This window comes from Taudactylus pleione, unplaced genomic scaffold, assembly GCF_031769625.1.
Source record: "Taudactylus pleione unplaced genomic scaffold, aTauple2 ptg000622l, whole genome shotgun sequence".
Classification (NCBI taxonomy): domain Eukaryota; kingdom Metazoa; phylum Chordata; class Amphibia; order Anura; family Myobatrachidae; genus Taudactylus; species Taudactylus pleione.
Window position 1 is genome coordinate 246,437 of NW_028285024.1, and position 144,179 is coordinate 390,615.

Genomic DNA, 144,179 nt, shown 5'->3' on the forward strand with positions numbered 1-144,179 from the left:
CTTACTCAGGAATTACTAACCTCATCACACGCAGTGAATACACAAGACTGAGAAACCATCTGTAACATGGAGTACCATCACAGACTCACATACACTTACACAGGCTCTGACCTTACTCAGGAATTACTAACCTCATCACATGCAGTGATTACACAAGACTGAGATACCATCAGTAACATGGAGTACCATCACATCCTCACACACACTTACACCGGCTCTAATCTTACTCAGGAATTACTAACCTCATCACACACACTGATTACACAAGACTGAGAACCATCAGTAACATGGAGTACAATCACAGCCTCGCATACACTTACACAGGCTCTGACCTTACTCAGGAATTACTAACCTCATCACACACAGTAATTACACAAGACTGAGAGACCATCAGTAACATGGAGTACCATCACAGCCTCACACACACTTACACAGGCTCTGACCTTACTCAGGAATTACTAACCTCATCACACACAGTGATTACACAAGACTGAGAGACCATCAGTAACATGGAGTACCATCACATCCTCACACACACTTACACAGGCTCTGACCTTAATCAGGAATTACTAACCTCATCACACGCAGTGAATACACAAGACTGAGAAACCATCTGTAACATGGAGTACCATCACAGCCTCACACACACTTACACAGGCTCTGACATTACTCAGGAATTACTAACCTCATCACACGCAGTGATTACACAAGACTGAGAAACCATCAGTAACATGGAGTACCATCACATCCTCACACACACTTACACAGGCTCTGACCTTACTCAGGAATTACTAATCTCATCACACGCAGTGATTACACAAGACTGAGAAACCATCTGTAACATGGAGTACCATCACAGCCTCACACACACTTACACAGGCTCTGACTTTACTCAGGAATTACTAACCTCATCACACACAGTGATTACACAAGACTGACACCCTCAGTAACATGGAGTACCATCACAGCCTCACACACACTTACACAGGCTCTGACCTTACTCAGGAATTACTAACCTCATCACACGCAGTGATTACACAAGACTGAGAGACCATCAGTAACATGGAGTACCATCACATCATCACACACACTTACACAGGCTCTGACCTTACTCAGGAATTACTAACCTCATCACACACAGTGATTACACAAGACTGAGATACCATCAGTAACATGGAGTACCATCACATCCTCACACACACTTACACAGGCTCTGACCTTACTCAGGAATTACTAACCTCATCGCACGCAGTGACACAAGACTGACACCATCAGTAACATGGAGTACCATCACATCCTCACACACACTTACATAGGCTCTGACCTTACTCAGGAATTACTAACCTCATCACACGCAGTGAATACACAAGACTGAGAAACCATCTGTAACATGGAGTACCATCACATCCTCACACACACTTACACAGGCTCTGACCTTACTCAGGAATTACTAATCTCATCACACGCAGTGATTACACAAGACTGAGAAACCATCAGTAACATGGAGTACCATCACATCCTCACACACACTTACACCGGCTCTAATCTTACTCCGGAATTACTAACCTCATCACACACACTGATTACACAAGACTGAGAAACCATCAGTAACATGGAGTACAATCACAGCCTCGCATACACTTACACAGGCTCTGACCTTACTCAGGAATTACTAACCTCATCACACGCAGTGATTACACAAGACTGAGAAACCATCAGTAACATGAAGTACCATCACAGCCTCACACACACTTACACAGGCTCTGACCTTACTCAGGAATTACTAACCTCATCACACACAGTGATTACACAAGACTGAGATACCATCAGTAACATGGAGTACCATCACATCCTCATACACACTTACACAGGCTCTGACCTTACTCAGGAATTACTAACCTCATCACACACAGTGATTACACAAGACTGAGACACCATCAGTAACATGGAGTACCATCACAGCCTCACACACACTTACACAGGCTCTGACCATACTCAGGAATTGCTAACCTCATTACACACAGTGATTAAACAAGACTGAGAAACCATCAGTAACATGGAGTACCATCACATCCTCACACACACTTACAGAGGCTCTGACCTTACTCAGGAATTACTAACCTCATCACATGCAGTGATTACACAAGACTGAGATACCATCAGTAACATGGAGTACCATCACAGCCTCACACACACTTACACAGACTCTGACCTTACTCAGGAATTACTAACCTCATCACACGCAGTGATTACACAAGACTGAGAGACCATCAGTAACATGGAGTACCATCACATCCTCACACACACTTACACAGGCTCTGACCTTACTCAGGAATTACTAACCTCATCACACGCAGTGATTACACAAGACTGAGAAACCATCAGTAACATGGAGTACCATTAAATCATCACACTCCCTTACACCGCCTCTAATCTTACTCAGGAATTACTAACCTCATCACATGCAGTGATTACACAAGACTGAGATACCATCAGTAACATGGAGTACCATCACATCCTCACACACACTTACACCGGCTCTAATCTTACTCAGGAATGACTAACCTCATCACACACACTGATTACACAAGACTGAGACACCATCAGTAACATGGAGTACCATCACATCCTCACACACACTTACACAGGCTCTGACCTTACTCAGGAATTACTAACCTCATCACACACAGTGACTACACAAGACTGAGACACCATCAGTAACATGGAGTACCATCACAGCCTCACACACACTTACACAGGCTCTGACCTTACTCAGGAATTACTAACCTTATCACACACAGTGATTACACAAGACTGAGATACCATCAGTAACATGGAGTACCATCACAGCCTCACACACACTTACACAGGCTCTGACCTTACTCAGGAATTACTAACCTTATCACACACAGTGATTACACAAGACTGAGATACCATCAGTAACATGGATTACCATCACAGCCTCACACACACATACACAGGCTCTGACCTTACTTAGGAATTTCTAAGCTCATCGCAGGCAGTGACAGCTGTATGGCATCGCAATGGCTGATTTATGCACGCACCTGTAAGGGCGTTCATACGCACTTGCACGCCTGCGTTTCGCTGATCACCCCCGTCACCTCCCCCAAATGGTACTTCCTGTCAATCACTCTGCGATGGGTCTTCGTAGTCACTGCGATCTCAGTCCCGATCACAGTGGAGTCTTTGCGCACGTGCTCTGCGATGCATACGCATCCATAGAATGCAACAATCCAATTGGCCGATTGCGTGCCTATTTGCGGTTGCAATCGCTAGTGAATCAGGCCCTTAGTATAGAGATGCTCGGAATTGTGATAGCACCTGAGGGCGTCACAATACGAATGTGCGCCATTATTTTATCATATTCTCTGCATGCAAATTCGCAACAGCAACAGCGACAGCGTACTTCTCAGCCCCCTTGTAAGCTGTAACAGCTCTATATAACGTTTATTAGCGCTTAGCATATCTGTGCCATGTAGTAAGTGTATTATCGCTCATTGAAGTCAAAAATGTTAAACCAAAGAGTTTTGCTTTGCTGGGCAATGTGTGCTGGCCATAGTGGCCGGGGGTACTGCCAGCTGGCAGCCAGAAACATGTCTGCAAAAGGCCAAATGAGTCCCTGCAAGTAGGATACAGAAAGTGTCAGTGCTCCTTAGTAACAGCAGCTCGGTGACTGGTGTTTGTGAGAGTTACCAGGGCTGCCAGTGATGCCTCTAGGGAATGAGGTGCCAGGGAGAACCTGACTCTGGTTTGTGCCCTGAGCAAATGGCAGTAAAATCACTCCTGAGCTGAAGTATTGTCATGTTCAGGACTTGTCTGCCCTGAGGTCGGCTGGGCGTGGCTGCAGAGGAAATAAGGAACTGAAAGCTGTCAGGGCTCTCCCCGAGCTGGCACATACGAGTGACTGCATGTGATAATGTAAGTAAATATTTATAATTATTACTACTCAGTAACACAATCCTGTGCCTGGTGGGACTGTCAGCGCTGCAGAGATCTGTCGCTACTCATTAACCACTAAACATAACAGTGCAATGTATAATATGATGGATTCTATTATTTAAAAAACAACCCCCTAATCCGGCTGCTGACAGCTCTGCCGGGCCCGGGCCCCATTGGTGAATGGCCAAATCGGGGAGGTGTGGTCAGTCCCCCTCCTTACAGCACCTCTCTCCCCCTCCCCTCCCGCACACCACGCAGAGAGAAAGAGGACTGTGGACCTGATTCAACACAGGACAGAATTGCTGAATCCGTCCTTGCGATTATGGTAATGTAGCAGGAGGCATCACGCCCCCTACAAGCATTACTTATCCGAGCTGCCTTGTCCAACGCTGCATCGGATAATCTGCGAGAACATTGGCGGGCTAAGTCACACAAGCCGCCCGCCGCAGATGAGAGAAAGAGGCCAGGAAATCTCCATCAGCCGACAGAGATCCTGGCCTCTTCCCTCCCACCCAACAGCGGCGAAACGGTTCCGTTTTGGGAAACGGAGGCCGTCGCCACCCTCTCCCGCCCACAAACACCAATCACTGACAGCCTGCTGCCACTCTTCATGCAATCACACAGGACCCGTTCTGCACACTTGGGCCAGGCACCTGCGCAGATTCCCGAACATCGGGAATCTGTGTTCAGCTGTGCACTAGCGTGTAATCAGGCCCTGACTGTGTGTGTGCTGGGCTGGGGAGAAAAGCCTCTTCTGCAGCAGTCAGTACTCTCTATCCATGCCCGAAGTAGGGATGGCCATCGGTGATTACCATCGATAGCAGAAAACCATTTATGGTGAACCATCGATGGTTTGCACCACTCGATGGCCATCGTTGTTGAGGTGTATGGTGGCCAGCAGGCCAATCAGAATAGAGGACAGGGCTTAGCAAGATGTTGGGGGGTGGGGTTAAGCTCTATGCCATGGGAGGGAGGGGAAACCATCGGTCCTAGTCTGCCATCTGCTATTGATGCCAAAACCATCAGCCATCATTAGTTAATCATCAATGATAGTTAACTATCGATGGTCGATGGCTATCCCTAGCCCGAAGTACCACATCGGGGGCAGTGGGGGTCTGCAGGACTCGGGCCCCTGCAGGGTCCGTCCAACAGGCCTGGGCCCAGGTAAAGAGTAACCACAGCCCCCTCTCAGCGCCTGTGCCCCTAATACAACGTTTCCCAACTCCAGTCTTTAAGGCCGACTAACAGTGCACGTTATACAGATTTCCCCAGTAACACAAGTGAAATAAGCGCCATCTGTGGATTTTTTTTTATGTGTCAGCCAGTAATGATTACACCTATGCCCCAACTAGGAGATCTGGAAAACATGCACTGTTAGTGGGCCATGAGGACTAGAGTTGAGAAAACACTGTGCTGGTGCCTCGAAGACATCTCCTTTTTCTCAGCCACAATCTGCAGAGCTTCTGCTCCTTAATCTACAGTACAGTGGTCGAAGTGCGGCGGTATACGGCGGTATGACATACCGCCACTTCCCGGCCCCACTTCATTTTAGATGCAGAAGTGAATGTACCAGCGCTGGGATCCAGTATGGGATCCCAGCGCTGGAACAGCAGCGGCAATGTGTAGAGATGTGTCCCGCAGGGGACACATCTCAATAGGGGCAGCGGAGGCGCTGACATGTAGCCGGGACAAAGTACCTGGTCTCGGCTGCACTGTAAGCACCACTCACCGGGCGGCTGCCAGCCAATCACGAGGCTCGCAGCCGCCAGCCAATCACGGGACTCGCGGCCGCCAGCCAATCGCAGGGCTCGCAGCCGCCAGCCAATGAGAAGCTGCCAAATGGCAGCTTCTCATTGGCTCGCAGCGGCGCCAGATAAATTGCAGTGAAGACCAGAGGATCCCGGTGCCGGCGGTTCCACTCCAGCAGCGCAGGTAAGAGAGAATTAGGGGAGGGTGTGAGAGAGGGAATAGAGAGAGGGGCAGACAGAGGGAGGCAGGCTAACCATTGTAGGGGTTGAAAGAGAGATGGAATCAGTAAGGGCAGGGTGTGAGAGAGGGGAGCAGGCAGGGAGAATTGTGAGGGGGGGGCTTGGGGGGGTTAGAAGTACAATGGGGTGATATGGAAGCAAGGGCCCATAGGGGGGGGGAAGCTTCAATCTCCATACCCCCACCTCTAAATTACCACTTCGAGCACTGCTACAGTATATAGAATACATCAGCCTGCGTTATTGGTTATTGCACATGTCACTGCGAGCGGCCCAGGACGAGCAAAGTCAGGAAACTGCTACAGGGTTCTGCAGAAGCTACTACAAAGGGAATTTCATGGGGGTCACAATAAAAACATTTCTTGGATAAATTTTATTACAGATATTATATAAACCCGGGATTGTTTATAGTTTCGTCTTCAAGTCCAGAGAGTAAATTTACTAAGGGTCGGTTTTGGTTCCATTTAAATAGAACCAACATCCTCACAAAATCCACCAGAGTTTCTAATCTTTAGTAAATACCTGATTGTCAAAATCACCACAAAATAGAATGGAATTGAAAATTGACCCTAAGGGGTAAATTTACTAAAGTGAGAGTTTTTAGAAGTGAGTTTTAGAAGAGATGTTGCCCATAGCAACCAATCAGATTCTAGCTATTATCTTCTAGAAGGTGCTAGATAAATGTTAAGTAGAATCTGATCGGTTGCTATGGGCAACATCTCTTCTAAAACTCACTTCTAAAAACTCTCACTTTAGTAAATTTACCCCTAAAGGTGAATACACACCTGAAAGATATATCTGCAGATTGAGTGATCTGCGGATATATCTTTAGATGATGGTCGTTCATACACACTGAACGGCCATCATCTATCCAGCAGCCGCGGGTCCCGCTTGCAGAGAGGCGGATCCTCCCCATACCTGCCGCTGTGTATTGCCAATAGACAAATACAGATATATCTGTCTCCCGGCTGTGCAGCGCAGCCAATGCGATATGTCTGTGAACGACGCGGTTCACAGACATATCGTCTGTGCACACTGGCCGACGGCCACCAGATATATTGGCCGATCAATTGATCGGCCAATATATCGCCCAGTGTGTACCCAGCATTAGTGAATTTTGCCTCAGGATCCCTCCATATGAGTGTTACCTTTACTATAAGTGATAAAGAATGTGGACTAACCAGCAGAAAGAATGTGTTAGAGAATATCTTTACCTCAGAAGTAAGAGAGAAGGGACACAGTCGCTGACTCGGGAGGATAAATGCAGTATTTGTGCCATAAAGTTATATAAGCCATAGAAAACATACTACAGCATATAATACAAATGCAAAGACAAGTACAGTAATTAAGTGCAATAGAGGGTCATGTAGGAAAGAGAAAATGTGCGCGTTTTAGCATAAAGAACACGCGCAGAAGCGAATGTTTGCATTTTTGCATAACTCTGTCCGGTTCTCAGTCAAACTTATATCGGCCAGATCTGTCCTTCCCTAAAATTGGGTGTTGGGTGTTGCCCTAGTATACGGATGTGAGTAAGGGAAAGTGGGCATCCTTATGTCAGGCAGTGATCGCAATGCACATATTTACATAGCACCGGTGATATCAGCAATTGCGGTGCATTCGTAAACGCAGAATTGCGTTTCTTACTGAATCAGGCACTTACCTTCGTGCTGAGGCTTGGCTTTGTCCCTACGCTCCTCAGCTGGGCCACTAAGGAGGAGGAGTGTGGGGGTCGGGGGTGGGGGATGTCAGAGGTGCCGCAAAGGGGGGTGGGGGGTGGGTCAGCGTTGTCACGAGAGGGAAGTTGGACAACAGGGGATGATGGAAGAGGAACAGGAAAGAAGCAGGAGGGGCCCAGGAGAGCGAGCACTGGCCCCTGTGTGTCTTAATGTGACCCGGTGTTTGACTTGGAAAGGGTGTCAGTGGGAGGGGCTTCAGCTGGACGACCCCTGTAACAGCACAGCAGCTGTTTAAAAAGTTTTAATAGTTGCTGCTGCCCTGTTTTTCTGTTCCTGATCCTCGGGGCCCCTCTAATCCTTGGGGCCTGGTATCGGTGTCCCCTTTGTCCCCCCCTGTCGCCAGGCCTGCTGGTTATTAAGATACAGGTGAAAAAATGTGTAGGGTTCCCCTATATTTTATGAACCAGCACCAGGCTCTGTTGAGCCGGTCCTGGTTGTGGAAATATAGGGAAAAAAATTAGTAAGGGTCCCCTGTAATTTCTATAACCAGCCTCGGACTCAGTGGCATAACTAAGGGGGGTCGAGCAGGGCATGTGCCCTGGGCGCCGTAGGACCGGCGGCACAGGGGGGGCACCGCCGGCCATGGTACCGGCCCACCCTAGTTAGGCAGTGTAGCGCCGACCGCAGTGTGTGCGGTCAGCGCTACACATTTACACAGGACCGGCGCTAGGCTTCCCTGCGTAGCCGGTCCTGTGCTGCACAGCCGAGCCCCTTCCCTCCCGCTGAGTGCTTGCCCAATAGCGCCAGGAGGAGGGTGGGAGGTGGGCGGGCTTAGGCTGTGCTAACACACACATCACCGCCAGCTCGGCAGCGATGTGTGTGTTTACCAGCAGCCAATGAGAGTCAGACGACTCTCATTGGCTGCTGCTGCACACACATCACCACCAAGCGGCAGCGATGTGTGTGTGAATCAGCAGCCAATGAGAGTCAGACAAACTCTCATTGACTGCTGCAGCGCCCACTGCAAGAGCCGGGCTGGAGCTCACTTATGAGCTCCTCCTTCCGGCTCATGCAGTGGGTAATGGGAGAGACGATGCTGATGCTGAGCGCGCCAGCCCGGGAGGACTGACATGCCGGAGCGGTGTCCGGAGCCGGAGCGTGGATTCAGGTAAGTGTATCTTTTTTTTTTTAAAGTCTGCACTACTGGGGTCAGAAACGGGGGATGGGGTGGCTACTGCTGGTGGCACCATTACTGGAGGGGGACCTCTACTTGGGGTGGGGCATCACTGGTGTCTACTACTGTGGGGGTACTACTGGGAGGGCTACTACTGGGGGAACTACATCGGGAGGGGGAACCTCTGCTGGGGACTACTACTGGTGGGGAAACTACTACTGGGGGCACTATATAAGGGGCTTACTACTAGGGGCACTGCACTGGGAAGACCACTACTGGGGGCAATAATAGGAAGGACCACTACAGGGGCACTGTATAAGGGGCACTGGATAGGGGGGGATCACTACTGGGGGCACTGCATGGGGGGGACTACTGCTGGGGGGCACTGCATGGGGGCACCATTATATAAGGGGCTTACTGCTAGGGGCATTGCACTGGGGGGAAACCTACTGGGGGCACTAAATAGGGAGGACCACTACAGGGAGTACTGGATAGGGGGGATCACTACTGGGTGCACTGGATAGGGGGGGTCCACTACAGGGGGCACTGTATAGAGGGGATCACTACTGGGGCACTGCATGGGGGGGACTACTGCTGGGGGCACTGCATGTGGGGGACTACTACTTGGGGCACCACTATATAAGGGGTATACTGCTAGGGGCACTGCACTGGGGGGAAAACTACTGGGGGCACTAAATAGGGAGGACCACTACAGGGGGCACTGGATAGGGGGGACCCCTACAGGGGGCACTGGATAGGGGGGATCACTACTGGGGCACTGCATAAGGGGGAACACTACTGGGGGCACTTCATAGGGGGGACCACTACATGGGGCACTGCATTGGGGGGGACCACTACTGGGGGCACTGAATAAGGGGAACTAATGGGAGGTTGTATAAAGGGGACCACTACTGGGGGTACTGTATAAGGGGCACTACTATGGGCCTGCATAAGAGGGACCACAACTGGGAACATTGCATACTGGGGGTACTATATAAGGGGCACTACTGGGGTTAAGGTGCATATGGATAGGAATGTTCTGAGTGACGATAAAGGGGGGGTGTCATGTCGACATGCCCCATTTTTAAGTGACAACGCCCATTTTTCAGTGCGCGCACAAGGGGGGGCTCCTTTTTCAAATTCGCCCTGGGCTCCAAATACCCTAGTTACGCCACTGCTTGGACTCTTTCTAGAGGGGGTTTACGCCGGCCAAAGCATTATATCTGACCGCTATTCAGCCCAGGGGAGGTGGGGACTCCCTGGTTCCCCCTCTCCAGGGCACCCCAGGCCTGGGCCTTGGTGGTGGGTGCTGGATTGATTGTGTAAATATTGCTGCACATTTGAATGATCTATCAGACGATCCAACCCAGGAGAGAAGTATAAACCTAGGTTTAAGTTTGTTCTAAACTGATTACAAGCTCTGGTATAAACAGCCAGCAGTGCAAACAGCTGATAAACTCCCCGGAAGTCTGGGCTGTATTCCTGCAAGAACCTGCCAGTGATATGGTGTCTGTGTCATGAAGTGCAGCATGATGGAATAATTTTAAATAACTTTACTACAAAGTTAGCTATGGGACAAAAGGATGTTCTTTGAACTGAACATTACAAAGTGTCTTTTTTATCAATTTTTTCTTTTTTATAAGCATGCTTATTTTACAGTTATTAAATAAGTGTTTGTAATAAATGTGTTTTTGTGAATAGGAATATCATAAAGCATAACATTCATTGGGAAATTAAGTACCAATTAGATTGGAAGTATTGTGCAACACCTAATTAATTTCATGTGTGAATTAATTGTTTTTTATTGAATAAATTGAATATTATTCCTACTATTTGAATAGCGCCTATCACTTCTTGTTTGAAGTTTTTTTCTTGATTGTGTAAATGTGTGAAAAAAATGAAATTAATAATTATTGTCTTTTACTGGAGAACTAGAGGTCCCAGCAAGCCTCCCCCGCATTCTGGTACTTGGAGAACCACAAGTACCAGCATGCAGGTCATTAAGGGCCCGCTGTTACCTCTAGTTCACCTGTAAAATAAATATTCTAATAGCCACAAGACACACACACACCGTGAAAGTAACATTTTATTTAAACATATATGCACACTCACACTCACACATACTCACCAATAATCCCTGTAGCCAACCATGTCCACTTGTCTTGTAGCATCCACGTAACCTGTAAAGAAAAAATCTATAATCACCTATTCCTAGTGTAGATCACATCCTCTTCATTCCAAGTAGGCAGCCAAGGGGTTAAAAACAAAAAAAAAACGGACACCCCAAACCGAGTCGGACAGGAAGAAGGGAATGTGTTTACACATACACTTCCTCCGCGAGAATGATCGGGACCAGCGTGACTCCTGTAAGTACAGGTGTTGGCAGCCAATCAGCAGGCACCTCCTTAGGAGCTGCCCGCTGATTGGCTCTGAGTGGTCAGCCTGTCTGTCGAATTTTCCCCCATAGACTTCAATGGTGGGAAAGCGTCATTGAAGTCTAGGGTGGGAACCGCTACATTGTATCCTATGATGGGAACCACAAGGTTCACCTCTACAGTGGTGTCCCAACCTCACATTGCACCTGGTGCGGGCAGGGACGGGGAGCCTGTACTGCACGTGGTGCAGCCGTGTGTGCGGCAAATAAGGGTGCGTGGCTTCTCGTATGGGTGTGGCCTCACTGATGGGGGTGTGGCCTCATGGCCCGAACCACCATTTTTTGTAAAACTGAGGGTGCCGGAGGTGCAGGCTGCCCCCAGGGACCAGCCTGTGTGAAGTGCCGGCTCCCTCACTGTGCTAGGAGCTGAGTCCAGCACCCGGCTCCTGTCACTGAGGGGGAGCCAGCACTTTGGTGTCACCCCTCGGCTGGTGACACCCCCTGCACCCCCCTTGTGATGCCAGTGCACCTCTATAATAGTGCATACACACGTAGTGATCAGCCATACGATATCGCTGGCACCCTGGTGTGCTGGATGATTGATCTCGATCACCCAGCACACTACATACTTACCGGCGACTGTAGCAACCCACGATCAACGATCGCAGTTCCCTATAGTAACTTGCTCGATATCGAGCAAGTTGACCGGCATGCCCGGCCGATGGACGATATCGTCCATACATGGCCGCGCATTGCTGGTCGATGGTAAGTTGGTAGGGTCCTTTTAAATGAGCAATTTGAAAGATAATGGTGATGACAACGATATCGTTATCGTTCAAATCGTTCTTTAAAATCGCTACGTGTGTACGCATCATTGATCTTGTGGTTCCCATCATAGGATACAGTGTAGCAGTTCCCACCGTAGTTCACCATTAAAAGACAATATTATTCATTCTTTTCACACATTTACACAATCAACCCAGCACCATATGCCCAGGGGTGCTGGGGATAGCCCCGGGCTATCAGCCTAGGCCTGGGGTGCCCTAGAGAGAAGGAACCACTTTATTGGGAGTCCCCACCTCCCCAGGGATCCCCAGCCTGGGTTGACTTACACCCCCTCTAGAAAGAGTCCGCTGCTGGTTATGAAAAATACAGAGGACTCCTACTCTTTTTGTCCCCTGTATTTCCACAACCAGGACCCGTTCAATAGAGGCTTGTGCTGGTTCTTAAAATAGAGGGGAACCCTACGCATTTTTTCTCCCTGTATTTTAATAATCAGTCATATATACGACTTGATTCTGCACAAGATCAAATAGGACATAAATTATATAATAGATCCCAACATATTAGCTGTTCTGACACAATACATTTAGTGCAGCTCTTGGTTGGTGGTGCTCCCAAATTTTAAGCATCTAAACTTTTTATTTTTCTATTCTTGCCAGAAAGCAAGGAGAAAACAAAAAACAGCACTTCTGGAGGATTTGAGTTTCCCTGTAATGCTGATAGCAACAGGGACCCCCTACCAACAGACAGAACAGTGTCTCTAAAATCTTCCTTGTGACAATTAATAGTTCTTCCACTCCCTTATTTTGTGTCTGAAGCAGCTGAATGACATGGAAGGATAGAAATGTTAGAACTTGACACTATTGTATCAAAATTGTATCCAAGTAGTTTGTACTTTATCTGGGTTTTTCATTTCTAGGAGCTAAGACATTTGTCATACCAAGGGCTCTATTTATTAACATTATTTTGACTAAAATAAAGTGAAAAAGGCTGTTTTGTGTTTTCACACCCTTTTCACATTATGTTAGTATCACCTGTAGTTATTACAGGGCAATTGGAGTAGAATTAGTAAAATTGTACTCCAACTCCTAGGTATCACTTAATTTTAGTAAAGCAGATCGCATTTCCCATAACTGTAATGGGAAATGTGATCCGACCAGAGTTACTAAAAATAAAATGTGAAAAAATACCGGGGAAAGCCCTGTGATAATAACGCCACCTGGAGGTGGCGTTATCCAGGGTCTCCCCCGGTTACCGGACTACTGCCCTGCTCTAATGGGGAGAGCAGAGCCGGGAGCCGGTACCAGTAATCAGCTGTGTGGTCTAAACAGACCGCAAGCTGATCACTATAAAAAAAAGAAAAAAAAATAGTTAAAAAAAAAATTTACTTACCTGACTCCAGGGAACGGTGATCGGGCCTCCGGTGATGACTCCCCTCCGGTCAGCTGGTCTCCCATAGTGCACTGCTGCCTGGTCATCAGGTGATTGGGGCCCAGTGCAGTATGCAAGATCACCTGACCGAAGGAATGAAGAACATCACCGGAGGCCCGGAGCATGCAGGTAAGTGTAATTAAGGGAGAGGGGGGTCGCAGGGACGGGGCTTAGTGCCAGGGGCGGGGCTTAGCGCCGGGGGGGCTAGCAGCGGTGACCGGTCGGTACATGCGCGGGCACTTAGTCACGGTATTTTTTGCGAAAATACCGTGATAAGGCTCCGAAGGGGATTCGCAGGGACAGAGCTTTATCGCAAGCTCTGCCCCTGCAAGGGATGTGTACTAAATCCCTGTGATATTGCCTGAATTCGCAATGCAAATTCAGTCGTTAATATCACACTACAATCTGCATTCAATATGCGGATTGTAGTAAATAGAGCCCCAAGAGTGTAGAATATACTCTGTCCTATATTTATATATGTTATGCACATTTATGTATCCGAATCACGGTACCAAAGAGGAATGACATCACTTGATGCTTATTGCTTAATTCCTTATTTTGTCATATTGATTGATATTAAATCCACTCCCCTTTTTTCATGGATGATTGTACATGAGATATAGTGGATGATTGTACATGAGATATAGTGGATGATTGTACATGAGATATAGCGGATGATTGTACATGAGATATAGTGGATGATTGTACATGAGATATAGTGGATGATTGTACATGAGATATAGTGGATGATTGTACATGAGATATAGTGGATGATTGTACATGAGATATAGCGGATGATTGTACATGAGATATAGTGGATGATTGTACATGAGATATAGTGGATGATTGTACATGAGATATAGCGGATGATTGTACATGAGATATAGTGGATGATTGTACATGAGATATAGTGGATGATTGTACATGAGATATAGCGGATGATTGTACATGAGATATAGTGGATGATTGTACATGAGATATAGTGGATGAGTGTACATGAGATATAGTGGATGATTGTACATGAGATAAAGTGGATGATTGTACATGAGATATAGTGGATGATTGTACATGATATGTAGTGGATGATTGTACATGAGATAAAGTGGATGATTGTACATGAGATATAGTGGATGATTGTACATGAGATATAGTGGATGATTGTACATGAGATATAGTGGATGATTGTACATGATATATAGTGGATGATTGTACATGAGATATAGTGGATGATTGTACATGATATATAGTGGATGATTGTACATTGAATATAGTGGATGATTGTACATGAGATATAGTGGATGATTGTACATGGGATATAGTGGATGATTGTACATGAGATATAGTGGATGATTGTACATGAGATATAGTGGATGATTGTACGTGAGATATAGTGGATGATTGTACTTGAGATATAGTGGATGATTGTACATGAGATATAGTGGATGATTGTACATGAGTTATAGTGGATGATTGTACATGAGTTATAGTGGATGATTGTACATGGGATATAGTATAGTGGATGATTGTACATGAGATATAGTGGATGATTGTACATGAGATATAGTGGATGATTGTACATGATATATAGTGGATGATTGTACATGAGATAAAGTGGATGATTGTACATGATATATAGTGGATGATTGTACATGATATATAGTGGATGATTGTACATGAGATATAGTGGATGATTGTACATGAGATATAGCGGATGATTGTACATGAGATATAGCGGATGATTGTACATGATATATAGTGGATGATTGTACATGAGATATAGTGGATGATTGTACATGAGATATAGTGGATGATTGTACATGAGATATAGTGGATGATTGTAGTACATGAGATATAGCGGATGATTGTAGTACATGAGATATAGCGGATGATTGTACATGAGATATAGCGGATGATTGTACATGAGGTATAGCGGATGATTGTACATGATATATAGTGGATGATTGTACATGAGATATAGTGGATGATTGTACATGATATATAGTGGATGATTGTACATGGGATATAGCGGATGATTGTACATGAGATATAGTGGATGATTGTACATGAGATATAGCGGATGATTGTACATGAGATATAGCAGATGATTGTACATTAGATATAGTGGATGATTGTACATGAGATATAGTGGATGAACACCAAATAGAATTATTGGAGGAGGTACTCTGAGTGGAATTTTGAGATTTCCCTTTTTAGGTAGAGCATAGGTGATAAGTGTTAGAATGAACATTTATGACTTATTTTTGTTATCACACACCTACTGCAAATAGCCTAATTGAATACATATAACTCAGACTCTTTTGGGTATTAGAAGGGAATTTATTTCGCATAACCCTCGATATTTAATACTTGTTTTAATTATATTTTCTTTGCTATACCCCCATTTTGAACACATTGGGAATATTTTAAAGGGGTAGTATCCAATAAAATTTGTGTTTTAATAAATATACTCATCATATTGTTTGAATTACTATGTTTAAGTGTGCCCCAAAAAGCCGTTTTTTGTCTTCTCCTTGCTTTCTGGCAAGAATAGAAATATAAAAAATTTTAATAATCAGGACAGGCACAACAGAGCCCGGGGCTGGTTATGCTTGTGGGAAGGAGGACGCACGCCATTTTGTTTCGTAGTTTTACTGTTTACTATTTTTTTTACACACAGAAGACTTCACGGATCTCACTGATCTTTGAAGGTTTTTGTATAACTCAGACCTTGTAATGCAAATCACATTACAAGGTCCGAGTTTACATAGGGTAAAACTCGTACAGACTCGCATAATCTAATAGCCAAAAACTCACATGTTCGCAGGCTATTACATTTGCCGAGTTGTGGGACAAACCTGGACCTTTAAATGTGCGAGAAGGTCCGAGTTTGTCTCGCAATTAAAACTCAGACCCTATTACATTTACCCCAAAGACTGAATCATGTGTATCACACCCACTTTGATGCACACATAAGGAACTCGTGTATTGTTTCTAGAGCAATATACACTGTGTAAGATGAGTTCTGACATTGAAACAGGCCAGTTCTTTAGTGAAATACTGGGCTCATTTGCTTCTATTTCTCTTTCAGGCTTACAGGGCGTTTGTTTCAAGTAGTAGAAACAAAACAACTTCTAAAAGTCCTAAAAGTGTGAGGATAATTTCTGTGGTCCTCCCCAGCTCTATCAGGCATGTAACAACAGCAGATGAATGTTCTGTAACCCATCAGAATGTAACAGCTCTCGTTTGTCGGTTTCTATACCTCGTCCAGGAAATGCGTAACCAATATTTCTGCCTGGCATCATTACAACCCAGAGACCTCTTTCTGACATCTGTGTTGACGAGCTTTGAACATAACTTTGCACGTGACCATGTTGTCAGATTGTCACCCACCAGGAAACACAAGGTCGGCCCGGCCGTCACACTGCAAATGTTATTTTCAAATATCTGCGAATGCGGAAGTGAAATCTGTCCCAGTTTCCTCTTTGCCGCCTGCCCTTCAGCAGAAGATACAACGCCTAGACAGCCACAATGACAGTGCCGCGGCCCCTTCCGTCATCTGTGTGTCACAAGTTACCAAACACGTCTTCCCAGTGAGCTACCAACCCAGCGCATTGAATGGAGCAGCGCCAGCTACGCTTCCAGCTGCAGAGCATCCGCTCTATGGACAAAGTCGCTCGTCTCCCGTCAGACCAAATCCGTGGCCCGTGGAAGAAAGCGCAGACGCTGCGGCTTGTTTTGTCCCCATAAAGTCCTCCAAGAAAACTGCGTCTACAATACTACAATTATTACAGGCCGGTGATCTGGATAACGAGGAAAATGTGATGCCCATGCCCGGCGATTTCGTTTGTTGCAATTCAAGAGTTATTGGTATCAAAGCCAATGTTCTGTGTATGTACAAGAAAAAGATGTATCTGCTGCCTGAACACCCATCAAGAGGTTCCCATGTAGAAGCTGATGTAGAGGAATTAGTTACCAGATACCCTGGAGACACCACATTCAGCCCTGACCCGATGACAGATATTTCCAGTAACGCAGAGGATGAATTTATCTTCCAGGAGTCATGGTCGGAGGCTGACGCGCTGAGTCCTAACAGTGATACATCAGCTCAGCAGGATGACCTTAGTGATATGACAGCAGATAGAAGCGGAAATGGCAGCAATCTCTGGTCCATAGGGGACAAGTCCTCAGTCATTGTAATACAGAAGAATGAGGACAGGTGTCATCTACTGGAAGCAATTCCTTCCATCAAAGAAAATACAGCTCTAATACCAAAGCATTTCACTCATTCTGAGATCATAAAACAGGTAGGATGTTTAAACTCTTAATTCACTAACTAAACTGACATCGCCACACATGACGCTAAAAGGGAGCAACACTTATTATTTGTAGCACCACAAGAGCCAGCATGCAGTTGTACCCATGTGCAGGGTTACACTTATCACATGTGTGCACTATAATTGGTACCCACATCATGAAATAATACGTATTGCCCCCATCATGAATACATTCTTAGTGAACCTTTACAAATCAAATAGTATTGATGCAATAATTAATATTTCCCCCGTTACTAATAAGCCAATGTTTTCTCTGTGATATATTTTTGTTCCTGTTCTGATAGACCACATTACATAAATGACCTGTATTTTCAGCTATCTCATATATCAGTACATGCTAAACAATATTCTGCCTATCTTCTGTTGGTGTTACAAAGCATCGCACGTTCTGTGTTATCTACATGTGTAAGAATGGAGATGGCCATCCATGGTCACCTGGATAGAGCAAGAATTAGTCCCCTGGCCCGGGCCTCATTTCTGGTGGCCCCTGCTACTCTTCCAATGGCATGTGCCTTCCCTATGGTGGCCCCTGTCGTCTCCAATGGCCCCTGCCTCCTCTCTGGTGACCCCTACTTCTCCTCCTGTGACCCCTGCCTTTTTTCTGGTGGCCACTGCGCCTTTACCAGTGGACCTGCCTCCTCTATGGTGCCACTGCCTCTCCTCTAGTGACCCCTGATTCCTCTCTGGTGGCCTCTGCTTCTCCACATGTCGCCCCCATCCTCACTGGTGGCCCCTGTTTCTCCTCCTGTGACCCCTGCCTCCTCTCTGGTGCCCCCTGTTGCTCATGCAGCCCCGTCTCCTCTCTGGTGGCCTTTTCCTCTCCTCTATAGGCCTCTGCCTCTCCTGCAATGGCCCCTGCCTTATTTCAGGTGGCCCCTACTTCTCCAGTAGCCTGTGCCTCCTCTCTGGTGGCCCAAGCCTCTCCTCTAGTGACCCCTGCCTCCTCTCTGGTGGCCTCTGCTTCTCCTCATGTTGCCCCATCCTCACTGGTGGCCCCTGCCTCTCCTCTATTGCCACTGCTTCTCCTTCAATGGCCCCTGCCTCATCTCTGGTGGCCCCTGCCTCTCCTCCAGTAGCCCATTCCTCCTCTCTGGTGGCCCCAGCCTCTACTCCAGTGACCCATGCCTCTTTTATGGTAGACGCTCACACAGCAGCGGGATCTGCTTTCTCTGATAGGATGGCTGCATTGTGTGAGAGCAGCCCGACAGGAATGGATATAATAAGAAGTTAGGTTTGATTATGTACATAAAGGGGTTAATCATATTAATGGGATTACTTAAAATAAAAGGGCATTTTGTGGACACTGGGGTTTAATTAACAGTAATAGAATAAATTGATGATGTTAACAATGGGAATGATGGCGTTAATGAGTATAAAGGGGTTAATAATTTTGAATTGGTTTGTTATAATGATGTTGGAGAAGTGAATTGTTTTTGAAGAGGGCTCATTAAATGTTAAAGGCACAAAATTGCTCTCTTATGGCAGTCACTGGGATGCCCCCTGTTCTCTTTCATTGTCACAGGGATGCTCTCTGTATACTAAGACAGCCACAAGGATGTTATCTGTATTGTATGGAGCTCATTGGGATGCTCTCTGTATTGTGTGATGGTCACACAGATCCTCTCTGTATTTTTTGATGGTCATACAGATGTTCTATGTATTGTGTAATAGTTACAGAGATGCTCTCTGTACTGTATAGTGGTTACTAAGATGCTTTGTGTATTGTACAGTGGTCAATAAGATACACTCTGTATTGTGTGATGGTCACACAGATGCTCTGTATTTTATGACAGGCACAAAGATGCCCTCTGTCTTGTGTAATGGCCATTAGAGATGCTCTCTATACTATATGTTGGTCAATAAGATAATGTGTGTATTATACGGCGATCACTAAGATGCTCTGTGTATTGTATGGTGGTCACTGAGAAGCTCTGTGTATTGTTTGACTGTCACTGGAATGGTCTTTGTATTGTATACATTTTATATATAGTTTACATTATACCATGTGAGTGCATCCTGTTGGAATTTACTTCTTTTTCCCTCTCTTTGTGTACAATATTAGTAAATAATAAGTCAACATGTACAGTATGGATGAATATTTCTCTTATTTACTCTAATAATTAGATATGGGACATTTTTTGAAACCCATATAGAATTACTATTGTGAGTCATAATACTAGCTGGTGACAATATAACCTGATCTTCCGCTTTCTTGTACAGGAATTAATTACTGGATACCTCAAAGACGCCATTTTCAGCCCTGAAACAGTGACAGATACTAACAGTAATATAGAGGATGATTGCTCAGTCAATGATTTATGGTCAGAGACTAATGCACTGAGTCCTAACAGTGATACATCAGCTCAGCAGGATGACCTTAGTGATATGACAGCAGATAGTAGTGGCAGCAATCACTGGCCTGTAAGGGACAAATCTCCAGTCATTGTAATACAGACGGACGAGACCACATGTCACCTAGCAGAAGCCGATACTTCCACCAATGAAAATACAGTTCTAAAACCAACGCATTTCGCTGATTCTGACAAAAATGAACAGGTAAGAATATTAAATTCTTAATTTACTAACACTAACTAAACTGACATCACACATGATGCTAAAAGGGAGCAACACTTGTTATTTGTGGCACCACAAGTGCCAGCATGCATTTGTACCCATGTGCATGCTGGCACTTGTCTCATGTACAGGGAGCCTGATTCAGAGATGGATGGTAATGTAATCGCAGCTGCAATCTCTCACGGATTGCAGTAGCTAAAATATGCTAATGCCTTGCATAGCACAGCCCAGCATAGGGACGCCTGCTGCTGCCTTCTCATATCAGTAACATTGGCGCATAGCAGGCAGTCATGCAGCATGTATTGTAAGTCTGACCAGCCGCAAACACTGCAGCTCTCCTGACATGCAGAGAGGTCTCATGCTGCACTATGGCTAATTTATGCACGCCCATGAAACAGTGTTTAAATGGTCAGATGCTGCGTTTTTCTAACCACCCCCCCCCCGTTATCCACCCAAATGCTGACTTCCTGTTACTCACTTTCCGCATGCTTCCTCTGTATAAGCGTAGTAGCGATGCAATCATTACACGTGCACAGTCCGGCATTATTGCATGTGCAATACCAAACAATCGCATGTTCTGCGCAAATATCGGCATTATGTCCATCTCTGAATCAGGCCCAGTAGGCTCTATAAATGGTCCCCGCATCATGAAATAATAATTTTTTATACTGTCACACAACAAATTCTCAATGTATCATTACAAATAAAACCGTATTGATACAATAATTAACATTTCCCCCGTAACTAATAAGCCAATGTTACATTCTTTGTTCCTGGTCTGATAGACCACATTTCATACATGCCCGGTGCTTTCAGCTATCTCATATATCAGTACATGCTAAACAATATTCTGCCTTTTTTCTGTTGGTGTTACAAAGCATCACACGCTGTGTGTTATCTACATGTGTAAGAATGGAGATGGCCATCCATGGTTACCTGGATAGAGCAAGAATTAGTCCTCTGCATGGCCCGGGCCTCATTTCTGGTGGCACCTGCCTCTCCTCCCGTGACCCCTGCCTCCTCTCTGGTGACACCTGTCCTCTCCAATGGCCTCTGCCTCCTCTCTGGTGACACCTGTCTCCTCCAATGGCCCCTGCCTCCTCTCTGGTGGCCCCTACTTCTCCTGTGACCCCTGCCTCCTCTCTGGTGACACCTGCCTCCTCCAATGGCCCCTGCCTCCTCTCTGGTTACACCTGTCTCCTCCAATGGCCCTTGCCTCCTCTCTGGTAGCCCCTACTTCTCCTGTGACCCCTACCTCCTCTCTGGTGACACCTGTCTCTTCCAATGGTCCCTGCCTCCTCTCTGGTGGCCCCTACTTCTCCTCCCGTGACCTCTGCCTCCTCTCTGGTGACACCTGTCTCCTCTAATGGCCCCAGCCTCCTCTCTTGTGACACCTGTCTCCTCCAATGGCCCCTGCCTCCTCTCTGGTGGCCCCTACTTCTCCTGTGACCCCTGCCTCCTCTCTGGTGACACCAGTCTCCTCCAATGACCCCTGCCTCCTCTCTGGTGACACCTGTCTCCTCCAATGGCCCCTGCCTCCTCTCTGGTGATACCTGTCTCCTCCAATGATCCCTGCCTCCTCTCTGGTGGCCCCTACTTCTCCTGTGACCCCTGCCTCCTCTCTGGTGACACCTGTCTCCTCCAATGGCCCCTGCCTCCTCTCTGGTGACACCTGTCTCCTCCAATGGCCCCTGCCTCCTCTCTGGTGGTCCCTACTTCTCCTGTGACCCCTGCCTCCTCTCTGATGGCCATGGCCTCTCCTCTAGTAGCCCCTGTCTCCTATTTGATGGCCCAAGCTTCTCCTCATGTTGCCCCCATCCTCACTAATGGCCCCTGCCTCTCCTCTATTGGCCACTGCCTCTCCTTCAATGGCCCCTGCCTTATCTCTGGTGGCCCCTGCCTCTCCTCCAGTAGCCCATTCCTCCTCTCTGGTGGCCCCAGCCTCTCCTTCAGTGACCCATGCCTCTTCTATGGTAGACCCTCACACAGCAGTGGGATCTGCTTTCTCTGATAGGACGGCTGCATTGTGTAAGAGCAGCCAGACAGGAATGGATATAATAAGAAGATAGTATTAAGAATAATGGTTTTAGGATTATTGGGTTTGATTACATACTGTACATTAAGGGGTTAATTATCTTAATGGGGTTAAATAAAATAAAAGGGCATTTTGAGGACACTGGGGTTTAATGAACAGTAATGTAATTAAATGATGATGTTAATTAATAATGAGGATGAGGGGGTTAATGATTATAAAGGGGTTAATAATTTTGAATCAGGTTGTTATAATGATGTTGGAGAAGTGAATTGTTTTTAAAAAGGGCTCATTAAATGTTGAAGAGATAATATTATGTACCACAAAATTGCTCTTTAATGGCAGTCACTGGGATGCTCCTTGTCCTGTATCATGATCACAGTGATGTTCTCTGTATTCTAAGACAGCCACAACAATGTTTCTGTATTTTATAGAGCTCATTGGGATGCTCTCTGTATTGTGTGATGGTCACACAGATGCTTTCTGTATTTTATGATGGTCATACAGATGTTCAATGTATTGTGAAATGGTTACAGAGATGCTTTCTGTACTGAGTAGTGGTTACTAAAATGCACTGTGTATTGTATGGTGATCACTAAGATGCACTCTGTATTGTGTGGTTGTCACACATATGCTCTCTGTATTTTATAATGGACACAAAGATGCTCTCTGTATTGTGTAATGGCCATAGAGATGCTCTCTGAACTATATGGTGGTCAATAAGATAATATTTGTATTATACGATGATCACAAGATGCTCTGTGTATGGTATGGTGGTCACTGAGATGCTCTGTGTATTGTTTGACTGTCACTGGAATGTTCTTTGTATTGTATACATTTTATATATAGTTAACATTATCCCATGTGAGTGCATCCTGTTGGAATTTACTTCTTTTTCTCTCTCTTTGTGTACAATATTAGTAAATAATAAGTCAACAAGGACAGTAACACCCTAGGAGATATCCAATCCCATATGTACAGTATGGATGAATCTTTCTTTATCTTACTCTAATAATTAGATATGGGACATTTTTGGAAACCCATATAGAATTACTATAGTGAGTCATCACACTAGCTGGTGCCAATCTAACCTGGTTTTCTGCTTCCTTGTATAGGAATTAATTACCAGATACACCAAAGACACAATTTTCAGCCCTGAAACCGTGACAGATACTAATAGTAATATAGAGGATGATCCATTCAATGACTTTTATTCAGAGACTGACGCGCTGAGTCCTAACAGTGATACATCAGCTCAGCAGGATGACCTTAGTGATATGACAGCAGATAGTAGTGGCAGCAGTCAGTGGCCTGTAAGGGACAAATCTCCAGTCATTGTAATACAGAAGGACGAGACCACATGTCACCTAGCAGAAGCCGATACTTCCACCAATGAAAATACAGCTCTAAAACCAACGCATTTCGCTCATTCTAAGAAAAATGAACAGGTAAGATTTTTAAATTCTTAATTCACTAAAACTAAATAAACTGACATCACACATGATGCTAAAAGGGAGCAACACTTATTATTTGTTGTACTACAAGTGCCAGCATGCATTTGTACTCATGTGTATGCTGGCACTTGTCTCATGTACAGGGGGCCTGATTCAGAGATGGATGGTAATGTAATCACAGCTGCAATCTCGCATGGATCGTAGTTGATAAAATATGCTAATCCCTTCCATAGCACAGCACAGCATAGGGACGCCCACTGCTGCCTCCTCATATACATACAGTGTAAGCATAACCCAGCATAGGGACGCCCACTGCTGCCTCCTCATATACATACAGTGTAAGCACAGCCCAGCATAGGGACGCCCACTGCTGCCTTCTCATATCCTTACAGTGTAAGCACAGCCCAGCATAGGAACGCCCACTGCTGCCTCCTCATATCCGTACAGTGTAAGCACAGCCCAGCATAGGGATGCCCACTGCTGCCTTCTCATATCCATACAGCGTAAGGACAGCCCAGCATAGGAACGCCCACTGCTGCCTCCTCATATCCGTACAGTGTAAGCACAGCCCAGCATAGGGATGCCTACTGCTGCCTCCTCATATCCATACAGTGTAAGCACAGCCCAGCATAGGGACGCACACTGCTGCCTCCTCATATCCGTACAGTGTAAGCACAGCCCAGCATAGGGATGCCTACTGCTGCCTCCTCATATCCATACAGCGTAAGCACAGCCCAGCATAGGGATGGCCACTGCTGCCTCCTCATATCCATACAGTGTAAGCACAGCCCAGCATAGTAACGCCCACTGCTGGCTTCTCATATCCGTACAGTGTAAGCACAGCCCAGCATAGGGACGCCCACTGCTGCCTCCTCATATACATACAGTGTAAGCACAGCCCAGCATAGGGACGCCCACTGCTGCCTTCTCATATCCATACAGCGTAAGCACAGCCCAGCATAGGAACGCCCACTGCTGCCTCCTCATATCCGTACAGTGTAAGTACAGCCCAGCATAGGGATGCCTACTGCTGCCTCCTCATATCCATACAGTGTAAGCACAGCCCAGCATAGGGACGCACACTGCTGCCTCCTCATATCCGTACAGTGTAAGCACAGCCCAGCATAGGGACGCCTACTGCTGCCTCCTCATATCCATACAGCGTAAGCACAGCACAGCATAAGGACGCCCACTGCAGCCTTCTCATATCCGTACAGTGTAAGCACAGCCCAGCATAGTAACGCCCACTGCTGGCTTCTCATATGCGTACAGTGTAAGCACAGCCCAGCATAGGGACGACCACTGCTGCCTTCTCATATCTGTACAGTGTAAGCACAACCCAGCATAGGGACACCTACTGCTGCCTTCTCATATCCATACAGCATAAGCACAGCACAGCAAAGGGACGCCCACTGCTGCCTCCTCATATCCATACAGTGTAAGCATAGCCCAGCATAGGGAAGCCCACTGCTGCCTCCTCATATCCGTACAGTGTAAGAACATCACAGCATAGGGACGCCCACTGCTGCCTCCTCATATCCATACAGTGTAAGTACAGTCCAGCATAGGGACGCCCATTGCTGCCTCCTCATATACAAACAGTGTAAGCACAGCCCAGCATAGTGACTCCCATTGCTGTCTCCTCATATATGTACAGCATAAGCACAGCCCAGCATAGGAATGCCCACTGCTGCCTTCTCATATCCGTACAGTGTAAGCAGAGCCCAGCATAGGGGCGCCCACTGCTGCCTTCTCATATCCATACAGCGTAAGCACAGCACAGCATAGGGACGCCCACTGCTGCCTCCTCATATCCATACAGTGTAAGCACAGCCCAGCATAGGGACGCCCACTGCTGCCTCCTCATATCCGTACAGTGTAAGCATAGCACAGCATAGGGACGCCCACTGCTGACTCCTCATATCAGTACAGTGTAAGCACAGCCCAGCATAGGGGCGCCCACTGCTGCCTCCTCATATCCATACAGCGTAAGCACAGCACAGCATAGGGACGCCCACTGCTGCCTCCTCATATATGTACAGCGTAAGCACAGCCCAGCATAGTGACTCCCATTGCTGTCTCCTCATATATGTACAGCATAAGCACAGCCCAGCATAGGAATGCCCACTGCTGCCTTCTAATATCCGTACAGTGTAAGCAGAGCCCAGCATAGGGGCGCCCACTGCTGCCTTCTCATATCCATACAGCGTAAGCACAGCCCAGCATAGGAACGCCCACTGCTGCCTTCTCATATCCGTACAGTGTAAGCACAGCCCAGCATAGGGGCGCCCACTGCAGCCTTCTCATATCCATACAGCATAAGCACAGCACAGCAAAGGGACGACCACTGCTGCCTCCTCATATCCATACAGTGTAAGCATAGCCCAGCATAGGGACGCCCACTGCTGCCTCCTCATATCCGTACAGTGTAAGAACATCACAGCATAGGGACGCCCACTGCTGCCTCCTCATATCCATACAGTGTAAGTACAGTCCAGCATAGGGAAGCCCACTGCTGCCTCCTCATATCCATACAGTGTAAGCACAGCCCAGCATAGGGACGCCCATTGCTGTCTCCTCATATATGTACAGCATAAGCACAGCCCAGCATAGGAATGCCCACTGCTGCCTTCTCATATCCGTACAGTGTAAGCAGAGCCCAGCATAGGGGCGCCCACTGCTGCCTTCTCATATCCATACAGCATAAGCACAGCACAGCATAGGGACGCCAACTGCTGCCTCCTCATATCCATACAGTGTAAGCATAGCCCAGCATAGGGACGCCCACTGCTGCCTCCTCATATCCGTACAGTGTAAGCATAGCACAGCATAGGGACGCCCACTGCTGCCTCCTCATATCAGTACAGTGTAAGCACAGCCCAGCATAGGGGCGCCCACTGCTGCCTTCTCATATCCGTACAGTGTAAGCACAGCCCAGCATAGGGAAGCCCACTGCTGCCTCCTCATATATGTACAGCGTAAGCACAGCCCAGCATAGGGACGCCCACTGCTGCCTTCTCATATCCGTACAGTGTAAGCACAGACCAGCAAATGGAAGCCCACTGCTGCCTCCTCATATCCATACAGTGTAAGCACTGCACAGCATAGGGACACCCACTGCTGCCTCCTCATATCCGTACAGTGTAAGCACAACCCAGCATAGGGACACCCACTGCTGCCTTCTCATATCCATACAGCATAAGCACAGCACAGCAAAGGGACGCCCACTGCTACCTCCTCATATCCATACAGTGTAAGCATAGCCCAGCATAGGGACGCCCACTGCTGCCTCCTCATATCCGTACAGTGTAAGAACATCCCAGCATAGGGACGCCCACTGCTGCCTCCTCATATCCATACAGTGTAAGTACAGTCCAGCATAGTGACGCCCACTGCTGCCTCCTCATATCCATACAGTGTAAGCACAGCCCAGCATAGGGACGCCCACTGCTGTCTCCTCATATATGTACAGCGTAAGCACAGCCCAGCATAGGAACGCCCACTGCTGCCTTCTAATATCCGTACAGTGTAAGCACAGCCCAGCATAGGGGCGCCCACTGCTGCCTTCTCATATCGATACAGCGTAAGCACAGCACAGCATAGGGACGCCCACTGCTGCCTCCTCATATCCAGACAGTGTAAGCATAGCCCAGCATAGGGACGCCCACTGCTGCCTCCTCATATCCATAGAGCGTAAGCATAGCACAGCATAGGGACGCCCACTGCTGCCTCCTCATATCCGTACAGTGTAAGCACAGCCCAGCATAGGGACGCCCACTGCTGCCTTCTGAATTTCCATACAGCGTAAGCACAGCACAGCAAAAGGACGCCCACTGCTGCCTCCTCATATATGTACAGCGTAAGCACAGCCCAGCATAGGGACGCCCACTGCTGCCTTCTCATATCTGTACAGTGTAAGCACAGACCAGCATATGGAAGCCCACTGCTGCCTCCTCATATCCATACAGTGTAAGCACTGCACAGCATAGGGACACCCACTGCTGCCTCCTCATATCCGTACAGCGAAAGTACAGCCCAGCATAGGGACGCCACTGCTGTCTTCTCATATCCGTACAGTGTAAGCACAGCCCAGCATAGGGACGCCTACTGCTGCCTCCTCATATCCGTACAGTGTAAGCACAGCCCAGCATAGGGACACCCACTGCTGCCTTCTCATATCCATACAGAGTAAGCACAGCCCAGCATAGGGACGCCCACTGCTGCCTTCTCATATCCGTACAGTGTAAGCACAGCCCAGCATAGGGACGTCCACTGCTGCCTTCTCATATCCGTACAGTGTAAGCACAGCCCAGCATAGGGACACCTACTGCTGCCTTCTCATATCCATACAGCATAAGCACAGCACAGCAAAGGGACGCCCACTGCTGCCTCCTCATATCCATACAGTGTAAGCATAGCCCAGCATAGGGACGCCCAGTGCTGCCTCCTCATATCCGTACAGTGTAAGAACATCCCAGCATAGGGACGCCCACTGCTGCCTCCTCAGATCCATACAGTGTAAGTACAGTCCAGCATAGGGACGCCCACTGCTGCCTCCTCATATCCATACAGTGTAAGCACAGCCCAGCATAGGGACGCCCACTGCTGTCTCCTCATATATGTACAGCGTAAGCACAGCCCAGCATAGGAACGCCCACTGCTGCCTTCTCATATCCATACAGCGTAAGTACAGCCCAGCATAGGGACGCCCACTGCTGCCTCCTCATATCCATATAGTGTAAGCATAGCCCAGCATAGGGACGCCCACTGCTGCCTCCTCATATCCGTACAGTGTAAGCATAGTACAGCATAGGGACGCCCACTGCTGCCTCCTCATATATGTACAGCGTAAGCACAGCACAGCAAAGGGACGCCCACTGCTGCCTCCTCATATCCATACAGTGTAAGCATAGCCCAGCATAGGGACGCCCAGTGCTGCCTCCTCATATCCGTACAGTGTAAGAACATCCCAGCATAGGGACGCCCACTGCTGCCTCCTCAGATCCATACAGTGTAAGCACAGTCCAGCATAGGGACGCCCACTGCTGCCTCCTCATATCCATACAGTGTAAGCACAGCCCAGCATAGGGACGCCCACTGCTGTCTCCTCATATATGTACAGCGTAAGCACAGCCCAGCATAGGAACGCCCACTGCTGCCTTCTCATATCCATACAGCGTAAGTACAGCCCAGCATAGGGACGCCCACTGCTGCCTCCTCATATCCATATAGTGTAAGCATAGCCCAGCATAGGGACGCCCACTGCTGCCTCCTCATATCCGTACAGTGTAAGCATAGTACAGCATAGGGACGCCCACTGCTGCCTCCTCATATATGTACAGCGTAAGCACAGCCCAGCATAGGGACGCCTACTGCTGCCTCCTCATATCCGTACAGTGTAAGCACAGCCCAGCATAGGGACGCAAACTGCTGCCTCCTCATATCCGTACAGTGTAAGCACAGACCAGCATATGGAAGCCCACTGCTACCTCCTCATATCCATACAATGTAAGCACTGCACAGCATAGGGACACCCACTGCTGCCTCCTCATATCCGTACAGCGAAAGTAGAGCCCAGCATAGGGACGCCACTGCTGCCTTGTCATATCCGTACAGTGTAAGCAGAGCCCAGCATAGGGACGCCTACTGCTGCCTCCTCATATCCGTACAGTGTAAGCACAGCCCAGCATAGGGACGCCTACTGCTGCCTCCTCATATCCGTACAGTGTAAGCACAGCCCAGCAAAGGGACACCCACTGTTGCCTTCTCATATCCATACAGATTAAGCACAGCCTTGCATAGGGAAGCCCACTGCTGCCTTCTCATATCCGTACAGTGTAAGAACAGCCCACCATAGGGACACTCACTGCTGCCTCCTCATATCCATACAGTGTAAGCACAGCCCAGCATAGGGACGCCTACTGCTGCCTCCTCATATCCATACAGTGTAAGTACAGTCCAGCATAGGGACACCCACTGCTGCCTCCTCATATCCATACAGTGTAAGCACAGCCCAGCATAGGGATGCCCACTGCTGCCTCCTCATATCCATACAGTGTAAGCACAGCACAGCATAGGGACGCCCACTGCTGCCTTCTCATATCCGTACAGTGTAAGAACAGCCCAGCATAGGGATGCTCACTGCTGCCTTCTCATATCCGTACAGTGTAAGCACAGCCCAGCATAGGGACGCCCACTGCTGCCTCCTCATATCCGTACAGTGTAAGCACAGCCCAGCATAGCGACGCCCACTGCTGCCTTCTCATATCCGTACAGTGTAAGCACAGCCCAGCATAGGGACGCCCACTGCTGCCTTCTCATATCCATACAGCATAAGCACAGCACAGCATAGGGACGCCCACTGCTGCCTTCTCATATCCGTACAGTGTAAGAACAGCCCAGCATAGGGATGCTCACTGCTGCCTTCTCATATCCGTACAGTGTAAGCACAGCCCAGCATAGGGACGTCCACTGCTGCCTTCTCATATCCGTACAGTGTAAGCACAGCCCAGCATAGCGACGCCCACTGCTGCCTTCTCATATCCGTACAGTGTAAGCACAGCCCAGCATAGGGACGCCCACTGCTGCCTTCTCATATCCGTACAGTGTAAGCACAGCCCAGCATAGGGACACCCACTGCTGCCTTCTCATATCCATACAGTGTAAGCCCAGCCCAACATAGGGACGGCCACTGCTGCCTCCTCATATCCGTACAGCGTAGGCACAGCCCAGCATAGGGACACCCACTGCAGCCTTCTCATATCCGTACAGTGTAAGCACAGGCCAGCATAGGGACACCCACTGCTGCCTCCTCATATCCGTACAGCGAAGGCACAGCCTAGCATAGGGACACCCACTGCAGCCTTCTCATATCCGTACAGTGTAAGCACAGCCCAGCATAGGGAAGCCCACTGCTGCCTTCTCGTATCTGTACAGTGTAATCACAGCCCAGCATAGGGACGCCCACTGCTGCCTCTTCATATCCATACAGTATAATCATAGCCCAGCATAGGGACGGCCACTGCTGCCTCCTCATATCCGTACAGTGTAATCACAGCCCAGCATAGGTACGCCCACTGCTGCCTCCTCATATCCGTACAGTGTAAGCACAGCCCAGCATAGGGACACCCACTGCTGCCTTCTCATATCCATACAGAGTAAGCACAGCCCAGCATAGGGACGCCCACTGCTGCCTTCTCATATCCGTACAGTGTAAGCACAGCCCAGCATAGGGACGCCCACTGTTGCCTTCTCATATCCGTACAGTGTAAGCACAGCCCAGCATAGGGACGACCACTGCTGCCTTCTCATATCCGTATAGTGTAAGCACAGCCCAGCATAGGGACACCTACTGCTGCCTTCTCATATCCATACAGCATAAGCACAGCACAGCAAAGGGACGCCCACTGCTGCCTCCTCATATCCATACAGTGTAAGCATAGCCCAGCAAACGGACGCCCAGTGCTGCCTCCTCATATCCGTACAGTGTAAGAACATCCCAGCATAGGGACGCCCACTGCTGCCTCCTCAGATCCATACAGTGTAAGTACAGTCCAGCATAGGGACGCCCACTGCTGCCTCCTCATATCCATACAGTGTAAGCACAGCCCAGCATAGGGACGCCCACTGCTGCCTCCTCATATCCGTACAGTGTAAGCATAGTACAGCATAGGGACGCCCACTGCTGCCTCCTCATATATGTACAGCGTAAGCACAGCCCAGCATAGGGACGCCCACTGCTGCCTTCTCATATCTGTACAGTGAAAGCACAGACCAGCATATGGAAGCCCACTGCTGCCTCCTCATATCCATACAGTGTAAGCACTGCACAGCATAGGGACACCCACTGCTGCCTCCTCATATCCGTACAGCGACAGTAGAGCCCAGCATAGGGACGCCACTGCTGCCTTGTCATATCCGTACAGTGTAAGCACAGCCCAGCATAGGGACGCCTACTGCTGCCTCCTCATATCCGTACAGTGTAAGCACAGCCCAGCATAGGGACGCCTACTGCTGCCTCCTCATATCCGTACAGTGTAAGCATAGCCCAGCATAGGGACACCCACTGCTGCCTTCTCATTTCCATACAGAGTAAGCACAGCCCAGCATAGGGACGCCCACTGCTACCTTCTCATATCCGTACAGTGTAAGCACAGCCCAGCATAGGGACGCCCACTGCTGCCTTCTCATATCCGTACAGTGGCCCTCATTCAGAGCCGTACGCTCTGAGCAGAGCGCACGCTCTGCATGAGGGCCGGGCTCCATTTTCATGGAGCGTCCTCCTGGACGCTCGTATAGCTGTGGGTCACCACCCACAGGATATACGAGCGTGCATTTTGATGGCCGCAATGGTCGTGACCATCGCTACCATCGAATTTGCGAGCCGGAGCCTGCGGTTGAGGTTTTCAACCGCAAGCTCCGGAGTGATTTTGGCTCTATCAGAGCCAAAATCACTCCCACTGACATCACTAGTGATGTCAGTGGACCGGCTTCTGACGGGAGGCGTTCCCGTGGGAACGCCCCCGTCAGGGAGGCACGCCCCCGGCACGCCCACCAAAGGGGGCGTGCTGTCAATCAACATTGACAGCACGCCCCCTTTGATCGGACACAACGAGCGAAGGAAAGTCCTTCGCTCGTCGTGTCTGGCGCATGCGCACGACGGAGCTCCCTCCGTCGTGCGCATGCTCAGTGCAGACCATCGACCCACTTGCGAGCGGACAGCCGCTCGTGAGTGGGTCTGAATCAGGCCCGGTGTAAGCACAGCCCAGCATAGGGACGTCCACTGCTGCCTTCTCATATCCGTACAGTGTAAGCACAGCCCAGCATAGGGACACCCACTGCTGCCTTCTCATATCCATACAGTGTAAGCACAGCCCAGCATAGGGACACCCACTGCTGCCTCCTCATATCCGTACAGTGTAAGCACAGCCCAGCATAGGGACGCCTACTGCTGCCTCCTCATATCCATACAGTGTAAGCACAGCCCAGCATAGGGACGCCCACTGCTGCCTCCTCATATACATACAGTGTAAGCACAGCCCAGCATAGGGATGCCCACTGCTGCCTTCTCATATACATACAGTGTAAGCACAGCCCAGCATAGGGACGCCCATTGCTGCCTCCTTATATCTGTACAGTGTAAGAACAGCCCAGCATAGGGAAGCCCACTGCTGCCTTCTCATATCCGTACAGTGTAAGCACAGCCCAGGATAGGGACACCCACTGCTGCCTTCTCATATCCATACAGTGTAAGCACAGCCCAGCATAGGGACACCCACTGCTGCCTCCTCATATCCGTACAGTGTAAGCACAGCCCAGCATAGGGACGCCCACTGCTGCCTCCTCATATCCATACAGTGTAAGCACAGCCCAGCATAGGGACGCCCACTGCTGCCTCCTCATATACATACAGTGTAAGCACAGCCCAGCATAGGGATGCCCACTGCTGCCTTCTCATATACATACAGTGTAAGCACAGCCCAGCATAGGGACGCCCATTGCTGCCTCCTTATATCCGTACAGTGTAAGAACAGCCCAGCATAGGGAAGCCCACTGCTGCCTTCTCATATCCGTACAGTGTAAGAACAGCCCACCATAGGGACACTCACTGCTGCCTCCTCATATCCGTACAGTGTAAGCACAGCCCAGCATAGGGATGCCTACTGCTGCCTCCTCATATCCATACAGTGTAAGTACAGTCCAGCATAGGTACACCCACTGCTGCCTCCTCATATCCATACAGTGTAAGCACAGCCCAGCATAGGGACGCCCACTGCTGCCTCCTCATATCCATACAGTGTAAGCACAGCCCAGCATAGGGACGCCCACTGCTGCCTCCTCATATCCATACAGCATAAGCACAGCATAGCATAGGGACGCCCACTGCTGCCTTCTCATATCCGTACAGTGTAAGAACAGCCCAGCATAGGGATGCTCACTTATGCCTTCTCATATCCGTACAGTGTAAGCACAGCCCAGCATAGGGACGTCCACTGCTGCCTTCTCATATCCGTACAGTGTAAGCACAGCCCAGCATAGGGACGCCCACTGCTGCCTTCTCATATCCATACAGTGTAAGCACAGCCCTGCATAGGGACACCCACTGCTGCCTCCTCATATCCGTACAGTGTAAGCACAGCCCAGCAAAGGGATGCTCACTTCTGCCTTCTCATATCCGTACAGTGTAAGCACAGCCCAGCATAGGGACGTCCACTGCTGCCTTCTCAGATCCGTACAGTGTAAGCACAGCCCAGCATAGCGACGCCCACTGCTGCCTTCTCATATCTGTACCGTGTAAGCACAGCCCAGCATAGGGACACCCACTGCTGCCTTCTCATATCCATACAGTGTAAGCACAGCCCAGCATAGGGACGGCCACTGCTGCCTCCTCATATCTGTACAGCGTAGGCACAGACCAGCATAGGGACACCCACTGCAGCCTTCTCATATCCGTACCGTGTAAGCACAGGCCAGCATAGGGACGGCCACTGCTGCCTCCTCATATCCGTACAGCGAAGGCGCAGCCCAGCATAGGGACACCCACTGCAGCCTTATCATATCCGTACAGTGTAAGCACAGCCCAGCATAGGGAATCCCACTGCTGCCTTCTCGTATCTGTACAGTGTAATCACAGCCCAGCATAGGGACGCCCACTGCTGCCTCCTCATATCCATACAGTGTAATCACAGCCCAGCATAGGGACGGCCACTGCTGCCTTCTCATATCCGTACAGTGTAATCACAGCCCAGCATAGGTACGCCCACTGCTGCCTCCTCATATCCATACAGTGTAAGCACAGCCCAGTATAGGGACGCCCACTGCTGCCTCCTCATATCCGAACAGTGTAAGCACAGCCTAGCATAGGGACGCCCACTGCTGCCTCCTCATATCCGTACAGTGTAAGCACAGCCCAGCATAGGGACAACCACTGCTGCCTTCTTATATACGTACAGTGTAAGCACAGCCCAGCATAGGGACGCCCACTGATGCCTTCTCATATCTGCACAGTGTAAGCACAGCCCAGCATAGGGACGCCCACTGCTGTCTTCTCATATCCGTACAGTGTAAGCACAGCCCAGCATAGGGACACCCACTGCTGCCTTCTTATATACGTACAGTGTAAGCACAGCCCAGCATAGGGACGCCCACTGCTGCCTTCTCATATCTGCACAGTGTAAGCACAGCCCATCATAGGGACGCCCACTGCTGTCTTCTCATATCCGTACAGTGTAAGTACAGTCCAGCATAGGGACACCCACTGCTGCCTCCTCATATCCATACAGTGTAAGCACAGCACAGCATAGGGACGCCCACTGCTGCCTCCTCATATCCATACAGTGTAAGCACAGCCCAGCATAGGGACGCCCACTGCTGCCTTCTCATATCCATACAGTGTAAGCACAGCCCTGCATAGGGACACCCACTGCTGCCTCCTCATATCCGTACAGTGTAAGCACAGCCCAGCAAAGGGACGCCCACTGCTGCCTTCTCATATCCATACAGCATAAGCACAGCACAGCATAGGGACGCCCACTGCTGCCTTCTCATATCCGTACAGTGTAAGAACAGCCCAGCATAGGGATGCTCACTGCTGCCTTCTCATATCCGTACAGTGTAAGAACAGCCCAGCATAGGGACACCCCCTGCTGCCTTCTCATATCTGTACCGTGTAAGCACAGCCCAGCATAGGGACGCCCACTGCTGCCTTCTCATATCCGTACAGTGTAAGCACAGCCCAGCATAGGGACACCCACTGCTGCCTTCTCTTATCCATACAGTGTAAGCACAGCCCAGCATAGCGACGCCCACTGCTGCCTTCTCATATCTGAACCGTGTAAGCACAGCCCAGCATAGGGACGCCCACTGCTGCCTCCTCATATCCGTACAGCGTAGGCACAGCCCAGCATAGGGACACCCACTGCAGCCTTCTCTTATCCGTACAGTGTAAGCACAGGCCAGCATAGGGACGGCCACTGCTGCCTCCTCATATCCGTACAGCGAAGGCACAGCCCAGCATAGGGACACCCACTGCAGCCTTCTCATATCCGTACAGTGTAAGCACAGCCCAGCATAGGGAAACCCACTTCTGCCTTCTCGTATCTGTGCAGTGTAATAACAGCCCAGCATAGGGACGCCCACTGCTGCCTCCTCATATCCATACAGTGTAATCACAGCCCAGCATAGGGACGGCCACTGCTGCCTCCTCATATCCGTACAGTGTAATCACAGCCCAGCATAGGGACGCCCACTGCTGCCTCCTCATATCCGTACAGTGTAAGCACAGCCCAGTATAGGGACGCCCACTGCTGCCTCCTCATATCCGTACAGTGTAAGCACAGCCCAGCATAGGGACGCCCTCTGCTGCCTCCTCATATCCATACAGTGTAAGCACAGCCCAGCATAGGGACACAGGCTGCTGCCTTCTTATATACGTACAGTGTAAGCACAGCCCAGCATAGGGATGCCCACTGCTGCCTTCTCATATCTGCACAGTGTAACACAGCCCAGCATAGGGACGCCCACTGCTGTCTTCTCATATCCGTACAGTGTAAGCACAGCCCAGCATAGGGACGCCCACTGCTGCCTCCTCATATCCGTACAGTGTAAGCACAGCACAGCATAGGGACGCCCACTGCTGCCTTCTCATATCGGTACAGTGTAAGCACAGCCCAGCATAGGGACGCCCACTGCTGCCTTCTCATATCCGTACAGTGTAATCACAGCCCAGCATAGGTACGCCCACTGCTGCCTCCTCATATCCGTACAGTGTAAGCACAGCCCAGTATAGGGACGCCCACTGCTGCCTCCTCATATCCGTACAGTGTAAGCACAGCCCAGCATAGGGACGCCCACTGCTGCCTCCTCATATCCGTACAGTGTATGCACAGCCCAGCATAGGGACACCCACTGCTGCCTTCTTATATACGTACAGTGTAAGCACAGCCCAGCATAGGGACGCCCACTGCTGTCTTCTCATATCCGTACAGTGTAAGCACAGCCCAGCATAGGGACGCCCACTGCTGCCTCCTCATATCCGTACAGTGTAAGCACAGCCCAGCATAGGGACGCCCACTGCTGCCTTCTCATATCCATACAGCGTAAGCACAGCCCAGCATAGGGACGGCCACTGCTGTCTTCTCATATCCATACAGTGTAAGCCCAGCATAGGGACACCTACTGCTGCCTTCTCATATCTGTACAGTGTAAGCACAGGCCAACATAGGGACGCTCACTGCTGCCTTCTCATATCCGTACAGTGTAAGCACAGCCCAGCATGGGGATGCCCACTGCTGCCTCCTCATATCCGTACAGTGTAAGCACAGCCCAGCATAGGGACGCCCACTGCTGCCTCCTCATATCCGTACAGTATAAGCACAGCCCAGCATAGGGACGCCCACTGCTGCCTCCTTATATCCGTACAGTGTAAGAACAGCCCAGCATAGGGACACCCACTGCTGCCTTCTTATATACGTACAATGTAAGCACAGCCCAGCATAGGGACGCCCACTGCAGCCTTCTCATATCTGTACAGTGTAAGCACAGCCCAGCATAGGGACGCCCACTGCTGTCTTCTCTTATCCGTACAGTGTAACCACAGCCCAGCATAGGGACGCCCACTGCTGCCTCCTCATATCCGTACAGTGTAAGCACAGCCCAGCATAGGGATGCCCACTGCTGCCTTCTCATATCCATACAGCGTAAGCACAGCCCAGCATAGGGACAGCCAATGCTGTCTTCTCATATCCGTACAGTGTAAGCACAGCCCAGCATAGGGACGCTCCGTACAGTTTAAGCACAGCCCAGCATAGGGACGCCCACTGCTGCCTTCTCATATCCGTACAGTGTAAGCACAGCCCAGCATAGGGACGCCCCCTGCTTCCTTCTCATATCCGTACAGTGTAAGCATAGCCCAGCATAGGGACGCCCACTGCTGCCTTCTCATATCCGTACAGTGTAAGCACAGCCCAGCATATGGACGCCCAGTGCTGCCTTCTCATATCCGTACAGCGTAAGCACAGCCCAGCATAGGGACGCCCACTGCTGCCTTCTCATATCCGTACAGTGTAAGCACAGTCCAGCATAGGGACGCCCACTGCTGCCTTCTCATATCCGTACAGTGTAAGCACAGCCCAGCATAGGGACGCCCACTGCTGCCTCCTCATATCCGTACAGTGTAAGCACAGCCCAGCATAGGGATACCCACTTCTGCCTCCTCATATCCGTACAGTGTAAGCACAGCCCAGCATAGGGACGGCCACTGCTGCCTTCTCATATCCGTACAGTGTTAGCACAGTCCAGCATAGGGACGCCCACTGCTGCCTTCTCATATCCGTACAGTGTAAGCACAGCCCAGCATAGGGACGCCCACTGCTGCCTCCTCATATCCGTACAGTGTAAGCACAGCCCAGCATAGGGACGCCCACTTCTGCCTCCTCATATCCGTACAGTGTAAGCACAGCCCAGCATAGGGACACCCACTGCTGCCTCCTCATATCCGTACAGTGTAAGCACAGCCCAGCATTGGGCCCCCCCTTGCTTCCTTCTCATATCTGTACAGGGTAAGCACAGCCCAGCATAGGGACGCCCACTGCTGCCTCCTCATATCCATACAGTGTAATCACAGTCCAGCATAGGGACACCCACTGCTGCCTCCTCATATCCATACAGTGTAAGCACAGCCCAGCATAGGGACGCCCACTGCTGCCTCCTCATATCCATACAGTGTAAGCACAGCCAGCATAGGGACGCCCACTGCTGCCTTCTCATATCCATACAGTGTAAGCACAGCCCTGCATAGTGACACCCACTGCTGCCTCCTCATATCCATACAGTGTAAGCACAGCCCAGCAAAGGGACGCCCACTGCTGCCTTCTCATATCCATACAGCATAAGCACAGCACAGCATAGGGACGCCCACTGCTGCCTTCTCATATCCGTACAGTGTAAGAACAGCCCAGCATAGGGATGCTCACTGCTGCCTTCTCATATCCGTACAGTGTAAGCACAGCCCAGCATAGGGACACCCACTGCTGCCTTCTCATATCCGTACAGTGTAAGCACAGCCCAGCATAGGGATGTCCACTGCTGCCTTCTCATATCCGTACAGTGTAAGCACAGCCCAGCATAGGGACACCCCCTGCTGCCTTCTCATATCTGTACCGTGTAAGCACAGCCCAGCATAGGGATGCCCACTGCTGCCTTCTCATATCCTTACAGTGTAAGCACAGCCCAGCATAGGGACACCCACTGCTGCCTTCTCTTATCCATACAGTGTAAGCATAGCCCAGCATAGCGACGCCCACTGCTGCCTTCTCATATCTGTACCGTGTAAGCACAGCCCAGCATAGGGACGCCCACTGCTGCCTTCTCATATCCGTACAGTGTAAGCACAGCTCAGCATAGGGACGGCCACTGCTGCCTCCTCATATCCGTACAGCGTAGGCACAGCCCAGCATAGGGACACCCACTGCAGCCTTCTCTTATCCGTACAGTGTAAGCACAGGCCAGCATAGGGACGGCCACTGCTGCCTCCTCATATCCATACAGCGAAGGCACAGCCCAGCATAGGGACACCCACTGCAGCCTTCTCATATCCGTACAGTGTAAGCACAGCCCAGCATAGGGAAGCCCACTTCTGCCTTCTCGTATCTGTACAGTGTAATCACAGCCCAGCATAGGGACGGCCACTGCTGCCTCCTCATATCCGTACAGTGTAATCACAGTCCAGCATAGGGACGCCCACTGCTGCCTCCTCATATCCGTACAGTGTAAGCACAGCCCAGTATAGGGACGCCCACTGCTGCCTCCTCATATCCGTACAGTGTAAGCACAGCCCAGCATAGGGACGCCCACTGCTGCCTCCTCATATCCGTACAGTGTAAGCACAGCCCAGCATAGGGACACCCACTGCTGCCTTCTTATATACGTACAGTGTAAGCACAGCCCAGCATAGGGACGCCCACTGCTGCCTTCTCATATATGCACAGTGTAACACCGCCCAGCATAGGGACGCCCACTGCTGTCTTCTCATATCCGTACAGTGTAAGCACAGCCCAGCATAGGGACGCCCACTGCTGCCTCCTCATATCCGTACAGTGTAAGCACAGCCCAGCATAGGGACGCCCACTGCTGCCTTCTCATATCCGTACAGTGTAAGCACAGCCCAGCATAGGGACGCCCACTGCTGCCTTCTCATATCCGTACAGTGTAATCACAGCCCAGCATAGGTACGCCCACTGCTGCCTCCTCATATCCGTACAGTGTAAGCACAGCCCAGTATAGGGACGCCCACTGCTGCCTCCTCATATCCGTACAGTGTAAGCACAGCCCAGCATAGGGACGCCCACTGCTGCCTCCTCATATCCGTACAGTGTAAGCACAGCCCAGCATAGGGACACCCACTGCTGCCTTCTTATATACGTACAGTGTAAGCACAGCCCAGCATAGGGACGCCCACTGCTGTCTTCTCATATCCGTACAGTGTAAGCACAGCCCAGCATAGGGACGCCCACTGCTGCCTCCTCATATCCGTACAGTGTAAGCACAGCCCAGCATAGGGACGCCCACTGCTGCCTTCTCATATCCATACAGCGTAAGCACAGCCCAGCATAGGGACGGCCACTGCTGTCTTCTCATATCCGTACAGTGTAAGCACAGTCCAGCATAGGGACGCCCACTGCTGCCTTCTCATATCCGTACAGTGTAAGCACAGCCCAGCATGGGGATGCCCACTGCTGCCTTCTCATATCCGTACAGTGTAAGCACAGCCCAGCATAGGGACGCCCACTGCTGCCTTCTCATATCTGCACAGTGTAAGCACAGCCCAGCATAGGGACGCCCACTGCTGTCTTCTCATATCCGTACAGTGTAAGTACAGTCCAGCATAGGGACACCCACTGCTGCCTCCTCATATCCATACAGTGTAAGCACAGCACAGCATAGGGACGCCCACTGCTGCCTCCTCATATCCATACAGTGTAAGCACAGCCCAGCATAGGGACGCCCACTGCTGCCTTCTCATATCCATACAGTGTAAGCACAGCCCTGCATAGGGACACCCACTGCTGCCTCCTCATATCCGTACAGTGTAAGCACAGCCCAGCAAAGGGACGCCCACTGCTGCCTTCTCATATCCATACAGCATAAGCACTGCACAGCATAGGGACGCCCACTGCTGCCTTCTCATATCCGTACAGTGTAAGAACAGCCCAGCATAGGGATGCTCACTGCTGCCTTCTCATATCCGTACAGTGTAAGCACAGCCCAGCATAGGGACACCCCCTGCTGCCTCCTCATATCCGTACAGTGTAAGCACAGCCCAGCATAGGGACACCCACTGCTGCCTTCTCATATCCGTACAGTGTAAGCACAGCCCAGCATAGGGACACCCACTGCTGCCTTCTCTTATCCATACAGTGTAAGCACAGCCCAGCATAGCGACGCCCACTGCTGCCTTCTCATATCTGTACCGTGTAAGCACAGCCCAGCATAGGGACGCCCACTGCTGCCTTCTCATATCCGTACAGTGTAAGCACAGCTCAGCATAGGGACACCCACTGCTGCCTTCTCTTATCCATACAGTGTAAGCACAGCCCAGCATAGGGACGGCCACTGCTGCCTCCTCATATCCGTACAGCGTAGGCACAGCCCAGCATAGGGACACCCACTGCAGCCTTCTCTTATCCGTACAGTGTAAGCACAGGCCAGCATAGGGACGGCCACTGCTGCCTCCTCATATCCGTACAGCGAAGGCACAGCCCAGCATAGGGACACCCACTGCAGCCTTCTCATATCCGTACAGTGTAAGCACAGCCCAGCATAGGGAAACCCACTTCTGCCTTCTCGTATCTGTGCAGTGTAATCACAGCCCAGCATAGGGACGCCCACTGCTGCCTCCTCATATCCATACAGTGTAATCACAGCCCAGCATAGGGACGGCCACTGCTGCCTCCTCATATCCGTACAGTGTAATCACAGCCCAGCATAGGGACGCCCACTGCTGCCTCCTCATATCCGTACAGTGTAAGCACAGCCCAGTATAGGGACGCCCACTGCTGCCTCCTCATATCCGTACAGTGTAAGCACAGCCCAGCATAGGGACGCCCTCTGCTGCCTCCTCATATCCATACAGTGTAAGCACAGCCCAGCATAGGGACACAGGCTGCTGCCTTCTTATATACGTACAGTGTAAGCACAGCCCAGCATAGGGATGCCCACTGCTGCCTTCTCATATCTGCACAGTGTAACGCAGCCCAGCATAGGGACGCCCACTGCTGTCTTCTCATATCCGTACAGTGTAAGCACAGCCCAGCATAGGGACGCCCACTGCTGCCTCCTCATATCCGTACAGTGTAAGCACAGCCCAGCATAGGGACGCCCACTGCTGCCTTCTCATATCGGTACAGTGTAAGCACAGCCCAGCATAGGGACGCCCACTGCTGCCTTCTCATATCCGTACAGTATAATCACAGCCCAGCATAGGTACGCCCACTGCTGCCTCCTCATATCCGTACAGTGTAAGCACAGCCCAGTATAGGGACGCCCACTGCTGCCTCCTCATATCCGTACAGTGTAAGCACAGCCCAGCATAGGGACGCCCACTGCTGCCTCCTCATATCCGTACAGTGTATGCACAGCCCAGCATAGGGACACCCACTGCTGCCTTCTTATATACGTACAGTGTAAGCACAGCCCAGCATAGGGACGCCCACTGCTGTCTTCTCATATCCGTACAGTGTAAGCACAGCCCAGCATAGGGACGCCCACTGCTGCCTCCTCATATCCGTACAGTGTAAGCACAGCCCAGCATAGGGACGCCCACTGCTGCCTTCTCATATCCATACAGCGTAAGCACAGCCCAGCATAGGGACGGCCACTGCTGTCTTCTCATATCCGTACAGTGTAAGCACAGTCCAGCATAGGGACGCCCACTGCTGCCTTCTCATATCCGTACAGTGTAAGCACAGCCCAGCATGGGGACGCCCACTGCTGCCTTCTCATATCCGTACAGTGTAAGCACAGCCCAGCATAGGGACGCCCACTGCTGCCTTCTCATATCCATACAGCGTAAGCACAGCCCAGCATAGGGACGGCCACTGCTGCCTTCTTATATCCGTACAGTGTAAGCCCAGCATAGGGACACCTACTGCTGCCTTCTCATATCTGTACAGTGTAAGCACAGGCCAACATAGGGACGCTCACTGCTGCCTTCTCATATCCGTACAGTGTAAGCACAGCCCAGCATGGGGATGCCCACTGCTGCCTCCTCATATCCGTACAGTGTAAGCACAGCCCAGCATAGGGACGCCCACTGCTGCCTCCTCATATCCGTACAGTATAAGCACAGCCCAGCATAGGGACGCCCACTGCTGCCTCCTTATATCCGTACAGTGTAAGCACAGCCCAGCATAGGGACACCCACTGCTGCCTTCTTATATACGTACAATGTAAGCACAGCCCAGCATAGGGACGCCCACTGCAGCCTTCTCATATCTGTACAGTGTAAGCACAGCCCAGCATAGGGACGCCCACTGCTGTCTTCTCTTATCCGTACAGTGTAAGCACAGCCCAGCATAGGGACGCCCACTGCTGCCTCCTCATATCCGTACAGTGTAAGCACAGCCCAGCATAGGGATGCCCACTGCTGCCTTCTCATATCCATACAGCGTAAGCACAGCCCAGCATAGGGACGGCCAATGCTGTCTTCTCATATCCGTACAGTGTAAGCACAGCCCAGCATAGGGACGCTCCGTACAGTTTAAGCACAGCCCAGCATAGGGACGCCCACTGCTGCCTTCTCATATCCGTACAGTGTAAGCACAGCCCAGCATAGGGACGCCCCCTGCTTCCTTCTCATATCCGTACAGTGTAAGCATAGCTCAGCATAGGGACGCCCACTGCTGCCTTCTCATAACCGTACAGTGTAAGCACAGCCCAGCATATGGACGCCCAGTGCTGCCTTCTCATATCCGTACAGCGTAAGCACAGCCCAGCATAGGGACGCCCACTGCTGCCTTCTCATATCCGTACAGTGTAAGCACAGTCCAGCATAGGGACGCCCACTGCTGCCTTCTCATATCCGTACAGTGTAAGCACAGCCCAGCATAGGGACGCCCACTGCTGCCTCCTCATATCTGTACAGTGTAAGCACAGCCCAGCATAGGGATACCCACTTCTGCCTCCTCATATCCGTACAGTGTAAGCACAGCCCAGCATAGGGACGGCCACTGCTGCCTTCTCATATCCGTACAGTGTTAGCACAGTCCAGCATAGGGACGCCCACTGCTGCCTTCTCATATCCGTACAGTGTAAGCACAGCCCAGCATAGGGACGCCCACTGCTGCCTCCTCATATCCGTACAGTGTAAGCACAGCCCAGCATAGGGACGCCCACTTCTGCCTCCTCATATCCGTACAGTGTAAGCACAGCCCAGCATAGGGACACCCACTGCTGCCTCCTCATATCCGTACAGTGTAAGCACAGCCCAGCATTGGGCCCCCCCTTGCTTCCTTCTCATATCTGTACAGTGTAAGCACAGCCCAGCATAGGGACGCCCACTGCTGCCTCCTCATATCCATACAGTGTAATCACAGTCCAGCATAGGGACACCCACTGCTGCCTCCTCATATCCATACAGTGTAAGCACAGCCCAGCATAGGGATGCCCACTGCTGCCTCCTCATATCCATACAGTGTAAGCACAGCCCAGCATAGGGACGCCCACTGCTGCCTTCTCATATCCATACAGTGTAAGCACAGCCCTGCATAGTGACACCCACTGCTGCCTCCTCATATCCATACAGTGTAAGCACAGCCCAGCAAAGGGACGCCCACTGCTGCCTTCTCATATCCATACAGCATAAGCACAGCACAGCATAGGGACGCCCACTGCTGCCTTCTCATATCCGTACAGTGTAAGAACAGCCCAGCATAGGGATGCTCACTGCTGCCTTCTCATATCCGTACAGTGTAAGCACAGCCCAGCATAGGGACAACCACTGCTGCCTTCTCATATCCGTACAGTGTAAGCACAGCCCAGCATAGGGATGCCCACTGCTGCCTTCTCATATCCGTACAGTGTAAGCACAGCCCAGCATAGGGACACCCACTGCTGCCTTCTCTTATCCATACAGTGTAAGCATAGCCCAGCATAGCGACGCCCACTGCTGCCTTCTCATATCTGTACCGTGTAAGCACAGCCCAGCATAGGGACGCCCACTGCTGCCTTCTCATATCCGTACAGTGTAAGCACAGCTCAGCATAGGGACGGCCACTGCTGCCTCCTCATATCCGTACAGCGTAGGCACAGCCCAGCATAGGGACACCCACTGCAGCCTTCTCTTATCCGTACAGTGTAAGCACAGGCCAGCATAGGGACGGCCACTGCTGCCTCCTCATATCCATACAGCGAAGGCACAGCCCAGCATAGGGACACCCACTGCAGCCTTCTCATATCCGTACAGTGTAAGCACAGCCCAGCATAGGGAAGCCCACTTCTGCCTTCTCGTATCTGTACAGTGTAATCACAGCCCAGCATAGGGACGCCCACTGCTGCCTCCTCATATCCATACAGTGTAATCACAGCCCAGCATAGGGACGGCCACTGCTGCCTCCTCATATCCGTACAGTGTAATCACAGTCCAGCATAGGGACGCCCACTGCTGCCTCCTCATATCCGTACAGTGTAAGCACAGCCCAGTATAGGGACGCCCACTGCTGCCTCCTCATATCCGTACAGTGTAAGCACAGCCCAGCATAGGGACGCCCACTGCTGCCTCCTCATATCCGTACAGTGTAAGCACAGCCCAGCATAGGGACACCCACTGCTGCCTTCTTATATACGTACAGTGTAAGCACAGCCCAGCATAGGGACGCCCACTGCTGCCTTCTCATATCTGCACAGTGTAACACCGCCCAGCATAGGGACGCCCACTGCTGTCTTCTCATATCCGTACAGTGTAAGCACAGCCCAGCATAGGGACGCCCACTGCTGCCTCCTCATATCCGTACAGTGTAAGCACAGCCCAGCATAGGGACGCCCACTGCTGCCTTCTCATATCCGTACAGTGTAAGCACAGCCCAGCATAGGGACGCCCACTGCTGCCTTCTCATATCCGTACAGTGTAATCACAGCCCAGCATAGGTACGCCCACTGCTGCCTCCTCATATCCGTACAGTGTAAGCACAGCCCAGTATAGGGACGCCCACTGCTGCCTCCTCATATCCGTACAGTGTAAGCACAGCCCAGCATAGGGACGCCCACTGCTGCCTCCTCATATCCGTACAGTGTAAGCACAGCCCAGCATAGGGACACCCACTGCTGCCTTCTCTTATCCGTACAGTGTAAGCACAGGCCAGCATAGGGACGCCCACTGCTGCCTTCTCATATCCGTACAGTGTAAGCACAGCCCAGCATGGGGACGCCCACTGCTGCCTTCTCATATCCGTACAGTGTAAGCACAGCCCAGCATAGGGACGCCCTCTGCTGCCTTCTCATATCCATACAGCGTAAGCACAGCCCAGCATAGGGACGGCCACTGCTGCCTTCTCATATCCGTACAGTGTAAGCACAGCCCAGCATTGGGACACCTACTGCTGCCTTCTCATATCTGTACAGTGTAAGCACAGGCCAACATAGGGACGCTCACTGCTGCCTTCTCATATCCGTACAGTGTAAGCACAGCCCAGCATGGGGATGCCCACTGCTGCCTCCTCATATCCGTACAGTGTAAGCACAGCCCAGCATAGGGACGCCCACTGCTGCCTCCTCATATGCGTACAGTGTAAGCACAGCCCAGCATAGGGACGCCCACTGCTGCCTCCTTATATCCGTACAGTGTAAGCACAGCCCAGCATAGGGACACCCACTGCTGCCTTCTTATATACGTACAGTGTAAGCACAGCCCAGCATAGGGACGCCCACTGCAGCCTTCTCATATCTGTACAGTGTAAGCACAGCCCAGCATAGGGACGCCCACTGCTGTCTTCTCATATCCGTACAGTGTAAGCACAGCCCAGCATGGGGACGCCCACTGCTGCCTCCTCATATCCGTACAGTGTAAGCACAGCCCAGCATAGGGATGCCCACTGCTGCCTTCTCATATCCATACAGCGTAAGCACAGCCCAGCATAGGGACGGCCACTGCTGTCTTCTCATATCCGTACAGTGTAAGCACAGCCCAGCATAGGGACGCTCCGAACAGTTTAAGCACAGCCCAGCATAGGGACGCCCACTGCTGCCTTCTCATATCCGTACAGTGTAAGCACAGCCCAGCATAGGGACGCCCACTGCAGCCTTCTCATATCTGTACAGTGTAAGCACAGCCCAGCATAGGGACGCCCACTGCTGTCTTCTCATATCCGTACAGTGTAAGCACTGCCCAGCATAGGGACGCCCACTGCTGCCTCCTCATATCCGTACAGTGTAAGCACAGCCCAGCATAGGGATGCCCACTGCTGCCTTCTCATATCCATACAGCGTAAGCACAGCCCAGCATAGGGACGGCCACTGCTGTCTTCTCATATCCGTACAGTGTAAGCACAGCCCAGCATAGGGACGCTCCGTACAGTTTAAGCACAGCCCAGCATAGGGACGCCCACTGCTGCCTTCTCATATCCGTACAGTGTAAGCACAGCCCAGCATAGGGACGCCCCCTGCTTCCTTCTCATATCCGTACAGTGTAAGCACAGCCCAGCATAGGGACGCCCACTGCTGCCTTCTCATATCCGTACAGTGTAAGCACAGCCCAGCATATGGACGCCCACTGCTGCCTTCTCATATCCGTACAGCGTAAGCACAGCCCAGCATAGGGACGGCCACTGCTGCCTTCTCATATCCGTACAGTGTAAGCACAGTCCAGCATAGGGACGCCCACTGCTGCCTTCTCATATCCGTACAGTGTAAGCACAGCCCAGCATAGGGACGCCCCCTGCTGCCTCCTCATATCCGTACAGTGTAAGCACAGCCCAGCATAGGGACGCCCACTGCTGCCTTCTCATATCCGTACAGTGTAAGCACAGCCCAGCATTGGGCCCCCCCTTGCTTCCTTCTCATATCTGTACAGTGTAAGCACAGCCCAGCATAGGGACGCCCACTGCTGCCTTCTCTTATCCGTACAGTGGAAGCACAGCCCAGCATAGCGACGCCCACTGCTGCCTACTCCTATCCGCGCGACGTCGTACAACAGCGTAATCATCAGTAACAGTGGCGCAGAGCAGGCAGTCATGCAGCTTGTAAGTCTGACCTGTTGCAAACACTGCAGCTCTCCTGACATACAGAGAGGTCTCATGCTGCGCTATAGAATGCAATGGCTAATTTATGCACGTTCATGAAATGGCATTTATACGGTCAGACACGCCTGCGTTTTTCTAACCACCCACCCCCCCATTAACCACCCAAATGCTGACTTCCTGTTACTCACTTTCCGAGTGCTTCCTCTGTGTAAGCGTAGTAGCGATGCAATCATTACACGTGCGCAGTCCGCCACTCTTGCAAGTGTAATACTAAACAATCGCATGTTCTGTGCAAATATCGGCAATACGTCCATCTCTGAATCAGGCCCAGTAGGCTCTATAAATGGTCCCCGCATCAATAATAACTTTTGATACCATCAAAAAACAAATTATCAATGTATCATTACAAATAAAACAATATTGACACAATAATTAACATTTCCCCTGTAACTAATAAGCCAATGTTACATTCTTTGGTCCTGGTCTGATAGACCACATTACATAAATGACCTGTGCTCTCAGCTATCTCGTCTATCAGAACATGCTAAAATATATTCTGCCTATTTTCTGTTGGTGTTACAAAGCATCGCACGCTGTGTGTTATTTACATGTGTAAGGATGGAGATGGCCGTCCATGGTCACCTGGATAGAGCAAGAATTAGTCCCCTGCATGGCCCGGGCCTCATTTCTGGTGGCCCCTGCTACTCTTCCAATGGCATGTGCCTTCCCTCTGGTGACCCCAGTCTTATCCAATGGTCCCTGCCTCCTCTCTGGGGCCCCTGCTTCTCCTCCAATCACCCCTGCCTCCTCTCTGGGGGCCCTGCTTCTCCTCCAATGACCCCTGCCTCCTCTCTGGGGCCACTGCCTCTCCTCCAATGACCCTGCCTCCTCTCTGGGGCCCCAGCTTCTCCAATGACCCCTGCCTCCTCTCTGGGGCCCCTGCTTCTCCTCCAATGACCCCTGCCTCCTCTCTGGGGCCCCTGCCTCTCCTCCCGTGACCCCTGCCTCCTCTCTGTGGCCCCTACTTCTTCTCATATAGCCCCTGCCTAGTCTCATATAGCCCCTGCCTAGTCTCTGGTGGCCACTGCCTCTCCTCTATTGGCCACTGCCTCTCCTTCAATGGCCCCTGCCTCATCTTCTGTGGCCCCTGCCTATCCACCAGTAGCCCCTTCCTCCTCTCTGGTCGCCCCAGCCTCTCCTCCAGTAACCTCTGCCTTTGCTATGGTAGACCCTCACACAGCAGCGGGATCTGCTTTCTCTGATAGGATGGCTGCATTGTGTGAGAGCAGCCAGACAAGAATGGATTTAATAAGATAGTATTAATAATAACGGTCTTAGGGCCTGATTCAGACCCACTCGCGAGCGGCTGTCCGCTCGCAAGTGGGTCGATGGTCTGCACTGAGCATGCGCACGACGGAGGGAGCTCCGTCGTGCGCATGCGCCAGACACGACGAGCGAAGGACTTTCCTTCGCTCGTTGTGTCCGATCAAAGGGGGCGTGCTGTCAATGTTGATTGACAGCACGCCCCCTTTGGTGGGCGTGCCGGGGGCGTGCCTCCCTGACGGGGGCGTTCCCACGGGAACGCCTCCCGTCAGAAGCCGGCCCACTGACATCACTAGTGATGTCAGTGGGAGTGATTTTGGCTCTGATAGAGCCAAAATCACTCCGGAGCTTGCGGTTGAAAACCTCAACCGCAGGCTCCGGCTCGCAATTTCGATGGTCGCGATGGTCACGACCATCGCGGCCAGCAAAATGCACGCTCGTATAGGCTGTGGGTGGTGACCCACAGCTATACGAGCGTCCAGGAGGACGCTCCATGAAAATGGAGCCCGGCCCTCATTCAGAGCGTGCGCTCTGCTCAGAGCGTACGGCTCTGAATGAGGGCCTTAGTTAGGATCATTGCATTTGATTATGTACGTGAAGGTGTTAATTATCTGAGAGGGCATTTTTGAGGACACTGGGGTTAAATGAACAGTAATGGAATTAATTGATGATGTTAATTAATAATGGGGATGAGGAAGTTAATGATTATAAAGGGGTTAATAATTGTGAATCGGGTTGTTATAATGATGAAGAAGTGAATTGTTTTTGAAGAGGGCTACTTAAATGTCGAAGGGATAATATTATGTGCCACAAAATTGTTCTCTTATAGCAGTCACTGGGATGCTCCTTGTACTGTAGCATCATTACAGGGATGTTCTCTGTATTCTAAGACAGCCACAAGGATGTTTCTGTATTGTACGGAGCTCATTGGGATGCTCTCTGTAATTGTGTGATAGTCACACAGATGCTCTCTGTATTTTATGATGGTCATACAGATGTTCTCTGTATTGTGTAATGGTTACAGAGATGCTCTCTTTATTGTATAGTGGTTACTAAAATGCTCTAAGTATTGTATAGTGGTCACTAAGATGCACTATGTATAGTGTGATGGTCACAAAGATGCTCTCCATATTTTATGACAGGAAGAAAGATGCTCTTTGTATTTTGAAATTGTCACAGAGATGCTCTGTGTATTGTATGGTGGTCACTCAGATGCATTAAGTATTGTGTGATGGTCACAAAAATGCTCTCTGTATTTTATGACGGGAACAAAGATGCTCTCTGTATTGTCTAATTATCACAGAGATGCTCTCTTTAGTACATGGTGGTCAATAAGATAATCTGTGTATTATATGGTGATCCCTGAGATGCTTTGTGTATTGTTTGACCGTCACTGGAATGTTCTTTGTATTGTATACATTTTATAAATAGTTATCATTATCCCATGTGAGTGTATCCTGTTGGAATTTACTTCTTGTTCCCTTTCTTTATGTACAATATTAGTAAATAATAAGTCAATGTGGACAGTAACACCCTAGGAGATATCCAATCCCGTATGTACAGTATGGATGAATCTTTCTCTATCTTACTCTAATAATTAGATATTGGAAATTTGGGGAAACCCATATAGAATTACTATTGTGAGTCATAACACTAGCTGGTGCCAATCTAACCCGATTTTCTGCTTCCTTGCACAGGAATTACTTACCAGATACCCCAAAGACGCCATTTCCAGCCCTGAAACAGTGACAGATACTAACAGTAATATAGAGGATGATTATCCATTTGGTGACTTATGGTCAGAGACTGATGCGCTGAGTCCTAACAGTGATACATCAGCTCAGCAGGATGACCTTAGTGATATGACAGCAGATAGTAGTGGAAATGGCAGCAGTCACTGGCCTGTAAGGGACAAATCTCCAGTCATTGTAATACAGAAGGACGAGACCACATGTCACATAGCAGAAGCCGATACTTCCACCAATGAAAATACAGCTCTAAAACCAACGCATTTCGCTCATTCTGACAAAAATGAACAGGTAAGATTTTTAAATTCTTAATTCACTAACACTAACTAATCTGACATCACACAATATGGGGAGCAACACTTGTAATTGATGGCACTACAAGTGCCAGCATGCAATTGTACCCATGTACATGGTGGCACTTGTCACATGTGTGCACTATAAATGGTTCCCGCATCTTAAAATAATACGTTTTGCTACCATCATAAATATATTTTTAGTGAACTATTGCACATCAAATAGTAATGACACAACTAATATTTTCTGTGTAATACATTTTTATGTTCCTGTTCTGATAGACCGCATTGCATAAATGACCTGTGCTTTGAGCTATTTCGCCTGTCAGCACATTTTAAAAAATATTCAGCTTTATTTTTTTCTGGTGGTTTTACATGTGGTTTGCAAAACATTAGATGCTTTGTGTTGTTCACAAGGATATCCCTCAATGGTAATCCAGGCGACTCTTTAATATTTACAGGTATCAGCCGGAAACGGGTGTTTTCGGGGGAAATTTTGCAAGTATTATTTTATTAATAAGCCGTACAGTATAAAGCTTATGGAATATCTTTTCCCTTCCAATAACTCCCTGACACATTTCCCTACATGTCTGTATGTGTCATTATATATAAACCATGTAGTATTTAATGGACTTTACCATGATACATCCTGGTAAAAGTATGACTCAAATACAGAAGGGTGGAAGCTATAGGGAAACAGTTACAGTATATAGTATGTATTATGTACAGTAACCACCTTTTGTACAGGAGCCCAGAGTAAGACCAGCTGTCACCTAATTCCCGGCAATGTCATTGCAGTTTCCAGAAACTATAACTTGTGTGTCTCTCTTGTCCTGAAATAGATTCCTGTGAGGAAGAAACAAATCAAAAGAAAAACGTCCTCTTTGGATGATGTTGGAAATGTAAAGAAGAAAAGTGACCTTAATGACTCTGTAACAAAGCAAGAAAGTAAAAGCGTCCATACTCCGTCCAGTTTCTCCATCATAACTCCAACGACATCTCCTGTATCTCCTCATGTGGGCTCACCAAGTTCTCCATCTGGTCCTCCTATATCATTCCACAGTAGAGGAGCTGACCAGCTCTCCATATCCAACCGTCTATGCGGTGTTTCCCCAATAGCCCCAACTCCAGGAGGAACCAACACAGCTGTAGCTACATCTAGTTCATCGTCTTATTCACTGGCCATTTCCACAAGTACCTCTAGAACTGCAGACAGCGCTGAGTCCAGCCAATGTCACATAATACCAGCCAGCGAACCGCCCCCAAGTGGAAGCATATCGCGGCCTGAACTTGCATCGTTTCCTGACGTGGATGAGATAACCAGGGATGAGACAGCACGACGGCTTGTAGACCGTGTGAGAGAGCTCAATAAAATAGTTGAAGATATGCGCATGAAAAATAAAAAGAATTAAAGCTTTGTACAGACTACGTACTGTGAAAACCTGCACTTATGAAATAAACGTGTATATTGCGTCCTGTTATATTCCTACCCTTTGTGATAGCATTCCTCCCGCTGACAACACCGCCAGAAGGTACTATGAAGCCAAGCAGGAGCAGTTCTGGGTAACACATTTGAAAGCCACAGTCCCGGAGAGGGTAAATAAAATAGCACTGGGCACCGCTACCTCAGTGAGGTAAGGGTATTCTGAGCTCACCAAATAATACTCCATCCTCTACTCTAGGGTGAAAACAGGGACTGTCAGTTCCACAGATTGCAATATACAGGCGTGGACAAATTTGTTAGTACCCCTCCACAAAAAAAAGTTGGACCCACATTTTTGTCTGAAACGACTTAAAATTGACAAAAGTAATTGGTATCTGACATTGCTTATTTCATACGTAATATAAATCAGACTTTGCATTTGATATTTGATTCAACAGAATATTATGGCATGAACAAAAATGATGGGGCCTTTAGCCTAATATTTTGTTGCACAACCCCTAGAGCAGTGGCGGCACCTGGGTAAGTGACACCGCAATAGCCCACTCCCCGCACGTCCGAAAAAGGGGCATGGCCTCATGGGAATACTGTCTTCTGCAATGCGGTGGTGTGGCTTCGCGAGAAGTCCCCTTTGACATCACTGCCGGGGGCGTGCCAAGTATTCCCGTAGCTGCAGGGCTGCCCCCCGGAGGATGTGCCTGCACTGCCGGCTCCTCCCCAGTGGCAGGAGCCGGGTACTGCACGATAACGACACTGTGGACGAGTCAGCATTTTGGTGCCACACCCTGGTAGGGTGACATACGGGTTCAGTGCTCACTGATGCCACTGCCTTAAATCTTGCCGGCTACGATAAACTACGTGATAAGGGACAAAGAGCTGCTCTCTATGAAGTTTGCACTTGAGGAACGGAGGCATTTGTTGTAGGGGGCAAAGTACCCAGTCCACATCTATACAGACCACAAAAACCTGTTTTATCTTAAATCAGCTCAATGTATCGAATCTTTGTTCTTCTCGCAATTTGACATTCAAGTATCCTTCTGCCCGGGTTCCAGGAACTGTAAGGCCAGTGCCCTATATACTCCATGGCAGAGGTTGATAGCTCCCTAACCACGGACAGACACCCTATCCTTAACCCTCTATGTATTGCAGCAGTCACTCAAGTTTCCATGCCTCTTCGGGGAAAGACATTTGTTCCTCAAAATCTACGTACAAAGTTATTGCAGTGGGCCCATAGCTCCCGGGTTTGCCGGTCACGCCAGAGTTAGTACTGTGAGGCTATTGGTGGCCCACTCTCTCCCAGGACGTAAAGCAGTATGTGGCAGTCTGCTCCAAGTGTGACCAGCATAAAATCTCCAGACAGCATCCTGTGGGGACATTTCTCCCTCTGTCAATCGCAAATACTCCTTGGACTCACATTTCCATGTATAACTGATCTACCTCCAAGTGTACCACCATCTGGGTCATTGTAGAATGGGTTTTCCAAAATGTCTCAGTTCCACTTTGGAATCTTCCCTCTGCAGAAATGTTTGTCAGAGAGATCTTCCGGCTTCATGGGTGACCTACCGAGAATAAAGAATCCTTAATGCTGCCTCTTGCAGTGATAAGGGTTATTTTTCATTTTTGGTGGCAAACACATAATTTAATAAATAGGCCTCTTAATCCATGCAAGACAAAATAATTAAATATCCCAATCGGGATGAACATTGTAAATATTTATGGACATTTCTGACCATGAGACTTAATAAATAGCAATAAAATGTCATCATTACAGAAGCTAGTGGGTCTCAGTGTTTCTCCATCTAGTTCCTTTACCTCCTAAGTCAGTTCGAGGGAAAAGTGGGATTCTTCTCACATCATACAAAACTGTCAGTTGTCACAGAATGATTGAACATTAGATGAAATAAACATTTACATCATTTTACTTATTTCGTCCGTGTCTAATTAGATAACTGATTATTTTAAATGTAAATTCAAATATTACAGTTAAAACAGATTAATCTCTGTTATATCCAACATCATCTGAGTATGCAACAATAATATTTATTGCACTTATATAAAATTTTTTCCCTTGAGTCTCTGAGCCGTTCCATGAGCCCAAGCTATAAAGGAGTGCAGCCACAGGGTTAAGAAGCCAAAGAGGGAGGGGGCGAGGACGAAAATGAAAAACGCAACACTGTGTTAGAGGAGGCTGTGGTCCTTGGGATTAAAGCCATATACTCTACTAATTCAACCTAATCGGAGGATCCCCTGAGGTCATTCGCAGGTAATACCATGGGGTAAATTTCAATGAATCGTGGATTCTATGCCTCTGCCCTAAAGTCAGAGTATCAATGTAGCTCTCCCAGGTTTGCAAATTTTTTTTAGCTCATTTCTCTTTCTCCAATATAGTCTCAATCCAGTCCATATTAAATACATAGAAAAGCTTTTCTTTAAAAAGTCGCAGTGTTGGTGGAAAAGTGTCAATCCATGTCTGAAGTACAGCCTTGCGGGCCACCGCACTAATGATAAGGAGGAATCGCCCACAACCCCTCACCACTCGCTGACCCTCCGGAAGAATGCCAAATATGGCCCACACATCAGTAAATGGCACATAATTCACTAGGTGTTCAAGGGCATATTTTCTCACTTTAAACCAAAAGGTTCTCAGAAGGGGACAAGACCAGAAGTAGTGGTACAAATTAGCAATATCAGACTGACAGCGAGGGCAGGAGTCCGAGGAAGACATACCCGCTAAATATTGCCTATGTGGGGAGAAATATGCTTTATGAAAAATATTCATAAACATTTCCTGATATTGGATAGCCGGGAGAAAATTACGTGAGAAGAGAAGAGATTTTATTAGAATCTCACATGATAAAGAGGGAATCACCTGCGCCCGCCTACTCATCCCAGTGTGCACCACCTCATGTTGTATTGGTATTCATAGAAAGGAATAGTGAATAGATATCGCCTTTTTGGTTGCCGGTTCCGAGAGTAGCAAGGTATTAAATACATTGGGCCTGATTCAGAGCTGGACGCAATTAGCGCTCGCTCGTACAGAAAAAGGGGGTGGCTATTCAAATGAACCGTTCGCTCCTTGCGGTCTGTTGACGCCTCCATGTCTGAATGAGCGAACAAAACATGCGGACGTTTATTTGAAAGATACGCCCCCTGGCCGCTCGCATCATACGTCATGTCCGCTATTTATTAGATTAATCGAGTACATCGAACAGCGTATGAACTGCTCGCTATTCTTGTGGTTGGTTTTTGCTACCACTATATTGCGAGCAGTTCTGACTATAAAACAACCAAGTGACGTGGTCAATGACGCTGCTGTATTAATTATGCACACCCATAAAACGCCCGTTTTGACCTTTAAGCACGCCTGCGTTCTGATCTCCACTCCCCATTTTCAAGCACCTTCCTCTGTTACCACCCACATACGCCTCATTCTGTCACTCAAAATAGCAGGCATTCGCTATATAGCGAACAAACGATTTTCGGCCGCACTGACTGGTTCGTGTATGCGTAGTAAAAACCGTACGCATGCGCAGATGGGCGAACATCGCTCGGAACAAGCGTACTGCCGCTTGCGAGCGGCTCTGAATCAGGCCCATTGTCCCAATCTAAATCTGAAAAACATCTAATGACCGAAGTCACATAATGTTTAGCCTGCATAAAATTAAGAGGATGGTTACGAAAAGTGGGAAATTTTTCCAGTGCCTCCCGATAATTAAGTGTGCATTTTAATGTCAAGTTGAAAAGGGAACCTATATTTTTCAATCCTTCTTTATTTAATTTGGTAAAGGGAAATGATGCTCTACCCCCCTAAAATTCTGGATTTCCTATAAAAGGCAGAAATACCGACTTATAAGAGTTCATCTGACCACGGTGGCGCAGGATATGCCACACCTTACGAGTAGACCATAAGAGAGGGTTATCCCATATATGGTTCGGGATTTCTGCATCCTGCATATGCAAAAAGCTTTCCAAGTTACAATCTTCCAAATATTGGCCTTCTATTGAGGTATTTGCATAAAGATCTTGGTCGTGCATCCAATCTCGAAGATACCTTAAAATTAGGGGTGAGCGGGTTCGGTTTTACTCGGATTTACTCGGATCTTTAAACGGAATTTTATTGGCTATCGCCTATCATATGTTTTGGATAGCCAATATAATAAATCCGAATTTGCGGTAAAGTGGCGATAAGAACCGAGTAAATCCGAGTAAAACCGAGCCTGCACATCCCTACTTAAAATTGCTGCATGGTTATAGTTTAATATGTGAGAAAAGTTGATCCCCCCGTTAGCCTTGGTTTGCTGCAGTTTAATTAACCCAATCTTTGGCCGTTTGAGCCTCCAAATAAAGTTTCTGAAGAGAGAGTTCAGTAGTCGAAGATCTCTTTGGGTCAATAGAAGGGGGAGAGCTTGGAACAGATATAGCAGCCTTGGGAAAGTTACCATCTTAATTAGATTGGCTCTACCCATATAGGATAAGCATAGATGCTTCCATCCCTCCAGTTCCCTTGTTATCTGCACGATGGCTTTTGAAAAATTAAGTTTATACAGTTCAGTTGGAAATTTGGGTAGTTGAATCCCCAAGTAGTCAATGCTATTCTTAGCCCATCTCAATGGTAGATGAGAACCCCAACGTGGTACTTGTATTTTTTGATGAAGATAAAGGCCCACCGATTTCGACAAATTCACCTCATATCCCGATATCTTACCAAAGTCTGAAAGTTTAGACAATATCTTCCCCAGGGAAAACTCAGGTTTATCAATATAATAGCAAGCCGTCCGCGAAGGCAGATAGCTTAATTTCCGCCGCCCCCACCCTTATGCCTCGGAATTCTGACCACTTCTGTAGAATGCGAAATAAAGGGTCGATACACAGGTCGAATAACAACGGGGAAAGGGGGCATCCCTGGCGGGTTCCCCTATACATTGTAATCGGATCCCCACGAACCCAGTTAACCAACAGAGTGGTAGTGGGAAGAGAGTAGAAATTCCGTATTAATTCTATAAATAAAGAATCGATGCCTCTTTTTTCTAAAACAGCAAATAGATGCGGCCAGGCCACTGAATCAAAGGCTTTATGCGTATCAAGGCTGAGCAACATGCCGCACATTTTTTTTTTGACCTGTAGCCGCCAAGACCTCCGCCAAAGCCATACGGATGGCTCTAACAGAATGTCTTCTTTGAACAATCCCTGTTTGGTATGGGGTTAATAGATTGGGCATCATAGTTTGTAACCTATTGGCCATTATCTTGGCAAGCAGTTTCTGAATTCAATAGTGATATCGGGCGGTATGATTCCACTAATAATGGGTCTTTGCCTGGTTTTGGAATTAATGTTGTGTACGCATCTGTGAATGAAGGAAAGGCTGGTTTGTCATGTAAAATCTTATTAAATAATTCTACCAAAGTGGGTATTAAATTATCTTTCAATATTTTATAATAAGAGCCTGAAAAGCCATCAGGTCCGAAAAGTAGGATTCTTAATGGGAGAGGAGGTGGGGGTTTCAATCGTTGAAACAAAAATAATAGGGCATGCATAGGCTATTTCCGCAAAGCCAAGATGTTCGGCACCATATACACCTAGTTTCCGGCAAGTCATCACCATCATGTGTGTACTTCCACCTGCTGTCGGAGATGCAAAATATACATCTCATGATAGGCGCATGTCTACGAGAGAATGCTCTCCCCACCCCTGTACCAAACCACAGCCAGCTTAAGGCCAGTTTCACACTTACCGGTTTTGACCGGCCGAGCAAGAAACAGGCAGTAGACGGACGATTTTTTTTCAGGCACTCATTGCCTTTCACAAGCGGCGGACATGGCACGGCAGCCATCCTGCACAGTGGATATTCCCGACTGTAACACGGTGACCGTGCCGTGCCAGTGCAGTGTGAAAGAAGGCACCTGCTTTCAGCCGCCACTATTTTTCACACCCAGCAAAAAAACTGACAAATTTTTGACACCCGGTCAAAACCGGCAAGTGTGAAATAGGCCTAAGACCTCATGGGGTCCTAGGCACCGGTTACCAGGGGACATGCAATAGCTCGGTCAGAGCAGATGATGCGAGGAGAACCGGTTACCAGGGGATGTGTAACAGCTCGGTCAGACCAGGTGATGTGAGGAGAACCGGTAACCAGGGGACATAATATAACCCGGTCAGAGCAGGTGATGTGAAGAGAACCGGTTACCAGGGGACATGTAACATCTCGGTCAGAGCAGGTGATGTGAGGAAAACCAGTTACCAGGGGATGTGTAACAGCTCGGTCAGAGCAGGTGATGTGAGTAGAACCGGTTACCAGGGCACGTGTAACATCTCGGTCAGAACAGGTGATGTGAGGAGAACCGGTTACCAGGGGACGTGTAACAGCTCAGTCAGAGCAGGTGATGCGATGTGAAACAGTTACCAGGGGACGTGTAACAGCTCGGTCAGAGCAGGTGATGTGAGGAGAACCGGTTACCAGGGGACGTGTAACATCTCGGTCAGAGCAGGTGATGTGAGGAGAATCAGTTACCAGGGGACGTGTAACAGCTGGGTCAGAGCAGGTGATGTGAGGAGAACCGGTTACCAGGGGACGTGTAACAGCTGGGTCAGAGCAGGTGATGTGAGGAGAACCGGTTACCAGGGGACGTGGAACAGCTCGGTCAGAGCAGGTGATGTGAGGAGAACCAGTTACCAGGGGTCGTGTAACAGCTCAGTCAGAGCAGATGATGTGAGGAGAACTAGTTACCAGGGGACGTGTTATAGCTCGGTCAGAGCAGGTGATATGAGGAGAACCAGTTACCAGGGGACATGTAACAGCTCGGTCAGAGCAGGTGATGTGAGGAGAACCAGTTAACAGGGGACGTGTTATAGCTCGGTCAGAGCAGGTGATATGAGGAGAACCGGTTACCAGGGGACATGTAACAGCTCGGTCAGAGCAGGTGATGTGAGGAGAACCAGTTACCAGGGGACGTGTTATAGCTCGGTCAGAGCAGGTGATATGAGGAGAATCAGTTACCAGGGGACGTGTAACAGCTCGGTCAGAGCAGGTGATGTGAGGAGAACCAGTTACCAGGGGACGTGTTATAGCTCGGTCAGAGCAGGTGATATGAGGAGAACCGGTTACCAGGGGACATGTAACAGCTCGGTCAGAGCAGGTGATGTGAGGAGAACCAGTTACCAGGGGACGTGTTATAGCTCGGTCAGAGCAGGTGATATGAGGAGAATCAGTTACCAGGGGACGTGTAACAGCTCGGTCAGAGCAGGTAATGTGAGGAGAACCGGTTACCAGGGGACGTATAACAGCTCAGTCAGAGCAGGTGATGTGAGGAGAACCGGTTACCAGGGGACATGTAACAGCTCAGTCAGAGCAGGTGATGTGAGGAGAACCGGTTACCAGGGAACGTGTAACAGCTCGGTCAGAGCAGGTGATGTGAGGAGAACCGGTTACCAGGGGACGTGTAACAGCTCGGTCAGAACAGGTGTTGTGAGGAGAACCGGTTACCAGGGGACGTGTAACAGCTCGGTCAGAACAGGTGATGTGAGGAGAACCGGTTACCAGGGAATGTGTAACAGCTCGGTCAGAGCAGGTGATGTGAGGAGAACCGGTAACCAGGGAATGTGTAACAGCTCGGTCAGAGCAGGTGATGTGAGGAGAACAGGTGTGATATGAGAGACAGGCAGTCAGGATGCTGGCCGTCAAAAGACAGACAGCAGCACCCTGATGCAGACAATCCTGACAGGGGCTCCATAACGTATCCTAACCCTCTCCCCTTCACCCCCTAACCATCCCTTCCTGCATCCTATCCCTCCTCCCCCACAGCCCAACCCTCCTCCCCATTAGGGAAACCAGTTACCAGGGGACGTGTAACAGCTTGGTCAGAGCAGGTGATGTGAGGAGAACTGGTTACCAGGGGACGTGTAACAGCTCGGTCAGAGCAGGTGATGTGAGGAGAACCAGTTATCGGGGGACGTGTAACAGCTCGGTCAGGGCAGGTGATGTGAGGAGAACCAGTTACCGGGGGACGTGTAACAGCTCGGTCAGAGCAGGTCATGTGAGGAGAACCAGTTACCGGGGGATGTGTAACAGCTAGAGCAGGTGATGTGAGGAGAACCAGTTGCCGGGGGATGTGTAACAGCTCGGTCAGAGCAGGTGATTTGAGGAGAACCAGTTGCCGGGGGATGTGTAACAGCTCAGTCAGATCAGGTGATGTGAGGAGTACCGGTTACCAGGGAACGTGGTAACAGCTCAGTCAGAGCAGGTGATGTGAGGAGTACCGGTTACCAGGGAACGTGTAACAGCTCGGTCAGAGCAGGTGATGTGAGGAGTACCGGTTACCAGGGGATGTGTAACAGCTCAGTCAGAGCAGGTGATGTGAGGAGTACCGGTTACCAGGGAACGTGTAACAGCTCGGTCAGAGCAGGTGATGTGAGGAGAACCGGTTACCAGGGGATGTGTAACAGCTCGGTCAGAGCAGATGATGTGAGGAGAACCAGTTACCGGGGGACGTGTAACAGCTCAGTCATATTCAGTTCATCTCAATTTCTGCTGGTTTTCTGGGTGCCATACCTCCGCACTACCAAGGGGGGGGATTACTTCTGGGGGTACTACCAGGGGGGATTACTTCTGGGGGCACTACCAGGGGGGATTACTACAGGGGGCACTACCAGGGGGAATTACTTCTGGGGGCACTACCAGGGGGAATTACTTCTGGGGGTACTACCAGGGGGAATTACTTCTGGGGGCACTACCAGGGGGGATTAATACTGGGGGCATTACCAGGGGGGATTACAACTGGGGCACTACCAGTGGGGGATTACTACTGGGGTCACTACCAGTAGCTGCTCCATTTCCCTCCCTAGGCTTATACTCGAGTGAATAAGTTTTCCCAGTTTTTTGTGGCAAAATTAGGTACCTCGGCTTATATTCAGGTCGACTTATACTCGAGTATATATGGTACAAGGATTTCATAAGTGTCACAGGCTTTTATTGGCAATCACATTAAGTTTATGTGAAGAATCAATATTTGCAGTGTTGACCCTTCTTTTTGTATTCGTCCTGGCATGCTGTCAATCACCTTCTGGGCCACATACTGACTGATAGCCGCCCATTCTTACCTAATCAATGCTTGGAGTTTGTCAGAATTTGTGGGTTTTTGTTTGTCCACCCGTCTCTTTAGGATTGACCACAAGTTCCCAATGGGATTAAGGTCTGGGAAGTTTCCTGGCCATGGACCCAAAATTTTGATGTTTTGTTCCCTGAGCCACTTTTGCCTTATGGCAAGGTGCTCCATCATGCTGGAAAAGGCATTGTTAGTCACCAAACTGTTTTTGGATGGTTGGGAGAAGTTGCTCTTGGAGGATGTTTTGGTACCATTCTTCATTCATGGCTGTGTTATTAGGCAAAATTGTGAGTGAGCCCTCTCCCTTTTCTGAGAAGCAACCCCACACATGGCTGTTCTCAGGATGCTTTACTGCTGGAAGTAAATTTTGATTTTGTGGTCAAACAAAAACCCACAAATTCTGACAAACTCCAAGCATTGATTAGGCAAGAATGGGTGGCCATCCGTCAGTATGTGGCCCAGAAGTTGATTGACAGCATGCCAGGGCGAATTGCAGAGGTCTTGAAATAAACTTAATGTAATTGTCAATAAAAGCCTTTGACACTTATGTAATGCTGTAATGTTACCTCAGTATACCATAGTAACATCTGACACTTATGTCATGCTGTAATGTTACCTCAGTATACCATAGTAACATCTGACACTTATGTAATGCTGTAATGTTACCTCAGTATACCATAGTAACATCTGACACTTATGTAATGCTGTAATGTTACCTCAGTATACCATAGTAACATCTGACACTTATGTAATGCTGTAATGTTACCTCAGTATACCATAGTAACATCTGACACTTATGTAATGCTGTAATGTTACCTCAGTGTACCATAGTAACATCTGACACTTATGTAATGCTGTAATGTTACCTCAGTATACCATAGTAACATCTGACACTTACAGTATATAATGCTGTAAGGTTACCTCAGTATACCATAGTAAAATCTGACAGTTATGAAATGCTGTAATGTTACCTCAGTATACCATAGTAATATCTGACACTTATGAAGTGCTGTAATGTTACCTCAGTATACCATAGTAACATCTGACACTTATGTAATGCTGTAATGTTACCTCAGTATACTATAGTAACATCTGACACTTATGTAATGCTGTAATGTTACCTCAGTATACCATAGTAACATCTGACACTTATGTAATGCTGTAATGTTACCTCAGTATACCATAGTAACATCTGGCACTTATGTAATGCTGTAATGTTACCTCAGTATACCATAGTAACATCTGACACTTATGTAATGCTGTAATGTTACCTCAGTATACCATAGTAACATCTGACACTTATGTAATGCTGTAATGTTACCTCAGTATACCATAGTAACATCTGACACTTATGAAATGCTGTAATGTTACCTCAGTATACCATAGTAACATCTGACACTTATGAAATGCTGTAATGTTATCTCAGTATACCATAGTAACATCTGACAAAAAGGTCTTAAAACATTGAAGCAGCAAACTTTGTGAAAACCAACACTTGTGTCATTCTCAGAACTTTTGTCCATGGCTGTACATAGTCATACGTATCTCCTTTACTTTAGTGACCCCTTGTGGTTTACATAGAGAACTACAGTTTGTAATGTACAGTGCAAATGTGAATTTAGGCCTGATTCAGAGGCGCACGCAATGCGATGTTCACGGAGGTCAGTGGTTCTTTTGCTAGTGCGCATGTGTGCCTCAAAAATCATATGGCGCAGTATTACACGGTGTGTACGCACAGAGTCGCAGTACCAGTTGAGACGCACAGTGAAATAATTGGGAATTCCTGGGCGGTGACTGGAAGATGGTAACGCGGGCACATGGCGATGTCCCGTCATATTAGCGTGTTATGGGAGTGTCACAGGCATGTTGCTATAGTGGTTCCAAACTCACACACTTAATCCATGGGCGTAACTATAGTGGGTGTAGTGGGTGCCGTTGCTATGGGCCCAAAAGTTGCAGCCGCTACTGCAACTTAATCCATCACTAAATCACCCCCATAGCTGTGTCCCAAGTTACAGGATTTAGTACTACTAAGCAATTAAGTCCAGCTTCCTGCCCGGCCTGATAACAGGGACTCGTCAGCGCTCATCATACTTGTGTGCAGGGCCGGCTCTAGGGGTGTTCGACCAGTGCGGTCGCACAGGGGCACCACCTATAGAACGCGGCACCCCTCCCAAGCATCCCGATTTCAGCGGGACAGTGGCCCGCGGGTGGTCAAATCGGGAGGCTGGGGACCCCCACGCCGCAGCTATGCGGCGGTGCCGAACCCCCGGAGAGTGAATAGATGCTGCGCGCATGCGAGCGCCAACCATTCACTGACGGGAGAGGGCTGGGGGAAGCCCAGCCAGTGATGTGGTGTTATTTGGTGGAGGCTTACAGCGTATTATGTGGTGGAGGCTTACAGTGTATTATGTGGTGGAGGCTTACAGTGTATTATGTGGTGGAGGCTTACAGTGTGTTATTTGGTGGTGGCTTACAGTGTATTAGTTGGTGGAGGCTTACAGTGTATTAGTTGGTGGAAGCTTACAGTGTATTATGTGGTGGAGGCTTACAGTGTATTATTTGGTGGAGGCTTACAGTGTATTATTTGGTGGAGGCTTAAAGTGTATTAGTTGGAGGAGGCTTACAGTGTATTATTTGGTGGAGGCTTACAGTGTATTATTTGGTGGAGGCTTACAGTGTATTAGTTGGTGGAGGCTTACAATGTATTAGTTGGTGGAGGCTTACAGATTATTATTTGGTGGAGGCTGACAGTGTATTATGTGGTGGAGGCTGACAGCGTATTATTTGGTGGAGGCTTACAGCGTATTATGTGGTGGAGGCTTACAGCGTATTAGGTGGTGGAGGCTTACAGCGTATTATGTGGTGGTGACTTACAGTGAATTAGTTAGTGGAGGCTTACAGTGTATTATGTGGTGGAGGCTAACAGTGTATTTGGTGGAGGCTTACAGCATATTATGTGGTGGAGGCTTACAGCGTATTATTTGGTGGAGGCTTACAGTGTATTATATGGTGGAGGCTTACAGCGTATTAGTTGGTGGAGGCTTACAGTGTATTATGTGGTGGAGGCTTACAGTGTATTATGTGGTGGAGGCTTACAGTGTATTAGTTGGTGGAGGCTTACAGTGTATTATGTGGTGGAGGCTTACAGTGTATTATGTGGTGGAGGCTTACAGTGTATTAGTTGGTGGAGGCTTACAGTGTATTATGTGGTGGAGGCTTACAGTGTATTATGTGGTGGAGGCTTACAGTGTATTATGTGGTGGAGGCTTACAGTGTATTAGTTGGTGGAGGCTTACAGTGTATTATGTGGTGGAGGCTTACAGTGTATTATGTGGTGGAGGCTTACAGTGTATTAGTTGGTGGAGGCTTACAGTGTATTATGTGGTGGAGGCTTACAGTGTATTATTTGATGGAGGCTTACAGTGTAGTATTAGGTGGACGCTTACAGTGTATTATTTGTTGGAGGCTTACAGTGTGTTATGTGGTGGAGGCTTACAGTGTATTATGTGGTGGAGGCTTACAGTGTATTAGTTGGTGGAGGCTTACAGTGTATTATGTGGTGGAGGCTTACAGTGTATTAGTTGGTGGAGGCTTACAGTGTATTATTTGGTGGAGGCTTACAGTGTATTATGTGGTGGAGGCTTACAGTATATTAGTTGGTGGAGGCTTACAGATTATTATTTGGTGGAGGCTGACAGTGTATTATGTGGTGGAGGCTGACAGCGTATTATTTGGTGGAGGCTTACAGCGTATTATGTGGTGGAGGCTTACAGCGTATTATGTGGTGGTGACTTACAGTGAATTATTTAGTGGAGGCTTACAGTGTATTATGTGGTGGAGGCTAACAGTGTATTTGGTGGAGGCTTACAGCATATTATGTGGTGGAGGCTTACAGCGTATTATTTGGTGGAGGCTTACGGTGTATTATGTGGTGGAGGCTTACAGCGTATTAGTTGGTGGAGGCTTACAGTGTATTATGTGGTGGAGGCTTACAGTGTATTATGTGGTGGAGGCTTACAGTGTATTAGTTGGTGGAGGCTTACAGTGTATTATGTGGTGGAGGCTTACAGTGTATTATGTGGTGGAGGCTTACAGTGTATTAGTTGGTGGAGGCTTACAGTGTATTATGTGGTGGAGGCATACAGTGTATTATTTGATGGAGGCTTACAGTGTATTATTTGGTGGAGGCTTACAGTGTATTAGTTGGTGGAGGCTTACAGTGTATTATGTGGTGGAGGCTTACAGTGTATTATGTGGTGGAGGCTGACAGTGTATTATTTTGGTGGAGGCTGACAGTGTATTATTTGGTGGAGGCATACAGTGTATTATGTGGTGGAAGCTTACAGTGTATTATGTGGTGGAGGCTTACAGTGTATTATGTGGTGGAGGCTCTCAGTGTATTATGTGGTGGAGGCTCACAGTGTAGTATTTGGTGGAGGCTTACAGTGTATTATTTGTTGGAGGCTTACAGTGTGTTATGTGGTGGAGGCTTACAGAGTATTATGTGGTGGATTATGTGGTGGAGGCTTACAGCGTATTATGTGGTGGAGGCTTACAGCATATTATGTGGTGGAGGCTTACAGCGTATTATGTGGTGGGGGCTTACAGCGTATTATGTGGTGGAGGCTTGCAGTGTATTATGTGGTGGAGGTTTGCAGTGTATTATGTGGTGGAGGCTTGCAGTGTATTATGTGGTGGAGGCTTCCAGTGTATTATTTGGTGGAGGCTTACAGTGTATTATGTGGTGGAGGCTTACAGTGTATTATGTGGTGGAGGGTTACAGTGTATTATGTGGTGGAGGCTTACAGTGTAATATTTGGTGGAGGCTTACAGTGTATTATTTGGTGGAGTTTTGCAGTGTATTATTTGGTGGAGGCTTACAGTGTATTATGTGGTGGAGGCTTACATTGTATTATGTGGTGGAGGCTTACAGTGTATTATGTGGTGGAGGCTTACAGTGTATTATGTGGTGGAGGTTTGCAGTGTATTATATGGTGGAGGCTTACAGTGTATTATGTGGTGGAGGCTTGCAGTGTATTATTTGGTGGAGGCTTGCAGTGTATTATGTGGTGGAGGCTTACAGTGTATTATGTGGTGGAGGCTTACAGTGTATTATGTGGTGGAGGCTTACAGTGTATTATTTGGTGGAGGCTTACAGTGTTTTATGTGGTGGAGGCTTACAGTGTTTTATGTGGTGGAGGCTTACAGTGTATTATTTGGTGGAGGCTTACAGTGTATTATGTGGTGGAGGCTTACAGTGTATTATTTGGTGGAGGCTTACAGTGTATTATTTGGTGGAGGCTTGCAGTGTATTATTTGGTGGAGGCTTACAGTGTATTATGTGGTGGAGGCTTACATTGTATTATGTGGTGGAGGCTTACAGTGTATTATGTGGTGGAGGCTTGCAGTGTATTATGTGGTGGAGGCTTACAGTGTATTATGTGGTGGAGGTTTGCAGTGTATTATGTGGTGGAGGCTTACAGTGTATTAATTGGTGGAGGCTTACAGTGTATTATGTGGTGGAGGCTTACAGTGTATTAGTTGGTGGAGGCTTACAGTGTATTATTTGGTGGAGTCTTACAGTGTATTAGTTGGTAGAGGCTTACAGTGTATTATTTGGTGGAGGCTTACAGTGTATAATTTGGTGGAGGCTTACTGTGTATTATTTGGTGGAGGCATGAAGTGTATTAGTTGGTGGAGGCTTGCAGTGTATTATTTGGTGGAGGCTTACAGTGTATTATTTGGTGGAGGCTTACAGTGTATTAGTTGGTGGAGGCTTACAGTGTATTATTTGGTGGAGGCTTACAGTGTATTAGTTGGTGGAGGCTTACAGTGTATTATGTGGTGGAGGCTTACAGTGTATTATGTGGTGGAGGCTTACAGTGTATTATGTGGTGTTGGCTTACAGTGGATTATGTGGTAGAGGCTTACAGTGTATTTGGTGGAGGCTTACAGCGTATTATGTGGTGGAGACTTACAGCGTAATATTTGGTGGAGGCTTACAGCGTATTATTTGGTGGAGGCTTACAGCGTATTATGTGGTGGAGGCTTACAGCGTATTAGTTGGTGGAGGCTTACAGTGTATTATGTGGTGGAGGCTTACAGTGTATTATGTGGTGAAGGCTTACAGTGTATTATGTGGTGGAGGCTTGCAGTGTATTATTTGGTGGAGGCTTACAGTGTATTATGTGGTGGAGGCTTACAGTGTATTATTTGGTGGAGGCTTACAGTGTATTATGTGGTGGAGGCTTACAGTGTATTATTTGGTGGAGGCTTAAAGTGTATTAGTTGGAGGAGGCTTACAGTGTATTATTTGGTGGAGGCTTACAGTGTATTATTTGGTGGAGGCTTACAGTGTATTAGTTGGTGGAGGCTTACAATGTATTAGTTGGTGGAGGCTTACAGATTATTATTTGGTGGAGGCTGACAGTGTATTATGTGGTGGAGGCTGACAGCGTATTATTTGGTGGAGGCTTACAGCGTATTATGTGGTGGAGGCTTACAGCGTATTAGGTGGTGGAGGCTTACAGCGTATTATGTGGTGGTGACTTACAGTGAATTAGTTAGTGGAGGGCTTACAGTGTATTATGTGGAGGAGGCTAACAGTGTATTTGGTGGAGGCTTACAGCATATTATGTGGTGGAGGCTTACAGCGTATTATTTGGTGGAGGCTTACAGTGTATTATATGGTGGAGGCTTACAGCGTATTAGTTGGTGGAGGCTTACAGTGTATTATGTGGTGGAGGCTTACAGTGTATTATGTGGTGGAGGCTTACAGTGTATTAGTTGGTGGAGGCTTACAGTGTATTATGTGGTGGAGGCTTACAGTGTATTATGTGGTGGAGGCTTACAGTGTATTAGTTGGTGGAGGCTTGCAGTGTATTATGTGGTGGAGGCTTACAGTGTATTATGTGGTGGAGGCTTACAGTGTATTATGTGGTGGAGGCTTACAGTGTATTAGTTGGTGGAGGCTTACAGTGTATTATGTGGTGGAGGCTTACAGTGTATTATGTGGTGGAGGCTTACAGTGTATTAGTTGGTGGAGGCTTACAGTGTATTATGTGGTGGAGGCTTACAGTGTATTATTTGATGGAGGCTTACAGTGTAGTATTAGGTGGACGCTTACAGTGTATTATTTGTTGGAGGCTTACAGTGTGTTATGTGGTGGAGGCTTACAGTGTATTATGTGGTGGAGGCTTACAGTGTATTAGTTGGTGGAGGCTTACAGTGTATTATGTGGTGGAGGCTTACAGTGTATTATGTGGTGGAGGCTTACAGTGTATTAGTTGGTGGAGGCTTACAGTGTATTATTTGGTGGAGGCTTACAGTGTATTATGTGGTGGAGGCTTACAGTATATTAGTTGGTGGAGGCTTACAGATTATTATTTGGTGGAGGCTGACAGTGTATTATGTGGTGGAGGCTGACAGCGTATTATTTGGTGGAGGCTTACAGCGTATTATGTGGTGGAGGCTTACAGCGTATTATGTGGTGGTGACTTACAGTGAATTAATTAGTGGAGGCTTACCGTGTATTATGTGGTGGAGGCTAACAGTGTATTTGGTGGAGGCTTACAGCATATTATGTGGTGGAGGCATACAGCGTATTATTTGGTGGAGGCTTACAGTGTATTATGTGGTGGAGGCTTACAGCTTATTAGTTGGTGGAGGCTTACAGTGTATTATGTGGTGGAGGCTTACAGTGTATTATGTGGTGGAGGCTTACAGTGTATTAGTTGGTGGAGGCTTACAGTGTATTATGTGGTGGAGGCTTACAGTGTATTATGTGCTGGAGGCTTACAGTGTATTAGTTGGTGGAGGCTTACAGTGTATTATGTGGTGGAGGCATACAGTGTATTATTTGATGGAGGCTTACAGTGTATTATTTGGTGGAGGCTTACAGTGTATTAGTTGGTGGAGGCTTACAGTGTATTATGTGGTGGAGGCTTACAGTGTATTATGTGGTGGAGGCTGACAGTGTATTATTTTGGTGGAGGCTGACAGTGTATTATTTGGTGGAGGCATACAGTGTATTATGTGGTGGAAGCTTACAGTGTATTATGTGGTGGAGGCTTACAGTGTATTATGTGGTGGAGGCTCTCAGTGTATTATGTGGTGGAGGCTCACAGTGTAGTATTTGGTGGAGGCTTACAGTGTATTATTTGTTGGAGGCTTACAGTGTGTTATGTGGTGGAGGCTTACAGAGTATTATGTGGTGGATTATGTGGTGGAGGCTTACAGCGTATTATGTGGTGGAGGCTTACAGCATATTATGTGGTGGAGGCTTACAGCGTATTATGTGGTGGAGGCTTACAGCGTATTATGTGGTGGAGGTTTGCAGTGTATTATGTGGTGGAGGTTTGCAGTGTATTATGTGGTGGAGGCTTGCAGTGTATTATGTGGTGGAGGCTTGCAGTGTATTATTTGGTGGAGGCTTACAGTGTATTATGTGGTGGAGGCTTTCAGTGTATTATGTGGTGGAGGCTTACAGTGTATTATGTGGTGGAGGCTTACAGTGTAATATTTGGTGGAGGCTTACAGTGTATTATTTGGTGGAGTTTTGCAGTGTATTATTTGGTGGAGGCTTACAGTGTATTATGTGGTGGAGGCTTACATTGTATTATGTGGTGGAGGCTTACAGTGTATTATGTGGTGGAGGCTTACAGTGCATTATGTGGTGGAGGTTTGCAGTGTATTATATGGTGGAGGCTTACAGTGTATTATGTGGTGGAGGCTTGCAGTGTATTTTTTGGTGGAGGCTTGCAGTGTATTATATGGTGGAGGCTTACAGTGTATTATGTGGTGGAGGCTTACAGTGTATTATGTGGAGGAGGCTTACAGTGTATTATGTGGTGGAGGCTTACAGTGTATTATTTGGTGGAGGCTTACAGTGTTTTATGTGGTGGAGGCTTACAGTGTTTTATGTGGTGGAGGCTTACAGTGTATTATGTGGTGGAGGCTTACAGTGTATTATGTGGTGGAGGCTTACAGTGTATTATTTGGTGGAGGCTTACAGTGTATTATTTGGTGGAGGCTTGCAGTGTATTATTTGGTGGAGGCTTACAGTGTATTATGTGGTGGAGGCTTACATTGTATTATGTGGTGGAGGCTTACAGCGTATTATGTGGTGGATGCTTGCAGTGTATTATGTGGTGGAGGCTTACAGTGTATTATGTGGTGGAGGTTTGCAGTGTATTATGTGGTGGAGGCTTACAGTGTATTAGTTGGTGGAGGCTTACAGTGTATTATGTGGTGGAGGCTTACAGTGTATTAGTTGGTGGAGGCTTACAGTGTATTATTTGGTGGAGTCTTACAGTGTATTAGTTGGTGGAGGCTTACAGTGTATTATGTGGTGGTGGCTTACAGTGTATTATGTGGTGGAGGCTTACAGTGTATTATGTGGTGTTGGCTTACAGTGGATTATGTGGTAGAGGCTTACAGTGTATTTGGTGGAGGCTTACAGCGTATTATGTGGTGGAGACTTACAGCGTAATATTTGGTGGAGGCTTACAGCGTATTATTTGGTGGAGGCTTACAGCGTATTATGTGGTGGAGGCTTACAGCGTATTAGTTGGTGGAGGCTTACAGTGTATTATGTGGTGGAGGCTTACAGTGTATTATGTGGTGGAGGCTTACAGTGTATTATGTGGTGGAGGCTTACAGTGTATTATGTGGTGGAGGCTTGCAGTGTATTATTTGGTGGAGGCTTACAGTGTATTATGTGGTGGAGGCTTACAGTGTATTATTTGGTGGAGGCTTACAGTGTATTATGTGGTGGAGGCTTACAGTGTAGTATTTGGTGGAGGCTTACAGTGTATTATTTGGTGGAGGCTTACAGTGTGTTATGTGGTGGAGGCTTACAGTGTATTATGTGGTGGAGGCTTACAGTGTGTTATGTGGTGGAGGCTTACAGTGTATTAGTTGGTGGAGGCTTACAGTGTATTTGGTGGAGGCTTACGGCGTATTATGTGGTGGAGGCTTACAGCGTATTATGTGGTTGAGGCTTACAGCGTATTATGTGGTGGAGGCTTACAGCGTATTATGTGGTGGAGGCTTACAGCGTATTATTTGGTGGAGGCTTACAGCGTATTATGTGGTGGAGGCTTACAGTGTATTATGTGGTGGAGGCTTACAGTGTGTTATGTGGTGAAGGCTTACAGTGTTTTAGTTGGTGGAGGCTTACAGTGTATTAGTTGGTGGAAGCTTACAGTGTATTATGTGGTGGAGGCTTACAGTGTATTATTTGGTGGAGGCTTACAGTGTATTATTTGGTGGAGGCTTAAAGTGTATTAGTTGGAGGATCCTTACAGTGTATTATTTGGTGGAGGCTTACAGTGTATTATTTGGTGGAGGCTTACAGTGTATTAGTTGGTGGAGGCTTACAATGTATTAGTTGGTGGAGGCTTACAGTTTATTATTTGGTGGAGGCTGACAGTATATTATGTGGTGGAGGCTGACAGTGTATTATTTGGTTGAGGCTTACAGCGTATTATGTGGTGGAGGCTTACAGCGTATTATGTGGTGGAAGCTTACAGCGTATTATGTGGTGGTGGCTTACAGTGTATTAGTTAGTGGAGGCTTACAGTGTATTATGTGGTGGAGGCTTACAGTGTATTTGGTGGAGGCTTACAGCATATTATGTGGTGGAGGCTTACAGTGTATTATGTGGTGGAGGCTTACAGCGTATTAGTTGGTGGAGGCTTACAGTGTATTATGTGGTGGAGGCTTACAGTGTATTATGTGGTGGAGGCTTACAGTGTATTAGTTGGTGGAGGCTTACAGTGCATTATGTGGTGGAGGCTTACAGTGTAATATTTGGTGGAGGCTTACAGTGTATTATTTGGTGGAGTTTTGCAGTGTATTATTTGGTGGAGGCTTACAGTGTATTATGTGGTGGAGGCTGACATTGTATTATGTGGTGGAGGCTTACAGTGTATTATGTGGTGGAGGTTTGCAGTGTATTATATGGTGGAGGCTTACAGTGTATTATGTGGTGGAGGCTTGCAGTGTATTATTTGGTGGAGGCTTACAGTGTATTATGTGGTGGAGGCTTACAGTGTACTATGTGGTGGAGGCTTACAGTGTATTATTTGGTGGAGGCTTACAGTGTTTTATGTGGTGGAGGCTTACAGTGTATTATTTGGTGGAGGCTTACAGTGTATTATTTGGTGGAGGCTTACAGTGTATTATTTGGTGGAGGCTTGCAGTGTATTATTTGGTGGAGGCTTGCAGTGTATTATGTGGTGGAGGCTTATATTGTATTATGTGGTGGAGGCTTACAGCGTATTATGTGGTGGAGGCTTGCAGTGTATTATGTGGTGGAGGCTTACAGTGTATTATGTGGTGGAGGTTTGCAGTGTATTATGTGGTGGAGGCTTGCAGTGTATTAGCTGGTGGAGGCTTACAGTGTATTATGTGGTGGAGGCTTACAGTGTATTAGTTGGTGGAGGCTTACAGTGTATTATTTGGTGGAGTCTTACAGTGTATTAGTTGGTGGAGGCTTACAGTGTATTATTTGGTGGAGGCTTACAGTGTATAATTTGGTGGAGGCTTACTGTGTATTTTTTGGTGGAGGCATGAAGTGTATTAGTTGGTGGAGGTTTGCAGTGTATTATTTGGTGGAGGCTTACAGTGTATTATTTGGTGGAGGCTTACAGTGTATTAGTTGGTGGAGGCTTACAGTGTATTATTTGGTGGAGGCTTACAGTGTATTAGTTGGTGGAGGCTTACAGTGTATTATGTGGTGGAGGCTTACAGTGTATTATGTGGTGGTGGCTTACAGTGTATTATGAGGTGGAGGCTTACAGTGGATTATGTGGTGGAGGCTTCCAGTGTATTTGGTGGAGGCTTACAGCGTATTATGTGGTGGAGACTTACAGCGTATTATTTGGTGGAGGCTTACAGCGTATTATTTGGTGGAGGCTTACAGTGTATTATGTGGTGGAGGCTTACAGCGTATTAGTTGGTGGAGGCTTACAGTGTATTATGTGGTGGAGGCTTACAGTGTATTATGTGGTGGAGGCTTACAGTGTATTAGTTGGTGGAGGCTTACAGTGTATTATGTGGTGGAGGCTTACAGTGTATTAGTTGGTGGAGGCTTACAGTGTATTATGTGGTGGAGGCTTACATTGTATTATTTGATGGAGGCTTACAGTGTATTAGTTGGTGGAGGCTTACAGTGTATTATGTGGTGGAGGCTTACACTGTATTATGTGGTGGAGTCTGACAGTGTATTATTTTGGTGGAGGCTGACAGTGTATTATTTGGTGGAGGCATACAGTGTATTATGTGGTGGAAGCTTACAGTGTATTATGTGGTGGAGGCTTACAGTGTATTATGTGGTGGAAGCTTACAGTGTAGTATTTGGTGGAGGCTTACAGTGTATTATTTGGTGGAGGCTTACAGTGTGTTATGTGGTGGAGGCTTACAGTGTATTATGTGGTGGAGGCTTACAGTGTGTTATGTGGTGGAGGATTACAGTGTATTAGTTGGTGGAGGCTTACAGAGTATTTGGTGGAGGCTTACAGCGTATTATGTGAAGGAGGCTTACAGCGTATTATTTGGTGGAGGCTTACAGCGTATTATTTGGTGGAGGCTTACAGTGTATTATGTGGTGGAGGCTTACAGCGTATTAGTTGGTGGAGGCTTACAGTGTATTATGTGGTGGAGGCTTACAGTGTATTATGTGGTGGAGGCTTACAGTGTATTAGTTGGTGGAGGCTTACAGTGTATTATGTGGTGGAGGCTTACAGTGTATTAGTTGGTGGAGGCTTACAGTGTATTATGTGGTGGAGGCTTACATTGTATTATTTGATGGAGGCTTACAGTGTATTAGTTGGTGGAGGCTTACAGTGTATTATGTGGTGGAGGCTTACACTGTATTATGTGGTGGAGTCTGACAGTGTATTATTTTGGTGGAGGCTGACAGTGTATTATTTGGTGGAGGCATACAGTGTATTATGTGGTGGAAGCTTACAGTGTATTATGTGGTGGAGGCTTACAGTGTATTATGTGGTGGAAGCTTACAGTGTAGTATTTGGTGGAGGCTTACAGTGTATTATTTGGTGGAGGCTTACAGTGTGTTATGTGGTGGAGGCTTACAGTGTATTATGTGGTGGAGGCTTACAGTGTGTTATGTGGTGGAGGATTACAGTGTATTAGTTGGTGGAGGCTTACAGAGTATTTGGTGGAGGCTTACAGCGTATTATGTGGTGGAGGCTTACAGCGTATTATTTGGTGGAGGCTTACAGCGTATTATGTGGTGGAGGCTTACAGCGTATTATGTGGTGGAGGCTTACAGCGTATTATTTGGTGGAGGCTTACAGCGTATTATGTGGTGGAGGCTTACAGCATATTATGTGGTGGAGGCTTACAGCATATTATGTGGTGGAGGCTTACAGCGTATTATTTGGTGGAGGCTTACAGTGTATTATGTGGTGGAGGCTTACAGTGTATTAAGTGGAGGAGGCTTAAAGTGTATTATGTGGTGGAGGCTTGCAGTGTATTATGTGGTGGAGGCTTGCAGTGTATTATGTGGTGGAGGCTTGCAGTGTATTATGTGGTGGAGGCTTACAGTGTATTATGTGGTGGAGGCTTACAGTGTATTATGTGGTGGAGGCTTACATTGTATTATTTGATGGAGGCTTACAGTGTATTAGTTGGTGGAGGCTTACAGTGTATTATGTGGTGGAGGCTTACACTGTATTATGTGGTGGAGTCTGACAGTGTATTATTTTGGTGGAGGCTGACAGTGTATTATTTGGTGGAGGCTGACAGTGTATTATTTGGTGGAGGCATACAGTGTATTATGTGGTGGAAGCTTACAGTGTATTATGTGGTGGAGGCTTACAGTGTATAATGTGGTGGAGGCTTGCAGTGTATAATGTGGTGGAGGCTTGCAGTGTATTATGTGGTGGAGGCTTGCAGTGTATTATGTGGTGGAGGCTTGCAGTGTATAATGTGGTGGAGGCTTGCAGTGTATTATGTGGTGGAGGCTTGCAGTGTATTATGTGGTGGAGGCTTGCAGTGTATTATGTGGAGCAGGCTTACAGTGTATTATGTGGTTGAGGCTTGCAGCGTATTATGTGGTGGAGGCTTACAGCGTATTATGTGGTGGAGGCTTACAGCGTATTATGTGGTGGAGGCTTACAGCGTATTATTTGGTGGAGGCTTACAGTGTATTATGTGGTGGAGGCTTACAGCGTATTATGTGGTGGAGGCTTACAGCGTATTATGTGGTGGAGGCTTACAGCGTATTATTTGGTGGAGGCTTCCAGCGTATTATTTGGTGGAGGCTTACAGCGTATTATGTGGTGGAGGCTTACAGCGTATTATTTGGTGGAGTCTTACAGCGTATTATGTGGTGGAGGCTTACAGTGTATTATGTGGTGGAGGCTTACAGTGTGTTATTTGGTGGAGGCTTACAGTGTATTAGTTGGTGGAGGCTTACAGTGTATTAGTTGGTGGAAGCTTACAGTGTATTATGTGGTGGAGGCTTACAGTGTATTATTTGGTGGAGGCTTACAGTGTATTATTTGGTGGAGGCTTAAAGTGTATTAGTTGGAGGAGGCTTACAGTGTATTATTTGGTGGAGGCTTACAGTGTATTATTTGGTGGAGGCTTACAGTGTATTAGTTGGTGGAGGCTTACAGTGTATTAGTTGGTGGAGGCTTACAGTTTATTATTTGGTGGAGGCTGACAGTGTATTATGTGGTGGAGGCTGACAGCGTATTATTTGGTGGAGGCTTACAGCGTATTATGTGGTGGAGGCTTACAGCGTATTATGTGGTGGATGCTTACAGCGTATTATGTGGTGGTGGCTTACAGTGTATTAGTTAGTGGAGTCTTACAGTGTATTATGAGGTGGAGGCTCACAGTGTAATATGTGGTGGAGGCTCTCAGTGTATTATGTGGTGGAGGCTCACAGTGTAGTATTTGGTGGAGGCTTACAGTGTATTATTTGTTGGAGGCTTACAGTGTGTTATGTGGTGGAGGCTTACAGTGTATTATGTGGTGGAGGCTTACAGTGTATTAGTTGGTGGAGGCTTACAGTGTATTATGTGGCGGAGGCTTACAGTGTATTAGTTGGTGGAGGCTTACAGTGTATTATTTGGTGGAGTCTTACAGTGTATTAGTTGGTGGAGGCTTACAGTGTATTATTTGGTGGAGGCTTACAGTGTATAATTTGGTGGAGGCTTACTGTGTATTATTTGGTGGAGGCTTAAAGTGTATTAGTTGGTGGAGGCTTGCAGTGTATTATTTGGTGGAGGCTTACAGTGTATTAGTTGGTGGAGGGTTACAGTGTATTATTTGGTGGAGGCTTACAGTGTATTAGTTGGTGGAGGCTTACAGTGTATTATGTGGTGGAGGCTTACAGTGTATTATGTGGTGGAGGCTTACAGTGTATTATGTGGTGGTGGCTTACAGTGTATTATGTGGTGGAGGCTTACAGTGTATTATGTGGTGTTGGCTTACAGTGGATTATGTGGTGGAGGCTTACAGTGTATTTGGTGGAGGCTTACAGCGTATTATGTGGTGGAGGCTTACAGCGTATTATTTGGTGGAGGCTTACAGTGTATTAGTTGGTGGAGGCTTACAGTGTATTATGTGGTGGAAGCTTACAGTGTATTATGTGGTGGAGGCTTACAGTGTATTATGTGGTGGAGGCTTACAGTGTATTAGTTGGAGGAGGCTTAAAGTGTATTAGTTGGAGGAGGCTTACAGTGTATTATTTGGTGGAGGCTTACAGTGTATTAGTTGGTGGAGGTTTACAGTGTATTAGTTGGTGGAGGCTTACAATGTATTAGTTGGTGGAGGCTTACAGATTATTATGTGGTGGAGGCTGACAGCGTATTATTTGGTGGAGGCTTACAGCGTATTATGTGGTGGAGGCTTACAGCGTATTATGTGGTGGAGGCTTACAGCGTATTATGTGGTGGAGGCTTACAGTGTATTAGTTGGTGGAGGCTTACAGTGTATTATGTGGTGGAGGCTTACAGTGTATTATGTGGTGGAGGCTTACAGTGTATTAATTGGTGGAGGCTTACAGTGTATTATGTGGTGGAGGCTTACAGTGTATTATGCGATGGAGGCTTACAGTGTATTATTTGGTGGAGGCTTACAGTGTATTAGTTGGTGGAGGCTTACAGTGTATTATGTGGCGGAGGCTGACAGTGTATTATGTGGCGGAGGCTGACAGTGTATTATGTGGCGGAGGCTGACAGTGTATTATTTTGGTGCAGGCTGACAGTGTATTATTTGGTGGAGGCATACAGTGTATTATGTGGTGGAAGCTTACAGTGTATTATGTGGTGGAGGCTCACAGTGTATTATGTGGTGGAGGCTCTCAGTGTATTATGTGGTGGAGGCTCACAGTGTAGTATTTGGTGGAGGCTTACAGTGTATTATTTGTTGGAGGCTTACAGTGTGTTATGTGGTGGAGCCTACAGTGTGTTATGTGGTGGAGGCTTACAGTGTATTATGTGGTGGAGGCTTACAGTGTATTATGTGGTGGAGGCTTACAGTGTATTATGTGGAGGTGGCTTACAGTGTATTATGTGGTGGAGGCTTACAGTGTATTATGTGGTGTTGGCTTACAGTGGATTATGTGGTGGAGGCTTACAGTGTATTTGGTGGAGGCTTACAGCGTATTATTTGGTGGAGTTTTGCAGTGTATTATTTGGTGTAGGCTTACAGTGTATTATGTGGTGGAGGCTGACATTGTATTATGTGGTGGAGGCTTACAGTGTATTATTTGGTGGAGGCTTACAGTGTATTATGTGGTGGAGGTTTGCAGTGTATTATATGGTGGAGGCTTACAGTGTATTATGTGGTGGAGGCTTACAGTGTACTATGTGGTGGAGGCTTACAGTGTATTATTTGGTGGAGGCTTACAGTGTTTTATGTGGTGGAGGCTTACAGTGTATTATTTGGTGGAGGCTTACAGTGTATTATTTGGTGGAGGCTTACAGTGTATTATTTGGTGGAGGCTTACAGTGTATTAGTTGGAGGAGGCTTAAAGTGTATTAGTTGGAGGAGGCTTACAGTGTATTATTTGGTGGAGGCTTACAGTGTATTAGTTGGTGGAGGTTTACAGTGTATTAGTTGGTGGAAGCTTACAATGTATTAGTTGGTGGAGGCTTACAGTTTATTATGTGGTGGAGGCTGACAGCGTATTATTTGGTGGAGGCTTACAGCGTATTATGTGGTGGAGGCTTACAGCGTATTATGTGGTGGAGGCTTACAGCGTATTATGTGGTGGTGGCTTACAGTGTATTAGTTAGTGGAGGCTTACAGTGTATTATGTGGTGGAGGCTTATAGTGTATTTGGTGGAGGCTTACAGCATATTATGTGGTGGAGGCTTACAGCGTATTATTTGGTGGAGGCTTACAGCGTATTATGTGGTGGAGGCTTACAGCGTATTAGTTGGTGGAGGCTTACAGTGTATTATGTGGTGGAGGCTTACAGTGTATTATGTGGAGGAGGCTTACAGTGTATTATTTGGTGGAGGCTTACAGTGTATTATGTGGTGGAGGCTGACAGTGTATTATGTGGTGGAGGCTGACAGCGTATTATTTGGTGGAGGCTTACAGCGTATTATGTGGTGGAGGCTTACAGCGTATTATGTGGTGGAGGCTTACAGCGTATTATGTGGTGGTGGCTTACAGTGTATTAGTTAGTGGATACTTACAGTGTATTATGTGGTGGAGGCTTACAGTGTATTTGGTGGAGGCTTACAGCATATTATGTGGTGGAGGCTTACAGCGTATTATGTGGTGGAGGCTTACAGCGTATTAGTTGGTGGATTCTTACAGTGTATTATGTGGTGGAGGCTTACAGTGTATTATGTGGTGGAGGCTTACAGTGTATTAGTTGGTGGAGGCTTACAGTGTATTATGTGGTGGAGGCTTACAGTGTATTATGTGGTGGAGGCTTACAGTGTATTAGTTGGTGGAGGCTTACAGTGTATTATGTGGTGGAGGCTTACAGTGTATTATTTGATGGAGGCTTACAGTGTATTATTTGGTGGAGGCTTACAGTGTATTAGTTGGTGGAGGCTTACAGTGTATTATGTGGTGGAGGCTTACAGTGTATTATGTGGCGGAGGCTGACAGTGTATTATGTGGCGGAGGCTGACAGTGTATTATTTTGGTGGAGGCTGACAGTGTATTATTTGGTGGAGGCATACAGTGTATTATGTGGTGGAAGATTACAGTGTATTATGTGGTGGAGGCTCACAGTGTATTATGTGGTGGAGGCTCTCAATGTATTATGTGGTGGAGGCTCACAGTGTAGTATTTGGTGGAGGCTTACAGTGTATTATTTGTTGGAGGCTTACAGTGTGTTATGTGGTGGAGGCTTACAGTGTGTTATGTGGTGGAGGCTTACAGTGTATTATGTGGTGGAGGCTTACAGTGTATTATGTGGTGGAGGCTTACAGTGTATTATGTGCTGGTGGCTTACAGTGTATTATGTGGTGGAGGCTTACAGTGTATTATGTGGTGTTGGCTTACAGTGGATTATGTGGTGGAGGCTTACAGTGTATTTGGTGGAGGCTTACAGCGTATTATTTGGTGGAGTTTTGCAGTGTATTATTTGGTGTAGGCTTACAGTGTATTATGTGGTGGAGGCTGACATTGTATTATGTGGTGGAGGCTTACAGTGTATTATTTGGTGGAGGCTTACAGTGTATTATGTGGTGGAGGTTTGCAGTGTATTATATGGTGGAGGCTTACAGTGTATTATGTGGTGGAGGCTTGCAGTGTATTATTTGGTGGAGGCTTACAGTGTATTATGTGGTGGAGGCTTACAGTGTACTATGTGGTGGAGGCTTACAGTGTATTATTTGGTGGAGGCTTACAGTGTTTTATGTGGTGGAGGCTTACAGTGTATTATTTGGTGGAGGCTTACAGTGTATTATTTGGTGGAGGCTTGCAGTGTATTATTTGGTGGAGGCTTGCAGTGTATTATGTGGTGGAGGCTTATATTGTAATATGTGGTGGAGGCTTACAGCGTATTATGTGGTGGAGGCTTGCAGTGTATTATGTGGTGGAGGCTTACAGTGTATTATGTGGTGGAGGTTTGCAGTGTATTATGTGGTGGAGGCTTACAGTGTATTAGCTGGTGGAGGCTTACAGTGTATTATGTGGTGGAGGCTTACAGTGTATTAGTTGGTGGAGGCTTACAGTGTATTATTTGGTGGAGTCTTACAGTGTATTAGTTGGTGGAGGCTTACAGTGTATTATTTGGTTGAGGCTTACAGTGTATAATTTGGTGGAGGCTTACTGTGTATTATTTGGTGGAGGCATGAAGTGTAATAGTTGGTGGAGGCTTGCAGTGTATTATTTGGTGGAGGCTTACAGTGTATTATTTGGTGGAGGCTTACAGTGTATTAGTTGGTGGAGGCTTACAGTGTATTATTTGGTGGAGGCTTACAGTGTATTAGTTGGTGGAGGCTTACAGTGTATTATATGGTGGAGGCTTACAGTGTATTATGTGGTGGTGGCTTACAGTGTATTATGTGGTGGAGGCTTACAGTGTATTATGTGGTGTTGGCTTACAGTGGATTATGTGGTGGAGGCTTCCAGTGTATTTGGTGGCGGCTTACAGCGTATTATGTGGTGGAGACTTACAGCGTATTATTTGGTGGAGGCTTACAGCGTATTATTTGGTGGAGGCTTACAGTGTATTATGTGGTGGAGGCTTACAGCGTACTAGTTGGTGGAGGCTTACAGTGTATTATGTGGTGGAGGCTTACAGTGTATTATGTGGTGGAGGCTTACAGTGTATTAGTTGGTGGAGGCTTACAGTGTATTATGTGGTGGGGGCTTACAGTGTATTATGTGGTGCGGGCTTACAGTGTATTAGTTGGTGGAGGCTTACAGTGTATTATGTGGTGGAGGCTTACAGTGTATTATTTGATGGAGGCTTACAGTGTATTAGTTGGTGGAGGCTTACAGTGTATTATGTGGTGGAGGCTTACAGTGTATTATGTGGTGGAGTCTGACAGTGTATTATTTTGGTGGAGGCTGACAGTGTATTATTTGGTGGAGGCATACAGTGTATTATGTGGAGGAAGCTTACAGTGTATTATGTGGTGGAGGCTTACAGTGTATTATGTGGTGGAAGCTTACAGTGTAGTATTTGGTGGAGGCTTACAGTGCATTATTTGGTGGAGGCTTACAGTGTGTTATGTGGTGGAGGCTTACAGTGTATTATGTGGTGGAGGCTTACAGTGTGTTATGTGGTGGAGGATTACAGTGTATTAGTTGGTGGAGGCTTACAGTGTATTTGGTGGAGGCTTACAGCGTATTATGTGTTGGAGGCTTACAGCGTATTATGTGGTGGAGGCTTACAGCGTATTATGTGGTGGAGGCTTACAGCGTATTATTTGGTGGAGGCTTACAGCGTATTATGTGGTGGAGGCTTACAGCATATTATGTGGTGGAGGCTTACAGCGTATTATTTGGTGGAGGCTTACAATGTATTATGTGGTGGAGGCTTACAGTGTATTAAGTGGAGGAGGCTTAAAGTGTATTATGTGGTGGAGCCTTACAGTGTATTATGTGGTGGAGGCTTGCAGTGTATTATGTGGTGGAGGCTTGCAGTGTATTATGTGGTGGAGGCTTGCAGTGTATAATGTGGTGGAGGCTTGCAGTGTATTATGTGGTGGAGGCTTGCAGTGTATTATGTGGTGGAGGCATGCAGTGTATTATGTGGTGGAGGCTTACAGTGTATTATGTGGTGGAGGTTTGCAGTGTATTATGTGGAGGAGGCTTGCAGTGTATTAAGTGGTGGAGGCTTAAAGTGTATTATGTGGTGGAGGCTTGCAGTGTATTATGTGGTGGAGGCTTGCAGTGTATTATGTGGTGGAGGCTTACAGTGTATTATGTGGTGGAGGCTTACAGTGTATTATGTGGTGGAGGTTTGCAGTGTATTATGTGGTGGAGGCTTGCAGTGTATTATGTGGTGGAGGCTTACAGTGTATTATGTGGTGGAGACTTGCAGTGTATAATGTGGTGGAGGCTTGCAGTATATTATGTGGTGGAGGCTTGCAGTGTATTATGTGGTGGAGGCTTACAGTGTATTATGTGGAGGAGGCTTACAGTGTATTATGTGGTGGAGGTTTGCAGTGTATTATTTGGTGGAGGCTTGCAGTGTATTATGTGGTGGAGGCTTACAGTCTATTATGTGGTGGAGGCTTGCAGTGTATTATTTGGTGGAGGCTTGCAGTGTATTATGTGGTGGAGGCTTACAGTGTATTATGTGGTGGAGGCTTGCAGTGTATTATTTGGTGGAGGCTTGCAGTGTATTATGTGGTGGAGGCTTACAGTGAATTATGTGGTGGAGGCTTAAAGTGTATTATGTGGTGGAGGCTTACAGTGTATTATGTGGTGGAAGCTTACAGTGTATTATTTGGTGGAGGCTTACAGTGTATTATTTGGTGGAGGTTTACAGTGTGTTATGTGGTGGAGGCTTACAGTGTATTATGTGGTGGAGGCTTACAGTGTGTTATGTGGTGGAGGCTTACAGTGTATTAGTTGGTGGAGGCTTACAGTGTATTTGGTGGAGGCTTACAGCGTATTATGTGGTGGAGGCTTAAAGCGTATTATTTGGTGGAGGCTTACAGCGTATTATGTGGTGGAGGCTTACAGCGTATTATTTGGTGGAGGCTTACAGCGTATTATGTGGTGGAGGATTACAGTGTATTATGTGGTGGAGGCTTACAGTGTGTTATTTGGTGGAGGCTTACAGTGTATTAGTTGGTGGAGGCTTACAGTGTATTAGTTGGTGGAAGCTTACAGTGTATTATGTGGTGGAGGCTTACAGTGTATTATTTGGTGGAGGCTTACAGTGTATTATTTGGTGGAGGCTTCAAGTGTATTAGTTGGAGGAGGCTTACAGTGTATTATTTGGTGGAGGCTTACAGTGTATTATTTGGTGGAGGCTTACAGTGTATTAGTTGGTGGAGGCTTACAGTGTATTAGTTGGTGGAGGCTTACAGTTTATTATTTGGTGGAGGCTGACAGCGTATTATGTGGTGGAGGCTGACAGCGTATTATTTGGTGGAGGCTTACAGCATATTATGTGCTGGAGGCTTACAGCGTATTATGTGGAGGAGGCTTACAGCGTATTATGTGGTGGTGGCTTACAGTGTATTAGTTAGTGGAGGCTTACAGTGTATTATGTGGTGGAGGCTTACAGTGTATTTGGTGGAGGCTTACAGCATATTATGTGGTGGAGGCTTACAGCGTATTATTTGGTGGAGGCTTACAGCGTATTATGTGGTGGAGGCTTACAGCGTATTAGTTGGTGGAGGCTTACAGTGTATTATGTGGTGGAGGCTTACAGTGTATTAGTTGGTGGAGGCTTACAGGGTATTATGTGGTGGAGGCTTACAGTGTATTATGTGGTGGAGGCTTACAGTGTATTAGTTGGTGGAGGCTTACAGTGTATTAGTTGGTGGAGGCTTACAGTGTATTATGTGGTGGAGGCTTACAGTGTATTAGTTGGTGGAGGCTTACAGTGTATTATGTGGTGGAGGCTGACAGTGTATTATGTGGTGGAGGCTGACAGTGTATTATTTTGGTGGAGGCTGACAGTGTATTATTTGGTGGAGGCATACAGTGTATTATGTGGTGGAAGCTTACAGTGTATTATGTGGTGGAGGCTTGCAGTGTAATATGTGGTGGAGGCTCTCAGTGTATTATGTGGTGGAGGCTCACAGTGTAGTATTTGGTGGAGGCTTACAGTGTATTATTTGTTGGAGGCTTACAGTGTGTTATGTGGTGGAGGCTTACAGTGTATTATGTGGTGGAGGCTTACAGTGTATTAGTTGGTGGAGGCTTACAGTGTATTATGTGGTGGAGGCTTACAGTGTATTAGTTGGTGGAGGCTTACAGTGTATTATTTGGTGGAGTCTTACAGTGTATTAGTTGGTGGAGGCTTACAGTGTATTATTTGGTGGAGGCTTACAGTGTATAATTTGGTGGAGGCTTACTGTGTATTATTTGGTGGAGGTTTAAGTGTATTAGTTGGTGGAGGCTTGCAGTGTATTATTTGGTGGAGGCTTACAGTTTATTATTTGGTGGAGGCTTACAGTGTATTAGTTGGTGGAGGGTTACAGTGTATTATTTGGTGGAGGTTTACAGTGTATTAGTTGGTGGAGGCTTACAGTGTATTATGTGGTGGAGGCTTACAGTGTATTATGTGGTGGAGGCTTACAGTGTATTATGTGGTGGTGGCTTACAGTGTATTATGCGGTGGAGGCTTACAGTGTATTATCTGGTGTTGGCTTACAGTGGATTAAGTGGTGGAGGTTTACAGTGTATTTGTTGGAGGCTTACAGCGTATTATGTGGTGGAGGCTTACAGCGTATTATTTGGTGGAGGCTTACAGTGTATTAGTTGGTGGAGGCTTACAGTGTATTATGTGGTGGAGGCTTACAGTGTATTATTTGGTGGAGGCTTACAGTGTATTAGTTGGAGGAGGTTTAAAGTGTATTAGTTGGAGGAGGCTTACAGTGTATTATTTGGTGGAGGCTTACAGTGTATTAGTTGGTGGAGGCTTACAGTGTATTAGTTGGTGGAGGCTTACAATGTATTAGTTGGTGGAGGCTTACAGTTTATTATTTGGTGGAGGCTGACAGCGTATTATGTGGTGGAGGCTGACAGCGTATTCTTTGGTGGAGGCTTACAGCGTATTATGTGGTGGAGGCTTACAGCGTATTATGTGGTGGTGGCTTACAGTGTATTAGTTAGTGGAGGCTTACAGTGTATTATGTGGTGGAGGCTTACAGTGTATTTGGTGGAGGCTTACAGCATATTATGTGGTGGAGGCTTACAGCGTATTATTTGGTGGAGGCTTACAGCGTTTTATGTGGTGAAGGCTTACAGCGTATTAGTTGGTGGAGGCTTACAGTGTATTATGTGGTGGAGGCTTACAGTGTATTATGTGGAGGAGGCTTACAGTGTATTAGTTGGTGGAGGCTTACAGTGTATTATGTGGTGGAGGCTGACAGCGTATTATGTGGTGGAGGCTGACAGCGTATTATTTGGTGGAGGCTTACAGCGTATTATGTGGTGGAGGCTTACAGCGTATTATGTGGTGGAGGCTTACAGCGTATTATGAGGTGGTGGCTTACAGTGTATTAGTTAGTGGAGGCTTACAGTGTATTATGTGGTGGAGGCTTACAGCGTATTAGTTGGTGGAGGCTTACATTGTATTATGTGGTGGAGGCTTACAGTGTATTATGTGGTGGAGGCTTATAGTGTATTTGGTGGAGGCTTACAGCATATTATGTGGTGGAGGCTTACAGCGTATTATTTGGTGGAGGCTTACAGCGTATTATGTGGTGGAGGCTTACAGCGTATTAGTTGGTGGAGGCTTACAGTGTATTATGTGGTGGAGGCTTACAGTGTATTATGTGGTGGAGGCTTATAGTGTATTTGGTGGAGGCTTACAGCATATTATGTGGTGGAGGCTTACAGCGTATTATTTGGTGGAGGCTTACAGCGTATTATGTGGTGGAGGCTTACAGCGTATTAGTTGGTGGAGGCTTACAGTGTATTATGTGGTGGAGGCTTACAGTGTATTATGTGGAGGAGGCTTACAGTGTATTAGTTGGTGGAGGCTTACAGTGTATTATGTGGTGGAGGCTGACAGTGTATTATGTGGTGGAGGCTGACAGCGTATTATTTGGTGGAGGCTTACAGCGTATTATGTGGTGGAGGCTTACAGCGTATTATGTGGTGGAGGCTTACAGCGTATTATGTGGTGGTGGCTTAGAGTGTATTAGTTAGCGGAGGCTTACAGTGTATTATGTGGTGGAGGCTTACAGTGTATTTGGTGGAGGCTTACAGCATATTATGTGGTGGAGGCTTACAGCGTATTATTTGGTGGAGGCTTACAGCGTATTATGTGGTGGAGGCTTACAGCGTATTAGTTGGTGGAGGCTTACAGTGTATTATGTGGTGGAGGCTTACAGTGTATTATGTGGTGGAGGCTTACAGTGTATTAGTTGGTGGAGTCTTACAGTGTATTATGTGGTGGAGGCTTACAGTGTATTATGTGGTGGAGGCTTACAGTGTATTAGTTGGTGGAGGCTTACAGTGTATTATGTGGTGGAGGCTTACAGTGTATTATTTGATGGAGGCTTACAGTGTATTATTTGGTGGAGGCTTACAGTGTATTAGTTGGTGGATGCTTACAGTGTATTATGTGGTGGAGGCTTACAGTATATTATGTGGTGGATGCTTACAGTGTATTATGTGGTGGAGGCTTACAGTGTATTAGTTGGTGGAGTCTTACAGTGTATTATGTGGTGGAGGTTTGCAGTGTATTATATGGTGGAGGCTTTCAGTGTATTATGTGGTGGAGGCTTGCAGTGTATTATTTGGTGGAGGCTTACAGTGTATTATGTGGTGGAGGCTTACAGTGTACTATGTGGTGGAGGCTTACAGTGTATTATTTGGTGGAGGCTTACAGTGTTTTATGTGGTGGAGGCTTACAGTGTATTATTTGGTGGAGGCTTACAGTGTATTATTTGGTGGAGGCTTGCAGTGTATTATTTGGTGGAGGCTTGCAGTGTATTATGTGGTGGAGGCTTATATTGTAATATGTGGTGGAGGCTTACAGCGTATTATGTGGTGGAGGCTTGCAGTGTATTATGTGGTGGAGGCTTGCAGTGTATTATGTTGTGGAGGTTTGCAGTGTATTATGTGGTGGAGGCTTACAGTGTATTAGCTGGTGGAGGCTTACAGTGTATTATGTGTTGGAGGCTTACAGTGTATTAGTTGTTGGAGGCTTACAGTGTATTATTTGGTGGAGTCTTACAGTGTATTAGTTGGTGGAGGCTTACAGTGTATTATTTGGTGGAGGCTTACAGTGTTTCATTTGGTGGAGGCTTACAGTGTTTCATTTGGTGGAGGCATGAAGTGTATTAGTTGGTGGAGACTTGCAGTGTATTATTTGGTGGAGGCTTACAGTGTATTATTTGGTGGAGGCTTACAGTGTATTAGTTGGTGGAGGCTTACAGTGTATTATTTGGTGGAGGCTTACAGTGTATTAGTTGGTGGAGGCTTACAGTGTATTATGTGGTGGAGGCTTACAGTGTATTATGTGGTGGTGGCTTACAGTGTATTATGTGGTGGAGGCTTACAGTGTATTATGTGGTGTTGGCTTACAGTGGATTATGTGGTGGAGGCTTCCAGTGTATTTGGTGGAGGCTTACAGCGTATTATGTGGTGGAGACTTACAGCGTATTATTTGGTGGAGGCTTACAGCGTATTATTTGGTGGAGGCTTACAGTGTATTATGTGGTGGAGGCTTACAGCGTATTAGTTGGTGGAGGCTTACAGTGTATTATGTGGTGGAGGCTTACAGTGTATTATGTGGTGGAGGCTTACAGTGTATTAGTTGGTGGAGGCTTACAGTGTATTATGTGGTGGGGGCTTACAGTGTATTATGTGGTGGAGGCTTACAGTGTATTAGTTGGTGGAGGCTTACAGTGTTTTATTTGATGGAGGCTTACAGTGTATTAGTTGGTGGAGGCTTACAGTGTATTATGTGGTGGAGGCTTACAGTGTATTATGTGGTGGAGTCTGACAGTGTATTATTTTGGTGGAGGCTGACAGTGTATTATTTGGTGGAGGCATACAGTGTATTATGTGGTGGAAGTTTACAGTGTATTATGTGGTGGAGGCTTACAGTGTATTATGTGGTGGAAGCTTACAGTGTAGTATTTGGTGGAGGCTTACAGTGTATTATTTGGTGGAGGGTTACAGTGTGTTATGTGGTGGAGGCTTACAGTGTATTATGTGGTGGAGGCTTACAGTGTTTTATGTGGTGGAGGATTACAGTGTATTAGTTGGTGGAGGCTTACAGTGTATTTGGTGGAGGCTTACAGCGTACTATGTGGTGGAGGCTTACAGCGTATTATGTGGTGGAGGCTTACAGCATATTATGTGGTGGAGGCTTACAGCGTATTATTTGGTGGAGGCTTACAGCGTATTATGTGGTGGAGGCTTACAGCGTATTATGTGGTGGAGGCTTACAGCGTATTATGTGGTGGAGGCTTACAGCGTATTATTTGGTGGAGGCTTACAGTGTATTATCTGGTGGAGGCTTACAGTGTATTAAGTGGAGGAGGCTTAAAGTGTATTATGTGGTGGAGCCTTACAGTGTATTATGTGGTGGAGGCTTGCAGTGTATTATGTGGTGGAGGCTTGCAGTGTATTATGTGGTGGAGGCTTGCAGTGTATAATGTGGTGGAGGCTTGCAGTGTATTATGTGGTGGAGGCTTGCAGTGTATTATGTGGTGGAGGCATACAGTGTATTATGTGGTGGAGGCTTACAGTGTATTATGTGGTGGAGGTTTGCAGTGTATTATTTGGTGGAGGCTTGCAGTGTATTAAGTGGTGGAGGCTTAAAGTGTATTATGTGGTGGAGGCCTACAGTGTATTATGTGGTGGAGGCTTGCAGTGTATAATGTGGTGGAGGCTTGCAGTGTATTATGTGGTGGAGGCTTGCAGTGTATTATGTGGTAGGGGCTTACAGTGTATTATGTGGTGGAGGCTTACAGTGTATTATGTGGTGGAGGTTTGCAGTGTATTATGTGGTGGAGGCTTGCAGTGTATTATGTGGTGGAGGCTTACCGTGTATTATGTGGTGGAGGCTTGCAGTGTATAATGTGGTGGAGGCTTGCAGTATATTATGTGGTGGAGGCTTGCAGTGTATTATGTGGTGGAGGCTTACAGTGTATTATGTGGAGGAGGCTTACAGTGTATTATGTGGTGGAGGTTTGCAGTGTATTATTTGGTGGAGGCTTGCAGTGTATTATGTGGTGGAGGCTTACAGTGTATTATGTGGTGGAGGCTTACAGCGTATTATGTGGTGGTGGCTTACAGTGTATTAGTTAGTGGAGGCTTACAGTGTATTATGTGGTGGAGGCTTACAGTGTATTTGGTGGAGGCTTACAGCTTATTATGTGGTGGAGGCTTACAGCGTATTATTTGGTGGAGGCTTACAGCGTATTATGTGGTGGAGGCTTACAGCGTATTAGTTGGTGGAGGCTTACAGTGTATTATGTGGTGGAGGCTTACAGTGTATTAGTTGGTGGAGGCTTACAGGGTATTATGTGGTGGAGGCTTACAGTGTATTATGTGGTGGAGGCTTACAGTGTATTAGTTGGTGGAGGCTTACAGTGTATTATGTGGTGGAGGCTTACAGTGTATTATTTGGTGGAGGCTTACAGTTTATTAGTTGGTGGAGGCTTACAGTGTATTATGTGGTGGAGGCTTACAGTGTATTATGTGGTGGAGGCTGACAGTGTATTATTTTGGTGGAGGCTGACAGTGTATTATTTGGTGGAGGCATACAGTGTATTATGTGGTGGAAGCTTACAGTCTATTATGTGGTGGAGGCTCGCAGTGTAATATGTGGTGGAGGCTCTCAGTGTATTATGTGGTGGAGGCTCACAGTGTAGTATTTGGTGGAGGCTTACAGTGTATTATTTGTTGGAGGCTTACAGTGTGTTATGTGGTGGAGGCTTACAGTGTATTATGTGGTGGAGGCTTACAGTGTATTAGTTGGTGGAGGCTTACAGTGTATTATGTGGTGGAGGCTTACAGTGTATTAGTTGGTGGAGGCTTACAGTGTATTATTTGGTGGAGTCTTACAGTGTATTAGTTGGTGGAGGCTTACAGTGTATTATTTGGTGGAGGCTTACAGTGTATAATTTGGTGGAGGCTTACTGTGTATTATTTGGTGGAGGCTTAAAGTGTATTAGTTGGTGGAGGCTTGCAGTGTATTATTTGGTGGAGACTTACAGTGTATTATTTGGTGGAGGCTTACAGTGTATTAGTTGGTGGAGGGTTACAGTGTATTATTTGGTGGAGGCTTACAGTGTATTAGTTGGTGGAGGCTTACAGTGTATTATGTGGTGGAGGCTTACAGTGTATTATGTGGTGGAGGCTTACAGTGTATTATGTGGTGGAGGCTTACAGTGTATTATGTGGTGGAGGCTTACAGTGTATTATGTGGTGGTGGCTTACAGTGTATTATGTGGTGGAGGCTTACAGTGTATTATGTGGTGTTGGCTTACAGTGGATTATGTGGTGGAGGCTTACAGTGTATTTGGTGGAGGCTTACAGCGTATTATGTGGTGGAGGCTTACAGCGTATTATTTGGTGGAGGCTTACAGTGTATTAGTTGGTGGAGGCTTACAGTGTATTATGTGGTGGAAGCTTACAGTGTATTATGTGGTGGAGGCTTACAGTGTATTATTTGGTGGAGGCTTACAGTGTATTATGTGGTGGAGGCTTACAGTGTATTATGTGGAGGAGGCTTACAGTGTATTAGTTGGTGGAGGCTTACAGTGTATTATGTGGTGGAGGCTGACAGTGTATTATGTGGTGGAGGCTGACAGCGTATTATATGGTGGAGGCTTACAGCGTATTATGTGGTGGAGGCTTACAGCGTATTATGTGGTGGTGGCTTACAGTGTATTAGTTAGTGGAGGCTTACAGTGTATTATGTGGTGGAGGCTTACAGTGTATTTGGTGGAGGCTTACAGCATATTATGTGGTGGAGGGTTACAGCGTATTATTTGGTGGAGGCTTACAGCGTATTATGTGGTGGAGGCTTACAGCGTATTATGTGGTGGTGGCTTACAGTGTATTAGTTAGTGGAGGCTTACAGTGTATTATGTGGTGGAGGCTTACTGTGTATTTGGTGGAGGCTTACAGCATATTATGTGGTGGAGGCTTACAGCGTATTATGTGGTGTTGGCTTACAGCGTATTATGTGGTGGAGGCTTACAGCGTATTATGTGGTGGAGGCTTACAGCGTATTAGTTGGTGGAGGCTTACAGTGTATTATGTGGTGGAGGCTTACAGTGTATTAGTTGGTGGAGGCTTACAGTGTATTATGTGGTGGAGGCTTACAGTGTATTATGTGGTGGAGGCTTACAGTGTATTAGTTGGTGGAGGCTTACAGTGTATTATGTGGTGGAGGCTTACAGTGTATTAGTTGGTGGAGGCTTACAGTGTATTATGTGGTGGAGGCTTACAGTGTATTATGTGGTGGAGGCTGACAGTGTATTATTTTGGTGGAGGCTGACAGTGTATTATTTGGTGGAGGCATACAGTGTATTATGTGGTGGAAGCTTTCAGTGTATTATGTGGTGGAGGCTCACAGTATATTATGTGGTGGAGGCTCTCAGTGTATTATGTGGTGGAGGCTCACAGTGTAGTATTTGGTGGAGGCTTACAGTGTATTATTTGTTGGAGGCTTACAGTGTGTTATGTGGTGGAGGCTTACAGTGTATTATGTGGTGGAGGCTTACAGTGTATTAGTTGGTGGAGGCTTACAGTGTATTATGTGGTGGAGGCTTACAGTGTATTAGTTGGTGGAGGCTTACAGTGTATTATTTGGTGGAGGCTTACAGTGTATTATTTGGTGGAGTCTTACAGTGTATTAGTTGGTGGAGGCTTACAGTGTATTATTTGGTGGAGGCATACTGTGTATTATTTGGTGGAGGCTTAAAGTGTATTAGTTGGTGGAGGCTTGCAGTATATTATTTGGTGGAGGCTTGCAGTGTATTATTTGGTGGAGGCTTACAGTGTATTAGTTGGTGGAGGGTTACAGTGTATTATTTGGTGGAGGCTTACAGTGTATTAGTTGGTGGAGGCTTACAGTGTATTATGTGGTGGAGGCTTACAGTGTATTATGTGGTGGAGGCTTACAGTGTATTATGTGGTGGAGGCTTACAGTGTATTATGTGGTGGTGGCTTACAGTGTATTATGTGGTGGAGGCTTACAGTGTATTATGTGGTGTTGGCTTACAGTGGATTATGTGGTGGAGGCTTACAGTGTATTTGGTGGAGGCTTACAGCGTATTATTTGGTGGAGGCTTACAGCGTATTATGTGGTGGAGGCTTACAGCGTATTATGTGGTGGAGGCTTACAGCGTATTATGTGGTGGAGGCTTACAGTGTATTATGTGGTGGAGGCTTACAGTGTATTAAGTGGTGGAGGCTTAAAGTGTATTATGTGGTGGAGGCTTACAGTGTATTATTTGGTGGAGGCTTGCAGTGTATTACGTGGTGGAGGCTTACAGTGTATTATGTGGTGGAGGCTTGCAGTGTATAATGTGGTGGAGGCTTGCAGTGTATTAGGTGGTGGAGGCTTGCAGTGTATTAGGTGGTGGAGGCTTACAGTGTATTAGGTGGTGGAGGCTTACAGTGTATTATGTGGTGGAGGTTTGCAGTGTATTATCTGGTGGAGGCTTGCAGTGTATTATCTGGTGGAGGCTTGCAGTGTATTATGTGGTGGAGGCTTGCTGTGTATTATTTGGTGGAGGCTTACAGCCTATTATGTGGTGGAGGCTTACAGCGTATTATTTGGTGGAGGCTTACAGCGTATAATTTGGTGGAGGCTTACAGCGTATTATGTGGTGGAGGCTTACAGCGTATTATGTGGTGTTGGCTTACAGCGTATTATGTGGTGGAGGCTTACAGCGTATTATGTGGTGGAGGCTTACAGCGTATTAATTGGTGGAGGCTTACAGTGTATTATGTGGTGGAGGCTTACAGTGTAATAGTTGGTGGAGGCTTACAGTGTATTATGTGGTGGAGGCTTACAGTGTATTATGTGGTGGAGGCTTACAGTGTATTAGTTGGTGGAGGCTTACAGTGTATTATGTGGTGGAGGCTTACAGTGTATTAGTTGGTGGAGGCTTACAGTGTATTATGTGGTGGAGGCTTACAGTGTATTATGTGGTGGAGGCTGACAGTGTATTATTTTGGTGGAGACTGACAGTGTATTATTTGGTGGAGGCATACAGTGTATTATGTGGTGGAAGCTTACAGTGTATTATGTGGTGGAGGCTCACAGTATATTATGTGGTGGAGGCTCTCAGTGTATTATGTGGTGGAGGCTCACAGTGTAGTATTTGGTGGAGGCTTACAGTGTATTATTTGTTGGATGCTTACAGTGTGTTATGTGGTGGAGGCTTACAGTGTATTATGTGGTGGAGGCTTACAGTGTATTAGTTGGTGGAGGCTTACAGTGTATTATGTGGTGGAGGCTTACAGTGTATTAGTTGGTGGAGGCTTACAGTGTATTATTTGGTGGAGGCTTACAGTGTATTATTTGGTGGAGTCTTACAGTGTATTAGTTGGTGGAGGCTTACAGTGTATTATTTGGTGGAGGCTTACAGTGTATAATTTGGTGGAGGCATACTGTGTATTATTTGGTGGAGGCTTAAAGTGTATTAGTTGGTGGAGGCTTGCAGTATATTATTTGGTGGAGGCTTGCAGTGTATTATTTGGTGGAGGCTTACAGTGTATTAGTTGGTGGAGGGTTACAGTGTATTATTTAGTGGAGGCTTACAGTGTATTAGTTGGTGGAGGCTTACAGTGTATTATGTGGTGGAGGCTTACAGTGTATTATATGGTGGAGGCTTACAGTGTATTATGTGGTGGAGGCTTACAGTGTATTAGTTGGTGGAGGCTTACAGTGTATTATGTGGTGGGGGCTTACAGTGTATTATGTGGTGGAGGCTTACAGTGTATTAGTTGGTGGAGGCTTACAGTGTATTATTTGATGGAGGCTTACAGTGTATTAGTTGGTGGAGGCTTACAGTGTATTATGTGGTGGAGGCTTACAGTGTATTATGTGGTGGAGTCTGACAGTGTATTATTTTGGTGGAGGCTGACAGTGTATTATTTGGTGGAGGCATACAGTGTATTATGTGGTGGAAGTTTACAGTGTATTATGTGGTGGAGGCTTACAGTGTATTATGTGGTGGAAGCTTACAGTGTAGTATTTGGTGGAGGCTTACAGTGTATTATTTGGTGGAGGGTTACAGTGTGTTATGTGGTGGAGGCTTACAGTGTATTATGTGGTGGAGGCTTACAGTGTTTTATGTGGTGGAGGATTACAGTGTATTAGTTGGTGGAGGCTTACAGTGTATTTGGTGGAGGCTTACAGCGTATTATGTGGTGGAGGCTTACAGCGTATTATGTGGTGGAGGCTTACAGCATATTATGTGGTGGAGGCTTACAGCGTATTATTTGGTGGAGGCTTACAGCGTATTATGTGGTGGAGGCTTACAGCGTATTATGTGGTGGAGGCTTACAGCGTATTATGTGGTGGAGGCTTACAGCGTATTATTTGGTGGAGGCTTACAGTGTATTATGTGGTGGAGGCTTACAGTGTATTAAGTGGAGGAGGCTTAAAGTGTATTATGTGGTGGAGCCTTACAGTGTATTATGTGGTGGAGGCTTGCAGTGTATTATGTGGTGGAGGCTTGCAGTGTATTATGTGGTGGAAGCTTGCAGTGTATAATGTGGTGGAGGCTTGCAGTGTATTATGTGGTGGAGGCTTGCAGTGTATTATGTGGTGGAGGCATACAGTGTATTATGTGGTGGAGGCTTACAGTGTATTATGTGGTGGAGGTTTGCAGTGTATTATTTGGTGGAGGCTTGCAGTGTATTAAGTGGTGGAGGCTTAAAGTGTATTATGTGGTGGAGGCCTACAGTGTATTATGTGGTGGAGGCTTGCAGTGTATAATGTGGTGGAGGCTTGCAGTGTATTATGTGGTGGAGGCTTGCAGTGTATTATGTGGTAGGGGCTTACAGTGTATTATGTGGTGGAGGCTTACAGTGTATTATGTGGTGGAGGTTTGCAGTGTATTATCTGGTGGAGGCTTGCAGTGTATTATCTGGTGGAGGCTTGCAGTGTATTATGTGGTGGAGGCTTGCTGTGTATTATTTGGTGGAGGCTTACAGCCTATTATGTGGTGGAGGCTTACAGCGTATTATTTGGTGGAGGCTTACAGCGTATAATTTGGTGGAGGCTTACAGCGTATTATGTGGTGGAGGCTTACAGCGTATTATGTGGTGTTGGCTTACAGCGTATTATGTGGTGGAGGCTTACAGCGTATTATGTGGTGGAGGCTTACAGCGTATTAATTGGTGGAGGCTTACAGTGTATTATGTGGTGGAGGCTTACAGTGTAATAGTTGGTGGAGGCTTACAGTGTATTATGTGGTGGAGGCTTACAGTGTATTATGTGGTGGAGGCTTACAGTGTATTAGTTGGTGGAGGCTTACAGTGTATTATGTGGTGGAGGCTTACAGTGTATTAGTTGGTGGAGGCTTACAGTGTATTATGTGGTGGAGGCTTACAGTGTATTATGTGGTGGAGGCTGACAGTGTATTATTTTGGTGGAGACTGACAGTGTATTATTTGGTGGAGGCATACAGTGTATTATGTGGTGGAAGCTTACAGTGTATTATGTGGTGGAGGCTCACAGTATATTATGTGGTGGAGGCTCTCAGTGTATTATGTGGTGGAGGCTCACAGTGTAGTATTTGGTGGAGGCTTACAGTGTATTATTTGTTGGATGCTTACAGTGTGTTATGTGGTGGAGGCTTACAGTGTATTATGTGGTGGAGGCTTACAGTGTATTAGTTGGTGGAGGCTTACAGTGTATTATGTGGTGGAGGCTTACAGTGTATTAGTTGGTGGAGGCTTACAGTGTATTATTTGGTGGAGGCTTACAGTGTATTATTTGGTGGAGTCTTACAGTGTATTAGTTGGTGGAGGCTTACAGTGTATTATTTGGTGGAGGCTTACAGTGTATAATTTGGTGGAGGCATACTGTGTATTATTTGGTGGAGGCTTAAAGTGTATTAGTTGGTGGAGGCTTGCAGTATATTATTTGGTGGAGGCTTGCAGTGTATTATTTGGTGGAGGCTTACAGTGTATTAGTTGGTGGAGGGTTACAGTGTATTATTTAGTGGAGGCTTACAGTGTATTAGTTGGTGGAGGCTTACAGTGTATTATGTGGTGGAGGCTTACAGTGTATTATATGGTGGAGGCTTACAGTGTATTATGTGGTGGAGGCTTACAGTGTATTAGTTGGTGGAGGCTTACAGTGTATTATGTGGTGGGGGCTTACAGTGTATTATGTGGTGGAGGCTTACAGTGTATTAGTTGGTGGAGGCTTACAGTGTATTATTTGATGGAGGCTTACAGTGTATTAGTTGGTGGAGGCTTACAGTGTATTATGTGGTGGAGGCTTACAGTGTATTATGTGGTGGAGTCTGACAGTGTATTATTTTGGTGGAGGCTGACAGTGTATTATTTGGTGGAGGCATACAGTGTATTATGTGGTGGAAGTTTACAGTGTATTATGTGGTGGAGGCTTACAGTGTATTATGTGGTGGAAGCTTACAGTGTAGTATTTGGTGGAGGCTTACAGTGTATTATTTGGTGGAGGGTTACAGTGTGTTATGTGGTGGAGGCTTACAGTGTATTATGTGGTGGAGGCTTACAGTGTTTTATGTGGTGGAGGATTACAGTGTATTAGTTGGTGGAGGCTTACAGTGTATTTGGTGGAGGCTTACAGCGTATTATGTGGTGGAGGCTTACAGCGTATTATGTGGTGGAGGCTTACAGCATATTATGTGGTGGAGGCTTACAGCGTATTATTTGGTGGAGGCTTACAGCGTATTATGTGGTGGAGGCTTACAGCGTATTATGTGGTGGAGGCTTACAGCGTATTATGTGGTGGAGGCTTACAGCGTATTATTTGGTGGAGGCTTACAGTGTATTATGTGGTGGAGGCTTACAGTGTATTAAGTGGAGGAGGCTTAAAGTGTATTATGTGGTGGAGCCTTACAGTGTATTATGTGGTGGAGGCTTGCAGTGTATTATGTGGTGGAGGCTTGCAGTGTATTATGTGGTGGAAGCTTGCAGTGTATAATGTGGTGGAGGCTTGCAGTGTATTATGTGGTGGAGGCTTGCAGTGTATTATGTGGTGGAGGCATACAGTGTATTATGTGGTGGAGGCTTACAGTGTATTATGTGGTGGAGGTTTGCAGTGTATTATTTGGTGGAGGCTTGCAGTGTATTAAGTGGTGGAGGCTTAAAGTGTATTATGTGGTGGAGGCCTACAGTGTATTATGTGGTGGAGGCTTGCAGTGTATAATGTGGTGGAGGCTTGCAGTGTATTATGTGGTGGAGGCTTGCAGTGTATTATGTGGTAGGGGCTTACAGTGTATTATGTGGTGGAGGCTTACAGTGTATTATGTGGTGGAGGTTTGCAGTGTATTATGTGGTGGAGGCTTGCAGTGTATTATGTGGTGGAGGCTTACCGTGTATTATGTGGTGGAGGCTTGCAGTGTATAATGTGGTGGAGGCTTGCAGTATATTATGTGGTGGAGGCTTGCAGTGTATTATGTGGTGGAGGCTTACAGTGTATTATGTGGAGGAGGCTTACAGTGTATTATGTGGTGGAGGTTTGCAGTGTATTATTTGGTGGAGGCTTGCAGTGTATTATGTGGTGGAGGCTTACAGTGTATTATGTGGTGGAGGCTTGCAGTGTATTATTTGGTGGAGGCCTGCAGTGTATTATGTGGTGGAGGCTTACAGTGTATTATGTGGTGGAGGCTTGCAGTGTATTATTTGGTGGAGGCTTGCAGTGTATTATGTGGTGGAGGCTTTCAGTGAATTATGTGGTGGAGGCTTAAAGTGTATTATGTGCTGGAGGCTTACAGTGTATTATGTGGTGGAAGCTTACAGTGTAGTATTTGGTGGAGGCTTACAGTGTATAATTTGGTGGAGGTTTACAGTGTGTTATGTGGTGGAGGCTTACAGTGTATTATGTGGTGGAGGCTTACAGTGTGTTATGTGGTGGAGGCTTACAGTGTATTAGTTGGTGGAGGTTTACAGTGTATTTGGTGGAGGCTTACAGCGTATTATGTGGTGGAGGCTTACAGCGTATTATTTGGTGGAGGCTTACAGCGTATTATGTGGTGGAGGCTTACAGCGTATTATGTGGTGGAGGCTTACAGTGTATTATGTGGTGGAGGCTTACAGTGTGTTATTTGGTGGAGGCTTACAGTGTATTAGGGGGGGAGGCTTACAGTGTATTATTTGGTGGAAGCTTACAGTGTATTATGTGGTGGAGGCTTACAGTGTATTATTTGGTGGAGGCTTACAGTGTATTATTTGGTGGAGGCTTACAGTGTATTAGTTGGAGGAGGCTTACAGTGTATTATTTGGTGGAGGCTTACAGTGTATTATTTGGTGGAGGCTTACAGTGTATTAGTTGGTGGAGGCTTACAGTGTATTAGTTGGTGGAGGCTTACAGTTTATTATTTGGTGGAGGCTGACAGCGTATTATGTGGTGGAGGCTGACAGCGTATTATTTGGTGGAGGCTTACAGCGTATTATGTGGTGGAGGCTTACAGCGTATTATGTGGTGGAGGCTTACAGCGTATTATGTGGTGGTGGCTTACAGTGTATTAGTTAGTGGAGGCTTACAGTGTATTATGTGGTGGAGGCTTACAGTGTATTTGGTGGAGGCTTACAGCTTATTATGTGGTGGAGGCTTACAGCGTATTATTTGGTGGAGGCTTACAGCGTATTATGTGGTGGAGGCTTACAGCGTATTAGTTGGTGGAGGCTTACAGTGTATTATGTGGTGGAGGCTTACAGTGTATTAGTTGGTGGAGGCTTACAGGGTATTATGTGGTGGAGGCTTACAGTGTATTATGTGGTGGAGGCTTACAGTGTATTAGTTGGTGGAGGCTTACAGTGTATTATGTGGTGGAGGCTTACAGTGTATTATTTGGTGGAGGCTTACAGTTTATTAGTTGGTGGAGGCTTACAGTGTATTATGTGGTGGAGGCTTACAGTGTATTATGTGGTGGAGGCTGACAGTGTATTATTTTGGTGGAGGCTGACAGTGTATTATTTGGTGGAGGCATACAGTGTATTATGTGGTGGAAGCTTACAGTCTATTATGTGGTGGAGGCTCGCAGTGTAATATGTGGTGGAGGCTCTCAGTGTATTATGTGGTGGAGGCTCACAGTGTAGTATTTGGTGGAGGCTTACAGTGTATTATTTGTTGGAGGCTTACAGTGTGTTATGTGGTGGAGGCTTACAGTGTATTATGTGGTGGAGTCTTACAGTGTATTAGTTGGTGGAGGCTTACAGTGTATTATTTGGTGGAGGCTTACAGTGTATAATTTGGTGGAGGCTTACTGTGTATTATTTGGTGGAGGCTTAAAGTGTATTAGTTGGTGGAGGCTTGCAGTGTATTATTTGGTGGAGACTTACAGTGTATTATTTGGTGGAGGCTTACAGTGTATTAGTTGGTGGAGGGTTACAGTGTATTATTTGGTGGAGGCTTACAGTGTATTAGTTGGTGGAGGCTTACAGTGTATTATGTGGTGGAGGCTTACAGTGTATTATGTGGTGGAGGCTTACAGTGTATTATGTGGTGGTGGCTTACAGTGTATTATGTGGTGGAGGCTTACAGTGTATTATGTGGTGTTGGCTTACAGTGGATTATGTGGTGGAGGCTTACAGTGTATTTGGTGGAGGCTTACAGCGTATTATGTGGTGGAGGCTTACAGCGTATTATTTGGTGGAGGCTTACAGTGTATTAGTTGGTGGAGGCTTACAGTGTATTATGTGGTGGAAGCTTACAGTGTATTATGTGGTGTAGGCTTACAGTGTATTATTTGGTGGAGGCTTACAGTGTATTATGTGGTGGAGGCTTACAGTGTATTATGTGGAGGAGGCTTACAGTGTATTAGTTGGTGGAGGCTTACAGTGTATTATGTGGTGGAGGCTGACAGTGTATTATGTGGTGGAGGCTGACAGCGTATTATATGGTGGAGGCTTACAGCGTATTATGTGGTGGAGGCTTACAGCGTATTATGTGGTGGTGGCTTACAGTGTATTAGTTAGTGGAGGCTTACAGTGTATTATGTGGTGGAGGCTTACAGTGTATTTGGTGGAGGCTTACAGCATATTATGTGGTGGAGGCTTACAGCGTATTATTTGGTGGAGGCTTACAGCGTATTATGTGGTGGAGGCTTACAGCGTATTATGTGGTGGTGGCTTACAGTGTATTAGTTAGTGGAGGCTTACAGTGTATTATGTGGTGGAGGCTTACTGTGTATTTGGTGGAGGCTTACAGCATATTATGTGGTGGAGGCTTACAGCGTATTATGTGGTGTTGGCTTACAGCGTATTATGTGGTGGAGGCTTACAGCGTATTATGTGGTGGAGGCTTACAGCGTATTAGTTGGTGGAGGCTTACAGTGTATTATGTGGTGGAGGCTTACAGTGTATTAGTTGGTGGAGGCTTACAGTGTATTATGTGGTGGAGGCTTACAGTGTATTATGTGGTGGAGGCTTACAGTGTATTAGTTGGTGGAGGCTTACAGTGTATTATGTGGTGGAGGCTTACAGTGTATTAGTTGGTGGAGGCTTACAGTGTATTATGTGGTGGAGGCTTACAGTGTATTATGTGGTGGAGGCTGACAGTGTATTATTTTGGTGGAGGCTGACAGTGTATTATTTGGTGGAGGCATACAGTGTATTATGTGGTGGAAGCTTTCAGTGTATTATGTGGTGGAGGCTCACAGTATATTATGTGGTGGAGGCTCTCAGTGTATTATGTGGTGGAGGCTCACAGTGTAGTATTTGGTGGAGGCTTACAGTGTATTATTTGTTGGAGGCTTACAGTGTGTTATGTGGTGGAGGCTTACAGTGTATTATGTGGTGGAGGCTTACAGTGTATTAGTTGGTGGAGGCTTACAGTGTATTATGTGGTGGAGGCTTACAGTGTATTAGTTGGTGGAGGCTTACAGTGTATTATTTGGTGGAGGCTTACAGTGTATTATTTGGTGGAGTCTTACAGTGTATTATGTGGTGGAGGCTTACAGTGTATTATGTGGTGGAGTCTGACAGTGTATTATTTTGGTGGAGGCTGACAGTGTATTATTTGGTGGAGGCATACAGTGTATTATGTGGTGGAAGTTTACAGTGTATTATGTGGTGGAGGCTTACAGTGTATTATGTGGTGGAAGCTTACAGTGTAGTATTTGGTGGAGGCTTACAGTGTATTATTTGGTGGAGGGTTACAGTGTGTTATGTGGTGGAGGCTTACAGTGTATTATGTGGTGGAGGCTTACAGTGTTTTATGTGGTGGAGGATTACAGTGTATTAGTTGGTGGAGGCTTACAGTGTATTTGGTGGAGGCTTACAGCGTATTATGTGGTGGAGGCTTACAGCGTATTATGTGGTGGAGGCTTACAGCATATTATGTGGTGGAGGCTTACAGCGTATTATTTGGTGGAGGCTTACAGCGTATTATGTGGTGGAGGCTTACAGCGTATTATGTGGTGGAGGCTTACAGCGTATTATGTGGTGGAGGCTTACAGCGTATTATTTGGTGGAGGCTTACAGTGTATTATGTGGTGGAGGCTTACAGTGTATTAAGTGGAGGAGGCTTAAAGTGTATTATGTGGTGGAGCCTTACAGTGTATTATGTGGTGGAGGCTTGCAGTGTATTATGTGGTGGAGGCTTGCAGTGTATTATGTGGTGGAGGCTTGCAGTGTATAATGTGGTGGAGGCTTGCAGTGTATTATGTGGTGGAGGCTTGCAGTGTATTATGTGGTGGAGGCATACAGTGTATTATGTGGTGGAGGCTTACAGTGTATTATGTGGTGGAGGTTTGCAGTGTATTATTTGGTGGAGGCTTGCAGTGTATTAAGTGGTGGAGGCTTAAAGTGTATTATGTGGTGGAGGCCTACAGTGTATTATGTGGTGGAGGCTTGCAGTGTATAATGTGGTGGAGGCTTGCAGTGTATTATGTGGTGGAGGCTTGCAGTGTATTATGTGGTAGGGGCTTACAGTGTATTATGTGGTGGAGGCTTACAGTGTATTATGTGGTGGAGGTTTGCAGTGTATTATGTGGTGGAGGCTTGCAGTGTATTATGTGGTGGAGGCTTACCGTGTATTATGTGGTGGAGGCTTGCAGTGTATAATGTGGTTGAGGCTTGCAGTATATTATGTGGTGGAGGCTTGCAGTGTATTATGTGGTGGAGGCTTACAGTGTATTATGTGGAGGAGGCTTACAGTGTATTATGTGGTGGAGGTTTGCAGTGTATTATTTGGTGGAGGCTTGCAGTGTATTATGTGGTGGAGGCTTACAGTGTATTATGTGGTGGAGGCTTGCAGTGTATTATTTGGTGGAGGCCTGCAGTGTATTATGTGGTGGAGGCTTACAGTGTATTATGTGGTGGAGGCTTGCAGTGTATTATTTGGTGGAGGCTTGCAGTGTATTATGTGGTGGAGGCTTTCAGTGAATTATGTGGTGGAGGCTTAAAGTGTATTATGTGCTGGAGGCTTACAGTGTATTATGTGGTGGAAGCTTACAGTGTAGTATTTGGTGGAGGCTTACAGTGTATAATTTGGTGGAGGTTTACAGTGTGTTATGTGGTGGAGGCTTACAGTGTATTATGTGGTGGAGGCTTACAGTGTGTTATGTGGTGGAGGCTTACAGTGTATTAGTTGGTGGAGGTTTACAGTGTATTTGGTGGAGGCTTACAGCGTATTATGTGGTGGAGGCTTACAGCGTATTATTTGGTGGAGGCTTACAGCGTATTATGTGGTGGAGGCTTACAGCGTATTATGTGGTGGAGGCTTACAGTGTATTATGTGGTGGAGGCTTACAGTGTGTTATTTGGTGGAGGCTTACAGTGTATTAGGGGGGGAGGCTTACAGTGTATTATTTGGTGGAAGCTTACAGTGTATTATGTGGTGGAGGCTTACAGTGTATTATTTGGTGGAGGCTTACAGTGTATTATTTGGTGGAGGCTTACAGTGTATTAGTTGGAGGAGGCTTACAGTGTATTATTTGGTGGAGGCTTACAGTGTATTATTTGGTGGAGGCTTACAGTGTATTAGTTGGTGGAGGCTTACAGTGTATTAGTTGGTGGAGGCTTACAGTTTATTATTTGGTGGAGGCTGACAGCGTATTATGTGGTGGAGGCTGACAGCGTATTATTTGGTGGAGGCTTACAGCGTATTATGTGGTGGAGGCTTACAGCGTATTATGTGGTGGAGGCTTACAGCGTATTATGTGGTGGTGGCTTACAGTGTATTAGTTAGTGGAGGCTTACAGTGTATTATGTGGTGGAGGCTTACAGTGTATTTGGTGGAGGCTTACAGCTTATTATGTGGTGGAGGCTTACAGCGTATTATTTGGTGGAGGCTTACAGCGTATTATGTGGTGGAGGCTTACAGCGTATTAGTTGGTGGAGGCTTACAGTGTATTATGTGGTGGAGGCTTACAGTGTATTAGTTGGTGGAGGCTTACAGGGTATTATGTGGTGGAGGCTTACAGTGTATTATGTGGTGGAGGCTTACAGTGTATTAGTTGGTGGAGGCTTACAGTGTATTATGTGGTGGAGGCTTACAGTGTATTATTTGGTGGAGGCTTACAGTTTATTAGTTGGTGGAGGCTTACAGTGTATTATGTGGTGGAGGCTTACAGTGTATTATGTGGTGGAGGCTGACAGTGTATTATTTTGGTGGAGGCTGACAGTGTATTATTTGGTGGAGGCATACAGTGTATTATGTGGTGGAAGCTTACAGTCTATTATGTGGTGGAGGCTCGCAGTGTAATATGTGGTGGAGGCTCTCAGTGTATTATGTGGTGGAGGCTCACAGTGTAGTATTTGGTGGAGGCTTACAGTGTATTATTTGTTGGAGGCTTACAGTGTGTTATGTGGTGGAGGCTTACAGTGTATTATGTGGTGGAGTCTTACAGTGTATTAGTTGGTGGAGGCTTACAGTGTATTATTTGGTGGAGGCTTACAGTGTATAATTTGGTGGAGGCTTACTGTGTATTATTTGGTGGAGGCTTAAAGTGTATTAGTTGGTGGAGGCTTGCAGTGTATTATTTGGTGGAGACTTACAGTGTATTATTTGGTGGAGGCTTACAGTGTATTAGTTGGTGGAGGGTTACAGTGTATTATTTGGTGGAGGCTTACAGTGTATTAGTTGGTGGAGGCTTACAGTGTATTATGTGGTGGAGGCTTACAGTGTATTATGTGGTGGAGGCTTACAGTGTATTATGTGGTGGTGGCTTACAGTGTATTATGTGGTGGAGGCTTACAGTGTATTATGTGCTGTTGGCTTACAGTGGATTATGTGGTGGAGGCTTACAGTGTATTTGGTGGAGGCTTACAGCGTATTATGTGGTGGAGGCTTACAGCGTATTATTTGGTGGAGGCTTACAGTGTATTAGTTGGTGGAGGCTTACAGTGTATTATGTGGTGGAAGCTTACAGTGTATTATGTGGTGTAGGCTTACAGTGTATTATTTGGTGGAGGCTTACAGTGTATTATGTGGTGGAGGCTTACAGTGTATTATGTGGAGGAGGCTTACAGTGTATTAGTTGGTGGAGGCTTACAGTGTATTATGTGGTGGAGGCTGACAGTGTATTATGTGGTGGAGGCTGACAGCGTATTATATGGTGGAGGCTTACAGCGTATTATGTGGTGGAGGCTTACAGCGTATTATGTGGTGGTGGCTTACAGTGTATTAGTTAGTGGAGGCTTACAGTGTATTATGTGGTGGAGGCTTACAGTGTATTTGGTGGAGGCTTACAGCATATTATGTGGTGGAGGCTTACAGCGTATTATTTGGTGGAGGCTTACAGCGTATTATGTGGTGGAGGCTTACAGCGTATTATGTGGTGGTGGCTTACAGTGTATTAGTTAGTGGAGGCTTACAGTGTATTATGTGGTGGAGGCTTACTGTGTATTTGGTGGAGGCTTACAGCATATTATGTGGTGGAGGCTTACAGCGTATTATGTGGTGTTGGCTTACAGCGTATTATGTGGTGGAGGCTTACAGCGTATTATGTGGTGGAGGCTTACAGCGTATTAGTTGGTGGAGGCTTACAGTGTATTATGTGGTGGAGGCTTACAGTGTATTAGTTGGTGGAGGCTTACAGTGTATTATGTGGTGGAGGCTTACAGTGTATTATGTGGTGGAGGCTTACAGTGTATTAGTTGGTGGAGGCTTACAGTGTATTATGTGGTGGAGGCTTACAGTGTATTAGTTGGTGGAGGCTTACAGTGTATTATGTGGTGGAGGCTTACAGTGTATTATGTGGTGGAGGCTGACAGTTTATTATTTTGGTGGAGGCTGACAGTGTATTATTTGGTGGAGGCATACAGTGTATTATGTGGTGGAAGCTTTCAGTGTATTATGTGGTGGAGGCTCACAGTATATTATGTGGTGGAGGCTCTCAGTGTATTATGTGGTGGAGGCTCACAGTGTAGTATTAGGTGGAGGCTTACAGTGTATTATTTGTTGGAGGCTTACAGTGTGTTATGTGGTGGAGGCTTACAGTGTATTATGTGGTGGAGGCTTACAGTGTATTAGTTGGTGGAGGCTTACAGTGTATTATGTGGTGGAGGCTTACAGTGTATTAGTTGGTGGAGGCTTACAGTGTATTATTTGGTGGAGGCTTACAGTGTATTATTTGGTGGAGTCTTACAGTGTATTAGTTGGTGGAGGCTTACAGTGTATTATTTGGTGGAGGCATACTGTGTATTATTTGGTGGAGGCTTAAAGTGTATTAGTTGGTGGAGGCTTGCAGTATATTATTTGGTGGAGGCTTGCAGTGTATTATTTGGTGGAGGCTTACAGTGTATTAGTTGGTGGAGGGTTACAGTGTATTATTTGGTGGAGGCTTACAGTGTATTAGTTGGTGGAGGCTTACAGTGTATTATGTGGTGGAGGCTTACAGTGTATTATGTGGTGGAGGCTTACAGTGTATTATGTGGTGGAGGCTTACAGTGTATTATGTGGTGGTGGCTTACAGTGTATTATGTGGTGGAGGCTTACAGTGAATTATGTGGTGTTGGCTTACAGTGGATTATGTGGTGGAGGCTTACAGTGTATTTGGTGGAGGCTTACAGCGTATTATTTGGTGGAGGCTTACAGCGTATTATGTGGTGGAGGCTTACAGCGTACTATGTGGTGGAGGCTTACAGCGTATTATGTGGTGGAGGCTTACAGTGTATTATGTGGTGGAGGCTTACAGTGTATTAAGTGGTGGAGGCTTAAAGTGTATTATGTGGTGGAGGCTTACAGTGTATTATTTGGTGGAGGCTTGCAGTGTATTACGTGGTGGAGGCTTACAGTGTATTATGTGGTGGAGGCTTGCAGTGTATAAGGTGGTGGAGGCTTGCAGTGTATTAGGTGGTGGAGGCTTGCAGTGTATTAGGTGGTGGAGGCTTACAGTGTATTAGGTGGTGGAGGCTTACAGTGTATTATGTGGTGGAGGTTTGCAGTGTATTATCTGGTGGAGGCTTGCAGTGTATTATCTGGTGGAGGCTTGCAGTGTATTATGTGGTGGAGGCTTGCTGTGTATTATTTGGTGGAGGCTTACAGCCTATTATGTGGTGGAGGCTTACAGCGTATTATTTGGTGGAGGCTTACAGCGTATAATTTGGTGGAGGCTTACAGCGTATTATGTGGTGGAGGCTTACAGCGTATTATGTGGTGTTGGCTTACAGCGTATTATGTGGTGGAGGCTTACAGCGTATTATGTGGTGGAGGCTTACAGCGTATTAATTGGTGGAGGCTTACAGTGTATTATGTGGTGGAGGCTTACAGTGTATTAGTTGGTGGAGGCTTACAGTGTATTATGTGGTGGAGGCTTACAGTGTATTATGTGGTGGAGGCTTACAGTGTATTAGTTGGTGGAGGCTTACAGTGTATTATGTGGTGGAGGCTTACAGTGTATTAGTTGGTGGAGGCTTACAGTGTATTATGTGGTGGAGGCTTACAGTGTATTATGTGGTGGAGGCTGACAGTGTATTATTTTGGTGGAGGCTGACAGTGTATTATTTGGTGGAGGCATACAGTGTATTATGTGGTGGAAGCTTACAGTGTATTATGTGGTGGAGGCTCACAGTATATTATGTGGTGGAGGCTCTCAGTGTATTATGTGGTGGAGGCTCACAGTGTAGTATTTGGTGGAGGCTTACAGTGTATTATTTGTTGGAGGCTTACAGTGTGTTATATGGTGGAGGCTTACAGTGTATTATGTGGTGGAGGCTTACAGTGTATTAGTTGGTGGAGGCTTACAGTGTATTATGTGGTGGAGGCTTACAGTGTATTAGTTGGTGGAGGCTTACAGTGTATTATTTGGTGGAGGCTTACAGTGTATTATTTGGTGGAGTCTTACAGTGTATTAGTTGGTGGAGGCTTACAGTGTATTATTTGGTGGAGGCTTACAGTGTATAATTTGGTGGAGTCATACTGTGTATTATTTGGTGGAGGCTTAAAGTGTATTAGTTGGTGGAGGCTTGCAGTATATTATTTGGTGGAGGCTTGCAGTGTATTATTTGGTGGAGGCTTACAGTGTATTAGTTGGTGGAGGGTTACAGTGTATTATTTAGTGGAGGCTTACAGTGTATTAGTTGGTGGAGGCTTACAGTGTATTATGTGGTGGAGGCTTACAGTGTATTATATGGTGGAGGCTTACAGTGGATTATGTGGTGGAGGCTTACAGTGTATTTGGTGGAGGCTTACAGCGTATTATTTGGTGGAGGCTTACAGCGTATTATTTGGTGGAGGCTTACAGCGTATTATGTGGTGGAGGCTTACAGCGTATTATGTGGTGGAGGCTTACAGTGTATTATGTGGTGGAGGCTTACAGTGTATTAAGTGGTGGAGGCTTAAAGTGTATTATGTGGTGGAGGCTTACAGTGTATTATTTGGTGGAGGCTTACAGTGTATTATTTGGTGGAGGCTTGCAGTGTATTACGTGGTGGAGGCTTACAGTGTATTATGTGGTGGAGGCTTGCAGTGTATAATGTGGTGGAGGCTTGCAGTGTATTAGGTGGTGGAGGCTTGCAGTGTATTAGGTGGTGGAGGCTTACAGTGTATTAGGTGGTGGAGGCTTACAGTGTATTATGTGGTGGAGGTTTGCAGTGTATTATCTGGTGGAGGCTTGCAGTGTATTATCTGGTGGAGGCTTGCAGTGTATTATGTGGTGGAGGCTTGCTGTGTATTATTTGGTGGAGGCTTACAGCCTATTATGTGGTGGAGGCTTACAGCGTATTATTTGGTGGAGGCTTACAGCGTATAATTTGGTGGAGGCTTACAGCGTATTATGTGGTGGAGGCTTACAGCGTATTATGTGGTGGAGGCTTACAGTGTATTATGTGGTGGAGGTTTGCAGTGTATTATGTGGTGGAGGCTTACAGTGTATTATGTGGTGGAGGCTGACAGTGTATTATTTGGTGGAGGCTTGCAGTGTATTATGTGGTGGAGGCTTACAGTGTATTATGTGGTGGAGGCTTACAGTGTAATATTTGGTGGAGGCTTACAGTGTATTATTTGGTGGAGTTTTGCAGTGTATTATTTGGTGGAGGCTTACAGTGTATTATGTGGTGGAGGCTTACATTGTATTATGTGGTGGAGGCTTACAGTGTATTATGTGGTGGAGGCTTACAGTGTATTATGTGGTGGAGGTTTGCAGTGTATTATATGGTGGAGGCTTACAGTGTATTATGTGGTGGAGGCTTGCAGTGTATTATTTGGTGGAGGCTTACAGTGTATTATGTGGTGGAGGCTTACAGTGTATTATGTGGTGGAGGCTTACAGTGTATTATTTGGTGGAGGCTTACAGTGTTTTATGTGGTGGAGGCTTACAGTGTATTTGGTGGAGGCTTACAGTGTATTATGTGGTGGAGGCTTACAGTGTATTATGTGGTGGAGGCTTGCAGTGTATTATTTGGTGGAGGCTTACAGTGTATTATTTGGTGGAGGCTTACAGTGTATTATGTGGTGGAGGCTTACAGTGTATTATGTGGTGGAGGCTTACAGTGTAATATTTGGTGGAGGCTTACAGTGTATTATTTGGTGGAGTGTTGCAGTGTATTATTTGGTGGAGGCTTACAGTGTATTATGTGGTGGAGGCTTACATTGTATTATGTGGTGGAGGCTTACAGTGTATTATGTGGTGGAGGCTTACAGTGTATTATGTGGTGTAGGTTTGCAGTGTATTATATGGTGGAGGCTTACAGTGTATTATGTGGTGGAGGCTTACAGTGTATTATGTGGTGGAGGCTTACAGTGTATTATGTGGTGGAGGCTTACAGTGTATTATTTGGTGGAGGCTTACAGTGTTTTATGTGGTGGAGGCTTACAGTGTATTTGGTGGAGGCTTACAGTGAATTATGTGGTGGAGGCTTACAGTGCATTATTTGGTGGAGGCTTACAGTGTATTATTTGGTGGAGGCTTGCTGTGTATTATTTGGTGGAGGCTTACAGTGTATTATGTGGTGGAGGCTTACATTGTATTATGTGGTGGAGGCTTACAGCGTATTATGTGGTGGAGGCTTGCAGTGTATTATGTGGTGGAGGCTTACAGTGTATTATGTGGTGGAGGTTTGCAGTGTATTATGTGGTGGAGGCTGACAGTGTATTATTTTGGTGGAGACTGACAGTGTATTATTTGGTGGAGGCATACAGTGTATTATGTGGTGGAAGCTTACAGTGTATTATGTGGTGGAGGCTCACAGTATATTATGTGGTGGAGGCTCTCAGTGTATTATGTGGTGGAGGCTCACAGTGTAGTATTTGGTGGAGGCTTACAGTGTATTATTTGTTGGATGCTTACAGTGTGTTATGTGGTGGAGGCTTACAGTGTATTATGTGGTGGAGGCTTACAGTGTATTAGTTGGTGGAGGCTTACAGTGTATTATGTGGTGGAGGCTTACAGTGTATTAGTTGGTGGAGGCTTACAGTGTATTATTTGGTGGAGGCTTACAGTGTATTATTTGGTGGAGTCTTACAGTGTATTAGTTGGTGGAGGCTTACAGTGTATTATTTGGTGGAGGCTTACAGTGTATAATTTGGTGGAGGCATACTGTGTATTATTTGGTGGAGGCTTAAAGTGTATTAGTTGGTGGAGGCTTGCAGTATATTATTTGGTGGAGGCTTGCAGTGTATTATTTGGTGGAGGCTTACAGTGTATTAGTTGGTGGAGGGTTACAGTGTATTATTTAGTGGAGGCTTACAGTGTATTAGTTGGTGGAGGCTTACAGTGTATTATGTGGTGGAGGCTTACAGTGTATTATATGGTGGAGGCTTACAGTGTATTATGTGGTGGAGGCTTACAGTGTATTAGTTGGTGGAGGCTTACAGTGTATTATGTGGTGGGGGCTTACAGTGTATTATGTGGTGGAGGCTTACAGTGTATTAGTTGGTGGAGGCTTACAGTGTATTATTTGATGGAGGCTTACAGTGTATTAGTTGGTGGAGGCTTACAGTGTATTATGTGGTGGAGGCTTACAGTGTATTATGTGGTGGAGTCTGACAGTGTATTATTTTGGTGGAGGCTGACAGTGTATTATTTGGTGGAGGCATACAGTGTATTATGTGGTGGAAGTTTACAGTGTATTATGTGGTGGAGGCTTACAGTGTATTATGTGGTGGAAGCTTACAGTGTAGTATTTGGTGGAGGCTTACAGTGTATTATTTGGTGGAGGGTTACAGTGTGTTATGTGGTGGAGGCTTACAGTGTATTATGTGGTGGAGGCTTACAGTGTTTTATGTGGTGGAGGATTACAGTGTATTAGTTGGTGGAGGCTTACAGTGTATTTGGTGGAGGCTTACAGCGTATTATGTGGTGGAGGCTTACAGCGTATTATGTGGTGGAGGCTTACAGCATATTATGTGGTGGAGGCTTACAGCGTATTATTTGGTGGAGGCTTACAGCGTATTATGTGGTGGAGGCTTACAGCGTATTATGTGGTGGAGGCTTACAGCGTATTATGTGGTGGAGGCTTACAGCGTATTATTTGGTGGAGGCTTACAGTGTATTATGTGGTGGAGGCTTACAGTGTATTAAGTGGAGGAGGCTTAAAGTGTATTATGTGGTGGAGCCTTACAGTGTATTATGTGGTGGAGGCTTGCAGTGTATTATGTGGTGGAGGCTTGCAGTGTATTATGTGGTGGAGGCTTGCAGTGTATAATGTGGTGGAGGCTTGCAGTGTATTATGTGGTGGAGGCTTGCAGTGTATTATGTGGTGGAGGCATACAGTGTATTATGTGGTGGAGGCTTACAGTGTATTATGTGGTGGAGGTTTGCAGTGTATTATTTGGTGGAGGCTTGCAGTGTATTAAGTGGTGGAGGCTTAAAGTGTATTATGTGGTGGAGGCCTACAGTGTATTATGTGGTGGAGGCTTGCAGTGTATAATGTGGTGGAGGCTTGCAGTGTATTATGTGGTGGAGGCTTGCAGTGTATTATGTGGTAGGGGCTTACAGTGTATTATGTGGTGGAGGCTTACAGTGTATTATGTGGTGGAGGTTTGCAGTGTATTATGTGGTGGAGGCTTGCAGTGTATTATGTGGTGGAGGCTTACCGTGTATTATGTGGTGGAGGCTTGCAGTGTATAATGTGGTGGAGGCTTGCAGTATATTATGTGGTGGAGGCTTGCAGTGTATTATGTGGTGGAGGCTTACAGTGTATTATGTGGAGGAGGCTTACAGTGTATTATGTGGTGGAGGTTTGCAGTGTATTATTTGGTGGAGGCTTGCAGTGTATTATGTGGTGGAGGCTTACAGTGTATTATGTGGTGGAGGCTTGCAGTGTATTATTTGGTGGAGGCCTGCAGTGTATTATGTGGTGGAGGCTTACAGTGTATTATGTGGTGGAGGCTTGCAGTGTATTATTTGGTGGAGGCTTGCAGTGTATTATGTGGTGGAGGCTTTCAGTGAATTATGTGGTGGAGGCTTAAAGTGTATTATGTGCTGGAGGCTTACAGTGTATTATGTGGTGGAAGCTTACAGTGTAGTATTTGGTGGAGGCTTACAGTGTATAATTTGGTGGAGGTTTACAGTGTGTTATGTGGTGGAGGCTTACAGTGTATTATGTGGTGGAGGCTTACAGTGTGTTATGTGGTGGAGGCTTACAGTGTATTAGTTGGTGGAGGTTTACAGTGTATTTGGTGGAGGCTTACAGCGTATTATGTGGTGGAGGCTTACAGCGTATTATTTGGTGGAGGCTTACAGCGTATTATGTGGTGGAGGCTTACAGCGTATTATGTGGTGGAGGCTTACAGTGTATTATGTGGTGGAGGCTTACAGTGTGTTATTTGGTGGAGGCTTACAGTGTATTAGGGGGGGAGGCTTACAGTGTATTATTTGGTGGAAGCTTACAGTGTATTATGTGGTGGAGGCTTACAGTGTATTATTTGGTGGAGGCTTACAGTGTATTATTTGGTGGAGGCTTACAGTGTATTAGTTGGAGGAGGCTTACAGTGTATTATTTGGTGGAGGCTTACAGTGTATTATTTGGTGGAGGCTTACAGTGTATTAGTTGGTGGAGGCTTACAGTGTATTAGTTGGTGGAGGCTTACAGTTTATTATTTGGTGGAGGCTGACAGCGTATTATGTGGTGGAGGCTGACAGCGTATTATTTGGTGGAGGCTTACAGCGTATTATGTGGTGGAGGCTTACAGCGTATTATGTGGTGGAGGCTTACAGCGTATTATGTGGTGGTGGCTTACAGTGTATTAGTTAGTGGAGGCTTACAGTGTATTATGTGGTGGAGGCTTACAGTGTATTTGGTGGAGGCTTACAGCTTATTATGTGGTGGAGGCTTACAGCGTATTATTTGGTGGAGGCTTACAGCGTATTATGTGGTGGAGGCTTACAGCGTATTAGTTGGTGGAGGCTTACAGTGTATTATGTGGTGGAGGCTTACAGTGTATTAGTTGGTGGAGGCTTACAGGGTATTATGTGGTGGAGGCTTACAGTGTATTATGTGGTGGAGGCTTACAGTGTATTAGTTGGTGGAGGCTTACAGTGTATTATGTGGTGGAGGCTTACAGTGTATTATTTGGTGGAGGCTTACAGTTTATTAGTTGGTGGAGGCTTACAGTGTATTATGTGGTGGAGGCTTACAGTGTATTATGTGGTGGAGGCTGACAGTGTATTATTTTGGTGGAGGCTGACAGTGTATTATTTGGTGGAGGCATACAGTGTATTATGTGGTGGAAGCTTACAGTCTATTATGTGGTGGAGGCTCGCAGTGTAATATGTGGTGGAGGCTCTCAGTGTATTATGTGGTGGAGGCTCACAGTGTAGTATTTGGTGGAGGCTTACAGTGTATTATTTGTTGGAGGCTTACAGTGTGTTATGTGGTGGAGGCTTACAGTGTATTATGTGGTGGAGTCTTACAGTGTATTAGTTGGTGGAGGCTTACAGTGTATTATTTGGTGGAGGCTTACAGTGTATAATTTGGTGGAGGCTTACTGTGTATTATTTGGTGGAGGCTTAAAGTGTATTAGTTGGTGGAGGCTTGCAGTGTATTATTTGGTGGAGACTTACAGTGTATTATTTGGTGGAGGCTTACAGTGTATTAGTTGGTGGAGGGTTACAGTGTATTATTTGGTGGAGGCTTACAGTGTATTAGTTGGTGGAGGCTTACAGTGTATTATGTGGTGGAGGCTTACAGTGTATTATGTGGTGGAGGCTTACAGTGTATTATGTGGTGGTGGCTTACAGTGTATTATGTGGTGGAGGCTTACAGTGTATTATGTGGTGTTGGCTTACAGTGGATTATGTGGTGGAGGCTTACAGTGTATTTGGTGGAGGCTTACAGCGTATTATGTGGTGGAGGCTTACAGCGTATTATTTGGTGGAGGCTTACAGTGTATTAGTTGGTGGAGGCTTACAGTGTATTATGTGGTGGAAGCTTACAGTGTATTATGTGGTGTAGGCTTACAGTGTATTATTTGGTGGAGGCTTACAGTGTATTATGTGGTGGAGGCTTACAGTGTATTATGTGGAGGAGGCTTACAGTGTATTAGTTGGTGGAGGCTTACAGTGTATTATGTGGTGGAGGCTGACAGTGTATTATGTGGTGGAGGCTGACAGCGTATTATATGGTGGAGGCTTACAGCGTATTATGTGGTGGAGGCTTACAGCGTATTATGTGGTGGTGGCTTACAGTGTATTAGTTAGTGGAGGCTTACAGTGTATTATGTGGTGGAGGCTTACAGTGTATTTGGTGGAGGCTTACAGCATATTATGTGGTGGAGGCTTACAGCGTATTATTTGGTGGAGGCTTACAGCGTATTATGTGGTGGAGGCTTACAGCGTATTATGTGGTGGTGGCTTACAGTGTATTAGTTAGTGGAGGCTTACAGTGTATTATGTGGTGGAGGCTTACTGTGTATTTGGTGGAGGCTTACAGCATATTATGTGGTGGAGGCTTACAGCGTATTATGTGGTGTTGGCTTACAGCGTATTATGTGGTGGAGGCTTACAGCGTATTATGTGGTGGAGGCTTACAGCGTATTAGTTGGTGGAGGCTTACAGTGTATTATGTGGTGGAGGCTTACAGTGTATTAGTTGGTGGAGGCTTACAGTGTATTATGTGGTGGAGGCTTACAGTGTATTATGTGGTGGAGGCTTACAGTGTATTAGTTGGTGGAGGCTTACAGTGTATTATGTGGTGGAGGCTTACAGTGTATTAGTTGGTGGAGGCTTACAGTGTATTATGTGGTGGAGGCTTACAGTGTATTATGTGGTGGAGGCTGACAGTGTATTATTTTGGTGGAGGCTGACAGTGTATTATTTGGTGGAGGCATACAGTGTATTATGTGGTGGAAGCTTTCAGTGTATTATGTGGTGGAGGCTCACAGTATATTATGTGGTGGAGGCTCTCAGTGTATTATGTGGTGGAGGCTCACAGTGTAGTATTTGGTGGAGGCTTACAGTGTATTATTTGTTGGAGGCTTACAGTGTGTTATGTGGTGGAGGCTTACAGTGTATTATGTGGTGGAGGCTTACAGTGTATTAGTTGGTGGAGGCTTACAGTGTATTATGTGGTGGAGGCTTACAGTGTATTAGTTGGTGGAGGCTTACAGTGTATTATTTGGTGGAGGCTTACAGTGTATTATTTGGTGGAGTCTTACAGTGTATTATGTGGTGGAGGCTTACAGTGTATTATGTGGTGGAGTCTGACAGTGTATTATTTTGGTGGAGGCTGACAGTGTATTATTTGGTGGAGGCATACAGTGTATTATGTGTTGGAAGTTTACAGTGTATTATGTGGTGGAGGCTTACAGTGTATTATGTGGTGGAAGCTTACAGTGTAGTATTTGGTGGAGGCTTACAGTGTATTATTTGGTGGAGGGTTACAGTGTGTTATGTGGTGGAGGCTTACAGTGTATTATGTGGTGGAGGCTTACAGTGTTTTATGTGGTGGAGGATTACAGTGTATTAGTTGGTGGAGGCTTACAGTGTATTTGGTGGAGGCTTACAGCGTATTATGTGGTGGAGGCTTACAGCGTATTATGTGGTGGAGGCTTACAGCATATTATGTGGTGGAGGCTTACAGCGTATTATTTGGTGGAGGCTTACAGCGTATTATGTGGTGGAGGCTTACAGCGTATTATGTGGTGGAGGCTTACAGCGTATTATGTGGTGGAGGCTTACAGCGTATTATTTGGTGGAGGCTTACAGTGTATTATGTGGTGGAGGCTTACAGTGTATTAAGTGGAGGAGGCTTAAAGTGTATTATGTGGTGGAGCCTTACAGTGTATTATGTGGTGGAGGCTTGCAGTGTATTATGTGGTGGAGGCTTGCAGTGTATTATGTGGTGGAGGCTTGCAGTGTATAATGTGGTGGAGGCTTGCAGTGTATTATGTGGTGGAGGCTTGCAGTGTATTATGTGGTGGAGGCATACAGTGTATTATGTGGTGGAGGCTTACAGTGTATTATGTGGTGGAGGTTTGCAGTGTATTATTTGGTGGAGGCTTGCAGTGTATTAAGTGGTGGAGGCTTAAAGTGTATTATGTGGTGGAGGCCTACAGTGTATTATGTGGTGGAGGCTTGCAGTGTATAATGTGGTGGAGGCTTGCAGTGTATTATGTGGTGGAGGCTTGCAGTGTATTATGTGGTAGGGGCTTACAGTGTATTATGTGGTGTAGGCTTACAGTGTATTATGTGGTGGAGGTTTGCAGTGTATTATGTGGTGGAGGCTTGCAGTGTATTATGTGGTGGAGGCTTACCGTGTATTATGTGGTGGAGGCTTGCAGTGTATAATGTGGTGGAGGCTTGCAGTATATTATGTGGTGGAGGCTTGCAGTGTATTATGTGGTGGAGGCTTACAGTGTATTATGTGGAGGAGGCTTACAGTGTATTATGTGGTGGAGGTTTGCAGTGTATTATTTGGTGGAGGCTTGCAGTGTATTATGTGGTGGAGGCTTACAGTGTATTATGTGGTGGAGGCTTGCAGTGTATTATTTGGTGGAGGCCTGCAGTGTATTATGTGGTGGAGGCTTACAGTGTATTATGTGGTGGAGGCTTGCAGTGTATTATTTGGTGGAGGCTTGCAGTGTATTATGTGGTGGAGGCTTTCAGTGAATTATGTGGTGGAGGCTTAAAGTGTATTATGTGCTGGAGGCTTACAGTGTATTATGTGGTGGAAGCTTACAATGTAGTATTTGGTGGAGGCTTACAGTGTATAATTTGGTGGAGGTTTACAGTGTGTTATGTGGTGGAGGCTTACAGTGTATTATGTGGTGGAGGCTTACAGTGTGTTATGTGGTGGAGGCTTACAGTGTATTAGTTGGTGGAGGTTTACAGTGTATTTGGTGGAGGCTTACAGCGTATTATGTGGTGGAGGCTTACAGCGTATTATTTGGTGGAGGCTTACAGCGTATTATGTGGTGGAGGCTTACAGCGTATTATGTGGTGGAGGCTTACAGTGTATTATGTGGTGGAGGCTTACAGTGTGTTATTTGGTGGAGGCTTACAGTGTATTAGGGGGGGAGGCTTACAGTGTATTATTTGGTGGAAGCTTACAGTGTATTATGTGGTGGAGGCTTACAGTGTATTATTTGGTGGAGGCTTACAGTGTATTATTTGGTGGAGGCTTACAGTGTATTAGTTGGAGGAGGCTTACAGTGTATTATTTGGTGGAGGCTTACAGTGTATTATTTGGTGGAGGCTTACAGTGTATTAGTTGGTGGAGGCTTACAGTGTATTAGTTGGTGGAGGCTTACAGTTTATTATTTGGTGGAGGCTGACAGCGTATTATGTGGTGGAGGCTGACAGCGTATTATTTGGTGGAGGCTTACAGCGTATTATGTGGTGGAGGCTTACAGCGTATTATGTGGTGGAGGCTTACAGCGTATTATGTGGTGGTGGCTTACAGTGTATTAGTTAGTGGAGGCTTACAGTGTATTATGTGGTGGAGGCTTACAGTGTATTTGGTGGAGGCTTACAGCTTATTATGTGGTGGAGGCTTACAGCGTATTATTTGGTGGAGGCTTACAGCGTATTATGTGGTGGAGGCTTACAGCGTATTAGTTGGTGGAGGCTTACAGTGTATTATGTGGTGGAGGCTTACAGTGTATTAGTTGGTGGAGGCTTACAGGGTATTATGTGGTGGAGGCTTACAGTGTATTATGTGGTGGAGGCTTACAGTGTATTAGTTGGTGGAGGCTTACAGTGTATTATGTGGTGGAGGCTTACAGTGTATTATTTGGTGGAGGCTTACAGTTTATTAGTTGGTGGAGGCTTACAGTGTATTATGTGGTGGAGGCTTACAGTGTATTATGTGGTGGAGGCTGACAGTGTATTATTTTGGTGGAGGCTGACAGTGTATTATTTGGTGGAGGCATACAGTGTATTATGTGGTGGAAGCTTACAGTCTATTATGTGGTGGAGGCTCGCAGTGTAATATGTGGTGGAGGCTCTCAGTGTATTATGTGGTGGAGGCTCACAGTGTAGTATTTGGTGGAGGCTTACAGTGTATTATTTGTTGGAGGCTTACAGTGTGTTATGTGGTGGAGGCTTACAGTGTATTATGTGGTGGAGTCTTACAGTGTATTAGTTGGTGGAGGCTTACAGTGTATTATTTGGTGGAGGCTTACAGTGTATAATTTGGTGGAGGCTTACTGTGTATTATTTGGTGGAGGCTTAAAGTGTATTAGTTGGTGGAGGCTTGCAGTGTATTATTTGGTGGAGACTTACAGTGTATTATTTGGTGGAGGCTTACAGTGTATTAGTTGGTGGAGGGTTACAGTGTATTATTTGGTGGAGGCTTACAGTGTATTAGTTGGTGGAGGCTTACAGTGTATTATGTGGTGGAGGCTTACAGTGTATTATGTGGTGGAGGCTTACAGTGTATTATGTGGTGGTGGCTTACAGTGTATTATGTGGTGGAGGCTTACAGTGTATTATGTGGTGTTGGCTTACAGTGGATTATGTGGTGGAGGCTTACAGTGTATTTGGTGGAGGCTTACAGCGTATTATGTGGTGGAGGCTTACAGCGTATTATTTGGTGGAGGCTTACAGTGTATTAGTTGGTGGAGGCTTACAGTGTATTATGTGGTGGAAGCTTACAGTGTATTATGTGGTGTAGGCTTACAGTGTATTATTTGGTGGAGGCTTACAGTGTATTATGTGGTGGAGGCTTACAGTGTATTATGTGGAGGAGGCTTACAGTGTATTAGTTGGTGGAGGCTTACAGTGTATTATGTGGTGGAGGCTGACAGTGTATTATGTGGTGGAGGCTGACAGCGTATTATATGGTGGAGGCTTACAGCGTATTATGTGGTGGAGGCTTACAGCGTATTATGTGGTGGTGGCTTACAGTGTATTAGTTAGTGGAGGCTTACAGTGTATTATGTGGTGGAGGCTTACAGTGTATTTGGTGGAGGCTTACAGCATATTATGTGGTGGAGGCTTACAGCGTATTATTTGGTGGAGGCTTACAGCGTATTATGTGGTGGAGGCTTACAGCGTATTATGTGGTGGTGGCTTACAGTGTATTAGTTAGTGGAGGCTTACAGTGTATTATGTGGTGGAGGCTTACTGTGTATTTGGTGGAGGCTTACAGCATATTATGTGGTGGAGGCTTACAGCGTATTATGTGGTGTTGGCTTACAGCGTATTATGTGGTGGAGGCTTACAGCGTATTATGTGGTGGAGGCTTACAGCGTATTAGTTGGTGGAGGCTTACAGTGTATTATGTGGTGGAGGCTTACAGTGTATTAGTTGGTGGAGGCTTACAGTGTATTATGTGGTGGAGGCTTACAGTGTATTATGTGGTGGAGGCTTACAGTGTATTAGTTGGTGGAGGCTTACAGTGTATTATGTGGTGGAGGCTTACAGTGTATTAGTTGGTGGAGGCTTACAGTGTATTATGTGGTGGAGGCTTACAGTGTATTATGTGGTGGAGGCTGACAGTGTATTATTTTGGTGGAGGCTGACAGTGTATTATTTGGTGGAGGCATACAGTGTATTATGTGGTGGAAGCTTTCAGTGTATTATGTGGTGGAGGCTCACAGTATATTATGTGGTGGAGGCTCTCAGTGTATTATGTGGTGGAGGCTCACAGTGTAGTATTTGGTGGAGGCTTACAGTGTATTATTTGTTGGAGGCTTACAGTGTGTTATGTGGTGGAGGCTTACAGTGTATTATGTGGTGGAGGCTTACAGTGTATTAGTTGGTGGAGGCTTACAGTGTATTATGTGGTGGAGGCTTACAGTGTATTAGTTGGTGGAGGCTTACAGTGTATTATTTGGTGGAGGCTTACAGTGTATTATTTGGTGGAGTCTTACAGTGTATTATGTGGTGGAGGCTTACAGTGTATTATGTGGTGGAGTCTGACAGTGTATTATTTTGGTGGAGGCTGACAGTGTATTATTTGGTGGAGGCATACAGTGTATTATGTGTTGGAAGTTTACAGTGTATTATGTGGTGGAGGCTTACAGTGTATTATGTGGTGGAAGCTTACAGTGTAGTATTTGGTGGAGGCTTACAGTGTATTATTTGGTGGAGGGTTACAGTGTGTTATGTGGTGGAGGCTTACAGTGTATTATGTGGTGGAGGCTTACAGTGTTTTATGTGGTGGAGGATTACAGTGTATTAGTTGGTGGAGGCTTACAGTGTATTTGGTGGAGGCTTACAGCGTATTATGTGGTGGAGGCTTACAGCGTATTATGTGGTGGAGGCTTACAGCATATTATGTGGTGGAGGCTTACAGCGTATTATTTGGTGGAGGCTTACAGCGTATTATGTGGTGGAGGCTTACAGCGTATTATGTGGTGGAGGCTTACAGCGTATTATGTGGTGGAGGCTTACAGCGTATTATTTGGTGGAGGCTTACAGTGTATTATGTGGTGGAGGCTTACAGTGTATTAAGTGGAGGAGGCTTAAAGTGTATTATGTGGTGGAGCCTTACAGTGTATTATGTGGTGGAGGCTTGCAGTGTATTATGTGGTGGAGGCTTGCAGTGTATTATGTGGTGGAGGCTTGCAGTGTATAATGTGGTGGAGGCTTGCAGTGTATTATGTGGTGGAGGCTTGCAGTGTATTATGTGGTGGAGGCATACAGTGTATTATGTGGTGGAGGCTTACAGTGTATTATGTGGTGGAGGTTTGCAGTGTATTATTTGGTGGAGGCTTGCAGTGTATTAAGTGGTGGAGGCTTAAAGTGTATTATGTGGTGGAGGCCTACAGTGTATTATGTGGTGGAGGCTTGCAGTGTATAATGTGGTGGAGGCTTGCAGTGTATTATGTGGTGGAGGCTTGCAGTGTATTATGTGGTAGGGGCTTACAGTGTATTATGTGGTGGAGGCTTACAGTGTATTATGTGGTGGAGGTTTGCAGTGTATTATGTGGTGGAGGCTTGCAGTGTATTATGTGGTGGAGGCTTACCGTGTATTATGTGGTGGAGGCTTGCAGTGTATAATGTGGTGGAGGCTTGCAGTATATTATGTGGTGGAGGCTTGCAGTGTATTATGTGGTGGAGGCTTACAGTGTATTATGTGGAGGAGGCTTACAGTGTATTATGTGGTGGAGGTTTGCAGTGTATTATTTGGTGGAGGCTTGCAGTGTATTATGTGGTGGAGGCTTACAGTGTATTATGTGGTGGAGGCTTGCAGTGTATTATTTGGTGGAGGCCTGCAGTGTATTATGTGGTGGAGGCTTACAGTGTATTATGTGGTGGAGGCTTGCAGTGTATTATTTGGTGGAGGCTTGCAGTGTATTATGTGGTGGAGGCTTTCAGTGAATTATGTGGTGGAGGCTTAAAGTGTATTATGTGCTGGAGGCTTACAGTGTATTATGTGGTGGAAGCTTACAGTGTAGTATTTGGTGGAGGCTTACAGTGTATAATTTGGTGGAGGTTTACAGTGTGTTATGTGGTGGAGGCTTACAGTGTATTATGTGGTGGAGGCTTACAGTGTGTTATGTGGTGGAGGCTTACAGTGTATTAGTTGGTGGAGGTTTACAGTGTATTTGGTGGAGGCTTACAGCGTATTATGTGGTGGAGGCTTACAGCGTATTATTTGGTGGAGGCTTACAGCGTATTATGTGGTGGAGGCTTACAGCGTATTATGTGGTGGAGGCTTACAGTGTATTATGTGGTGGAGGCTTACAGTGTGTTATTTGGTGGAGGCTTACAGTGTATTAGGGGGGGAGGCTTACAGTGTATTATTTGGTGGAAGCTTACAGTGTATTATGTGGTGGAGGCTTACAGTGTATTATTTGGTGGAGGCTTACAGTGTATTATTTGGTGGAGGCTTACAGTGTATTAGTTGGAGGAGGCTTACAGTGTATTATTTGGTGGAGGCTTACAGTGTATTATTTGGTGGAGGCTTACAGTGTATTAGTTGGTGGAGGCTTACAGTGTATTAGTTGGTGGAGGCTTACAGTTTATTATTTGGTGGAGGCTGACAGCGTATTATGTGGTGGAGGCTGACAGCGTATTATTTGGTGGAGGCTTACAGCGTATTATGTGGTGGAGGCTTACAGCGTATTATGTGGTGGAGGCTTACAGCGTATTATGTGGTGGTGGCTTACAGTGTATTAGTTAGTGGAGGCTTACAGTGTATTATGTGGTGGAGGCTTACAGTGTATTTGGTGGAGGCTTACAGCTTATTATGTGGTGGAGGCTTACAGCGTATTATTTGGTGGAGGCTTACAGCGTATTATGTGGTGGAGGCTTACAGCGTATTAGTTGGTGGAGGCTTACAGTGTATTATGTGGTGGAGGCTTACAGTGTATTAGTTGGTGGAGGCTTACAGGGTATTATGTGGTGGAGGCTTACAGTGTATTATGTGGTGGAGGCTTACAGTGTATTAGTTGGTAGAGGCTTACAGTGTATTATGTGGTGGAGGCTTACAGTGTATTATTTGGTGGAGGCTTACAGTTTATTAGTTGGTGGAGGCTTACAGTGTATTATGTGGTGGAGGCTTACAGTGTATTATGTGGTGGAGGCTGACAGTGTATTATTTTGGTGGAGGCTGACAGTGTATTATTTGGTGGAGGCATACAGTGTATTATGTGGTGGAAGCTTACAGTCTATTATGTGGTGGAGGCTCGCAGTGTAATATGTGGTGGAGGCTCTCAGTGTATTATGTGGTGGAGGCTCACAGTGTAGTATTTGGTGGAGGCTTACAGTGTATTATTTGTTGGAGGCTTACAGTGTGTTATGTGGTGGAGGCTTACAGTGTATTATGTGGTGGAGTCTTACAGTGTATTAGTTGGTGGAGGCTTACAGTGTATTATTTGGTGGAGGCTTACAGTGTATAATTTGGTGGAGGCTTACTGTGTATTATTTGGTGGAGGCTTAAAGTGTATTAGTTGGTGGAGGCTTGCAGTGTATTATTTGGTGGAGACTTACAGTGTATTATTTGGTGGAGGCTTACAGTGTATTAGTTGGTGGAGGGTTACAGTGTATTATTTGGTGGAGGCTTACAGTGTATTAGTTGGTGGAGGCTTACAGTGTATTATGTGGTGGAGGCTTACAGTGTATTATGTGGTGGAGGCTTACAGTGTATTATGTGGTGGTGGCTTACAGTGTATTATGTGGTGGAGGCTTACAGTGTATTATGTGGTGTTGGCTTACAGTGGATTATGTGGTGGAGGCTTACAGTGTATTTGGTGGAGGCTTACAGCGTATTATGTGGTGGAGGCTTACAGCGTATTATTTGGTGGAGGCTTACAGTGTATTAGTTGGTGGAGGCTTACAGTGTATTATGTGGTGGAAGCTTACAGTGTATTATGTGGTGTAGGCTTACAGTGTATTATTTGGTGGAGGCTTACAGTGTATTATGTGGTGGAGGCTTACAGTGTATTATGTGGAGGAGGCTTACAGTGTATTAGTTGGTGGAGGCTTACAGTGTATTATGTGGTGGAGGCTGACAGTGTATTATGTGGTGGAGGCTGACAGCGTATTATATGGTGGAGGCTTACAGCGTATTATGTGGTGGAGGCTTACAGCGTATTATGTGGTGGTGGCTTACAGTGTATTAGTTAGTGGAGGCTTACAGTGTATTATGTGGTGGAGGCTTACAGTGTATTTGGTGGAGGCTTACAGCATATTATGTGGTGGAGGCTTACAGCGTATTATTTGGTGGAGGCTTACAGCGTATTATGTGGTGGAGGCTTACAGCGTATTATGTGGTGGTGGCTTACAGTGTATTAGTTAGTGGAGGCTTACAGTGTATTATGTGGTGGAGGCTTACTGTGTATTTGGTGGAGGCTTACAGCATATTATGTGGTGGAGGCTTACAGCGTATTATGTGGTGTTGGCTTACAGCGTATTATGTGGTGGAGGCTTACAGCGTATTATGTGGTGGAGGCTTACAGCGTATTAGTTGGTGGAGGCTTACAGTGTATTATGTGGTGGAGGCTTACAGTGTATTAGTTGGTGGAGGCTTACAGTGTATTATGTGGTGGAGGCTTACAGTGTATTATGTGGTGGAGGCTTACAGTGTATTAGTTGGTGGAGGCTTACAGTGTATTATGTGGTGGAGGCTTACAGTGTATTAGTTGGTGGAGGCTTACAGTGTATTATGTGGTGGAGGCTTACAGTGTATTATGTGGTGGAGTCTGACAGTGTATTATTTTGGTGGAGGCTGACAGTGTATTATTTGGTGGAGGCATACAGTGTATTATGTGGTGGAAGCTTTCAGTGTATTATGTGGTGGAGGCTCACAGTATATTATGTGGTGGAGGCTCTCAGTGTATTATGTGGTGGAGGCTCACAGTGTAGTATTTGGTGGAGGCTTACAGTGTATTATTTGTTGGAGGCTTACAGTGTGTTATGTGGTGGAGGCTTACAGTGTATTATGTGGTGGAGGCTTACAGTGTATTAGTTGGTGGAGGCTTACAGTGTATTATGTGGTGGAGGCTTACAGTGTATTAGTTGGTGGAGGCTTACAGTGTATTATTTGGTGGAGGCTTACAGTGTATTATTTGGTGGAGTCTTACAGTGTATTAGTTGGTGGAGGCTTACAGTGTATTATTTGGTGGAGGCATACTGTGTATTATTTGGTGGAGGCTTAAAGTGTATTAGTTGGTGGAGGCTTGCAGTATATTATTTGGTGGAGGCTTGCAGTGTATTATTTGGTGGAGGCTTACAGTGTATTAGTTGGTGGAGGGTTACAGTGTATTATTTGGTGGAGGCTTACAGTGTATTAGTTGGTGGAGGCTTACAGTGTATTATGTGGTGGAGGCTTACAGTGTATTATGTGGTGGAGGCTTACAGTGTATTATGTGGTGGAGGCTTACAGTGTATTATGTGGTGGTGGCTTACAGTGTATTATGTGGTGGAGGCTTACAGTGAATTATGTGGTGTTGGCTTACAGTGGATTATGTGGTGGAGGCTTACAGTGTATTTGGTGGAGGCTTACAGCGTATTATTTGGTGGAGGCTTACAGCGTATTATGTGGTGGAGGCTTACAGCGTACTATGTGGTGGAGGCTTACAGCGTATTATGTGGTGGAGGCTTACAGTGTATTATGTGGTGGAGGCTTACAGTGTATTAAGTGGTGGAGGCTTAAAGTGTATTATGTGGTGGAGGCTTACAGTGTATTATTTGGTGGAGGCTTGCAGTGTATTACGTGGTGGAGGCTTACAGTGTATTATGTGGTGGAGGCTTGCAGTGTATAAGGTGGTGGAGGCTTGCAGTGTATTAGGTGGTGGAGGCTTGCAGTGTATTAGGTGGTGGAGGCTTACAGTGTATTAGGTGGTGGAGGCTTACAGTGTATTATGTGGTGGAGGTTTGCAGTGTATTATCTGGTGGAGGCTTGCAGTGTATTATCTGGTGGAGGCTTGCAGTGTATTATGTGGTGGAGGCTTGCTGTGTATTATTTGGTGGAGGCTTACAGCCTATTATGTGGTGGAGGCTTACAGCGTATTATTTGGTGGAGGCTTACAGCGTATAATTTGGTGGAGGCTTAAAGCGTATTATGTGGTGGAGGCTTACAGCGTATTATGTGGTGTTGGCTTACAGCGTATTATGTGGTGGAGGCTTACAGCGTATTATGTGGTGGAGGCTTACAGCGTATTAATTGGTGGAGGCTTACAGTGTATTATGTGGTGGAGGCTTACAGTGTATTAGTTGGTGGAGGCTTACAGTGTATTATGTGGTGGAGGCTTACAGTGTATTATGTGGTGGAGGCTTACAGTGTATTAGTTGGTGGAGGCTTACAGTGTATTATGTGGTGGAGGCTTACAGTGTATTAGTTGGTGGAGGCTTACAGTGTATTATGTGGTGGAGGCTTACAGTGTATTATGTGGTGGAGGCTGACAGTGTATTATTTTGGTGGAGGCTGACAGTGTATTATTTGGTGGAGGCATACAGTGTATTATGTGGTGGAAGCTTACAGTGTATTATGTGGTGGAGGCTCACAGTATATTATGTGGTGGAGGCTCTCAGTGTATTATGTGGTGGAGGCTCACAGTGTAGTATTTGGTGGAGGCTTACAGTGTATTATTTGTTGGAGGCTTACAGTGTGTTATATGGTGGAGGCTTACAGTGTATTATGTGGTGGAGGCTTACAGTGTATTAGTTGGTGGAGGCTTACAGTGTATTATGTGGTGGAGGCTTACAGTGTATTAGTTGGTGGAGGCTTACAGTGTATTATTTGGTGGAGGCTTACAGTGTATTATTTGGTGGAGTCTTACAGTGTATTAGTTGGTGGAGGCTTACAGTGTATTATTTGGTGGAGGCTTACAGTGTATAATTTGGTGGAGTCATACTGTGTATTATTTGGTGGAGGCTTAAAGTGTATTAGTTGGTGGAGGCTTGCAGTATATTATTTGGTGGAGGCTTGCAGTGTATTATTTGGTGGAGGCTTACAGTGTATTAGTTGGTGGAGGGTTACAGTGTATTATTTAGTGGAGGCTTACAGTGTATTAGTTGGTGGAGGCTTACAGTGTATTATGTGGTGGAGGCTTACAGTGTATTATATGGTGGAGGCTTACAGTGTATTATGTGGTGGAGGCTTACAGTGTATTATGTGGTGGTGGCTTACAGTGTATTATGTGGTGGAGGCTTACAGTGTATTATGTGGTGTTGGCTTACAGTGGATTATGTGGTGGAGGCTTACAGTGTATTTGGTGGAGGCTTACAGCGTATTATTTGGTGGAGGCTTACAGCGTATTATTTGGTGGAGGCTTACAGCGTATTATGTGGTGGAGGCTTACAGCGTATTATGTGGTGGAGGCTTACAGTGTATTATGTGGTGGAGGCTTACAGTGTATTAAGTGGTGGAGGCTTAAAGTGTATTATGTGGTGGAGGCTTACAGTGTATTATTTGGTGGAGGCTTACAGTGTATTATTTGGTGGAGGCTTGCAGTGTATTACGTGGTGGAGGCTTACAGTGTATTATGTGGTGGAGGCTTGCAGTGTATAATGTGGTGGAGGCTTGCAGTGTATTAGGTGGTGGAGGGTTGCAGTGTATTAGGTGGTGGAGGCTTACAGTGTATTAGGTGGTGGAGGCTTACAGTGTATTATGTGGTGGAGGTTTGCAGTGTATTATCTGGTGGAGGCTTGCAGTGTATTATCTGGTGGAGGCTTGCAGTGTATTATGTGGTGGAGGCTTGCTGTGTATTATTTGGTGGAGGCTTACAGCCTATTATGTGGTGGAGGCTTACAGCGTATTATTTGGTGGAGGCTTACAGCGTATAATTTGGTGGAGGCTTACAGCGTATTATGTGGTGGAGGCTTACAGCGTATTATGTGGTGGAGGCTTACAGTGTATTATGTGGTGGAGGTTTGCAGTGTATTATGTGGTGGAGGCTTACAGTGTATTATGTGGTGGAGGCTTGCAGTGTATTATTTGGTGGAGGCTTGCAGTGTATTATGTGGTGGAGGCTTACAGTGTATTATGTGGTGGAGGCTTACAGTGTAATATTTGGTGGAGGCTTACAGTGTATTATTTGGTGGAGTTTTGCAGTGTATTATTTGGTGGAGGCTTACAGTGTATTATGTGGTGGAGGCTTACATTGTATTATGTGGTGGAGGCTTACAGTGTATTATGTGGTGGAGGCTTACAGTGTATTATGTGGTGGAGGTTTGCAGTGTATTATATGGTGGAGGCTTACAGTGTATTATGTGGTGGAGGCTTGCAGTGTATTATTTGGTGGAGGCTTACAGTGTATTATGTGGTGGAGGCTTACAGTGTATTATGTGGTGGAGGCTTACAGTGTATTATTTGGTGGAGGCTTACAGTGTTTTATGTGGTGGAGGCTTACAGTGTATTTGGTGGAGGCTTACAGTGTATTATGTGGTGGAGGCTTACAGTGTATTATGTGGTGGAGGCTTGCAGTGTATTATTTGGTGGAGGCTTACAGTGTATTATTTGGTGGAGGCTTACAGTGTATTATGTGGTGGAGGCTTACAGTGTATTATGTGGTGGAGGCTTACAGTGTAATATTTGGTGGAGGCTTACAGTGTATTATTTGGTGGAGTGTTGCAGTGTATTATTTGGTGGAGGCTTACAGTGTATTATGTGGTGGAGGCTTACATTGTATTATGTGGTGGAGGCTTACAGTGTATTATGTGGTGGAGGCTTACAGTGTATTATGTGGTGTAGGTTTGCAGTGTATTATATGGTGGAGGCTTACAGTGTATTATGTGGTGGAGGCTTACAGTGTATTATGTGGTGGAGGCTTACAGTGTATTATGTGGTGGAGGCTTACAGTGTATTATTTGGTGGAGGCTTACAGTGTTTTATGTGGTGGAGGCTTACAGTGTATTTGGTGGAGGCTTACAGTGTATTATGTGGTGGAGGCTTACAGTGCATTATTTGGTGGAGGCTTACAGTGTATTATTTGGTGGAGGCTTGCTGTGTATTATTTGGTGGAGGCTTACAGTGTATTATGTGGTGGAGGCTTACATTGTATTATGTGGTGGAGGCTTACAGCGTATTATGTGGTGGAGGCTTGCAGTGTATTATGTGGTGGAGGCTTACAGTGTATTATGTGGTGGAGGTTTGCAGTGTATTATGTGGTGGAGGCTTACAGTGTATTAGTTGGTGGAGGCTTACAGTGTATTATGTGGTGGAGGCTTACAGTGTATTAGTTGGTGGAGGCTTACAGTGTATTATTTGGTGGAGGCTTACAGTGTATTATTTGGTGGAGTCTTACAGTGTATTAGTTGGTGGAGGCTTACAGTGTATTATTTGGTGGAGGCTTACAGTGTATAATTTGGTGGAGGCTTACTGTGTATTATTTGGTGGAGGCATAAAGTGTATTAGTTGGTGGAGGCTTGCAGTGTATTATTTGGTGGAGGCTTGCAGTGTAGTATTTGGTGGAGGCTTACAGTGTATTAGTTGGTGGAGGCTTACAGTGTATTATTTGGTGGAGGCTTACAGTGTATTAGTTGGTGGAGGCTTACAGTGTATTACGTGGTGGAGGCTTACAGTGTATTATGTGGTGGTGGCTTACAGTGTATTATGTGGTGGAGGCTTACAGTGTATTATGTGGTGTTGGCTTACAGTGGATTATGTGGTGGAGGCTTACAGTGTATTTGGTGGAGGCTTACAGCGTATTATGTGGTGGAGACTTACAGCGTATTATGTGGTGGAGGCTTACAGCGTATTATTTGGTGGAGGCTTACAGCGTATTATGTGGTGGAGGCTTACAGCGTATTAGTTGGTGGAGGCTTACAGTGTATTATGTGGTGGAGGCTTACAGTGTATTATGTGGTGGAGGCTTACAGTGTATTAGTTGGTGGAAGCTTACAGTGTATTATGTGGTGGGGGCTTACAGTGTATTATGTGGTGGAGGCTTACAGTGTATTAGTTGGTGGAGGCTTACAGTGTATTATGTGGTGGAGGCTTACAGTGTATTATTTGGTGGAGGCTTACAGTGTATTATTTGGTGGAGGCTTACAGTGTATTAGTTGGTGGAGGCTTACAGTGTATTATGTGTTGGAGGCTTACAGTGTATTATGTGGTGGAGGCTGACAGTGTATTATTTTGGTGGAGGCTGACAGTGTATTATTTGGTGGAGGCATACAGTGTATTATGTGGTGGAAGCTTACAGTGTATTATGTGGTGGAGGCTTACAGTGTATTATGTGGTGGAAGCTTACAGTGTAGTATTTGGTGGAGGCTTACAGTGTATTATTTGGTGGAGGCTTACAGTGTATTATTTGGTGGAGGCTTACAGTGTATTATTTGGTGGAGGCTTACAGTGTGTTATGTGGTGGAGGCTTACAGTGTATTAGTTGGTGGAGGCTTACAGTGTATTATGTGGTGGAGGCTTACAGTGTATTATGTGGTGGAGGCTGACAGTGTATTATTTTGGTGGAGGCTGACAGTGTATTATTTGGTGGAGGCATACAGTGTATTATGTGGTGGAAGCTTACAGTGTATTATGTGGTGGAGGCTCACAGTATATTATGTGGTGGAGGCTCTCAGTGTATTATGTGGTGGAGGCTCACAGTGTAGTATTTGGTGGAGGCTTACAGTGTATTATTTGTTGGAGGCTTACAGTGTGTTATGTGGTGGAGGCTTACAGTGTATTATGTGGTGGAGGCTTACAGTGTATTAGTTGGTGGAGGCTTACAGTGTATTATGTGGTGGAGGCTTACAGTGTATTAGTTGGTGGAGGTTTACAGTGTATTATTTGGTGGAGGCTTACAGTGTATTATTTGGTGGAGTCTTACAGTGTATTAGTTGGTGGAGGCTTACAGTGTATTATTTGGTGGAGGCTTACAGTGTATAATTTGGTGGAGTCATACTGTGTATTATTTGGTGGAGGCTTAAAGTGTATTAGTTGGTGGAGGCTTGCAGTATATTATTTGGTGGAGGCTTGCAGTGTATTATTTGGTGGAGGCTTACAGTGTATTAGTTGGTGGAGGGTTACAGTGTATTATTTAGTGGAGGCTTACAGTGTATTAGTTGGTGGAGGCTTACAGTGTATTATGTGGTGGAGGCTTACAGTGTATTATATGGTGGAGGCTTACAGTGTATTATGTGGTGGAGGCTTACAGTGTATTATGTGGTGGTGGCTTACAGTGTATTATGTGGTGGAGGCTTACAGTGTATTATGTGGTGTTGGCTTACAGTGGATTATGTGGTGGAGGCTTACAGTGTATTTGGTGGAGGCTTACAGCGTATTATTTGGTGGAGGCTTACAGCGTATTATTTGGTGGAGGCTTACAGCGTATTATGTGGTGGAGGCTTACAGCGTATTATGTGGTGGAGGCTTACAGTGTATTATGTGGTGGAGGCTTACAGTGTATTAAGTGGTGGAGGCTTAAAGTGTATTATGTGGTGGAGGCTTACAGTGTATTATTTGGTGGAGGCTTACAGTGTATTATTTGGTGGAGGCTTGCAGTGTATTACGTGGTGGAGGCTTACAGTGTATTATGTGGTGGAGGCTTGCAGTGTATAATGTGGTGGAGGCTTGCAGTGTATTAGGTGGTGGAGGCTTGCAGTGTATTAGGTGGTGGAGGCTTACAGTGTATTAGGTGGTGGAGGCTTACAGTGTATTATGTGGTGGAGGTTTGCAGTGTATTATCTGGTGGAGGCTTGCAGTGTATTATCTGGTGGAGGCTTGCAGTGTATTATGTGGTGGAGGCTTGCTGTGTATTATTTGGTGGAGGCTTACAGCCTATTATGTGGTGGAGGCTTACAGCGTATTATTTGGTGGAGGCTTACAGCGTATAATTTGGTGGAGGCTTACAGCGTATTATGTGGTGGAGGCTTACAGCGTATTATGTGGTGGAGGCTTACAGTGTATTATGTGGTGGAGGTTTGCAGTGTATTATGTGGTGGAGGCTTACAGTGTATTATGTGGTGGAGGCTTGCCGTGTATTATTTGGTGGAGGCTTGCAGTGTATTATGTGGTGGAGGCTTACAGTGTATTATGTGGTGGAGGCTTACAGTGTAATATTTGGTGGAGGCTTACAGTGTATTATTTGGTGGAGTTTTGCAGTATATTATTTGGTGGAGGCTTACAGTGTATTATGTGGTGGAGGCTTACATTGTATTATGTGGTGGAGGCTTACAGTGTATTATGTGGTGGAGGCTTACAGTGTATTATGTGGTGGAGGTTTGCAGTGTATTATATGGTGGAGGCTTACAGTGTATTATGTGGTGGAGGCTTGCAGTGTATTATTTGGTGGAGGCTTACAGTGTATTATGTGGTGGAGGCTTACAGTGTATTATGTGGTGGAGGCTTACAGTGTATTATTTGGTGGAGGCTTACAGTGTTTTATGTGGTGGAGGCTTACAGTGTATTTGGTGGAGGCTTACAGTGTATTATGTGGTGGAGGCTTACAGTGTATTATGTGGTGGAGGCTTGCAGTGTATTATTTGGTGGAGGCTTACAGTGTATTATTTGGTGGAGGCTTACAGTGTATTATGTGGTGGAGGCTTACAGTGTATTATGTGGTGGAGGCTTACAGTGTAATATTTGGTGGAGGCTTACAGTGTATTATTTGGTGGAGTGTTGCAGTGTATTATTTGGTGGAGGCTTACAGTGTATTATGTGGTGGAGGCTTACATTGTATTATGTGGTGGAGGCTTACAGTGTATTATGTGGTGGAGGCTTACAGTGTATTATGTGGTGTAGGTTTGCAGTGTATTATATGGTGGAGGCTTACAGTGTATTATGTGGTGGAGGCTTACAGTGTATTATGTGGTGGAGGCTTACAGTGTATTATGTGGTGGAGGCTTACAGTGTATTATTTGGTGGAGGCTTACAGTGTTTTATGTGGTGGAGGCTTACAGTGTATTTGGTGGAGGCTTACAGTGTATTATGTGGTGGAGGCTTACAGTGCATTATTTGGTGGAGGCTTACAGTGTATTATTTGGTGGAGGCTTGCTGTGTATTATTTGGTGGAGGCTTACAGTGTATTATGTGGTGGAGGCTTACATTGTATTATGTGGTGGAGGCTTACAGCGTATTATGTGGTGGAGGCTTGCAGTGTATTATGTGGTGGAGGCTTACAGTGTATTATGTGGTGGAGGTTTGCAGTGTATTATGTGGTGGAGGCTTACAGTGTATTAGTTGGTGGAGGCTTACAGTGTATTATGTGGTGGAGGCTTACAGTGTATTAGTTGGTGGAGGCTTACAGTGTATTATTTGGTGGAGGCTTACAGTGTATTATTTGGTGGAGTCTTACAGTGTATTAGTTGGTGGAGGCTTACAGTGTATTATTTGGTGGAGGCTTACAGTGTATAATTTGGTGGAGGCTTACTGTGTATTATTTGGTGGAGGCATAAAGTGTATTAGTTGGTGGAGGCTTGCAGTGTATTATTTGGTGGAGGCTTGCAGTGTAGTATTTGGTGGAGGCTTACAGTGTATTAGTTGGTGGAGGCTTACAGTGTATTATTTGGTGGAGGCTTACAGTGTATTAGTTGGTGGAGGCTTACAGTGTATTACGTGGTGGAGGCTTACAGTGTATTATGTGGTGGTGGCTTACAGTGTATTATGTGGTGGAGGCTTACAGTGTATTATGTGGTGTTGGCTTACAGTGGATTATGTGGTGGAGGCTTACAGTGTATTTGGTGGAGGCTTACAGCGTATTATGTGGTGGAGACTTACAGCGTATTATGTGGTGGAGGCTTACAGCGTATTATTTGGTGGAGGCTTACAGCGTATTATGTGGTGGAGGCTTACAGCGTATTAGTTGGTGGAGGCTTACAGTGTATTATGTGGTGGAGGCTTACAGTGTATTATGTGGTGGAGGCTTACAGTGTATTAGTTGGTGGAAGCTTACAGTGTATTATGTGGTGGGGGCTTACAGTGTATTATGTGGTGGAGGCTTACAGTGTATTAGTTGGTGGAGGCTTACAGTGTATTATGTGGTGGAGGCTTACAGTGTATTATTTGGTGGAGGCTTACAGTGTATTATTTGGTGGAGGCTTACAGTGTATTAGTTGGTGGAGGCTTACAGTGTATTATGTGTTGGAGGCTTACAGTGTATTATGTGGTGGAGGCTGACAGTGTATTATTTTGGTGGAGGCTGACAGTGTATTATTTGGTGGAGGCATACAGTGTATTATGTGGTGGAAGCTTACAGTGTATTATGTGGTGGAGGCTTACAGTGTATTATGTGGTGGAAGCTTACAGTGTAGTATTTGGTGGAGGCTTACAGTGTATTATTTGGTGGAGGCTTACAGTGTATTATTTGGTGGAGGCTTACAGTGTATTATTTGGTGGAGGCTTACAGTGTGTTATGTGGTGGAGGCTTACAGTGTATTATGTGGTGGAGGCTTACAGTGTATTATTTGGTGGAGGCTTACAGTGTATTATTTGGTGGAGGCTTACAGTGTGTTATGTGGTGGACGCTTACAGTGTATTAGTTGGTGGAGGCTTACAGTGTATTATTTGGTGGAGGCTTACAGTGTATTAGTTGGTGGAGGCTTACAGTGTATTACGTGGTGGAGGCTTACAGTGTATTATGTGGTGGTGGCTTACAGTGTATTATGTGGTGGAGGCTTACAGTGTATTATGTGGTGTTGGCTTACAGTGGATTATGTGGTGGAGGCTTACAGTGTATTTGGTGGAGGCTTACAGCGTATTATGAGGTGGAGACTTACAGCGTATTATGTGGTGGAGGCTTACAGCGTATTATGTGGTGGAGGCTTACAGCGTATTATGTGGTGGAGGCTTACAGCGTATTAGTTGGTGGAGGCTTACAGTGTATTATGTGGTGGAGGCTTACAGTGTATTATGTGGTGGAGGCTTACAGTGTATTAGTTGGTGGAAGCTTACAGTGTATTATGTGGTGGGGGCTTACAGTGTATTATTTGGTGGAGGCTTACAGTGTATTAGTTGGTGGAGGCTTACAGTGTATTATGTGGTGGAGGCTTACAGTGTATTATTTGATGGAGGCTTACAGTGTATTATTTGGTGGAGGCTTACAGTGTATTAGTTGGTGGAGGCTTACAGTGTATTATGTGTTGGAGGCTTACAGTGTATTATGTGGTGGAGGCTGACAGTGTATTATTTTGGTGGAGGCTGACAGTGTATTATTTGGTGGAGCCATACAGTGTATTATGTGGTGGAAGCTTACAGTGTATTACGTGGTGGAGGCTTACAGTGTATTATGTGGTGGAAGCTTACAGTGTAGTGTTTGGTGGAGGCTTACAGTGTATTATTTGGTGGAGGCTTACAGTGTATTATGTGGTGGAGGCTTACAGTGTATTAGTTGGTGGAGGCTTACAGTGTATTATGTGGTGGAGGCTTACAGTGTATTAGTTGGTGGAGGCTTACAGTGTATTATTTGGTGGAGTCTTACAGTGTATTAGTTGGTGGAGGCTTACAGTGTATTATTTGGTGGAGGCTTACAGTGTATAATTTGGTGGAGGCTTACTGTGTATTATTTGGTGGAGGCTTAAAGTGTATTAGTTGGTGGAGGCTTGCAGTGTATTATTTGGTGGAGACTTACAGTGTATTATTTGGTGGAGGCTTACAGTGTATTAGTTGGTGGAGGGTTACAGTGTATTATTTGGTGGAGGCTTACAGTGTATTAGTTGGTGGAGGCTTACAGTGTATTAGTTGGTGGAGGCTTACAGTGTATTATGTGGTGGAGGCTTACAGTGTATTATGTGGTGGAGGCTTACAGTGTATTATGTGGTGTTGGCTTACAGTGTATTATGTGGTGGAGGCTTACAGTGTATTATGTGGTGTTGGCTTACAGTGGATTATGTGGTGGAGGCTTACAGTGTATTTGGTGGAGGCTTACAGCGTATTATGTGGTGGAGGCTTACAGCGTATTATTTGGTGGAGGCTTACAGTGTTTTAGTTGGTGGAGGCTTACAGTGTATTATGTGGTGGAAGCTTACAGTGTATTATGTGGTGGAGGCTTACAGTGTATTATTTGGTGGAGGCTTACAGTGTATTATGTGGTGGAGGCTTACAGTGTATTATGTGGAGGAGGCTTACAGTGTATTAGTTGGTGGAGGCTTACAGTGTATTATGTGGTGGAGGCTGACAGCGTATTATGTGGTGGAGGCTGACAGCGTATTATATGGTGGAGGCTTACAGCGTATTATGTGGTGGAGACTTACAGCGTATTATGTGGTGGTGGCTTACAGTGTATTAGTTAGTGGAGGCTTACAGTGTATTATGTGGTGGAGGCTTACAGTGTATTTGGTGGACGCTTACAGCATATTATGTGGTGGAGGCTTACAGCGTATTATTTGGTGGAGGCTTACAGCGTATTATGTGGTGGAGGCTTACAGCGTATTATGTGGTGGTGGCTTACAGTGTATTAGTTAGTGGAGGCTTACAGTGTATTATGTGGTGGAGGCTTACTGTGTATTTGGTGGAGGCTTACAGCATATTATGTGGTGGAGGCTTACAGCGTATTATGTGGTGTTGGCTTACAGCGTATTATGTGGTGGAGGCTTACAGCGTATTATGTGGTGGAGGCTTACAGCGTATTAGTTGGTGGAGGCTTACAGTGTATTATGTGGTGGAGGCTTACAGTGTATTAGTTGGTGGAGGCTTACAGTGTATTATGTGGTGGAGGCTTACAGTGTATTATGTGGTGGAGGCTTACAGTGTATTAGTTGGTGGAGGCTTACAGTGTATTATGTGGTGGAGGCTTACAGTGTATTAGTTGGTGGAGGCTTACAGTGTATTAAGTGGTGGAGGCTGACAGTGTATTATGTGGTGGAGGCTGACAGTGTATTATTTTGGTGGAGGCTGACAGTGTATTATTTGGTGGAGGCATACAGTGTATTATGTGGTGGAAGCTTACAGTGTATTATGTGGTGGAGGCTCACAGTATATTATGTGGTGGAGGCTCTCAGTGTATTATGTGGTGGAGGCTCACAGTGTAGTATTTGGTGGAGGCTTACAGTGTATTATTTGTTGGAGGCTTACAGTGTGTTATGTGGTGGAGGCTTACAGTGTATTATGTGGTGGAGGCTTACAGTGTATTAGTTGGTGGAGGCTTACAGTGTATTATGTGGTGGAGGCTTACAGTGTATTAGTTGGTGGAGGCTTACAGTGTATTTGGTGGAGGCTTACAGTGTATTATTTGGTGGAGTCTTACAGTGTATTAGTTGGTGGAGGCTTACAGTGTATTATTTGGTGGAGGCATACTGTGTATTATTTGGTGGAGTCTTAAAGTGTATTAGTTGGTGGAGGCTTGCAGTATATTATTTGGTGGAGGCTTGCAGTGTATTATTTGGTGGAGGCTTACAGTGTATTAGTTGGTGGAGGGTTACAGTGTATTATTTGGTGGAGGCTTACAGTGTATTAGTTGGTGGAGGCTTACAGTGTATTATGTGGTGGAGGCTTACAGTGTATTATGTGGTGGAGGCTTACAGTGTATTATGTGGTGGAGGCTTACAGTGTATTATGTGGTGGTGGCTTACAGTGTATTATGTGGTGGAGGCTTACAGTGTATTATGTGGTGTCGGCTTACAATGGATTATGTGGTGGAGGCTTACAGTGTATTTGGTGGAGGCTTACAGCGTATTATTTGGTGGAGGCTTACAGCGTATTATGTGGTGGAGGCTTACAGCGTATTATGTGGTGGAGGCTTACAGCGTATTATGTGGAGGAGGCTTACAGTGTATTATGTGGTGGAGGCTTACAGTGTATTAAGTGGTGGAGGCTTAAAGTGTATTATGTGGTGGAGGCTTACAGTGAATTATTTGGTGGAGGCTTGCAGTGTATTACGTGGTGGAGGCTTACAGTGTATTATGTGGTGGAGGCTTGCAGTGTATAATGTGGTGGAGGCTTGCAGTGTATTAGGTGGTGGAGGCTTGCAGTGTATTAGGTGGTGGAGGCTTACAGTGTATTAGGTGGTGGAGGCTTACAGTGTATTATGTGGTGGAGGTTTGCAGTGTATTATCTGGTGGAGGCTTGCAGTGTATTATCTGGTGGAGGCTTGCAGTGTATTATGTGGTGGAGGCTTGCTGTGTATTATTTGGTGGAGGCTTACAGCCTATTATGTGGTGGAGGCTTACAGCGTATTATTTGGTGGAGGCTTACAGCGTATAATTTGGTGGAGGCTTACAGCGTATTATGTGGTGGAGGCTTACAGCGTATTATGTGGTGTTGGCTTACAGCGTATTATGTGGTGGAGGCTTACAGCGTATTATGTGGTGGAGGCTTACAGCGTATTAATTGGTGGAGGCTTACAGTGTATTATGTGGTGGAGGCTTACAGTGTATTAGTTGGTGGAGGCTTACAGTGTATTATGTGGTGGAGGCTTACAGTGTATTATGTGGTGGAGGCTTACAGTGTATTAGTTGGTGGAGGCTTACAGTGTATTATGTGGTGGAGGCTTACAGTGTATTATTTGGTGGAGGCTTACAGTGTGTTATGTGGTGGAGGCTTACAGTGTATTAGTTGGTGGAGGCTTACAGTGTATTATTTGGTGGAGGCTTACAGTGTATTAGTTGGTGGAGGCTTACAGTGTATTACGTGGTGGAGGCTTACAGTGTATTATGTGGTGGTGGCTTACAGTGTATTATGTGGTGGAGGCTTACAGTGTATTAGTTGGTGTTGGCTTACAGTGGATTATGTGGTGGAGGCTTACAGTGTATTTGGTGGAGGCTTACAGCGTATTATGAGGTGGAGACTTACAGCGTATTATGTGGTGGAGGCTTACAGCGTATTATTTGGTGGAGGCTTACAGCGTATTATGTGGTGGAGGCTTACAGCGTATTAGTTGGTGGAGGCTTACAGTGTATTATGTGGTGGAGGCTTACAGTGTATTATGTGGTGGAGGCTTACAGTGTATTAGTTGGTGGAAGCTTACAGTGTATTATGTGGTGGGGGCTTACAGTGTATTATGTGGTGGAGGCTTACAGTGTATTAGTTGGTGGAGGCTTACAGTGTATTATGTGGTGGAGGCTTACAGTGTATTATTTGATGGAGGCTTACAGTGTATTATTTGGTGGAGGCTTACAGTGTATTAGTTGGTGGAGGCTTACAGTGTATTATGTGTTGGAGGCTTACAGTGTATTATGTGGTGGAGGCTGACAGTGTATTATTTTGGTGGAGGCTGACAGTGTATTATTTGGTGGAGGCATACAGTGTATTATGTGGTGGAAGCTTACAGTGTATTACGTGGTGGAGGCTTACAGTGTATTATGTGGTGGAAGCTTACAGTGTAGTATTTGGTGGAGGCTTACAGTGTAGTATTTGGTGGAGGCTTACAGTGTATTATGTGGTGGAGGCTTACAGTGTATTAGTTGGTGGAGGCTTACAGTGTATTATGTGGTGGAGGCTTACAGTGTATTAGTTGGTGGAGGCTTACAGTGTATTATTTGGTGGAGTCTTACAGTGTATTAGTTGGTGGAGGCTTACAGTGTATTATTTGGTGGAGGCTTACAGTGTATAATTTGGTGGAGGCTTACTGTGTATTATTTGGTGGAGGCTTAAAGTGTATTAGTTGGTGGAGGCTTGCAGTGTATTATTTGGTGGAGACTTACAGTGTATTATGTGGTGGAGGCTTACAGTGTATTATGTGGTGGAGGCTGACAGTGTATTATTTTGGTGGAGGCTGACAGTGTATTATTTGGTGGAGGCATACAGTGTATTATGTGGTGGAAGCTTACAGTGTATTATGTGGTGGAGGCTCACAGTATATTATGTGGTGGAGGCTCTCAGTGTATTATGTGGTGGAGGCTCACAGTGTAGTATTTGGTGGAGGCTTACAGTGTATTATTTGTTGGAGGCTTACAGTGTGTTATGTGGTGGAGGCTTACAGTGTATTATGTGGTGGAGGCTTACAGTGTATTAGTTGGTGGAGGCTTACAGTGTATTATGTGGTGGAGGCTTACAGTGTATTAGTTGGTGGAGGCTTACAGTGTATTATTTGGTGGAGGCTTACAGTGTATTATTTGGTGGAGTCTTACAGTGTATTAGTTGGTGGAGGCTTACAGTGTATTATTTGGTGGAGGCTTACAGTGTATAATTTGGTGGAGGCATACTGTGTATTATTTGGTGGAGGCTTAAAGTGTATTAGTTGGTGGAGGCTTGCAGTATATTATTTGGTGGAGGCTTGCAGTGTATTATTTGGTGGAGGCTTACAGTGTATTAGTTGGTGGAGGGTTACAGTGTATTATTTAGTGGAGGCTTACAGTGTATTAGTTGGTGGAGGCTTACAGTGTATTATGTGGTGGAGGCTTACAGTGTATTATATGGTGGAGGCTTACAGTGTATTATGTGGTGGAGGCTTACAGTGTATTAGTTGGTGGAGGCTTACAGTGTATTATGTGGTGGGGGCTTACATTGTATTATGTGGTGGAGGCTTACAGTGTATTAGTTGGTGGAGGCTTACAGTGTATTATTTGATGGAGGCTTACAGTGTATTAGTTGGTGGAGGCTTACAGTGTATTATGTGGTGGAGGCTTACAGTGTATTATGTGGTGGAGTCTGACAGTGTATTATTTTGGTGGAGGCTGACAGTGTATTATTTGGTGGAGGCATACAGTGTATTATGTGGTGGAAGTTTACAGTGTATTATGTGGTGGAGGCTTACAGTGTATTATGTGGTGGAAGCTTACAGTGTAGTATTTGGTGGAGGCTTACAGTGTATTATTTGGTGGAGGGTTACAGTGTGTTATGTGGTGGAGGCTTACAGTGTATTATGTGGTGGAGGCTTACAGTGTTTTATGTGGTGGAGGATTACAGTGTATTAGTTGGTGGAGGCTTACAGTGTATTTGGTGGAGGCTTACAGCGTATTATGTGGTGGAGGCTTACAGCGTATTATGTGGTGGAGGCTTACAGCATATTATGTGGTGGAGGCTTACAGCGTATTATTTGGTGGAGAATTACAGCGTATTATGTGGTGGAGGCTTACAGCGTATTATGTGGTGGAGGCTTACAGCGTATTATGTGGTGGAGGCTTACAGCGTATTATTTGGTGGAGGCTTACAGTGTATTATGTGGTGGAGGCTTACAGTGTATTAAGTGGAGGAGGCTTAAAGTGTATTATGTGGTGGAGCCTTACAGTGTATTATGTGGTGGAGGCTTGCAGTGTATTATGTGGTGGAGGCTTGCAGTGTATTATGTGGTGGAGGCTTGCAGTGTATAATGTGGTGGAGGCTTGCAGTGTATTATGTGGTGGAGGCTTGCAGTGTATTATGTGGTGGAGGCATACAGTGTATTATGTGGTGGAGGCTTACAGTGTATTATGTGGTGGAGGTTTGCAGTGTATTATTTGGTGGAGGCTTGCAGTGTATTAAGTGGTGGAGGCTTAAAGTGTATTATGTGGTGGAGGCCTACAGTGTATTATGTGGTGGAGGCTTGCAGTGTATAATGTGGTGGAGGCTTGCAGTGTATTATGTGGTGGAGGCTTGCAGTGTATTATGTGGTAGGGGCTTACAGTGTATTATGTGGTGGAGGCTTACAGTGTATTATGTGGTGGAGGTTTGCAGTGTATTATGTGGTGGAGGCTTGCAGTGTATTATGTGGTGGAGGCTTACCGTGTATTATGTGGTGGAGGCTTGCAGTGTATAATGTGGTGGAGACTTGCAGTATATTATGTGGTGGAGGCTTGCAGTGTATTATGTGGTGGAGGCTTACAGTGTATTATGTGGAGGAGGCTTACAGTGTATTATGTGGTGGAGGTTTGCAGTGTATTATTTGGTGGAGGCTTGCAGTGTATTATGTGGTGGAGGCTTACAGTGTATTATGTGGTGGAGGCTTGCAGTGTATTATTTGGTGGAGGCCTGCAGTGTATTATGTGGTGGAGGCTTACAGTGTATTATGTGGTGGAGGCTTGCAGTGTATTATTTGGTGGAGGCTTGCAGTGTATTATGTGGTGGAGGCTTTCAGTGAATTATGTGGTGGAGGCTTAAAGTGTATTATGTGCTGGAGGCTTACAGTGTATTATGTGGTGGAAGCTTACAGTGTAGTATTTGGTGGAGGCTTACAGTGTATAATTTGGTGGAGGTTTACAGTGTGTTATGTGGTGGAGGCTTACAGTGTATTATGTGGTGGAGGCTTACAGTGTGTTATGTGGTGGAGGCTTACAGTGTATTAGTTGGTGGAGGTTTACAGTGTATTTGGTGGAGGCTTACAGCGTATTATGTGGTGGAGGCTTACAGCGTATTATTTGGTGGAGGCTTACAGCGTATTATGTGGTGGAGGCTTACAGCGTATTATGTGGTGGAGGCTTACAGTGTATTATGTGGTGGAGGCTTACAGTGTGTTATTTGGTGGAGGCTTACAGTGTATTAGGGGGGGAGGCTTACAGTGTATTATTTGGTGGAAGCTTACAGTGTATTATGTGGTGGAGGCTTACAGTGTATTATTTGGTGGAGGCTTACAGTGTATTATTTGGTGGAGGCTTACAGTGTATTAGTTGGAGGAGGCTTACAGTGTATTATTTGGTGGAGGCTTACAGTGTATTATTTGGTGGAGGCTTACAGTGTATTAGTTGGTGGAGGCTTACAGTGTATTAGTTGGTGGAGGCTTACAGTTTATTATTTGGTGGAGGCTGACAGCGTATTATGTGGTGGAGGCTGACAGCGTATTATTTGGTGGAGGCTTACAGCGTATTATGTGGTGGAGGCTTACAGCGTATTATGTGGTGGAGGCTTACAGCGTATTATGTGGTGGTGGCTTACAGTGTATTAGTTAGTGGAGGCTTACAGTGTATTATGTGGTGGAGGCTTACAGTGTATTTGGTGGAGGCTTACAGCTTATTATGTGGTGGAGGCTTACAGCGTATTATTTGGTGGAGGCTTACAGCGTATTATGTGGTGGAGGCTTACAGCGTATTAGTTGGTGGAGGCTTACAGTGTATTATGTGGTGGAGGCTTACAGTGTATTAGTTGGTGGAGGCTTACAGGGTATTATGTGGTGGAGGCTTACAGTGTATTATGTGGTGGAGGCTTACAGTGTATTAGTTGGTGGAGGCTTACAGTGTATTATGTGGTGGAGGCTTATAGTGTATTATTTGGTGGAGGCTTACAGTTTATTAGTTGGTGGAGGCTTACAGTGTATTATGTGGTGGAGGCTTACAGTGTATTATGTGGTGGAGGCTGACAGTGTATTATTTTGGTGGAGGCTGACAGTGTATTATTTGGTGGAGGCATACAGTGTATTATGTGGTGGAAGCTTACAGTCTATTATGTGGTGGAGGCTCGCAGTGTAATATGTGGTGGAGGCTCTCAGTGTATTATGTGGTGGAGGCTCACAGTTTAGTATTTGGTGGAGGCTTACAGTGTATTATTTGTTGGAGGCTTACAGTGTGTTATGTGGTGGAGGCTTACAGTGTATTATGTGGTGGAGGCTTACAGTGTATTAGTTGGTGGAGGCTTACAGTGTATTATGTGGTGGAGGCTTACAGTGTATTAGTTGGTGGAGGCTTACAGTGTATTATTTGGTGGAGTCTTACAGTGTATTAGTTGGTGGAGGCTTACAGTGTATTATTTGGTGGAGGCTTACAGTGTATAATTTGGTGGAGGCTTACTGTGTATTATTTGGTGGAGGCTTAAAGTGTATTAGTTGGTGGAGGCTTGCAGTGTATTATTTGGTGGAGACTTACAGTGTATTATTTGGTGGAGGCTTACAGTGTATTAGTTGGTGGAGGGTTACAGTGTATTATTTGGTGGAGGCTTACAGTGTATTAGTTGGTGGAGGCTTACAGTGTATTATGTGGTGGAGGCTTACAGTGTATTATGTGGTGGAGGCTTACAGTGTATTATGTGGTGGTGGCTTACAGTGTATTATGTGGTGGAGGCTTACAGTGTATTATGTGGTGTTGGCTTACAGTGGATTATGTGGTGGAGGCTTACAGTGTATTTGGTGGAGGCTTACAGCGTATTATGTGGTGGAGGCTTACAGCGTATTATTTGGTGGAGGCTTACAGTGTATTAGTTGGTGGAGGCTTACAGTGTATTATGTGGTGGAAGCTTACAGTGTATTATGTGGTGGAGGCTTACAGTGTATTATTTGGTGGAGGCTTACAGTGTATTATGTGGTGGAGGCTTACAGTGTATTATGTGGAGGAGGCTCCTTACAGTGTATTAGTTGGTGGAGGCTTACAGTGTATTATGTGGTGGAGGCTGACAGTGTATTATGTGGTGGAGGCTGACAGCGTATTATATGGTGGAGGCTTACAGCGTATTATGTGGTGGAGGCTTACAGCGTATTATGTGGTG

General features: G+C 46.2%; 1 protein-coding gene across 2 annotated transcripts; it reads left to right on the top strand.

The window, feature by feature from the left end:
* The first annotated feature begins 3,901 nt into the window (after positions 1 to 3,901).
* On the top strand, positions 3,902 to 54,587 carry LOC148479321 (uncharacterized). 2 transcript variants are annotated; one of them, XM_088454610.1, is made up of 6 exons: positions 3,902 to 3,939; positions 16,472 to 17,687; positions 19,938 to 20,273; positions 23,439 to 23,771; positions 51,028 to 51,369; positions 52,214 to 54,587. In XM_088454610.1, exons 2-6 carry the CDS (start codon positions 16,752 to 16,754, stop codon positions 52,781 to 52,783), a joined length of 2,517 nt encoding a protein of 838 aa, XP_088310736.1. In that variant the 5' UTR covers positions 3,902 to 3,939; positions 16,472 to 16,751; the 3' UTR covers positions 52,784 to 54,587. The 2 variants fall into 2 exon arrangements, with proteins under 2 accessions (XP_088310736.1, XP_088310738.1); XM_088454612.1 differs by lacking the exon at positions 23,439 to 23,771.
* The last annotated feature ends 89,592 nt before the right edge of the window (positions 54,588 to 144,179 follow it).

What these genes read in the sequence shown, in the direction of transcription:
- LOC148479321 (XM_088454610.1), top strand. Translation starts at nt 16,752, where the DNA reads ATGTTGTCAGATTGTCACCCACCAGGAAACACAAGGTCGGCCCGGCCG. An exon ending in ATTCTAAGAAAAATGAACAG is followed by an intron (nt 23,772 to 51,027) that starts GTAAGATTTTTA and finishes TTCCTTGCACAG; the next exon opens with GAATTACTTACCAGATACCC. An exon ending in ATTCTGACAAAAATGAACAG is followed by an intron (nt 51,370 to 52,213) that starts GTAAGATTTTTA and finishes GTCCTGAAATAG; the next exon opens with ATTCCTGTGAGGAAGAAACA.